Below are 143886 nucleotides of genomic sequence, written 5' to 3' on the forward strand. Positions count from 1 at the left end.
GCAGCATCTTCACTTAATTCCAAGCTAGAGGAGTAGCAATTTTGATTAATAAAAACCATCCAGTTAAAATGCAAATTATTATAATGGAGATAGTCAGTAGATATATAATGGTAAATTGCAAAGTTTATTCTGAATTTTGGACTTTTTTTGAATATATATGCACCAAGTTTAGATGATGAGAAATTTGTTCAAGAAACACTTTTGAAATTCGCAAATGCCCATGAAAATGTGTTAATAGGAGCAGACTTTAATTTTTGTCATGACCCATTTTTAGATAGATCTGGGAGAAATATTTTTAAAAGTAAAGCTGCTGAAGTTACACGGCCTTTAATGAAAGATATGAGATTAATAGAGGAAAATTCATTCAAAAGAAAGGGATTATTCTTTTTATTCAAAAAGACATGACTCTTACTCCAGAATTGATTTTTTCTTATGATCAGCACAATTGCAGGAAAGAATAAAAAGAGTAGAGTATAAAGCAAGAATTTTATCAGACCATTCACCTTTATTTTTTAGCAATATCAATAGAAGATAGAAATCAGTTTATAGATGGAGATTTAATTCTATGTTGTTAAAAAGGAAGATTTTTGTGAATTTATGGAAAAGCAAATAGGGATATTTTTTGAAATGAATTCTACTTCAGTAATGAATGTTTGTTTTATGGAATGCAATGAAATCATATTTAAGAGGTTGAACAATAAGTTATACTTCTAAGATTAAAAAAGATTATATGCAATAAGCAGAAAATCTTGAGAAAGAAATGAGTTAGAAAAAATTACATACACAATCAAATGAAGAAAAAAATCTTGTTAAGTAAGAAATTAAAGTATAATACTTTGCAAACATAAAATAGAAAGAAATATAATGAGAACTAAGCAAAGATATTATGAGTTAGGAGAGAGCACATAAGGTTCTTGCACGGCAATTAAAAACAAATTTCTCAGACAATTATAACAACTAAAAAATAATCAAATCAGATAACTTATAAATCACAAGAAATAAATGAAAATTTTAAAGAGTTTTATAAAAATTTATATCAGTTAGAATTCTTAAAAGATGACAAGTTAAATATAGAAAATCAAAAAGTATTGGCCACTCTATTTACTCAAAAAGAGGTTAAAGAAGCATTGGGTTTATTACAAAATAATAAATCTCTGGGAGAAAATGGCTTTCCCTTGAATTTTATAAAACATTTAAAGATTTATTAATTCCTCCATTTATGTAAGTATTAGAACAGGTGGGAGAGACCAATGATTTACTACAATCATTGAGTTAATGACAGCAATAATAACAGTGATTCTGTAAAAAGGAAAAGATCCTCGGAAGCCATCGTCGTATAGACCCATTTGATAAATGTGGGTTATATAATAATATCTAAAATGTTAGCAAATAGAATAGCAAAATATTTACCTCAATTAATAAATATAAAACTGAATTTGTTAATAAAGAAAATTAGCAGATTATGTAACAAAGTTTATGAATATAATACATTTTAAAGTAGACAGAAAAGAGCATAAGATTAGTTTATTTGAAGATGATGTTATAATGTATTTGACTGAACCAGAAAGATCATTAAGTAAATTGTATTTAAGATTAAAAGAATATGGTGTAGTATCTAGCTATAAAATAAATTGTGATAAAAGTGAAATAATTCCTGTAGTAAAGGTGGATTATGAGCAATGTAAAAAGGTAAGTCAGTTTAAATGGCAGGGAGATACAATTAAATATTTAGGTATTAAAATTGACAATAATTTAACCATACAACCATATAACCATTTACAGTACAGAAACAGGCCAGTTTGGCCCTATTAGTGCCACTGATCCACATTTGGCCCATAACCCTCCACACCTCTCTCATCCATATATCCATCCAACCTATCCATCCAATACAGATCTCGTTTCTATCACCACTGTTGGAAGTTCATTCCATACCCCCACCATCACCTGCATGAAGAAATTTCCCCTTATATTTCCCTTAAACCTTTCCCTTTTTACTCTCAATCCATACCCTCTTGTTTGAATCTCCCCCACTTTCAGTTAAAAAAGCCTATCCACATTGACTTTATCCGACCCTCTTATAATTTTGAATACCTCTTTCAAATCACCCTCAACCTTCTATGCTCTAGAGAATAAAGTCCCAGCCTGCTCAACTGTTCCCTGTAACTCAAATCCTGAAACCCCGGCAACATTCTCGTAAATCTTGTCTGCACTTTCTCTATACTGTTTATATCCTTTCTGTAATTCAATGACCAAAACTGCACACAATATTCCAAATTTGGCCTCAATATAACATCCCAACTCCTATGTTCTATACTCTGATTTATGAAAGCCAACATACTAAATGCCTTCTTCAGCACCCTATCCACATGTGATTCAACTTTCAGAGAATTATGTACCATGACTCCTAAATCCCTTTGTTCCACTGCACTCCTCAATTGTCTACCATTTAACGTGTATGTCCTATTTTGATTAGTCCTACCAAAATGTAGCACCTCACATTTATCAGTATTAAACTCCATCTGTCATCTTCAAGCCCACTCTTCTAACTGTCCTGTATCACCCTGTAAGCCTTGATAGCCTTCCTCATTGTCCACAATGCCGCCAACCTTTGATTCATCTACAAATTTACTAATACAATTTGCCACCCTATCATCTAGATTGTTAATATATATGACAAAGCAGTGGACCTAGTACTGATCCCTGAGGCACTCCATTCATCACTGGCCTCCAATTCAACAAACAATTTTCCACCACTACTCTCTGGCATTTCCCAACCAACCATTGCTGAATCTATTTCACTATTTCATCATTAATACCCAATGCTTCTACCTTCCTTTCTAATCTCTTATGGGGAATCTTATCAAAAGCCTTACTAAAGTCCAAATATACAACATCCACCACCTTCCCCTCATCAACCTCTTTAGTAACCTCCTTGAAAAAAGTCTATAAGATTTTTTAGACATGATCTACCATGTACAAAGCCATGCTGACTACTCCGAATCAATCCCTGTCTTTCCAAATAGTTGAATATATCATCTCTAAGAGCATTTTCCATTAATTTATCCACCACTGACGTCAGATTTGCAGGCCTATAATTACCAGATCTACTTTTGGATCCTTCTTTGAACAGTGGAACAACATGAGCCACATTTCAGTCCTCCAGCATGTCCTCTTGGCCAGTGACATTTTAAATATTTCTGTTAACACCCCCACTTTTTGTTCACTAACCTCCCTCAAGGTCCTAGGGAATATTTTGTCAGGACCTTGAGATTTATCCATCTTGATCTTTTTCAATATAGTCAACACTACCTCCTCATTAATTCTTATATTATCCATGAGCTCCCTACCATATTTCTTCACTTCAACTGGCTCAATATCTTTTCCTTAGTGCATACTGAAGAAAATAAAATCATTTAAAATTTCACCCATCTCCTCTGGCTTCTCACAGAGCCTACCTTCCTCATCTTCAAGGGGTCCAATTTTATCCCTCAGGAGGGACTGAATGGTCACAATTCATATTTAACATTTCACACAAGCACAACACAAGTCACAGCCCAGTGATAATTCAAAACATTGGAAGAACTTAGGGAAGGCTTGTGAAGTGTTAGTTGATAAAGTAGACGAAGACGATGGGGGTCAAACAATAATAATGGCTTTTATTAGCAGAAACTCATGGTACAATAATGAAAGACAATAGGTGCATACACAGTTATACCCAAGGGGAATGTCCTTAACAGTAGAGATAATGCACAGCCAATGTTAGTACAGCAAGGCTCGCCAGAGGGGAGACAGGCAGCTTGGCAGACATTCACCACAGTCTCCCTCCGGCTGAAGAAGGGTTAAAATCAAAAGGACAGCTGCTAGGAAAGACTGAAGCAAGCGATACATGGATACCATGTTTGGCATTGAGAATACTCTTAACAGCCAAAATACGCCAGTATCAAGCAAGCGATCGAAATATAATGAGATGTTTTATGAATATGTCAGACTATCAGGTTGTTTACGAAATCTGGTGCTTCTTCTCAAAACAGGTGGCTCCTTTGCAACCTTGGGAACTGGTACAGTTCCTGGGTCAGTAGTGTGGGAAGGTATTATTCTATTTAGTAGAATCCTAGCGAAGATTAACGCCTCAAACCGTGCATCTTGGCGCCTCACAGTTTGGCGGGCAGCAACCTCCTTTGAAGAAGACCGCAGAGCCCACCTCACTGACAAAAGGCAAAGGAGGAAAAACCCAACACCCAACCCCAACCAACCAATTTTCCCTTGCAACCGCTGCAATCGTGTCTGCCTGTCCCGCATCGGACTTGTCAGCCACAAACGAGCCTGCAGCTGACATGGACTTTTTACCCCCTCCATAAATCTTCGTCCGCGAAGCCAAGCCAAAGAGTGTGGGAAGGACTGACTTCTGGACCCAATCCAGAGTCACCAACGTGAGGCAGTGGAGCCTCAGCATGGCCATATGAAAGCTTACTAGGGGTCATAGGCTGTGGGGGGGGGGGGGGGGGTGATCCCAATCTCTCAGGCTCACTCTGAGTAGGGATGTGAGGAAGGGGAGAATCAGGCGAGGCCAGATCTCTTAGGGGTACAGTGTCAGAACTCCCATCTGGGAATTTAACATAGCTAAACCGGTTGGACTAGGGGGTCCGTTTTACATGCCCGAGCGTGGCTCTTCAGCAGCACGGTTCCGGGCTCAGATAAACAGGCTGGCCAGTCCATCACAGTTCCTGATTTCCTAGGAAAGGCAAACATACATTCATGAGGTGTTTTTGATTTGTTGCAGTACACAATAATGACCGAATAGAATGTAGTGCCTCAGGCAGCACCTCCTGCCACCGGGTAACAGGGTAACCATGTGTTTTTAAAGTAAGATTAAGAGTCTTCCAGACTGTAGCACTAGCCCTTTCGACCTGCCCATTGCCCTGTGGGTTGTAGCTCGTGGAACGGCTGGTGGCAATCCCCTTCGGTAGCAGGGCTCGCTGCAGTTCAACACTCATGAATGCTGAGCCCCTATCGGTATGAATGTAATTGGGAAAACCAAAAACGTTGAAAATTCTGTCAAGTGACTTAATGACAGATGCTGACGAGATGTCAGGGCAGGATATCACAAAGGGAAACTTGGAAAATTTGTCAATTACAGTAAGGAAATATACATTTTTGTTGTTGGAAGGTAATGGTTCTTTAAAATCTAAGCTAATCCTCTCAAAAGGTCGGGTTGCCTTGATGAGAGTGGCCTCCGGAGCTTTGAAGTATTGCGGTTTGCATTCTGCGCAAACGGGATAGTTTTAGTCAGTTTCCTGACTTCTTCCAGAGAGTAAGGAAGGTTGTTAGCCCTTATGTAGTGGAAGAACCTTGTGACTCCTGGATGGCACAGTCTGCTATGGATCTCTTTTAGCCTCTCCATCTGAGCACCAGCAGCAGATCGTGACAATGCGTCAGAGAGATCATTTAACCTGCCCGGTCTGTACTGGATCTCATAATTATAAGTTGAGAGTTCTATTCATACTATCTTATCGTTCTTGATTTTACTTTTGTGTTTAGTACTGAACATGTAGGCTACAGATTTCTGATCAGTGACAAGAGTAAATTTTCTGCTGGCTAGAAAGTGTCTCCAGTAGCGAACAGCTTCAATAATAGCCTGGGCTTCTTTTTCAATGGCAGGATGTTTAAGTTCAGGTCCGCGTAACGTGCGGGAGAAGAATGCCACAGGTCTGCCCTTTTGATTAAGGGTTCCTACCAAGGCACAATCTGAGGCATCAGTTTCCTCTTGGAATGGGACATCCTCGTTAATAGAGGAGAATGTAGCTTTGGCAATATCAACTTTAATTCTCTCGAAAGCCGTCAAGGCCATTGGAGAGAGATGAAAAGATTTAGTGTCAAACAGAGGGCGTGCCTTCGTGGCGTAGTCCCGAACCCATTTGCAGTAGGTGGAAAAGAATCCCATACACCTTTTAAGGGCTTTTGCTGAGTTTAGGGCTGGTAATTTCTTAAGGGGGGGCATTCTTTCCAGGTCGGGGCGGATTTCACCCTTGTGGACAACGTAGCCCAGAATGGGTAGCTCTGTCGCGTTGAACACACATTTGCCCTCGTTAAATGTAAGATTGAGTACTTTAGCTGTTGCTAAAAATTTCTTTTAAGTTATTGTCGTGCTCAGCCTGTGTTTTCCCACAAATAGTAACACATTATCCAGATTAAGAAACGTACCCTGTAACTCATACGTCCTAACAATCTTATCGATTTCCCTCTGAAACACGGACACACCATTAGTGACCCCAAAAGGTACCCTTTTAAAATGGTATAATCCCCCCCCCACAACAGCCTCAAAAGCCATATAGGGCCATTCCCTTTTCTTAATGGGGATTTGGTGATAAGCTGCTTTGAGGTGAATAGTGGAGTATACTTTGTATTGCGCTATCAATTTAATCTGACAATAGGTGCAAACACATGGGGAGTGTCCTTAACAATAGAGATAATGTGTGATAGTACAGATTCTATCACCAATGTGTATATGTACATATGTACAGATGGTAGTGTAGGATGACTGTGATTGGCTGAGAGTGTAGCCACACCTACTGGCACGTCTTAAAGGATTGCTCCTAGCCAGACCAGGTCATTCTGGACTGGTCGACCTACTTGTGATATGCTCCAGTCTTTTAGTTAATAAAAGCCTTGGTTTGGATCAACAAGTCTTTGGTTCTTTCGACGCGCACTACATAAAGCACAGCCAATGTTAGTACAGCGAGGCTCACCAGAGGGGAAGACAAGCAGCTGAGCAAACATTCATCACAGTCTGTTTCAGAATTCGCTACATTTGCAAATACACCGTGATTTTTCCAATGGAAGAACCATGCTAACTGCTGAAGAGAATGCAGCTTTTGAAAGCAGTTCTTGTGGTCAGCCATTCTTGTGGAATTCTGAGCTTTGTGAGTGACCGGGCCTTTTGGGAAGCAAAGGGCTTCATTTTGATTGTGACTAGCTGTGAAGGTCGCTTGGAGAGATGGCTTCATTTTTAGTGTGATTAACAGTGAGGTTACATGTCGAATGATTCAAAGACATGTTGACTCAAACCAAGGCTTTTGTTCGCAAAAGACTGGAGCATATTACATCGAGGTCGACCAGTCCAGACTGACCTGGGTCTGGTTTGGAGCAGCCCTTTATGATCTGCAAGTAGGTGTGGCTACAGCTCTCAGCCAATCACTACTACTATATGTAAATATATGCAGTGGTGATGGGATCCCACACTATCACACTTGGAGAGACCAGAGCCAGGATCTTAGAAGCTTTGTCAAGGTTGCCCAGTTCGAGTTTGGCTACAAAAGGACCAAGAGTGTTGTGACCATAGTTCACGTGGAAGAACATTTCTTTTAAGGCAACGCAAGAAGAATTCGTGCATCTGCATCAGCCACAACTCCAGTCTTCCCATCAGTTCAACACTAATTCTGGGCATCAAATTCCAAAGGCCGAAGCTTCAAGACTGGATTTTAAATTCTGAACTTTGAAGTAACTTTCTGGATTTTGGCCTATACTGCAATGGTTTGGGTATAACACACACACACACACACACACACACATGCATAGCTGGGGATAGATTTAGTGTTGAGGACAGTTTAAAAGTTAAGACTATAGTTTAAGAGTTAGAAATAAAATTAGTGTTTTATAATTAAACACTGTCTGGTTTATTGTCCTGTTGCTGCTCGTTACATGCAGTTCATAACAAAAGACCTTGTTGAAATAGTACATCATCTTTACATTAGATAAGATTAGATTCAACTTTATTGTCATCATGCCAAGTAATATACCAACCCAATGAAATAGGATTAGCATCCAGCCAGAAGTTGGATTTAACAGAATAGATGCAAAGCAGATGTTCCTTCCAAGGGAGCCTAAAACTAAGTCCACTAGTTTCAGAATTAGTGGTCAGCCTGTTTGAATTGGAGCTCAACAGTTGTGAAATTTGGAATCAACTAGTGCAGAAGACGGACCTTTAGCTAATCAATGTCTTCAAGGCTGAAATAATGAATTATTGGATATTAAATATAGGCATGAGTCAAGAACTAGTGTGCCGAGATTCATGCATGTCATTTCACTCTCCCTTTATTATTTCAGTGGAGCCTCCAGAAAAAAAATCTGAAACCACTATTGTACTAATTCTCCATGACCTCTGGATCAGTAATGGTGGGAGTTGATTTGAAGTGAGCGCAACTTCTACTGAATTATTCGCAGAAACAATTAATTTGATTCATTAATTTTCCTCCATCAATTGGAGGTTGCAATTAATCAAATTGTCATCTTTCTTTAAACTCTGAGGAAAAGCTCCACAAATATTCTCAATGGTCTCCAAAACTCCAGAAGATTTCCACTTCAGAACTTTTGCCGAGAGAAACACAGTATTCTGTGTCATGCATCTAAGAAAAATAGAGGGTTAAGGACTGCAAGGGTGGGAAGGGTTAGATTGATGCTGGAATAGGTTTATAAAGGTCGGCACAACATCGTGGGCCAAAGGGTCTATGCTGGGACACACGGATATGCTGTAGCAAGACAGCCCGTCTCGCAGTATCCATAGGAGGTAAAGAGATGTTATCGATGTTGCCAGCCTGAGCCCTTCTTTAAGGTATAAGCAAAGAACAAGAAGGCATCAGAATAAAGACTGAAGAATGGGAGGGAGAGGAGTCCAGACCCACAAAAGGTGATAATTGGATATGAAAAGAAGAAAAGTGAGAACAGATTTTGGCTCTGTGAAAGGAGACAGTGGGAAAAGGGAAGAGAGAGAGAGAGAGAGAGAAAAAAAGGAGCTGGGCGAAAGGCAATGGGGAAAGAAATGGATTGGGGGAGGGCTTAATGGAAACTGGAGAAGTCTACCTGGTTAGAGGGTGCCCAAATGGAAGATGAGATATTGTTCCTCCCATTTACGAGTGGCCCCATTCTGGCAGCACAGGAAGCCATGGACACATATGTCAGCATGGAATGGGACAGGGAATTAAAATGGGGGGCCATTAGGAGATCCATGCTATTATGGTGGACAGAGTCTATGTTCTTTGGTTCTATGTTCTACGTACATTCTACAAATATTTTAATTACCTCTGCCTATTCTTGCTCTCACAACCTCAGTTGTGTCACAAGATTCTCATGTACTACTTATTTCATGGTGGAGCACAATTGCTTTTGCTAAAGGTCAGCTCCGTACATTCTCTGCACACCATGGAAAGGAATGATCTCTTGCTTTCCCAGAGAAAACTAAAAGCAGAATTGTCTCGTGCAAGTTTTCCAGCAACGTGCTCACCAAAGTTCAGTCAGGGGGCTGTTAGAAGCTCTCTGTCCCACAGTCCATGATTGACATAATCCTGATTATGTTTGTGAACATTTCTCCTGAGAAAGGAGAGCAGTTAAAGGTCAAATTGCCCTATGCTGCTTCCAGGTTCGAAGAATAATGATATTTGAACATTTAATTTGAGAGAGATCAGGTAGGAATAGGGCATTTTTTAAAGTAAATCTGAGTAAAAAAGATCAATCGATTGCAGAATTTTACATCACCAATTTTTACATTAATTATGATAGTAAATATTTTTCTAACCCTTTATTTTTGTTTCACGTGGAAACTTAATCTATACATTATTTTTAGCACATTTTGTATGCCTGTGTAGTGGGATCAGGCAAGAATTTCAATGCATATGTGCATTGTACTTTTGCATATGATAATAAACTCTCTCATCTCGTCAACCTTTTATTTTTGTTTCACGTGGAAACTTAATCTATACATTATTTTTAGCATATTTTGTATGCCTGTGTAGTGGGATCAGGCAAGAATTTCAATGCATATGTGCATTGTACTTCTGCATTTGATAATAAACTCTCTCATCTCGTCAAACTTTTTTTCTCTCAGCTAAAGTTATTGAAAATACTAGAACCTGTAACTATAATCTATAAATATGATGAAATACAGTATAAGTTCTAAATCACATTCTCTGTTCAAATTTCTCGTGAACTTCTTGGCATGTGCTATTAATAGTACCAAACTTTCGAGCACTGTACAAATCCTTCGGCCCACGATATTGCACTGATCTATGAAAACCTATTCCAAAACCGTTTAATTTTTCCTATCTCACACCAAGACCCTCTATTTTCCTTACATCCATGTTCCCATTGTACCAGCCTCCACCACCACTCCCAGCAGTACATTCCAGGCACCCACCGTTCTCTGTGTAAAAAGATTATCTCTGACATCTCCCTTAAACTTCACTCATCTTAAACCCACGTCCTCTGGTATTTGCTATTGTTGCCCTGGAAAAATGGTGCTGGCTGTTCACCCTATCTAAGCCCTACATAATCTTATATACTTCAATTAAGCCACCCTCCTGCCCTTCCCCCACCCCTAATCCTAAAACAGTGAACTCTTGATAGATCAGATTTCGGATTACATACATGACATCACATACAACCCTGAGATTCGATTTCCTGTGGGTGCGGCAGATTTACCACTAATGGGTAGGGCAAAAAAAACTACACAGCATGTAAACAAACAAAGGACTGTGAACAGATATTGAATGAAAGCAAACTGACTGTGCAATACAGAGAAAATAAAAAAAATCAATAAAATGCACAAGAGTCCTTAAATGAGTCCCTGAATGAGTTTGTTGTTGAGGAATCTAATGGCGGAGGGGGAGCAGCTGTTCCTGAACCTGGTGGTGTGAGTCTTGAGGCACCTGTACCTCTTTCCTGATGACAGCTGCAAGAACAGAATGTCTGCTTGGTGATGTGGGTCTTTGATGATGGCTGCTGCTCTTCGACTGCAGTGTTTCTTGTAGATGTTCTGGATGGTGGGGAGAGTTTTGCCTGTGATGTCCTGGGCTTTGTCCACTACCTTTTGCAGGGCTTTACGCTCAGGGGTATTGATGTCCCCATAGCAGACCATGATGCAGCCAGGCAGCACACTTGCCGCCACACATATGTAGAAATTTGACAGGGTTTCTTGTGTCATACCAAACCTTCACAAACAACTGAGGAAGTAGAGGCGTTGATGTGCTTTCTTCACGATGCCATTAGTGTGTTGGGTCCAGGAAAGATCCTCTGAGAGAGTGACACCCAATAACTTAAATTTGCTCACTCTCTCCACCACTAATCCCCCCCCCCATAATCACTGGATTTTATACCTCTGGTTTTCCCTTCCTGAAGTCAACAATCAGCTCCTTAGTTTTGGTGACATTGTTGTTGGTGCACCATCCAGCCAAGTTTTCAATCTCCCTCCTGAGTGCTGACTCATTACCTTGTAATTGCAATATAATTGCATTGAGACTCATACAGATTTCCTCAAGCAGACACATAAGAAACTGCAGATGCCAGAATCTGGAGCAAAAAACAAACGGCTGGAGAAACTCAAAGCATCCTGGATTAGGACACAAGCAAGTGAATACTCAACACCTGGGCTTGATGAATGCTTGTGAGAGACACCTTAGCATCTTGTGTGTGGCACAGTGGTGCAAGAAAAATACAGCTGCAATAGGTCTTCAGGAACAGTCCTGGCCTCAGGTGCTGACTGTGTGGAGTTTGCTTGCACACCGGGAACCTTTATGCTCTTCAATCTCTCCACGATGGAACCATTAATGTATCGTGGAGCGGGGTCGACTTTTGTTCTCCTGAAGTCCACAGTCTCCTCATTTGTCTTGCCCACCTTGAGCCTCAGGTTGTCCTTGTACCATTTGATGAAGCTCCCAACCTTCTCTCTGTAGGCTGATTCATCATTGTTGCCCAATAAGGCCAACTACTGTGGTATCATCTGCAAACTCGATGAGTGTGTTAGAACTAAATCTGGCAGTGCAGTCATGAGTCAGCAATGTGAACAGTAGTGGGCTGAGCACCCAGGCGTGAGGTCCGCCAGCGTTCAACATGACAGGGCTTGAGAATTTGCTGCCAACCTGAATTGTATTAGTACTGCATTGGTAATGGTAACCATGATTCAACTAAATTGTTGTTAAAACTTGTTCAGCCGACCTATGTCCTTCATCCTAGCCTGTTGTTGACTTTCAAAAGCCTTCTTATGGATGAGCAATAAATGCTGGGATTGCTAGCAATGCCCCAAATCCTGTGCGCTAAGTTTAAAAAATGTCAATCAGAAACTTTAATCACACAAGCTATGGTTTCAGTTCTGCCCGTGGTTGTTTGACATTAACCAATAGAATTATGCCATTCTCCCATTGCATGGGAACCTTTGGAGACATATTGTGAAAAGCCATTTTAAACCTCCATTTAAAATATGCTGTGTAAAACCACTGTTTAAAACATGGCATTTTTCATCTGAAAACCACTGAATAGTTAAGAAAATTTCTGTCAGGGACGATCGGGCACTGAAAACTTCCTAATCGTATTGGAGGTTTGCACCTGGAGCTCAGGGTGCAAATGGTTTGAACAGGAGACTGTGTGTCTGCAAAGGCTGCCGAATCCACAGACACTTCAGTGATTCTGCTTTTGCTTCTCTTTCTCCTCTTGTTAGGGGCGCTGAGCAATGCTGATGGTGACCTTTGAGTTGCCTGACGGGAGACTAAAATTGAAGTATATCGTGACATCATTTCCCATTTCAAGGGGTTTTTGAAATATATTTGGAATGGGAGAGTGAAATGAATAGACTTAAGTAGAAAATAAATAAATAAATCTCCAGAATTAAAATATCAGTCGGTGATCTCAAGGACTCGAAGACCAAACTGAATTTTCATCCCTATTGGCGTTCACACATAATATTGCTGGCACAGTGTCTGGCAAAAGCAGCAAACATTCACTCCTTCTTTGATTTAATCCCATCCTGATCACTTATGTGTTCCTTCAGGTAGGGCGAACTGTGCACCAAAGGGTAGATACCTTTCTGGCTTTACCAACACTCTGAATTTACCATTTTCTGTACTGTGCTTGCAAGAGTTGCTGAACAAGAATGATTAGAATGAAGAGTATTCTTTACACAGATATATAGACGTATGGTGAGAGCAGAGAGGCTTAAAAGGGGACTGAGGCATGGTACTCAGAGGGTGGTCAGTATGTGAAATGAGCTGCCAGAGGAAGTGGTTGAAGTGAATGCAATTACAGTACAACTCCGCTGATCTGAAATGATCGGGTCTGGACCTATTTCAGGTAAATGATTTTTTCAGAGAGTTGGCCATTTTTTTAAAAAACAGCCCAGTAGCTTCAGCAAATCACTTGTAACCGTGTATAAACAACAACAAACAACAAGGGGAGGCTTTTAAGGCATGAAATAAGATTTAATTCTCACCAAAAAAAAAACAACATGAACAAAATGAAATAAATCCAACAGCAAAAACTTGAAATTCTACTCAGAGGTTTATCCAAAATTTATTTCTACCTGTGACGTCAGTTCGGCTTCAAAAAAGTTTTGGATAAACTGAGATTTTTGATTTTTTTTGTGGATATCCTTGTTTATCTGAAATTTTTTGGAGGTGAAATGATGTCATTTCTGGGGCCAAAAAATTTCAGATAACAGGATTTTGGATAATCCAATTTCAGATAATCGAAGTTGTACTGAAGAGATTTAGAAAGGTACATGAAATGTTTAGAAGGATATGGGATAAATACAGGAAAATGGGATTTGCTCGGTTGGACAACTTGGAGGGCACGGACAAGTTGGGCTAAAGGACAATTTTCCATGCTGTAGAACTCTATGACACAATGATCAGCAGGACGCCACATCAAATATGCCTTAATATTTTGGATGAGCACCTGCAAATGCTGTTACTTCCCATCTTGTGAATGAAACTGCGGATTGTTTCCAATGCTAAAACTGTTTGCAACTGTTTTAACATCTGAGTGATGTATCTTTCAGATAAAAACCATATGAGGTGGAGAAGGTCGATTCTTGCTTTCAGCCAGGCAAGCTGACAACAAGCAACCAGTTCTTTACCTATCTCAGGAGGGTCTGACCATCTTCCTCCTCCTCCCACTCGGCACCCAGTCCTACTTCCATACTCCTTTCAGATACACCGTTACAACTGGCACAGCAAAATTATTTTTACTCATACAGATAAGATGAAAAATCAAACCAATGAGTCACTGGGCCCAGAGAAGGAGATTGAACACACTGATCTGGACTGGTACCCAGTGAACTCGCTGCTTTCCAAACTTAGAACCACCTGCTGAGCTCACCAGGAAGGAGTTTCTAAAACTGTGAAGGCTGGAAAAGACCTGGCAGTCAGGCCTAAGTGAGGACCATAAAATGGAGGAGAAGAAGCAAATCATTCGGCCCATCAAACTTGCTCAGCCATTCCATCATGAGCTGATTTATTCTACCTCTCAGCCCTACGTGAACTCCTTTCTCTGCTTTACTGTTTTACTGGATGTAAAGGACTTGAAGTCACTTGTCGAAAATCAAACTCCTCTGCAAAGTTCTGGAATTCTCTACAACTGTAGCATGGCCCATTGTCACTGCAGACAACTTGAAAAATTCCACGTCTTGCAAAGATTGATTTCATATATTTGATCGGACAAGCAGCAGACATGTTAGAAAGCAGTACAATCTTCAGATAGTTCAATAGATAATCAATAACCAGCAAGTAATTCTTTCCATCCATGTGGAACAGATCAGTCCCAACTTTCTGCCATGGTTCTGTTGGTACATCAGTAATTATTAGGGGTTCCTTTGTCTTTTTTGCATGATTTTTCAAACAGGTCTCACAGCTTGAAACCATCCCTGGCCAATAAACTACTGTTCAGGCCCTCCTCTTGCATTTTTCCACTCCAAAGTGTCCCTAAAACTGCCTTTTCAGCATCTCAGGTTGCAGTGATTGAGGAATGACAATTCCGCTCTGTCTGATTAGAAGCCCATTGACAACACTCAGCTCAGCTCTGATATTGTAGTATGGCTGACATTCACCTCGAGACCATCCTTCATTCAGATTCTTGATGATATTCTGTAGAAACATGTCCTTTTCTGTTTCAGCTGTGATCTGCTTGGATTTCATGTCAGATTGGTGAAGAGATTCAGTGATCAGGTTCATGAAGAGATTCACACCTGTCTCTGTGGAACTCTCATTGTGTCCTTCACTCTGCATGAATGCCCTGGATAATGCATCAGCTAACACAATAGGTTTCCCTAGTGTGTGCATGCACTTGACAAGGCTTCAGTTTTCAAATGCTTTGTCACCCAGCAGTAATTCATGTCCATCTGGGACTAATGTGAACCTGAGGGGGTGCTCTTTATCTTTAACTTTCACCTTGAGTTTACATGTACCTTTCATGTTGATGCTCTGAGCTGCACAGGATTTGCATGGATTTGCATCACGCTCACAGATCCAATTAATCTTTGCCCATGTGTCCGGCTTGAAAGGAATATCTGTTCCATTTGTATGCAATGACATTGTCCACTTGTCCTGCTCAACTCTTTTAATGCTTGGGTGTTCAGTGACTGTTGGTTTAGAATCTTTCTGCTCTACTATGTCCAGGAAGAGTGTATCACTGAGGGCAGTTTCTTCTATAGTGTGCACTTCTGTTTTGTTTCCCTTTGAAAAAACATAGCTTTGTATTATGATTCTTCCCTTTGCACTTATTACAGACTTTTCCAAAGGCGGGGCATTGCTTTGGTGCATGTTGAGTGGTACGTCATTTACAAGTTAAATTCTCTCCATGTTGTTGTTTCCTATGTCTCATTTTAAAAAAAATTATTCAACAGTTGCTTTTTCAGCGGGATTTATTAAACTAAGCTTATGTTCACAGCCATGTAACATCGACACTTTGATCAGGCTCTTGGACTATTCATAAATGTGCTGCCCTTTGGAAACCCTTAACCAAACATTTTCAAAAGCAATGGTAAACATGGCATTTAGGCCAAACTCAACCCCTCTCGCCCCGAGGGAACACACAAAGAACCCTTCCACCACCTATTGGTGAGGGACCATTACAAATAAAGTCACAACGTAGTATGATTACAAAGCATTTATGGGACAATAACTGGCCATAATACGTCATCAGTTTGACAAATGTGTAGCTTAATCAGAGGTGGCTAACGTTTTAACCTTTAATCTAGACAAACAGCATGGCAACAGACCATCTTAGCCCACGAGTATGTACCAGGGGTGTAGGTTATTTGGGCAGCATGGGCTCATTTTTTTTTTGTTTATGTGTGTGCACACACACTATGGCTCTGGCTATGCCATCATTTTCACTGGCTTTTGCACTTTCACTAAACTTTTTCACATGCTGCAGAGCTAATTCACTGCTTGGCATATCTTCACAGCTCCAGCTAAGATAAGTTCTGTCTCTCGCAGCAACCTCCTCTCACTTTCTTATCAATAATCCCGAACACAATTGGATCACCGATCATTGAATCTTGCAGCAATCCAAAATTGCATTTTATTCCTCTTAATTTCAAGTCCGTTAAAAGTATCAAAGTTCTCTCCCTCCAGCTGCATGTGTGAGCGAAACATGGACCTCTCAAAAGTTTCATTTTTCTTTGGTGTACAGTGTTCATCAAACATCTCAATAACCTCATTGAACTTGCCCTGGTCACCTGCCTCGGCCAAAGGCGTTGAAAACCTTGAGTGCTTGAGGTCCCACCACTGCAAGTAGCAGTGTAATCTTCCATGCACCAGATTTACTATCGAGTCCAATGGCTTGCAGGTACAGCATGAATCTTTGTTTGAACAACCTCCACTCATGGTCGACATTTCCAGTCCAATTTACAGCAACACAAACCTTTACATTCTCAACATCTCTGCTGATAATAACTTGTACATACAATCCTGGTGTTTCTTCCACTTCAGTGCACCATGCACATTCCTGGTATCATGTGATGTTTCTTTTATTGAAATAAATAAACTTGGGTTCTTTTAAAACAACGATGTTTTATTAGCTAAAATCCACACATGACCATGTGTGGAGCCATCCTTCTTGAATTCCACAGCTGCAACAAATTAGTCACTCACTCCCTTTAGTGGTCAAGAGTATTACTAGCATTTTATTATGACAAGGGTGAGAACTTTATGTTCTTGGGAGTCACTATCTCGGAGGATCTTTCCTGGACCCAACACATTAATGACATTGTGAAGAAAACACATCAGTACCTCTACTTCTTCAGGAGTTTGTGGAGGTTTGGAATGACACCGGAAATCGTGGCAAATTTCTACAAATGTGTGCTGACCAGCTGCATCATGGTCTGGTATGGGGACACGAATAGCACTGGGTGTAAAGCCCTGCAAAAGGTAGTGGACACATCCCAGGACTTCACAAGCAAAGCCTCCCCACTATTGATAACATCTACAGGGACATTGCCATCAGGGAGCAGCAGCAATCATCCACACCACCCAGCACATGCCCTCTTTTCACTGCCACATCAAGAAAGAGGTATAGGTGGACAAGACTTGCACTACCTGGTTCAGTAACAGCTGTTACCCCTCCATCAGACTCCTCAATAACAAACTCAGTCAGGGTTTCATTTAAGGACTTTCATTTTTGTACTTTATTATTTTAAATTTCTCTCTGCATTGTACAGTCTGTTTGTTTACACTTCTTTATTTGTTTATATGGATACATTGAGTACAGGTTTTTTTTGCACGACCGGTAAGGATTAAGTCTCCCTTGCCCTCAGGGAAAAGAATGTCAGGTATGTATTTTAATGTTTAATTTTTTTAATTTAGGCAAAATTCCATAACCATATAACCATATAGCCACTTACAGCACAGAACAGACTAGTTCGGCCCTACTAGTCCATGCCGTAGCAAATCCCCACCCTCCTAGTCTCACTGACCAGCACCCGGTCTTTCCTTAAATGTAACCAATGATCCCGCCTCGACTACGTCTGCCGGAAGCTCATTCCACATCCCCACCACCCTCTGCGTAAAGAAATTTCCTCTCATGTTCCCCTTATAATTTTCCCCCTTCAATCTTAAACCATGTCTTCTAGTTTGAATCTCCCCCTTTCTTAATTGAAAAAGCCTATCCGCATTTACTCTGTCTGTCCCTTTTAAAATCTTAAACACCTCTATCAAGTCCCCTCTCAATCTTCTACGCTCCAGAGAAAAAAGCCCCAGTCTGCACAACCTTTCCCTGTAACTCAAACCTTGAAATCCTGTCAACATTCTCGTGAACCTTCTCTGCACTCTCTCTATTTTGTTTATATCTTTCCTATAATTTGGTGACCAAAACTGTACACAGTACTCCAAATTTGGCCTCACCAATGCCTTGTACAATTTCATCATAACCTCCCTACTCTTGAATTCAATACTCCGATTTATGAAGGCCAACATTCCAAATGCCTTCTTCACCACACCATCTACCTGAGTATCAGCCTTGAGGGTACTATTTACCATAACTCCTAAATCCCTTTGTTGCTCTGCACTCCTCAATTGTCTACCATTCAATGTATATGACCTATTTAAATTTGCCTTTCCAAAATGCAGCTCCTCACATTTATCTGTATTAAATTCCATCAGCCATTTCTCAGCCCACACCTCCAGCCTTCCTAAATCACCTTTTAATCTACGGTAATCTACCTCACTGTCCACAACACCACCAATCTTTGTGTCATCCGCAAACTTGCTTATCCAATTCTCCACCCCTACATCCAGATCGTTAATATATATAACAAACAATAGTGGACCCAGGACCGAACCCTGAGGAACTCCACTAGTCACCGGCCTCCAATTGGACAAACAATTTTCTACCACTACTCTCTGACACCTCCCATCCAACCACTTCTACCTCTTTACTTATACCTAATGCCTCCACCTTTTTTCCAAACCTCCTGTGGGGAACTTTGTCAAAAACTTTACTAAAGTCCAAATAGACAACATCCACAGCTTTCCCTTCATCAACCTTTTTTGTAACCCCCTCGAAGAACTCAATCAGGTTTGTCAAGCATGATCTACCCCTGACAAAACCATGCTGATTACTCCCTAGCAATCCCTGTACCTCCAAAAATTTGTAAATAGCATCCCTCAGAACACTTTCCATCAACAGCCCCTTTCGCCCCTCGAACTCATGTCACCCAATTGCACCCTATTGATCTACAACCCCCTGTCTGTCTTGAATGCAGCAGAAAACCAGAGACCCCCCCCAGGAAAACCCACTGGGAGAACACACAAACTCCTTACAGACGGCGAGGGATTCCAACCCTTTTCCCGACCACTGGCATTGTAACAGCGCTGCACCAACTGCTATGCTAACCATGCCGCCCGATGTAATGTCATGAATATTCTCTGATGATAAATTTGAAATCTGAGTCTCTGGCTAAAAAAAAGTCTCTGTTTTAAATGGTCACCCTTCAATCCTGAAGCTGTGCCCTGACTAATGTACTTTCATATGAAGTCAATGGCATGTCATTATAAAGGACTCCGTCTGTCCTGCAGCAATTTGCTAACACCTTTGATTTTATTTCAGGTATTTTGATTTTTATTCATATTTGGACTTCCTAGTACCATCACCATGAAAGATTCAAGCATGGAGAGACACTGAAATTGCAACATTTCACTGTATGTCAATTCATTATTGATGAATGAAGTAAATTCAGTGTCGAAACGGATATTATGCCATAACGATGAATTACTGTGCTGTTCAGTTCCTGGCCTTGTCATCTCTTGAGGAAATAAAGGGCCAGTAGTCTGGTTGCCTGGTTGAGAATTGCAAAACGTATGATGGTAGTTCAACTGTTAGATTGAACATGTTTTATTCAGAACCCAATTTTACAGCATTTTAGCATTGTGTGTTTGTTTTAGAGCTTATATGATTCCAGTGACAGATTTTTAAAAAATCTTACAAAAACCAGAAAGTTAAATTTTTGAAGAGCTGTTGGGAAATGACCTGCTAAAATTTATCCTGGTGGTTGGGGTATTATTTTCAACCTCTTTGCCTTGGAAATAGCTGTGAGGCCACCTGACGAGAAGCAGACAGCAGCCAGAAGAGGCCCAGGAAGTTACTTGTGATGTGGAGCCAGCATGGTTCCTCGAGATACTGCGAGGAATGTTAAAATCTCCCTCCTACAAAGGACCAACCTACCCACACAGTGTGATGATCTGGTCAACCGATACCACCACTGGAAGTGCTTTCGTCTCAAGCGGTGTTGTTCTCCTGCTGCTACCAGCGAGAGTAGATGAGAACTGAATCCTGAGAGGTGCAAAGGTGTGGTGCAGATTGGGGAGGGTCATGTGACTTCCCAGTCTGAAACCTGGTCGGATTGTGGATTGCGGAGGGTTATCTGACCTCTCCAGTGAGTGAGCCTGAGATCGGAAGTGACCTTACCTGCCAAGTCAAGGGTTAGATCTGTTGATTCTGCCCACAGGTAAGGCTGGCGGGCTATTGGTCCAAGAAGGTAATGCGAATGGGCCCTGCGCTGAAAAGGGGCGCATGGAGCCTGCTCGCGCTCTTTTTCTGCTGCCTCGAGACCATCACTGAAGTCCAGTCTGCAGGCCATGGGCAGGCGTTAGAGGGCGACTGCAATGGGCCCATCTTGGATCCTGAACTGTGGTTGATGCTGGAAATCAGGTTAATTTGATATCAAAATCAGGATTTATTGTCATGAACAAGTCATGAAATTCTGATAAGTGAATAACACTCTCACTTCTGAATCAGAGGGTTGTGGGTTCAAGTTACATTCACGACATTTGAGGAGAGAAGTCCACTCAGATACTTTACCCATTCATAAAAGAGCCTTCAACTTGAGATGATGACAGTTACGGCCTAGAACCTGCCTATACTCTCAGACAGCAAGAACAGGTTCCACCATTCTACTTGAGTGAGGAAATTATTCCTGCTGCCTACTCCTGAAGTAGAAATAAACTGATTACAGTAAAATTCTGGTATCCAGCACCTATGGGTATTGGTAGATGCCGGTTAAGTGTATTTTCCGGTGGCTTGAGACTTATTCTTACAATGCCTAATTATTACACCTGCATTACAAATAAACAGTTTAAAAGACAAAAATACTGTACTTACACTGAAAAAAAATCACTTGCATGAATATACAAATCTTAAAGCATTATACTATATTTTTCAATCAATTTTGAAAACATTTAACTGTCGCTACATCTGCAGGTTCCTCCCCCTCCAGAGAGCGCCCGAAAGTTAAACAATAACATTGCAGATAATTAACCCCCTCTCCCCCAAGTTTATTATTAATAATAAATTATCTGTAATGTTATTGTTCATCTTTCGGGCATCTCCATGGAGGGGAGGAATCTGCAGATGCAGCGATAGTTAAATGTTATCAAAGACCTTGACTGAAAATAAAGTAAAATGCTTTAAGGTTTATATATGTATGCAAGTCACTATAGTATTTTTGTCTTTCAAACTGTTTATTCGTAATGCATGTACATTAATTAGGCATTGTAAGAGCAAGACTTAAGCAACTGAAAAATACACTTATCCGGCATCTACCAATTCCACTATATGCCAGATACCAGGGGTTTTAATGAGTATTGATTTCAGCTTTTGCCTTGATTCTTGCTTCAAGACAAATGCTGACTTGGGGGTCAAAATTCACAGCTTTTTGACTTAAACACTACAGTTCCACATTGAGCTGAGGCTCTGGAGAAGTCTCTAATTAGGATGTTGAATACAATCGGAGCAAAGCACAAAAAAAAAATGGTGGCATTAAAAACAAAGTGGAAAGGCATGTGGCCCACAAATCTCTGGAAGATGCACCTTCCACGAACATTTCTTTCAGATTGATGGGTGGACCACAGCAGTTATATAACTGACCGCCCTACTGATATTGGCAAGTTTTTTTTGTCCTGGGGAAAAAAAAACTTCCTTCGCTCTAATAAAACACACACTTATAGCCAGGACAGCTGCAATGAAATTGCTTTGAATCTTTGGTGCGACTGTAAGTGACAGCATTTCACTGCCAGAAACAACAAGTTAAATAATAAGCTCAGCAGAACTTGGAGGGAGTTTCCCTGTCCAATATTCAAGACTAATAAACATTTGGAAACAGACTGTAAAGTCTGCAACCTCCTTCACGTAAATATCCCCAAATTACAAGAGGCTGGACTTCAAATTCATATCATTAGCTGGAAAGCACTTCGGGCCGCCCTCATATTGCGAAAACCATCAGATCAATGCAAATATTTCCATTTAAGCCTCTCTGCTTGCAAGATCATCTGTGTAACATTCCATGCTGCACCTTCAACAGACACATGAACAATTTATCAGCGAAATACAAAAATTGTAGAGGCTATAACTCAGAGCATAAACCATGGCTGTGGGTGTTATCAAGGCTGTTACTAACATAGAAGCTGATTTAAGAACCACCAAGGCTGCTGCTAAAGTATTAAAGAAGTGAATATCTCCCATTCAACACAATGATTCGGCAAACCCTGAGATGGACACCTCCAAGGGATTGCTGGAGGAAGACATCCTGCCCCTTCTCCTCTCAGCCCTCCTCTCTTATCACCTCTGGACCCCTCCCCCAGCTCATCCCCCCCCCCTTTTATAAATGTAACTTTATCTTTATCTTGAAAAAAAGGTTCCAATTCAAAATGTAGGCATTTCTACCCTTGGATGCTATTTGACTTGCTGAGTTCCTTCATCAATTCTTTGTTTAACAATTAATCAATGAGATGGCAACTGAATGATGAACAAACAGGCTAAATATTCAGATACTAATGAAACAAACTACTTGGAAGGGTTTTTGTGAATCTTTAGGTTGGAATTCTGCATTATTACATAGAAGAGATAGGAGCAGGAGTAGGTCATTCGACCCTTCGAGCCTGCTCCGCCATTCAACGAGATCATGGCTGATCTTAAAGTTCAGTACCCCGTCCCCGCTTCTCTCCGTAACCTTTAATACCCTTATACTGAAGAAATAGATCTAATTCCCTCTTAAATATATTTAATGAACCTGCCTCTACTGCCCTCTGTGGCAATGAATTCCACAGATTCACCACCCTCTGGGTAAAGAAATTTCTCCTCATCTCTGTCCTAAATGGTTTGCCTATTATCCTCAAACCATGGCCCCGGGTTCTGGATTTTCCTATCACTGGAAACATCCCATCTGCATCCATTCTGTCCAGTCCTGCCAGAATTTTATAGGTCTCTATGAGATCCCCTCTCAATCTTCTAAACTTCAGGGAGTATAATCCCAATTTGCGCAATCTTTCCTCATAAATCATTCCTGCCATTCTAGGTATCAGCCTGGTGAATTGCCTCTGCACTCCCTCCATTGCAAGAACACCCTTCCTTAGATCAGGTGACCAAAACTGCACACAATACTCCAGGTGTGGTCTCACCAAGGCCCTGTACAGCTGCAGTAAGGTGTCCTTGTTCCTATACTCTATCTATCTCCTGTAAGATCAAACACTTCCTTACAGAGTACACTAGTTTAGTCTGAATTTGAAAGTCTTGTCTTAAACAATCATTTAAAGTTTCCAGAATTTGCTTAACTTGAACCATTGTGATGGTAATTTTCACAGATTCACCATGCTCAGGCTATAGACATCTCTATTCTAAAGGGATGTCCTTTAATTCTGAGGCCGTGGCCTCTGCTCTTAGACTCTCCCAGCACTGGATACATCCTCTCTACATCCATTCTAACTGGCCCTTTCAATGTTTGGTAGGTTTCAGTGAGGTCCCCTTTCTAAACCCCAGCAAGATCAGGCCCAGGGCCAACAATCCCTCTTCGTACACCAATCCTCTCAACCCTGGGATCAATTTAATAGAAATAAAGAATCAAAATAGCTAAGGCAGGTGAGGGGGATGTTTGCTAAGTAAAGCTCCATGTCAATGTCAGGTGATCCATCTGGTTCTATTCATTCTGGTGCAGGTAATGTAGGATTCACCCACATAGGAGCATCTGCAGACAAATAGAGCCTGTAACAGGCAAGGATGGGGAATTTCCTTCCAATGAAGGACAGCAGTGATCAAACTGATCAGTATGTTCAGGTCCCTGGACTGAAGATACCCAAGCTAAGTCCACAAGGAATTTTGGATAACAGTGGGAAATGTTGGTGAGCATATTCAATGTAAATGAAAGAGCATTGGAGATGGGGAAGATCTAAGTCTATCTGTATCTCAACTTGCATCAATCTATTCACATAAATGTGCCTGTGATACAAGGTGTACAACGTAAAAGGTGATCATTTGGCCCAGTCAGTCTATGCTGTCTTTCAGAATAATCCCATCAGTCCCATTCCCCAACATATTTGCTGTAACCCATTCGCTCTTACAGGCCCATCAATCCCTGGTTCTCCTGACACCCACCCACACTAGGGGTAATTTAGAGTTGGTCCCAGTGATCCTCTGTGCCACTCTATGGTCTTGTGGATTGAACTCCCATCTAATGCCTTACAGCAACCGTACCACACTGTGATGCAGCCGGCCAGGGTGCTCTCAATAGAGTTCCTGTAGGAAGATGACAGGATGGAGTCCGGTAGCCTTGCCTGCTTCAGTCTTCTGAGGAAGTGCAGTCACCGTTAGGCCTTCCTGATAAGTGAGGAGATGTGTGTCCACGATAGGTCACTAATTAAGGGAACACCAAGAAACTCTGCTGCAGTGTTGTTAATTCATAGTGGAGTGTGGTCATTCTTGCTCCTCCTGAGGGCCACGATCTTCACGTTTATCTTGTCCATGTTGAGGCTCAGGTTGCTATGGCCAGAGCTCCCTCGGGAAACTCCAAGTGGTCATTTGAAGAACTTGCAAACTCTACACAGGTGGCATTTGAGTTCAAAATCAAATCCAGGTTGCCGGAGCTGTGTGATAGCAGCACCAACAACTGCGCCTTCTTTTCGATCAAAGATCCAGCATCATTGAGAGAGATCAACACGAGACAAATGTTCAGGTGGTTTCTGTGCAGCCAACATTAAGTTGTGTCTCAGAGTATAACTATTGACATAATATACACACAATGCTGGAGAAACTCATCAGATCAAACAGTGTACGTTACATAGCAAAAATACATAACCAATGTTACAGTCTTGAGCTAAGGGCAAAGGACTCAAACCTGAAACATTAGTTATGTTATCTTTATCTTTTCTACATAAAGTACACCATTTGACCTGCTGAGTTTCTCCGGCATTGTTTTTTTTAACTTCAAACACGGCCGTCTGCAGACATCTGTGTTTTACTACAATTGAACTAATCCGTCAAACTGCAAGCAGTCAGTGAACACAGCTGTTCCATTTGCAGGGGCAGAAAATTAACCGGCAGATTTTTCTTTTGCCTTTAAGCTCCAGATTCTGGTTTTGTTTCAGATCAAGACTTTTGATTCCCTTTGCTGCCTCTCAAGGACCAGCAGGGAAAATGACAAACCATTAAGTCAATCTGCAAGGACAAAGATAAATGGCAGAAAAGCACATTAATAAGAATGAATGGAAAAAAAAAATCATTCACAAAGAATCACATCAAGTTCACGAAGCCGGAAGGATTACATTTCATAAAGAACCAAAATGTTTCAACCAGCCTCATATAGATTAGGGCAGCCTCAAAAGAAGGAAAGGAATTCGATAATAAAATAGAAATGAACTTGCACAAGAGAGCTAGCAAAACGATCAATTGCCCTGAAATCAATTCATCCATCCAGGTTAAAGGAAATTGGAATCTGGGTTCGAATCCGATGTTGCCTATAAGGAGTTTGTCTGCTCTCCCTGTGTCTGTGTGGGTTACCTCTGGGTGCGCCAGTTTCCTCCTACCCTTCAAAAATGGATCAGGGCTGTTAGGTTAATTGGGTGTAATTGGGCAGCATGGACTTGTGGGTTGAGGGACTCGTGGGCAGCATGGACTCTGGGCTGAAAGGGCCTGTTACTGTGCTGTGTGTCTAAAGAAATAACTAAAATTGTTGAAATGCTTAACACACCAGGAAGCATCTATGGAGATAAAAGGTTAACAATCTGAAAGGTTCATTTGAATTCTCTCTCCACGGATATCAACTGGCCTGCTGAGCACTTGCAGAATATTATGCTTTCATATTTGATTTTGAACAACTGCATCCATTCTGATTTTGCATAAATTGAATAAGGAGAAGGCTCCAAAGAAAGCACTTGGTGTTCTTCATCACTTTGAAACCTTTCGAGAAGTGTTCGGCATTACCATTTGGAGACCAAAGTCAATTTTCTACATGAGAGAACCTTGCCAATGTCATCAGGTCAAAAGCCTGGCAGGACATGTTGACGAGACCTTTGTGGCCTGCTGCAGGTTGGTGCACAAGAACAAAATTAAAATAGTTAGACATCAATCAACATCTCAAGAGTATGACAAGAAGTGGAACACTTTATTTTGTCAGCTTCACAGAAACAAATCTACTATCCAAAGCCTGTGACGAAGGCACTGTAGAGGCTTCCAGATGATGAGCACACAGCTCTGGGGAAGATAGATCTGATAGCTGAAAGTGGCAGAGAGTTGCTTGAATGGAAAATTAACTGGACCAACAAAGCAAAGCAAGATTCAGCTTGCATTACCAGGACAACTATTAGTTTGGCAAGTAAAGGCAACCAGGGAGAATTACAATTTAATAACCGAGCAGAAAGATTAGACATAGACATACAGCAGGGTACAGGTGCTTTTGGCCCTCAAGCCCGTGCTGCACAATTACACCAAATTAACCTAACACCCCCCAGTGTGTTTTGAATGATGGGAGAAAACCGGAGCACCTGCAGGAAACCTATGCAGACAAAGGGAGAACATACAAACTCCTTAGAAGTCTAATACCCTGAATATTCCGAATATTGTCTGATCTCAGAAGCTAAGCAGGCTCAGGTCTGGTCAGTACTTGGAGGGGACACTGCCTCGGAACACCAGGTGCTGTAGATTTCTGTGAGGGGGCACTGGACAAAAGTGGTGACTTTCTGTCTGCCTCACGGTAGACAAAAGTTAAAGAATTTCATGTATGTTACATTCTAAATGTAGTGTTACGTGACAATAATGGAACCTTTACCTTTACCTTACAGACTCAAACCCCAGTTGCTGGCGCTGTAACACCATTTCACAAACCACTACACTAACCACGATGCCCGAGGGCAGCGGAATGGGAAAAAGTAATTTCATGGAGATAAGATGTAGCTACTTCCTGCTACAATAAAACCCCTGTTATTCAGTATTCAAGCAACCGGCAGCCTCAAGCAACGAGCAAAAAAAAAATCACGGAAAATAAATAGGTAAGAAACATGGTAGTTTCAAAATGGCGTGCTTCGCTGTTATTTCGCTAATCATGCAATCTCATGCAACCGGAAAATTCACTTATCCAGCATCTACCAATCCCCATTGGCACTGGATACCAGATATAAATAGATAATAATTAATATCAGCCATCTGCAGATGGTGGAATTAAAGTTCAGCTCATGGATGATGATTAGTAGTCTGGGAGAATATGAGTGAACATGCGAGTTATGAACGACCCTAATGTCGTGATAAAAGTCAAGGACAAATATTGCAATGGAGATGCAGCTGTGAAAATAATTTACTGGAGAAGAACCCAAAAAAGGACAGAATTTAATGACTGAGAAATATTTATTAAGGCTCATTGAAATGAAGTGCACAGGATTTTCTAGTTGAATACTCAGAGCACTAATACCCAAAATATGTTTTTAAAAGCCGACCATAATTAAAGGGGAATGAAAAGTGAAAGTATTACATTTTCTCGTGAAAGAATCTTTAAGAACATAGACTGGATGAGAAAGCAAAGCTATTACAGTATATTAACAGCAAGAAAGTGAACCAAATAAATATGCTAGCTGTTTGAGAAGCAAATGGAACATTTAATACAAGATAGATCCTTCATATAACATAGCACATTGTTATATCATGGAACATTTAATATAAGATAGATCCTTTATATAAAATAGCACATTGATATATCATGGAACATTTAATACAAGATAGATCCTTTATATAAAATAGCACATTATTATATCATGGAACATTTAATACAAGATAGATCCTTTATATAAAATAGCACATTGATATATCATGGAACATTTAATACAAGATAGATCCTTTATATAAAATAGCACATTGATATATCATGGAACATTTAATACAAGATAGATCCTTTATATAAAATAGCACATTGATATATCATGGAACATTTAATACAAGATAGATCCTTTATATAAAATAGCACATTATTATATCATGGAACATTTAATACAAGATAGATCCTTTATATAAAATAGCACATTTTTATATCCTGGAGATGCTCGTATTGTCAGACGATAGGAATTTTTCATATATATTATCATAAATGAAGACTGTGGGTAAAGTACAGAACCAGTCAATCTGGTTTGAGAATCTATGACTAATACAGAAGTCAGTAATCTGGAAAAGAGAAAGTCATTGCTGCAAAGGTTTTTATGCACCTGGATCAGACAGGATACACCCTGGAATCCTTGGGGAATGACTGAGTAAAGAAGGGAATGACTAGTAAAGATGGCAAAAATGACCACAACTCAACTGAGGTTTAGCATAGCTATGGACAAGGATAAGAGCAGACAAAATGATTAACTGAGGAAGGGCTAATTACGATGGGATTAGGCAGGAAATGGGGAGAGTCCATTGGGAACAGATGCTCTTGGGAGAAAATGCAGAAGTAATGTGGAGAATGATTAGGGTCGGTTCTGGATAGGTTTGTCCCACTGAGACAGGGAAAAGGTGGTAGGATAAAGGAACTGTGGTTGACTAAAGAGGTGAGAAAGCTAGTTAAAAGGAAGAAGGAAACATACAGAAGGTTTAATAAGCAAAAAATAGGAAGGGTTCATGAGAATTATATGGTAGCCAGGAAGGAACTTAACAAAGGACTTAGGAAAATAAAAGGAGTTATGAGAAGGATTGAGGAGTTTTAGGCATACATGAAGAGTGAAGGTAGAGCCGCTCAAAAATAAAGATAGGGGAGGTCTTAAATTAATACTTGGTTTCAGTGTTCACCAAAGAGGAATGGAGAAAGGCAAATGTCATCCCCTTGTTTAAAAAGGTTAATAGGGCGAATCCAATAATTATAGACCAGTTGTGTGCAAACTATTGCAGAGGATTCTTCAGGACAGGATCTATGAGTGTTTAGAGAAATAGGGTCTTCTTAGGGATAGACAGCATGCTTTGTGAGGGGTATGTCGTGCTCATGAGCCTAATTGAGTTTTTGAGGAAGTCATTGATGAAGGTAAGGCAGTTGATGAGGCATATATGGTATTGACAAGTTCCCTCATGGTAGATTCATTCAGAAAGTCATGAGGCATTGGATCCATGGAACCTTAACTGTATGAATATAGAATTAGCTTGCCTGAAGAAAACAGAGGGTAGTAGTGAATGTATTCTGCCTGGAGGTCAGTTACCAGTGGAGTTCCACAGGGATCTGTTATGGGACCCCTGCTCTTTGTGATTTTCATAAATGACCTGGACAAAGAAGTGGAAGGATGGGACAATAAGTTTGCAAATGACACCAAGGTTGGAAGTATTGTGGATAATGTAGAAGGTCATTGTAGGTTACAACAGGGATATAGACAGGATGTAGATGGAGTTCAATCCAGATGTGTGAAGTGATGCTGTTTTGAAGGTCAAACTTGAACGCAGAATACATTGTTGATGGCAGGATTCCATGGGACTAGGCAAAAAAAAGGTTCGGCGCAGACTAGAAGGGCCAAAGAGACCTGTTTCTGTTCTGTAGTGTTCGATGGTTCTCTGTGGGAAAACAGAAGGACCTTGTGGTCTAAATCCATAGCTCTCTCAACATTTCTGCTTAGGTTGATGGGACAGTTAAAAAGACTTATGGAATGCTGTCCTTCATTAGTTGGGGGATAGAGTTCAAGAGTCATGCAGCTGTATAAAACTCTGGTTAGATCACACTTGGGATATTGTGTTCAGTTCTGGTTGCCTCATTACAGGTTAGAAGCTATTGAGAGGGTGCAAAGGAGATTTACCAGGATGATGGAGAATGTGTTTTATGAAGCAAGGTGAACAGAACTAGGGCTTTTCTCTTTAGAGTGAAGAAGGATGAGAGGTGACTTAATAGAGGTTTACAAGATAAGGAGAGGCATAGATGGAGGGGGGGGGGGTGACAACAAACATCTTTCTTCTGATATGAGAGGAGACAACACCAGAGAACATCTATGCCAGGTGAGGGGAGGAAAGTTTTGGGGAGACATCAGCGGTAAGTTTGTTTATGGAGAGAGAAGTGAGCGCTTGGAATGCATTTCCACAGGTGGTGGTGGAGGCTGGTGCAAAAAGGGATTTAAAAGACTCTTAGACAGGCACAGAGATAGAAGAGAAATAGGGGTTATGGGTGTAAGGTAAGGAAGGTTTAGTTTGTTGAATAGGTTTCTATCAGTCAGCACAACATTGCGGGCCAAAGGGCCCGTACTCTGCTGTAATCTTCTATTTTCTACTGTCGCCCTGACTAGTGGCCTTGGATCCAATGAATTTGGAGTGAATACCCGGGCATGGATAGAGTCTGCATTTGAAAATTGAAGCAATCTGAACAGATATTTCTCAGGCCTCATGAATGAACCAACTGTGTGTTGACTGCAGATCACTTAGAATAGAATTTGTCAAATTACATAGACTGTTAGCATCAATTTATAAAGTGTGGTCTGAACCTCACACTGGCACTGCAAAGTAGAAAATGAATTATTAACACACCCGATTCACAAAATCATATGTTATCAATAATATTCTCCAATATTAGCCAAAGGAAACAGATGCAATGTGGAATATTCAGCAAGCTTTTACAATTTAATATATAATTACAAATTTATTTAATGTCACTTCATATTGAACACTATGACACAAGAAGGTCCAGAAAATTCCTATCAATTATTTCACACAGAGGCACGGTTAGCTTTGCGGTGAGTGCAACATTATTGCAGTGCTTGCGACTGGGGTTCAATCCCAGCACTGTCTGTAAGAAGTTTGTATGTTCTCGCTGTGTCTACACGGGTTTCCTCTGGGTGCTCTGGTTTCCTCCCATCCTCAAAAATGTATGGGGGGGTGGTAGGTTAATTGGGGTATTGGGGAGCACAGACTCATGGGCCAGAAGGGCCTGGTATCCTGCTGTATGTCTAAATTAAATTTTTTAAAGTATGCCATACGTTACAAATACCTCTGATTTCTCGGAAATGAAGCCTTTCGGAGGTACAGGTAACTTTCATTTCCACGTGTAAATTAACAGGGTGGTGCTGTTGCAGCGCCAGCGACCAGGGTTCGAATCTGACGCTGTGCATAAAGAGTTTGTACCTTCTCCCTGCATCTGTGTGGGTTTCTTCCGGATCCTCCATTCTCTTCCTACTGTTAAAACGTACCAGTGTTGTTGGTCATTTGGGTGTCACCAGTTCATGGGCCGAAAGGGCTTTTTATGGTGCTGTCTAAAATATGTCACTGCGCCTCCAATAAACCTGATGGTCAATTACAACCCAATACAGCAACTCATTATCCCACTACATTGCAAGGGCTAATGGAAGTCACATTAAGTTGGTTGTAATTAACATGGAGGTCTCACACCTGGTTTACCATTTTTCAACAGTTTAATTTATTTTATTGGAAGTACCTATCTCAATAGTGAATAATAATTCAAAAGATGAAAATGCCTGGAATCTGAAAGAGAAGCAGAAAATTCTGCAAAATTCTCAGCGGATCGTGTAGGTTCCATGGAAGGAGAAACACTTAACATTTCAGGACCAAGACCTTTCATCAAAACAACTGTTAAGTCTGGATGAAGGGCCAAGAGTCGATGCTATATTTTCCTCTACGGATGCCCCCCAACCTGCCGATTTCCTCCAACACCTTGCTTTCCACCTCAGATTTCAGCATCTGAAGTTCTGCGATCACGTTTGGTGACAGCGCAATGATAGTTGGCCTCGTCGGCTTACGGAGAAGAGGTGGGAAAGCTCATCAAATGGCGCGAGAACAACAACCCGAGTCTCAGCGGTAAACAGACAAAGGAGATGATTGTGAACTTCAGGAGAACGGAGGTCGACCATTCATGTTTAAAAATTCCTAAATTCCCCACTAGTCGTCGTTGAGAGAACCAAGTTCCTTGGCATGCATATAAAGGATGACCCATCCTGGACTCACAACATCTCCTCGTTTGTCAGGAAGCTGCGGAGCATCTCCATTTCTTAAGGAAAGCAAAGCTACTGGCCCCATCCTCACAATATTTTACAACAGCACAACTGAGAGTTTCTTGTATGGGTGGTGTGGTAATGGCAGCTGCAAAGCATTGGACCAGAAGTCAATACAGAAGATCATCAAAATGACTGAGAAGGTCACTGGGGTCTCTCTCTTTCCTCTAATGACGACATTCACCAGCAGCGTTGCTTAAATAGGACTCAAAGAATTACTGATGACCCTTTCCATACATCAGACAGTATTTTTGACCCACTACCATCAGGATCATCAAAATCAGAACTGCCAGGCAGGGAAATAGCTTTTATCTCTCGCTGTGAAAGTGATGACCAAGTAAATTATTCCAAAATAATTATATATATTTATAGTAAAACCCCATGATCCGGAATTCAAGCAACTGGCCAAAACAATCAAGGAAAATAAACTGGTAAAAATATGGAAGTTTAAAATTGGCATGTCTTTCTGTTAATTTGCCAGTCCATACAACATGCATTCTCAAGCAACCAGAAAATTCACTAATCCGGCATCTAACAAATCCCATAGGTGTCAGGGTTTTATTGTAATCTATATTACATATTTATGTATATATGTGCTGTGTATTATGTGTGGGCATCGTGGAGAAATGCTGGTTGTCTATATACCGTCAGATAATGATTGCTTCTTGTAGAGCTTGTCGAAAGAACCAAAGACTTGTTGATTAAAACCAAGGCTTTTATTAGCAAAAGACAGGAGCTCTTCACAGGTGGCCGACCAGTCTGAAATGATCCGACCTGGCTAGGGACACAACCCTTTAAGGCCCTGACAATAGGCGTGGCTTAGCTCTCAGCCAATCGCTGTAAGCACAGTCTAGATACACTATATACACTATGTACATTGGTGATAGATATGTACTATCACACTTCTCTCCCTTCAGATGCTGTCTGCCCTGCTGAGTGTACCCAGCATTTTTTATTTTTAGTTCACATTTCAGTGTTGAGCTGAGGCTGACACATCTGAGCTCAGATCTGGCAGCTGCATTCGTACTCTCTAGCAACGTTAGGCACAACTGACAGGAATTTGATCTCTTCCTTCATTCACAGAGAAATGCGCCACCCAGGGACCCTACCGCATGTTTCCTCCATAAAAGGACACAGTGGCCAACAGCACTCACCCACCCACCCACCCACCCCCCCCCCCCCACCCGCCTCCTCCCCGGCCACCCACATTTCTAAAGAGCTCTGTCTTTTGTGAGGGAAGGAACAAATTTAGAAGTTATGTGTAATTAGTTATTTTCAACCCTCACTGCTGTTATGTGATAAATGGAAGTAAGCTGGATTTTTGCGATTCACTGTATTATTTGGAATGACTGAAAGAAAACATGTGTCAGATTACCCAGATAGTGCGAGATGGACTACATTTGTTAGTATTTCCATGGATACAAATATGCTTGCTGAAGTAGTTTTAAAAGAAGAAACCTTAGAGTCATACAGCACCTTTTACATCCTTTTTTCAGGATATCAATCGATAGGCAGCAAAACAATTTGAATATTTTAGTGGTTTCCTTTCGTCTTAGTCGTGAACTCAGAGGATTGAGATGGATGAGGAAATTCTCAACATCCATAATGCTTTTACCATTGGTAAAGTACCTGGGAACTTCCTGCAGTGCAGAATTAGTGATTCACTTGTCACAGAGTTGGGGGGTGGTTGGGGGTGGGGAGTGCAGGTGGCTTTGTTGAGGATCTCTGCTCTGTTTGCAACAGCGGCAAGGATCTCCCAGAGGCTACCAAATTCAATTCGACATCTCATTCCCCCACTGACATGTCTGTCCATGGCCAGGTTGAGGACACATAATTTGGAGGTACAACATCTTATACTCTGCCTGAACATTCTCCAACCAGAGGGCATCAATGTCGACTTCAACAATCTCCAGTAGTCCTTCCCCTTCTCTCTCCACCTCCCCCCCGCACATTTTCCCTCATCCTTCAGTCCTTTCCTTCTCTTTGCCCAGCCCATCACTCACACCTTGGTTCCTCCAGCTTTCCATTGTAGTGATAGTGTTAGAGATCCTCATGACCACTAGAGGGAGTTGGAGATTAGTTGGTTGCATCTTGGGTTAGATTCAAAATGGATGCCTCCACAAGATATTTTCTGTGTGTGTTCTAGGTGATAAATGAACCCAAGTTTCTTTACTACAATAAAAACAATATCACACCCATCACCTTCTCTTCCTTCTTGCTATCAGATTTCAGATTTATTGTCAGAGTACATTCATGACATCACATACAACCCTGAGATTCTTTTTTATGTGGGCCAGGCAGAATTATCACTTATTGGTAGTGCAAAAAGACTGTACTCAGCGTATACATGAAAACAAATAAAGAAATCCAAACAAACTGACTGGAATATAGAGAAAATTTTAAAAAATCAATAAAGTGCACAAGAGTCCTTAAATGAGTCCCTGATTGAGTTTGTTGTTGAAGAGTCTGGAGTATCAGCGACCATCTTTCTCAGCCCTCAGACACCTCTCCCATCGGCATTTACCTATCATCTGCCAGCCTGTGCACCTCCCCCTTTTCCCTTCCCATCCCCCCAACCTTTGCCCAATCTTTGGGATTACTGATGAAGGGCTAAAGCCCGAAACGTCGACAGCTATTGAGCTGCGTTACCTGCTGAATTCCTCCAGCACTTTTGTGCGTTGCTCTAGTTCTCAAGCATTCACAGACTTTTTGTTTAAACTGAGCTATGAAATGAGCTTTTGTCTCCAGTGTGCTACTTGGAGATCTATTGTACAGTATTACATAAGAAACATAAGTATAGGCCATCTAGCCCATCGAGTCTGCTACGCCATTCAATAGATCATGGTTGATTTAGTCATGGACTTTGCCTTTTCCCCATAACCCTTAATTCCACTATTACGCAAAAAAAAAAATTAACTATCTTAAATATATTTAATGAGCAAGACTCATTTTCTTGGGAAGAATATTCCACAGATTCACTGCTCTCTGGGAAAAGCAGTTCCTCCTCATTCCTTTCCTAAATTTACTCCCCTGAATCTTGAGGCTATGCCCCCCTAGTTCTGCCCTCTTTTAATCTTACTGGGAAGGCCAAAGGTGGACAATCCAGTGATTATTGGGGGATCAGAGGTGGAGACAGTGAGCAAATGTGATTTAACTGCTTTTTAAATGCTGCAAGAGTCTTTCCCTCCACCAGCCACTCAAGCAGTGCCTTCCGGGTTCCAAACAGCTTCCATGTGAAAAATCCTCAAAAACATTCTTTACATTAAACTTGCATCCTCTGGTTATCGATACCTCTGATATGGGGCAAAACCTTCGACCTCTGTCTTATGTCCTTGTAACTGTGCACTTATCTCAGGTCTCCCTCCACATCCATGTGGAACCTAAGGTATCTTTACCTGATATTGCTTTGGGGCAAAGGATTGAGAGTCTGTGGATGGCAAAGCAGTCTAGGGGGATCAGTTGGCCAACTCCTGATCCTGCTTTCTGGTGTTCTCCCCCTCTACAGATTCTTGGGGAAGTTCTGTAGGTACTAGTATGGAAGCAGGGAGTGACAAGTAATTTTCTGGCCTCAGGTGTGAAGGCTGAGTTAGCTCAGGAGGAGTACAGTGTGGATTATCATAAGATGAACGCATTTTGAGAAAGTAGATCAAAAATTCTAAATTTAAATTTTTAATTGATATTCAACATGTTGAAACTGATCCAGTAGGTATTTTCAGAATTATGGACTCTTTTAAATGTATATGCTCCTAATATTGATGATGAGAAGTTCATTCAGGAAACATTTTTCAATTTAGCAAATGCACATTAAAATGTATTAATAGGAGACTTTTAACTTTTGTTTAGACCCCTTTTTAGATAAGTCTACAAGGAACAATAGAAGTAAAGCAACTAAGACAACTCTGACATTAACAAAAGATTTGAACTTAATAGATATATGAAGGAGGGTGCACCCCACAGAAAAAAAGATTACTCGTTTTATTCAAATAGGCATGATTCGTATTCTAGAATTGATTTATTCTTATTTTCAGCACAAGTGAGAATCTTGTTGGATCATTCACCACTATTAATGCAGATTGAAATGCCTGATAAAGAGTGATCAGTATACAGATGGAGGTGAAACGCTTCACTGCTCAAGAGATCAGATTTCTGTGACTTTGTAAGAAGACAAATTCAATTATACTGTGATGCTAATTTACATTAGGTAAATGATAAGTTTGTAATATGGGATGCATTGAAAGCTTATTTAAGAGGACAAATAATACATTTTACTTCCAAATTTAAAAAAAAAGGAATTTATGAGGAAAATAGATCGATTAGAAAAAGAAATAATGGTTATGGAAAAAATTTACATACATGAAGTTTGGAAGATAAACATAGACCATTCATTACTAAGAAGCTCCAATATAATATTTTATGGCAGTTGGCAATAGAAATTATACCATTTACAAAAGGGGATTACACACAATGTTAAAGAAATACCCAATTTAAATGGCTAAAAATGGGATCCGGACGGATAATAACTTAAAGAATTTATATAACTTGAATTACTTCACAAAGTTGAAGAAAATTTTTAAAAATGGATGATTTTAACTCTAGTATGAAGAGTTAACTGTATAAAGATGAATATTTTACCAAGAATTCAACATCTATTTCAAACATTATCTGTTTTAATACCTCAACAATTCTTCCTGGAACTTAATAAACGTGAGAAAATTTATTTGCAAAGGTAAAATGTCATGAGTATCTATGCAGAAAGTAATGAGGAAATATGAAATGGGGGGGGAATAACAACTCACAAATCTTAATAATTATTATTGAGCAGCTCAAATGAAATTTATTGCATCTTTCTTTGAAGGAGAGAATATACCAGCATGGATTAAAATAGAACTAGACAAAATTGGAGAGAAAAGAGCTGAAGCATTTATTTATAAAAGGAATTCAAAATTAATGACGCAGCAAAAGAAATGTCTCTGTTAAAACAACTAATAGATATTTGGGGCAAGATAGATGGGGAAATTGATGGTATATTACCCAAAACCCTTCTGACTCAAAATAGATTGATACCCTTCTCAAGGGTATCAATTTCTGAAGTTGTGGTTTGATAAAGGAATTAAAAATATTGAAGATTGTTATGAATAAGGTCAATTAAATTCTTTTCCACAATTAAAGAATAAATATGGAATAACTAGAAATGTGTTGTTTTTTTTGCTACTTCCAAATAAAAGGATACAAGAGATAAATTAGGATCTGAAAATTATTACCCCCATGTAGTGAAGTGGAAACTCTTATTAGACAAGGAAATGTATGAAAATTTACTTCTGCAATGTACCTTTTGTTACATAGAACACCCCTAAACCTGGGCTTTACATATCGAAGCAAAAATGGGAACAAGATTTCAATATTACAATTTATGATCAAATATGGACAGATTTATGTAGAGACTGTATGATTAATACGATCAACATACGACATAGATTGGTACAATATTATTTTATGCATCAATTATACATTTACACTGCAAAAGTTACTTAAAATAAAATCAGATTTATCAAAAAAATGTTTTAGATGTGGTGAAGAGGAAATTACTTTTCCACACTCTACATGGTCATGCCCAAAGGTGACATCTTTTTGGATAGAAGGAGGGAAATTTTAAGAGAAAATTACTGGTATTATAGATCTACAAAATCCTTTTTTTTTTATTAGGAAATAGAAAAGGAATGAGACCTCAACTGAAGTTGTCATTAAGTGAAAAGGAATTTGTCAAAATTGTGTTGGCAGTGGCAATAAAAATTATTGCAGTTACTTTTCTATTTTTCAATGGTATTATAGAATCTGAGAATATGTAATAAATGTTTCTTATTGTTTTAGGGGGTTGGGGTTAGGGTGGGATTGTTAAGGGGAGGGATATGTAATCAACATCTTATAATTAGAATCAATAAGAATGTGCAAAGATTAATATTACTGCCTGTATGAACATTTCAAAAATAAAGATATATAACTGATGTTTCAGGCCTGAGCCCTTCTTCCTTGAATGAGGGGAGTGGTGAAGTCAAGACAGTTGATATCTTGGTGGCAGTTGAAGATATAAAGGTCCAGAGCAGGCAGAAGGCCAGGATGAGGTGTCCAGGTGGAGGAAGAAAGTTTAAGGTGGGAAAAGGGGTCTGTAGTTGGGGTGGCAGATAATCCAGGTTGTAGAAGTAGTCACAGAGACGGAACCAACAGAAAAAGAGTTTGGCATCATGGTGTGTGCGGAAGTCATTGAGGAGGCATGAAGGGGAACTATGGAGAGGCCTCTACTGAGGATGGGGCATTCCGTCTCCAAGAGAAGAAGGTTGTAAGGGATGGTAAAGACCAGGCAGGAGCTGGAGTAGGGGGTCAATAGGGTTGAGGGTATCAGGTGAGGAGGATGGGGATGCATCAGGATGTGGAGGGTAGGAGGGATCTAAAGAAGGGCTCAGGCCCAAAACATCAGTTATGCATCTTTACCTCCTCTGGACGCTGCAAGTCCTGCTGTTCCTCCAGCAGTTCTGTGTGATAACAGTGAGAGATGAGCTCTAGTCTTTTCAGTTATCACAAAACCAGAAAATCAGACGTTCATCCATTGTTGAGCACAGGATCTACAATTAGCCTTCAAATCTACTTTTTAATGGCAACAATATAGGAACAATTCAGTAACAAAAGGCAGCATTACAAAAATTATTTTAAAAATGCCTGAGTGGTTCATTTTTAGCTGATATGAATATAGAATACAAACTATAAAGAAAATGACATTGCTGGCAGAGTTGATATACTGCCAGCACTGCTACTAGTGTGGACCCAGGAGAACGGAGAGCAGAGGCACAGCGCTGCTCTAAAGGGTTGAACTGCCTGGTCCTAAGGCCGACAGCTCCATACAGGCATTAAGTGAACATTCCCCAACCCCTAACCCCCTGCCCTTTTGAGAAGAAGAAGCAGAGGAGACAAACTTGCAGGTTGGTGACCACAGCAGCGATCCAGCAAGGGGCGCGGAAGCTGAGGGACCCACATGGCCAGGGGACCAAAACGGGCTGCAAGCTGCTGAAAATTGGCTCATGGGAACCAGGAATTGGAGCCTGGATTCAAGAGGGTGCTGACGGCAAGAAGGGCTCCCAAAGGGCCTCGGGTGCTGAAGGCTCCCTGGTTGTGTTGGAGGTTTTGTTCAGGAGCACAGGTTGCTGATGGATCAAACAAGTCTCTGTGCAGCTGCAGAGGTTGTGTGAGCACTGGAGGTGAATTCTTGGCCAGTCAGTGACTCTGAAGGGACTCTCTTTGGATTCTCTTTCCCTCTTACTGTAAGGGGCGCCGGGTGACACTTATAGTGACTTTTTGTCTGCCTGACAGCAGGTAGAAGACAATTTTTGTAATAGTACATGATAATAAAGGAATCTTAAATTTTGAACTGAGGAATGAATGCATTAAATGCTCATCACATTGTTGTTTTGCATCTCAGTCCTATGACAGATTATGTTATATTTTATATTGTATTATATATTATAGATATGTTTTAAAGGAGATAAATTGTGTTAAGATCTTTTAGTGTAGGTCATAAACACTTCAGAACAGATCTCATTTAAAATTCCAGAGCTCTGCTCAAGCCAGACAGTCCTGGCTCTGAGTGCCTTTTCAAAAACTTTGAAGAATGTCTATACGGACTTCACAAGTAGGAGTTAATTGGACATGCTGTGGAGTAATGGATTATTGTTTTGGAAAGCGACAGATGAACGAACTCAGAGGGGTTAGGTCTGCTTCCACAGTCTGTCTGAGTGCAGTTGGCTGTTCTGAGAGGGTCATGTGGTTTTCTCTGAGAGAGAGAGGAGAGAGAGAGAGAGAGAGAGAGAGAGAGAGAGAGAGAGAGAGAGAGAGAGAGAGAGAGAGAGAGAGAGAGAGAAAGAGAGAGAAAGAGAGAGAAAGAGAGAGAAAGAGAGAGAATTCAGTTCTACAGCAGCAGCTGGGACTGGAACATAACAAGCTGGCAAGCTTGTGGAAAAACCCCATTTTGAAGATGGGTTGTGGATTCTTAGTTCAGCCTGTTCAAACCCCTTGTGGTCCATAAAAGAGGAGATGGCTGGCTGTATAATGTTTCACTTGAAATAAGGGAAACAGAAAAGGAACTCTGTGGTGACCTGAAAGAAAGAAGTTATCATCTGGAAAACCTTGATGGGGCAAGTTACTTTGGCAAGACACTGAAGTGGCTGATCAGAAGGAATCGGTTGTGGGCACACAGTATAAGAATTGCCTGATACCGGTGAACTTGGAGGAGTGAGAAGTGAGATTAGAATGTGAATTAAATAACTTTTCTGAACTTATACATACATTACATACATATGCGCTTAGAATTAGAAGGGGTTTAAGTTAAGTTAAGTTAAATAGTAATAAGTTAAAGTTTGATCCTGTTTTCCTGTTTAAAGATAATTAAAAACAACTTTTGTTTAAGTAACCATTTGTCTTGGTGAATTTCTATTGCTGCTGGGTTTTGGAGCCCTCTGGGCCCATAACAGTACTGTCTGCCCAGCTGAGATTATCTTGTAATTTTCTAGATGTTGCAGAATAAAAAGGTTGCCCGTGCCAGTTTAGAAAGTTGCAATCTAGCTTTGAATAAGTTAACTTGGAAATATGCATTAGGAGGATTACGTTTACCACATTTTCAAAATTATTATGAGGCAGCTCAATTTAAATTTATTAGTTCTTTCATGGATTTGGAATGGCCCCCTAGTTGGGTTAAAATTGAGATGGCGAATATTTTTGAATTTGAAATACATCAATTTTTGTTTCAGTGGAATTTAAATTTATTACAACAATATAATGTGCCTATACTAAAGCAGTTAATGAAGTTATGGATGAGAAAAAATAGAATGATAGGTTCTAAGGGTAAATTATTGACTTTAACACCATTATATAATAATCAACTTATTCCTTTTTCAATGCATAATCAATGTTTATTACATTGGAAATCTAAAGGTATAAAAAATCTGGGGCATTGTTTTAAAGAAGGTAAATTTTTATCCTTTAATCAAATGAGGGAAGATTTTGGTATTAATGAGAATTTTTTATTTGTTTATTATCAACTTCGATCTTTAGTAAAACAAATATTTGGTTACCTAAATTAGACTTTACCTAAATTGACTAAATTTGAATCTTTTCTTGTGATTGCACCAAAGAAGGGATATATTTCATTGATGTACCAAATATTACAGGAAAGTATGGAAAAAAAGGGATGGGATAGATCTAAGATTAAATGGGAAAAGGATATTAACCTTACTTTTTCTGAGGATGACTGGTTAGATATTTGTCATGATAGTGTTACTAGATTGATGTTTGTTATGCAATGGTTAATTACAATTTTTTACATCAATTGTATTTAACATCTGAAAAGTTCTAAAAAAATGGTTTTAGTGAATTAGACTTTTGTTTTAGATGTGGTAATTCGGTTGGAACTTTTTTTCATGCTGTTTGGTTATGTTTTTGGAAAGCAATTCAATTGTTTTTGGAACATTTGTATAAGATTAAAATACTTGTAGACCCGACAATATTTTTGTTGGGTAAGTTGAAGCCTTTGAAAGATTTCAGATTAGATAAATTTCAGATTGCTTTTGTATATTTAGCTTTATCTGTAGCAAAACAATGTATAGCAAGTACATGGAAAAATGCTAATGTGATTGATATTAATAGATGGCATAATGAGATGAAAACTTGTTTGGTAATGGAAAAAATTACGTATGTTTTACATGATCATTATTATTCTTTTCTTAATAAATGGTCTTTATATTCAGAATATTTACATTTAAATTTACTTTGATTAGATTTTAGTAAATATTTTTTAGTTTTCTTTCTTTTTGGCTCTCCTAAAGAGAGCAGGCTGAGAGGGGAAGTTTTTTTTTTCTTCTCTTTTTTCTTTTTTTATATAAAAAATTTTTATTGTTCACAATATGTATTTTTTTTTACTGTATGTAATAATCTTGTTGAATGAATGAGTAAAGTTGTGAAAAAAAAAGTTGCAGCCTAATTCAGTTTTCTCAGCATTCCTAGAAGGCAGATTCTAGATTTTTTGCCCTTCATCAAGATTGAGAGTGCAGAGAGAGATATCCCTCTACCTCTATCAATGGAGATAGTAAAATAGATATTAACCCTCTGCCCTCTTGATAAAGGGCTGAGTTCCTCCAGCAGACCAATTTAACTGATTCTATACTGATTCTGTCAACTGTTTATTTTTCTGTACACAGTACTGACCTTTACCAACTTACTTTCACTCTGTGGGGCACCAGGATTCCTTTCTCGCATTCTTGATGCAAGAGAGAGGAGCCGTGACACCCAAGTGTCCCTCTTATTAGATTGTGTATTATTCAATCTTGTACTCAGAGGAATTCTGTTAAATGTATGGGGGTGGGATGTGAAGACAACTAAATCCAGAACTGGATGTGGAAGTGCAACAAGGCTTTTGATTCAGGCTATTAAAAGGTTAAAATTAAAATTGATATTAGATGATTCTTCAAGTAGTAAAGCCATTTGATAAGGTGCCTCATTGAAGGCTTATCCATGAGACAAGGATACACTGATCTGGGAATAAAGCTTTAGCATTGATAGAGAATTGGTTAACCAATAAATAATTCAAATAAATGGGAGTTTCTCTGGTTGGCAATCAGTGGTGAGCAGAATGCCACTCAGGTTGGTGCTTAGACCTGCAAACTATTCATGACATATGTGAAAGATTTGGAAGAGAGCACAGAGTGTAGAATATCTAAGTTTGCTGATGAACACTTGTTTTTTAGTGGGTGTTACTTTGGGGGTTGCAAAACACTCACAGAGTTCATGAGAATTTCCAGACAGCCTGGCACCATCCAGTCCAAACCTTAATCAAAATTAATGCTTTGGAAGAACAAAAAGACATTGATTGATTATTCAAGAAAAACCAGATAGAACGTTTTCAGGTCATGTGATTATTACTCATGTCTGAGACACTTGAGCATCATTGATCAAGCAAGTCATGTGATTGAGACACATGAAGAAGCAAGATTGATTAATAAGTTACTAGAGATCTGCAAGAGACAGAAATGAAGTGACTTTGTGTGAAATGGGCAATTCTGCTGTTTCTCCTTGTCAGGGTCATTTTTGATTGACCTATATCTGGATAAAAGAAGCAGAAAAATTGTTTCATCGGATCGTGACCATTCTGATGGTCATTTTGTCTGACCCTTGCCTAGGTTATTGGAAGCATCGTGGAAGTCGCGTTTCGCTTCCCCTAATGTTCGTATGACAGAACATTTCTCTGCAAGCAACTCAATGAAGATTTGTGACTTTTGAACAGTCTGATCACTCATTACTTACATAGCTACTTCTGAAGATCAGTTTTAAAGTTCTGAGCTTCAGCACATGATTTCTAAACCTGAACTTTGTGAATTGACATTCCAGAATTGTGCCAAAGATGTAATGATCATTTGAGTGGGCAAGGGTTTGGCAAATGGAGCACAATATTGATAAGAGGATGGTGTTCGGATTTTAAGAGTTGAGTTACAGGGAAAGGTTAAACAGTTTAGGACTTTATTCCTTGGAACACAAAAGAATGAGGGTAAATTTGATAGAGGTATACAAAATTATGACAGGCTTAGAGTAAATGTTTTTTTCCTCCCTGAGGATATGTGAGGTAAAAACTAAAGGACATGGGTCAAGGGTGAAAGCAGAAAAAATTAAATGAAACATTAGGGGAAATTACTTCACAGAGAGAGCAGCAAAGGTGTGGAAAAAGCTGCGAACTGAATTGGTAAATGCAGGCTCAATTTTCATATAGAAGAACATTTTTGATAGGAACTTTGTTGGTAGAGCTATGGTCCAGGTGCAGTGAGTGAGACTAGGCAGAATAATAGTTTGGCACAGACTAGAAGGGCCAAAGGGCCTATTTCTGTGCTGTGGTGTTCTATGGTTCTAAATGGGAAGATACAAAGTCCCCTGTCTACCCAATGACCATTTTTCTCCATGGCTACTGTCTGACATCAAGTATTACAAGTCCTTTGGCGTCCTGTTAATACTCACCAAGTACCCTACCCCAATCTAATTCCAATTGCATGCATTCATCTAACCACATACCTATCTAAATTTCTCATCAATGATATAATTGTACTGGCCTCTACCACTCCCTCTGGCAGCTCATTCCATATGCCAATCACCCTCTGTATGAAAAGATGCCTCTCAAGTCCCTTTCTTAATGTTGAACAGATGTTGTTATGTCCTAGTTAACCCAAATTACATTTTCAAGACAGGTGATCCCACCTCCTTTGTTGCCTCCCATTGGCCTGCCTCTGTTCACTTGCTGCTGAAGCCCTCACACACGTCACAACTTCCCTCATCCTACCATCCATAACCCCTTCAGAACCCACTGACACATCGCACCTGGGTCTGCCGATCTCCGTCCGCACTGTCATTGCTTTGCCTCTCCCACCCCTCCTCAGCCCTACAACCTGGGGGAGAACCCACATCCCCACATGGTTTCAGTTAACCATGCACAGCTGCGTCTTCGGCCACCAGGGCCTGAAATTGCACCTCCGATCCTTTCCATCAGCCTCCCTCTCTTTCCCCCTTTGAGATCCTCACCTCTTGTCCAAGCTTCTGGTCATTTCCCTCAACACCTTCCATGCTTTATGTTCAAAGTTTAGTTGATAATGCTCCCGAGAAGGGTCTTTCAAAGTTTTACTCAAAGTGCAACAAAATGCATGCAGCCTTTCATCTATTATGGAATCTACACAGCCTTTCATCTATTATGGAATCTATACAGCCTTTCATCTATTATGGAATCTACACAGGAATCCAGCATCCCATCCCCCCCCCCCCCCACCCCTCTTGGATTCCCAGCTGTCTTACCAGTTTTTTTTAGGGGGGGAGGGGGAAGAATATTAGGATTTGTTGCACAACATCCTGCAATAAAGGAACTGTGTATATGAAGAGAGAGAGAGAATTAGTGTCCTGTGGATAGAGATGTGGAAATGTGCCAATAGACGTAGACGTTCCTTGTCACTGAAAACCACTGCGGTAGACTGATTTGCTGGGTGAAATTCCAGCGCATTAGGAAAACTTTGCCCATGCCCTTAGTATTTCATAGATTTAGATTTCTCGACGCATTCTTGACAAGTGGAGCAGAGAGGAATTGCTTGCTGCCTGACTCACTATTGGGGGAAATTATGATGGCATTGTACATTGTACAAAGCACACCGAATAAACATGGTGAGTTACGCCCCCCCCCCCCCCCCCCCCCCCCACCAAACAATAACTGTTCAGACCCTTATATTTTCCATGCGGCAGTTACGAATATCCCAATATTTCACATGTTAGTTTCTGGCCAGAATCCCCATCGTTTCAGCCCCGTTTGGGGCTTGAATGCGTTGACTTATGTCACCTGCAGCCGCAATTCTACCTGGCTCTTGTCCATTTTAGTGACCAGGGAACCAGGTATTCGTCACTCCAGACCACAAAGTCTTTCCCCCCCTTCCGTCATTATTTGAAATATTTCAGGGAAGACACCCACTCCTGCATCAGGTTGATCAATAAAAACGCAATAGAGTGAATTCCATGCCACTTTCTGCGCGTGTGAATGGGGACGTCTTCTGACCAAAGTTCTCGGCGAGTTCGCCCCAGAGCCACCAAAGGCAGTAACTACAAGCGATGCAAAGGACACATTTCTGATGGGCTGCCCATTATCTCCTTAATATCTATTAGATAGGCATTGAGAGAGAGAGAGAGAGAAGCTCACTTCGTGTAAACAAAAGCATGTGGATCTCTGAACTTGGATCTAGACTTCCTTGCAATCGGTCCGCAGAACTGCATAGGCTGGAACCTGGAGCAACAAGCAACCTGCTGGGGCAACACAGTAGAGGGGGACCGAGTAAACGTCGACGTTTTGAACCCTTCATCCGAGCCTTGAAGAAGGGATCCGGCCAAAACGTCGACTCTGAGGCTGGGTTATTGCAGCAGACCAGGGGTCGACAAGCGAGGGCGATTTCTCTCTTCACTCCAGGGCAGGAGTTAGACAAGTGGAACACGTTTTAGTGACGGCAAACCTCTCGGATGTGTTCTTTTTAAATAGCTTAACATTTTACTGCCTTTCTAATATTGTTCCTGCTAAGATCATTGGTCTCCTACATTTTCCTTTGTGGCTGCAGACGGCCAGATGTGCAGTGTGTTGAAACGGAGCTGTAGCGATACGTTCTCTCCTTGTACTTTATTCTCTACCTATGAGCTGTGGATGGATGGATGAGGCTGGCCCGCCCATTCATGATTCATCTCTATGTCTCCTCCCTTAGGACCATAAAGGTCGACCTCCCTCCCTTCCTTCATTCCTGTACTAGGATCCGAGCCAACCAAAGTCTTTGTGTTTATTAAAGCCCATCATTTCCCTGCTCTCGTACTTCGTGGTTATTGATAGAGCCTCTCAGGAGCCCCATCTCCCACCCTAATTCGTTCTGCTTTCAATCCCCAGAAATGGTTGTGTCCTCCTGGTCAGACGACAACTTCCAGGTTGTTAGTGGTGAAAACACAACCTGTTGGTTAACTGGAGACGCAAGAACTCCGCAAATGCGGGTATCTGGAGCAACTCAGCAAATAGAACAGCATCAGTGGAGAGAAAAAATTTTCGACATTTTGGGTTGAACGCCTTCCCCAAATCTGATTTGCCTGGATTGTTTCTGGCAGATTTCCACATCAGTGGCACCTCAAACAACCCAGAGAGATCAAGGGAGCCAAATTAACACATCTTTAAAGACAGAATGAAACTAGACCTTTGATTTCACGTCATTTTAGATAAACAGGCATTGCAAACAGCAAATCAATGTTGGTCAATACCTGACTTGGAGCAGGGGTAGAATATTGGGTGCAGTTTTGGACTCAGTAGTTAGGGATGGAGGTGGGAAAGATAGGCCAGGTGGAGGAGAAGGAGGGGTCTGCTGAGCATAGAACACTAGAGCAAAATTCAGGCCTTCAGCCCTCCATGTTGTGCTGACCCATATAATCCCTTTAAAAAGTACTAAATCCACCCTACCCCATAACCCTCTATTTTTCTTTCATCCATGTGCCTGTCTAAGACTCTCTTAAATGTCTGTAATGGTTCAGCCTCCACCACCATCCCTGCAAGGCATTCCAGACATCCACAACTCCCTGTGTAAAAAAATTAACCCCTGATATCTCCCTTAAACTTGCTCCCCTAACTTTGTACAAATGTACTCTGATGTTTGCCATTTCTGCCCTGGGAAACAGGTGCTGGCTGTCCACCCTATCTATGCATCTCATATTCCTGTAGACCTCTATTAAGTCTCCTCATTTTTCTATGCTCCAAAGAGAAAAGTCCCAGCTCTGTTAACCTTGCCTCATACAACTTGTTTTCCCAATCCAGGCAATATCCTGGTAAATCTCCTCTGCACCCTCTCCATGGTTTTCACATCCTTCCAATAATGAGGTGACCAGAACTGAGCACAAGTGTAGTCTTGCCAGAGATTTGTGGAGTTGCAACAACATGTCCTCTCTACTCCTGAACTCAATCTCCCTATTGATGAAGCTCCACATCCCAGAGGCATTTTTAACTATCCTATCAACCTGTGCTTTGATGAACCCCAAAGCTCCCCTGTTCATCATTCTTTTATGTTTTTAACCATTAACCCTGTACTCAGCCTTTTGGTTTGTCCTTCCAAAATGCATCACCTCACACTTATCCAGATTGAACTCCATCTGCCACTTTACTGTCCATCCTGTCTATATCCTCTTGTAACCGTCGACAACCTTCAGCTCCATCCACAACTCCTCCAACCATTGTGCCATCCACAAACTTACTGACCCATCCTTCTACCTCTTCATCTGGATCATTTAAAAAAATCACAAAGGGCAGCGATCCTAGAACAGAACTCTGCAGCACTCCACCAGTCACTGACCACCTCCCCCCACCCCAACTCCAGGCAGAATACATTCCTCCACTACTACCCTCTGCTTTCTTCCTTACAAGTTATTTTATTTTATCCGCACTGCCAAGGTGCCACTTTCTGGATGAGTTTCTGGTCGGGGACCTTGACAAATGTCTTGCTAAAATCCACGTTAGACCACATCTACCGCTGGAACCTCATCAATTTCTTTGTTACCTCCTCAAAAAAAACTCAAATGGGCCTCTGAGGTACGACCTTCCCTTCACAAAGCCACGTTGAGCTTTGGTAGGAAGAGAGAGAGAGAGAGAGTCACCCATTCATCGCTTTGTCCGAGATGTTAAAATCCACCATGGTTCTTGTAAGAAGGGAGGAACAGAATCGTTTTCACTGGATGATGAATTAAATCTTTTTTTTAAAAAGTACACGACTATTTTGCATACAGGTTGATTGGAATGTGCAACTCTGATCAAGTGGCTGCCACAAAGTCCGTCATTCTTGAACGCAAACCATTGTGAAAGATAGTAGAACAGAGAAATGAGCCTTCGTGGTTTCAGAACCAACGGAGAAGACTCTTCCTTCCGCATTGTTGGTCGGTAAAGTTACACGATGCCTGGTCAAGACGTTTTAAGTTTTCCAAACATTCCACTCTCACCGTTCGCTTTCTTTCTCCACCCCCGCCACCAGAACACGAGGAAGTGAGCCACAGTGGGCACACTTGGCTTGTTGACTTACCTGGATCGCTCAGGTGGACGGGGCGGCGCTCCGCCGGAGGATTCCAGCGCTCCCGAGCGGAGGAGTTTGTCCTGGCCGCACAGAGACAGCTCGCCTCGGCGGGGAGAAGGAGGGGCAGGGATTGGCGGATCTCCTCTTCCATTGGTCACCCCGGAGAGAGGGCTGCCCCACTGCCCTGGCTTTTTAACTCGGGGGCTCGCTCGCAATGGAAAAAAGTATTGGGAGACTCAGACAACCGACGAGGAAGGACTAAAGAGCAGGCTGATTATCATTTCATCTCGATCGAGCCATCTGGTACGAACCGAAAGTTACCTGACACTACAGAAAGATTTGCCGCTACCGACCCACCGCCCCGCCAGCGCCACTTCTCTGAGCATGGGCTCCGCTGCCATAACTTTGGGTCTTGCCTTTATCTGTCTTCACTGTGGACGAGCTTCAGGTAATTTGATCACAGAGCGGAGAATTCGTCTCGACGCTCTCTTTTTGAATGAACGTAACAAAGAGAAATAAAATGTAACGAGTTTATGGGTTTTTTTTTCTTTTGGTCTCATGGCTATCAAATCAAAAGCGAATGGAAGAAGTGATTTGAGACGCCAAGGGGACCAGATAGAATTCACCAACTCTTTAATAAAACTGCCCTGGCTGCAGAAGTGGTTGCGGGCGGCGGGATTGAGTGTGGGGGGTGGAGAGAGAGACCGTGATCCAAGTGAAATCACAATCCTGGAGAAACGCAAAAGGCAATGTGTTTTCACTTTGCAGAAGCCCCCTCCTCCTCTCCTCTCCTCCCCTCCTCACATTCACCTCCAATTCGGCCACATCTTGCTCGGGATTAACAACGCGCCATATTTTAGCATGGGTTGGATCTAATTCCCCGTAGGCATAATTAGCCGGCCACTGTCGTCGAGAAGTTGTCGGTGCATCGCCTTCTCTGGTGAGGAGGGAGAGCCCGGACGAAGGCGGAGCGACCATGGGGGAGGGGGGGAAGAGAGGGAGAGACGGGGGGGGAGAGAGAGAAGGGGAGAGAGAGAGGGGGGGAGAGAGAGAGGGGAGAGAGAGAGGGGGGGGAGAGAGAGAGAGGGGGGGAGAGAGAGAGAGGGGGGGAGAGAGAGAGAGGGGGGAGAGAGAGAGAGGGGGGGGGAGAGAGAGAGGGGGGGAGAGAGAGAGAGGGGGGAGAGAGAGAGAGGGGGGAGAGAGAGAGAGGGGGGGAGAGAGAGAGGGGGGAGAGAGAGAGGGGGGGAGAGAGAGAGAGGGGGGAGAGAGAGAGAGAGGGGGGGAGAGAGAGAGAGGGGGGAGGAGAGAGAGGAGAGAGAGAGGGGGGGAGAGAGAGAGAGGGGGGAGAGAGAGAGAGGGGGGGAGAGAGAGAGAGGGGGGGAGAGAGAGAGGGGGGGAGAGAGAGAGGGGGGAGAGAGAGAGAGGGGGAGAGAGAGAGAGGGGGAGAGAGAGAGAGGGGGAGAGAGAGAGGGGGGGAGAGAGAGGGGGGAGAGAGGGAGGGGAGAGAGGAGGGGAGAGAGAGGAGAGAGAGAGAGGAGAGAGAGAGAGAGGAGAGAGAGAGGGAGGGGAGAGAGAGAGGGAGGGGAGAGAGAGAGGGAGGGGAGAGAGAGAGGGAGGGGAGAGGGAGGGGGAGAGAGAGAGGGAGGGGAGAGAGAGAGGGAGGGGAGAGAGAGAGAGAGGGAGGGAGGGGAGAGAGAGAGAGAGAGAGGGAGAGGGGGGTAGGACGAAAGGTTGCAGCATTTGCCTGGGTCACTGGATTATGATTCGGTTAATCGGGAATGGCAGCACGCCCGTCGGAAGGGAACATCACACTGAGCCCCAGCCACGCTTATTCGTTCGATAGTATCCAGAAAGTAGCACGCGCTTCCGGCCCAATCGCTCCCTGCCGCCGCAAATTAATTGGCGGGGATTTGTAGCAGAATGGATCACAGGGAAGTGTGTGGAGGCTTGAAAGGGGTACGGAAATGAATCCCCAAGACGGTATGCACTGCAAGGTGTGGCGAATGGCAGGCTCAATTTTAACATGGACAGACAGATGAAAGGGGATGGAGGGCTATGGGTGCACTCAGTGGGACATAGGCGAGAAGGACCTGATCCTTGTGCTGTGATGTTGGATAGTTCTATAGTTGGACAAACTTGGGTTGTTTTCTCTGGAGTGTCAGAGGTGAAGGGGAGAGCTGATAAAATTATGAGAAGCATCATTTCCACCCCCCCCCCCCCCCCAGGGAATGCCAAATACTAGATGACCAGCATTTAAGGTGAGGTGACAAAGTTTAAAGATGTCCACACCAAGTTTTTATTTGGTTGGAATAAAAACACACTGAAATGCTGGAGGAGCTCAACCGGTCTTTTCAGCAGGCCTTTTCCTGCAGTGAAAAAGCCCGACTGTAAAGGCGGGAGACTTGACTCGATGAATGGATGATCCAAGACCCCAACTGGAATCCCTCTTGGGGAAGGATAATCGGTGAAGCGCTGCATTCCACCGCCTCGCATGAATGTACAGCCACTGCAAGCGGCTGGTTAGAGGGTGAGCTGATGACGTCGCAATGACACCGTCAGCCAGCGACCCACCTTCCTGTTCTCTCTCTCCCACTCACCCCTCTTCCGTCCATGACCTCGTCAGGGTAGGGCTGGTCGGCGGGACCCATCAGGTCAGGGATGGCCGGCGGGGGCCATCTATAGCAGACAGATATATTGGCGACGTTTCAGGGCTGAGCCCTTCTTCAAGGAATAAGAAGAACAAGCCAGAAGCAGGAAATCTCAGAAAGTCTCAGAATTCAAACAATGGGGGAACAAAAGGTGTACATTGGATCTGATTAGGGATGCAAAAGGAGACAGTGGCGAGACAAGTGGTAGGTGCCTGGGTGGGCTACCAAGGTTAGTGGTGAAGCAGATACTATAGTAATATTTAAGAAGCTCGTCGATGTTTACACAAATCCACAGGGATTGTGGCTCGTGTGTAATCAGAGAGTTGTAGTTTAATTTGGCATCATGTTCAGCCAAGTCATTGTGAGCCAAAGAGGCTGTATGTATCCTACACTGCTCTCTGCTCTAAATGACACAAGCTGAGCTAGTGCTACTGGAAAGGGTTGAAACAAGGGTGACTGGAGTGGGGGGGGAGGGGGTTGGAAAACTCAGCAGCAGGACCGCAAGTGGAGGAGGCAGATGCTGGGACAAGTAAGCCCAAAAGGAAGGGACAGGTGAATGGTCACAGTGAGACTGAGGGGCTGAAATGTGTTTTATGCAAGGAGCATTGTGGGTAAGGCAGTCTGAATCAGTACAAGGATTTATGACGTTGTGGCTGGTATGGAGACGTGGCTGCCAGAGGCTCAACATTCCTGGGGGTTGTTTTAGATGGGACAGAGAAGGAGATAAAAGGGGAGGCATAGTCTTGCTAATCAGGGAGAGTTCACAGCTGCACTTGGAGAAGACCTAATGGTGGTCTCAACTACTGAGGCAGTGTGGATGGAGATGAGAAATATGGAAGGTGCAATCACCTTGATAGGGCTGTACTATGGACCTCCCAATAGTCACCAGAAGGTGGAAAAATTATGAACTGTGTCAGAGGCTTAGATGGGGCAGAATTTATTAAGAGCACTCAGGAAAGTTTCTTGAAACTGCATGTCAATGGCCTATCCAGGAAGGAGGGCTATTCTAGACCATTTCCTGGCAAATGACCCCAGGCAGATGATTGAAGGTTCAGCAGGGACATTTTGGGAATAATGATCACACTGCTTTAACTTTCAGAATAGTGTGGACATGGATAAGCACGGGCCTCATAAGAAAATAAAGTTCTAAATTTGGCGAGGACAAATTAGACAGGAGCTAATCTGGGACCATTTGTTATTGGGCAAGCCCACAACTGACATGTGGGAGTTGCTTAAGGACCAACTAATTAGAATCCAGAATTGGGATGTTCCAGGGCAAAGGAAGCATCATGATAGTAAGATAAGTGAACCTCAGATGATGAGAAAAGTCATGAACTAAGTCTAGAAGAAAAAGGAGGCTTCAAGAAGTTACAATCAGATAGGACCTGGAGGAATATAAAGATTGTAGGAAAGAGTTCAAACAGGGCATTAGGAATGCTAAAAGGGGATTTGGCAAGCAGGATTAATGAAAATCTCATGATGTCCTATACATATAAGAAATAATGACTAGGGAGAGGAATAGGACCACTCAAGGACAAAGGGGTGAATTTATGCTTGGAGTTGGAGCAAGTGGGTGAGGTACTAAATGAGGACTACATCAGTATTTACAAAAGAGAAAGATGCGGAAAGTGATAGGGAGAATACTGTGGAGAACGTTCATGTTTTAGTGAATTTTGAGATCAAGAAATAAGTTTTGTTGGGACTTTTGAGGAGTGTTAAAGTGGATAAGTTCCTGAGCCTGATGGGATGTATCACCAGTTTTTGAAAGAGGCAAGTGAAGGGATTGCTGGGACCTTGCCAAAAATCAGTGCACCCTCACTAGAGACAGGAGAGGTTTCTAGTGAATCTTATACCTTTGTTCAAGAAGGGAGAAAGGGAAGCGATAGGCCAATATGCCTCACATCAGTGATAGGGAAACTATTGGAAAGGACATGAGGGATAGAATTCATGCACATTTGGAAAAGCATGGTTAGATTAGGGACAGTCAACATTGGTTTGTGAGGGGTCAGTTTGATGGAGTTTTTTGAGGAAGTGACAAAGATGGTTGATGAGGGTAGGCATTGGATATTGTGTACATGAACGTTTGAAAACATAGAAAATAGGTGTAGGAGTAGGTCATTTGGCCCTCCAAGCCTACACCGCCATTCATTTTGATCATGGCTGATCATCCACTCAGCACCCTGTTCCAGCTCTCTCTCCATACCCCCTGATTCCCCCTAGTCACAAGTACTAAATCTAACTCTCTCTTAAATCTAGCTATGGAACCGGCCTCAATCACTTCCTGTGGCAGAGAATTCCATAAATTCACCACCCTCTGAGTGAAAAAATTCTTCCTCATCTCAGTCCTAAAGGACTTCCCCTTTATCCTTAAACTGTGACCCCTGGTTCTAGACTTGCTCAGCATTGGGAACAATCTTCCTGCATCAAGCCTGTCAAATCCCTTAAGAATTTTGAATGTTTCTATTAAATCTCCTCTTAATCATCTAAACTCCAGCGAGTACAAGCCCAGTCATTCTAACCTTTCTTCATATGCAAGTTCCGCCATCCCTGGTATCAATCTGGTCAACCTTTCCTGCACTCTCTCCATGGCAATGATGTCCTTCCTCAGATAAGCAGACCAAAACTGAACACAATACTCCAGGTGAGGTCTCACCAAGGCCCTATACAACTGCATCAATACCTCTCTGCTCCTGTACTCGAATCCTCTTGATATGAACGCCAACATACCATTCGCCTTTTTTTACTGCTTGCTGCACCTGCCTGCCCACTTTTAATGACTGATGCACAGCGACACCCAGGTCTCTTTGCATCTCCCCTTTTCCTAATTGGATACCATTAAGATAGTACTCAGCCCTCCCATTCTTTCCTCCAAAGTGGACAACCACACACTTATCCACATTATATTGCATCTGCCATGCATTTCCCCACTCACCCAACCTGTCCAAGTCACCCTGCACACTCTTAACAGCTTCTACGCAGCTTACAATCCCACCCAGCTTCGTGTCGTCTGCAAATTTGGAAATGCTGTTCTCTATTTCCTCATCTAAATCATTAATATATATCATAAATAACTGGGGTCCTAGCACTAAGCCTTGTGGTACCCCACTAGTAACTGGCTGCCATTCCGAAAAGTACTCATTTATTCCTACTCTTTGCTTCCTATCTGTCAACCAATTCTCTATCCATCTCAATACCATATCCCCTATACCATGTGCCTTAAGTTTGTATCGTAATCTCCTGTGTGGGATCTTATCAAAAGCCTTCTGAAAATCCAGGTAAACCACATCCACTGGTTCTCCCCTATTCACTCTACTAGTTACATCCTCAAAAAATTCAATAAGATTAGTCAGACATGATTTTCCCTTCATAAAACCATGCTGGCTGTGACCATTGAATTCACCACTTTCCAGATGTGCCACAATCACATCTTTAATAACTGACTCTAACATTTTCCCCACTACCGATGTCCAGCTAACCGGTCTATAATTCTCTGATTTCTCTTTCCCTCCCTTTTTTAAAAAGTGGAATTACATTAACCACCCTCCACTCCTCAGGAACTACTCCAGAATCTAAAGAGTTTTAAAAAATTATCAACAAGCTATCCACTATTTCATGGGCTACTTCCTTTAGCACTCTGGGATGCAGACCACCTGGCCCTGGGGACTTGTCTGCCTTTAATCCCTTCCATTTATCCAACACAACCTCATAACTTACACTTATTTTCCCCAGTCCTTCTGTCACATTAGCCCCATGGTCCCCTATTATTTCCTGAAGATTATTCATATTTTCCTTAGTGAAGACCGATCTAAAGTAGTTATTTAATTGGTCTGCCATGTCCTTGTTCCCCATGACCTGTTTCTGAATGCAAGGGACCCACATTTGTCTTTACTAGTCTCTTTCTCTTTACATATCTATAAAAACTTTTGCAGTCATTTTTTATGTTCCCTGCCAACTTTCTCTCATAATCTCTTTTGCCTTTCCTGATTAATCCCTTTGTCTTCCTCTGTAGAACTCTGAATTTCTCCCAATCCTCTGGTATTCTGTCTTTCCTGGCTAGTCTATATGCTTCTTCTTTACACTTGATACTCTCTCTCCCTGATTTCCCTTGTTATCCAAGGATGTACTACCCTCCTTGAGTTATTCTTTTTCCAAATCGGGATGAACAAATGCTGTATTTCATCCAGGTGATCCTTAAATGCTTGCCATTGCCTTTCTACAGTTAATCCTTTAAGTAACATTTGCCAATCTAACTTGATCAATTTGCTTAAAAAGTCCCTTATGGTAGGCTAATTCAGAAGATCTAAATGCATGGGATCCATGGTGAGTTGATAGTCTGGATATGAAATTGGCTGGTTCATAGCAAACAGAGGGTTGTGGTGGAAGAGCGTTTTTTTCCTGGCTGGAAGCCTGTGATTAATGGTGTTCCACAGGGATTGATGTTGTTTGTAATAGGTATATGTAAATATGTGGATGAAAAAGTAGCTGGGTGGGTTATTAAATTACAGAAGAGCAGAAAGATTTAGGAGTAACGGTACATCGTTCCCTGAAGGTAGAAACTCACGTGAATAGGGTGGTGAAGAAGGCTTTTAGTATGCTGGCCTTTATCAATCATTGCTTGGAATATAGGAGTTGGGAGGTGATGTTGAGATTGTATAAGACGTTGGTGCGGCCTAATTTGGAGTTCTGTGTGCAGTTCTGGTCGCCTAATTATAGGAAGGATATAAACAGTGGAGAGAGTGCAGAGAAGATTTACCAGAATGTTACCTGGGTTTAAGCATCTAGAGTACAGGGAGAGATTGGGCAGATTAGGTCTTTATTCTTTGGAGCGTAGAAGGTTGAGAGGGGATTTGATAGAAGTATTTAAGATTATGAAAGGGATAGACAGAGTGGATGTGGATAGACTATTTCCGTTAAGAGGAGGAAAGATTAAAACAAGAGGACATGAGTTAAGAGTTAAGGGGCAGAGGTTTAGAGGTAACATGAGGGGGAACTTCTTTACTCAGAGAGTGGTAGCCATGTGGAATGAGCTTCCGGGAGAAATAGTGGCGGCGGAGTCAATTGTATTATTTAAGAAAAGGTTGGACAGGTATATGGATGAGAAGAAGATGGAGGGTTATGGGCATTGTGCAGGGAGGTGGGACTAGAGAGGGGTGTTTGGTTCGGTGCGGACTAGAAGGGCCTAATGGCCTGTTTCCGTGCTGTAATTGTTATATGTTAAATTTTCTAATGACACAAATATTGGTGAGCTGTGGACGGTGTAGAGGGGGTTAACAAAGAATACAACAGGATATGAATCAGTTCTGGGCATGGGCAGAGAAATGACAGACAGCATTTAATGCTGACAAGTGTGAGGTGTATTTTTGCAAGGTCAGATGTGATAGTAAATGCATGCAGTTAATGGCTGGGCTCCTGAAAGTATTGATGTGTGGAGGGATGTGGGGATACAGAGCCATAGCTCATTGAAAGGGGATAGCATGGTAAAGATGGGTTATGCTTGGACTCATTGGGCAGAGCATTGAGTATAAAAGTAAGGAGGCCACACTGCAGCTATATAAATTTTAGTTAAGATACATTTGTGAGCATTTCCAGTTGGAGGCTGCAAAAGGTACAGAAGTGGATCAAGATTTTGCCTAGTTTACACGACCAATTTGGGTTGTTTTCTCTGGAGCATAGGAAGCTGAGTTGTGACCTGATAGAGGTGTACAGAATCGTGAGAGACATTGATAGGGTGGATTGTTAGAATCTTTTCCCCAGGACAAAAGCACCGTACACCAGAGGACAGGCATTTAAAGAGAGGGGCTGAAAGTTTAAGGGAGATGCATGGGGCAAATATTTTACACAGAGAGTGGCAGGAAATGGCTGCCAGGAGTCGTAGTGGAAGCAGAAATAAAATAGTAGCATATAAAAGGCTTCTCTATAGCAGGAGATGGAGGGATATCTATCAGGTAAAAGCTGCAGAGCTTAGTTTGATTTGGACATCATAAACAGACACATTTACTCTATGGTTGATGCCAATGTTAACTGGTCAAAAGGTCAACTACCATCTAAAAAGTCATCAACTTTCTTCACAGATACTGCCCAATTTAATGAGTGTTCCATCATTTTCTGTTTTGTTTCAGATTTACAGCATCAAAGAATTTTTAAAACTTTTTTTCAATGTGATATTAAAACCATATTCATGAGACATAATTATGATTAATGTTCAGATTATATTCTTTGCTATAAATCTGGAAGACAGACAAAGAGATTGATAGGTTCTTGATTAGCCAGGGCATTGAATGTTTTGGGGAGAAGGCCGGGCAGCAGGAGTGGGAAAATGGATCAGCTGATGATTGAATGGTGGGGCAGACTCAATGGGCTGAATAGCCTATTTCTGCTCCCATGTCTTATGGTCCCTCATGGGTTGACGTAAGATATAATTTACTTGAATATTCTTCCTCAAGTCTGGCTGATGCTAAACATTAGCTCTTTGAGCTCTTACGCTAATTCACTGTTAAACCTGTGAGGAGGAGGAAAATGACCAGTCTTTTTTTTAATTCTTGGAGAATGGCTAAATTAAATCTTTTTAAATCCTCAGGCACTTTGTTGAAACCTGTTACTAATGTAACATGGAAATCGTTCAATTTTCTCACAACATTGCAATGGGAAAAGATTTCGGGAGACGTGGTATACACTGTGAGAGTGGCTGGGTAAGTAAATTATCCCTGCATGGAGCTAACCCAGTTCTTTGAGCAGCAGAGAGTGTCTAGTTTGAAGACGGTTAAATGTGTCGAGTGATTTGAAAACTATTACTGCCAAGTTACAAACTTATAAGTTCAAGAGCCGTGAGGTAATGTCACAGCTATATAAAACCTTAGATCCTACTTGGAATATTGTGTTCGGTTCTGGTCACCTCTCTACAGGAAAGATGGGGGTTACTATAAAGAGGGTGCAGGAGGGATTTACAAGGATGCTGCCTGGATTGGGGAGCATGCATTATGAAGATAGGTTGAGTGATCTGGGTCTTTCCTCTTGGAGAGACTTAGGATGAATGGTGAGCTGAATGAGCTGTATAAGATGATGAGAGGCATTGACTCTGGCTAACATGACTGGGCCATTAAAGTGCTTGGGAGTAAGTATGGTGGGGGGGTAAGAGGTACTTTTTTCACAGAGAGGGTGGTGGGTTCGTGGAATATGTTGCTGGAAACGTTGGTGGTCTATTAAATCTGTACATGGAACTGAGAAGAATAGAGGTTTATTCAGTAGGGAAATTCTTGGTCGTTGTAAGAGTAGGTTATTAGGTTGACACAACATTGTGGGCTGAAGGGCCTGTACTGTGCTGTAGATTTTCTGTGTATGTTCTATTATGTTTATGTAAACCTGTTGATATTGTGAGCCCACAAGTGAAGTGCTGTGAAAGGGTTCTAAGAAAATAGCTCCGGCATATTCCTCTGTTTTATTCGATTATTTTAATGCTCTGTGTACTTGCAGCATCTGGTGTGAGGATCCAGTGTATACTTTCTGAGATTTAAGCTCAGAACTAATAGTTTGAAGGAAGCTTACTCCTCCAATGGGCTTCAGGAAGGATCGCAAACAAAGCCCAGGATGCTACAACAAATAAAATACTTGTTTAAAAATATCATAGGGTCCTTTAAGATGGACTTTTGGAATAATTATCTTCCAACATTTTTGTCCTTAAAAATCTTGATGGGGATTGGTTATTTAACTTTACAAAATGTTTGGAGGTGGAGGGAGACAAGATCTCCAAGAATACATCTGACCAGAATTGGTCATTAAATTCAAGGCCAGTGCAAGTCCTGAGAAACTGCCTTGAAAAATTCAACATGGATTCGGTTTGATTGAACTTTATCTTTCTTTTTGGCGGGATATTATATGACCCATTATTTTATGCCACAGGCAATATCTATCTCTTATAACTTACTGTATTCATGATGAAAGACAATCAGGATGTTATGACATTGTCCACAAATAGGATTCACACCTTCGAATTTAGAATGGATGGGCACACACTGCACACATGCACAGGTAAACACAGAACTCAAGAATTTGGTGTTTGATTATGGTCTGTTCCTCTGGAGGTTGTTCAATACTGAAATCATGTGGAGTCCCAGTATTAAAAGTATTGATTCTAGGAAGTGGCGATACTGATGTAATAGACACTCACTTCTCATGTCAAGAAAGAACGGCTTGTTTATTTCAGTTTGTGAATTTTAAATGGAGGGATGTCTTAATTGCTTCAAAATTATCTTCTTGCCACATAAAATAAAACATTACACTAAGGGAGATTTTTCTTCTGGGCCATAATTCTTGTTGGAGATTTGGAAAAAAAATGCATGTAACGTTAGTACCTTTCTCACTAAATCCTGATTAACATTCCAGCACTGAATCTAATAATCCGAGGAACTGCCTGGTTTGGATTTGAAACTGTTCATTAAAATTTTTCCCATTAGTTAAAGTGATGCTGTTTTAATCATTCAGAATATTGCAGATCGCGGATACTCCGTAATGCGTGCTGCACTTTTCCTCATACTTTTACTGAGAGCAAATTCCTATGCAAAAACCCCATGCATAAGCATTATACATGAATATAATGTTAACAGGTTTGTTATCATATATATTATACAATACTTCCATCTGCAGTTGAACAGGTCCAGTTATCTGGAATTCAAGCAAATGGCAACCAATTGTGGAAATATAATAAAAAAAAATTTAGACATACAGCATGGTAACGGGGCATTTGGTCCATGTCGTCCAATTACACCCCCCATACATTTCGAATGGTGGGAGGAAACCAGAGGCCCCGGGGAAAACTCACACAGATGTGGGGCGAACATGCAAATTCCTTACAGACAGTGTGTGATTCGAACCCTAGTCCCGATTGCTGGCGCTGTAAAGGTGTTGTTAACTAGTACGCCAACCGGGCTGCCCTAAAATAAATAGATTAAAAAAAAAAGAGAAGTATAAAATTGGTGCATCTCACCGTTAGTTCGCCATTCACACAACACACAATCTCAAGCCATCAGAAAATTCACTTATCCGGCATTGACCAATCTCCATAGGTATAGGATAGCAGGGGTTTTACAGTACTTTCTAAAAAAAAACTACAATAGCATATAAAATAAGTGAATTATTTTGTATTTATTGTGAATAGATCAATAATAAATATTCACAGATATCCTTGTGCAAAATCAACATTGCTGATTGAGATCTGATAATACATATTTCAATGCATTAATACATAATGGCAGTGGTAGGTTCAGCTACCAGTTTGCAGATGGCATCAAGCTGGAGGTGCAATGGAGGTGTAATAGAATGGCGAAGGCTTCAACAGGATATAGGCAGGATGTACAAGCTTTGGAGAGACAAAAATAGGGCAGATAACCACCACCTTTTTCCTAGGGCGGCAATGGCCAAAGTCAAAGGACATCTGTTCAATGTGAATGGAGGAAAATTTAAAGGAGATGCCAAGTGGGTTTTTTACAAAGAGAGTGGTGGTTATCTGAAATGAACTGCCAGAGGTAGTGGTTGAAACTAATAGAGTCATTAGGGTTGGTGTCACCTAATGGGTTAAATCACGATGTCACCCCACCCCCCAACCCCATGGACCTCGTCCCATACCAGACCAAACCCGAGTAATGTTTTTTGTACTATTATTACTTGCAAATCGTAATTCCCGTATATCACTGAATGTAATGGCAACAGTAGTGAGATAAACAGCTATTAAAATTACACCTTTAAATTACAGTATCATATACACAGCCTAAATGTATTTACATTTACATCCTTTTATAGACAATAGACAATAGGTGCTGGAGTAGGCCAATTGGCCCTTCGAGCCAGCACCGACCGCCATTTATCAGATCATGGCTGATCTTTCCCTTTCAATAACCAATCCCAGCCTTATCCCCATAACCCTTAACTACCCTGCCCACAAGAGCCTTATCCAACTCTCTCTTAAATCTGTCTAATGAATCCGCCCCCACCACCCTCTGTGGCAATGTATTCCACAGACCCACAACTCTCTGGGTAAAAAATATTCTCCTCATTTCTGTGTAAAATGACCTTCCCTGTATTCTTAAACTATGCCCTCTAGTCCTAGTCTCCCCCATCATTGGGAACATGTGCTCTGATTTCACCCTGTCAAGCCCTTTGATAATCCTAAATATCTCAATCATGTCTCCCCTCATCCTTCTAAACTCCAACGCATACAAGCCCAGTCTTTCTGACCTATCCGCACATGACAATCCTGCCATCCAGGAATTAACCTTGTAAACCAGTGCTGTGCTCCCTCTATAGCAAGTATGTCCTTTCTTAAATATGGGGATCAGAACTGGAAGCAATACTCCAGGTGAGGTCTCACCAGGGCCCTGCACAACTGCAGGAGGGCTTCTCTACTCCTATACTCCAATCCCCTCTTTATGAAAGCCAACATCCCATTCACCTTCTTCACTGCTTGCTGAACCTGCATGCTAGTTTTCAATAACTGGTGAACAAGTAGGCCCAGATCCCTTTGCATTACACCACTCCCCAGCTTAACTCCATTTAAATAATATTCTGCTCTCTTGTTTCTGCCTCCAAAACGGATAACCTCGCATTTACTCACATTAAACATCATCTGTCATCTCTCTGCCCACTCCCCTAAATTATCCAAGTCCCCTTGCAATTTCCTGACATCCTCCTTGCACTTCACACTACCACCCAGTTTAGTGTCATCTGCGAATTTGCATATGTAGTTATTTATCCCCCTCATCCAAATCATTTACATAAGTGATAAACAACTGAGGGGCAAACACCGATCCCTGCGGGACCCCACTCGTCACATCCTGCCATTCAGAAATTGACCCATTTATCCCAATCCTTTGTTTCCTATTTCTCAATCAACTATCTATCCATGACAGCACCCTACCCCCGATACCATGCTCCTTGATTTTGCAAACTAGCCTCGTGTGTGGGACTTTATCAAAGGCTTTCTGGAAGTCCAAGTATACCACATCCATTTGCTCTCCTGAGTCCACCCTCCTTGTTATGTCCTCGAAAAATTCCAGGAGATTAGCCAAGCAAGATTTTCCTTTAAGGAACCCATGCTGACCAGCACCGAGACTATTATTCCTTCCTAAGTGTTCTGCTATTTCTCCTTAATGATGGATTCCAATATCTTCCCCACCACTGACGTCAGGCTGACCCGTCTATAATTTCCCATATTCTCTCTCCCTCCCTTCTTAAAAAGTGGTACAACATCAGCCACTCTCCAGTCTGCAGGTGCTTCCCCGGAATCAAAAAACTTTGGAAAATATCAACTAGTGCTTCCACAATTTCCAGAGCAACCTCTCTAAGCACCCTGGGATGCAGCCCATCAGGCCCAGGGGACTTATCAGGCCTTAGTTCTAACAATTTGCTCACAACCACCTGCTTCTGGATCTGAATATCCATCAAATTCTCTGTTTCCTTCAGTAATTTCACTAAGTCCCTAGATACTGCTTGACCCCGACCCCTACTCTGATCATAACCTATATCCTCCTTGGTGAAAACAGATGCAAAGTAATTGTTAAATTCCTCAGCCATCTCCATGTCCCCATTGATAATTTCACCGTTCTCTGTTTTCAAGGGCCCAATTTCTTCCTTTTAACATATCTGAAGAAGCTTTTGCTATTCCATTTTATATTACTTGCCAATTTGCCCTTGTACTTCATTTTCCCCTCCTGAATGACTTTCTTAGTTTCTCTCTGTTGGTTTTTAAAGGCCTCCCAATCCTCTAACCTCCCACTCTGCTTTGCCATCTTATACTTATTTCTTTTAGACCCGATAATGCACTTGATCTCCTTTGTCAGCCACGGCTGCCATTTGCTCTTCGAAGAGCCTTTCCTCCTCTTTGGGATGAATCTATTCTAAATCCTGTGAAAAATGTCTAGAAATACCTGCCATTTTTGCCCAGTTGTCCTCCCAACTAGAATGTCCATCCATTTTATTTTGGCTAGCTCCTCACTCATAAGTGGTTTAAGTGAAAATTTGTGAAGAAAATATTATTAGTTGCAACATTATTACTAACTGAGAAGTCTTTTTTTTAAATTTTTCTTCGTATTTTCCTTTAATTACTACTTCATTCTCGAAAAAGTTATTGATGTCGGTTCACAAATAATAATGACTGCAACATTGTAGCTAAAGCACCAGAAAATATGAAAAAAGCAGCAACAATAAAAACACCAGCAACAATAAAAACATCAGTGTGGGCTCGTAGCGCGTGCAGATGAAGCGACGTGATGAGGGGGACATGATTGAGGTATATAAAATCATCAGGGGGATAGACAAGGTGAAGTCTGATTACTTGTTCCCAATGATGGGGGAGACGAGGACTAGAGGGCATAGTTTAAGAATACAGGGTAGGCCCTTTAGGACGGAGATGAGAAAGCATTTTTTTACCCAGAGAAGTGTGAATCTGTGGAATGCTCTGCCACAGAGGATGGTAGAGGCGGATTCGCTGACTATGTTCAAAAGAGAGTTAGATAAGACTCTTGTGGGTAACGGAGTTAAGGGTTATGGGGATAAGGCTGGAAAGGGGTACTGATGGTAATGATCAGCCATGATCTAAAATGGCGGTGCTGGCCCGACGGGCCAAATGGCCTACTCCAGCTCCTATTGTCTATTGTCTATTGAAGCGTCATTGTAGTTGGGTAATGATGCCAGCTCAGACTGGAGCGTATTAGAAGGTTCAAAAAGTAAATTCGCTTAGTTTTAGCCTTGTAGGTATATTGATACATGTAAACTGGGCTTACGAAAGATATTTCGGTTGTTATAACTAACTACAGGGATATTTTTATTTTAAAAAATACATTTCTGCTGAAACACTGTGCAAAAATTTTGTAGACTGTCATTTTGGTGTCCACAGCCCCCTAGCGACGCCAGTGGTTGAAGGTGATACAATAGGTATATTTAAATAAAAACTGAGACAGTCACGTGAATGTAAGAAAAATAGGGGAGTATGTGAGGGCAAGGGTGGGGTGGGGGGGGTGGTAGTTAGATTGATCATGGAGTAGGTTTATATGGGCCTGAACTGTTCTATGTTTCAACATTACATAAAATTAAAAAAAACTTACAACACACCAAATATATTTAGAATGTCCTTTTGGTAACTGTATTTGGCACACCCAGGAAGATTCATTACCAGCAACTCGTGATGTCTTTAGGCTCTGTAGTTTCTTTCAAAATTCGCAGTACTTTTCAGAAATGGCCAGAGATTCCAGGTCAAGTCCAAAGGTTGCTGCACAGGTTGATAGGATAGTTAAGAAGGCCAATGGGATGCTGGGCTTCATTAATCAGGGGATTGAGTTCAGGAGTAGAGAGGTCATGTTGCAGCTCTATAAATTTCTGGTGAGACCACACTTAGGATATTGTGTTCAGTCATGGTCACATCATTGCAGGAAGGATGTGGAAGCCATAGAGAAGGTGCAGAGGAGATTTACCAGCATGTTGCCTGGATTGGAAAATACGTCTTATGAGACAAGATTAGCAGAGCTGGGACTTGTTTCTTTGGAGCAAAGAAGGATGAGAGGTGACTTAATTGAGGTCTATAAGATTATGGTTGTCAGCCAGCATCTTTTTTCCCAGGTCAAGTGTAGCAAATACCACAGGTCATCTGTACAAAGTGAAGAGATGAAAGCTTTGGGGAGACATCAGGGATGTTTTTTTTATACAGATGGTTGTGGGTGACTGGAATGTATTGCCATGGGTGGTAGTGGAGGGTTAAGGTAGTGAGGGATTTAAGAGACTTTTAGACAGGCATATGGATGAATGAAAAATAGAGGGTTATGAGGTAGGGAGGGTTTCATTTTGGAGGGTTGGCACAAAATCATGGGCCAAATGGCCTGTACTGTGCTGTAAAGTTCTATGTCCTCAGGATACTGTCATGATAATGAATATGTATGAGATGTACCGGAAATCAAGTGGTATGAGAGAGAGATAAGAACACAAGCAGGAGAACAAAGGAAACGGGAAAATAAAAAGACACTGAGAAGTTTACCTGATAAAACTTGTGTTTGATGTTTCCTTAACTTCACATTTCGGGCCACAAATGTGACATTGGCGATGAGGATGAAAGAAGCTTGAAGAAAATTGAAGACTAAACAAGATTACAGAGGTTTACAGACAACTTCAAGGTGATAAGAATTTTCTCTTTCACTCAGTACTTTTGGGGCTGGAATATTTCCTCATGGCTGGTGCAAACGGTGACTTTCTAACACATAGTGGAATTGCTCATTTTGACCCAACGGGTGATGCAAGCACTGTAAGTGTGAAGTGGAAGGCATGGCTGGAAGAATTTGAATCCTACGCCGACAGTCGTGGCCTATTTCTAGATACCGGTACAGTTGAACAAAAAGCGCAGAGGAGGGCGTTACTTCTTTTCACGGCTTGACCCTCAGTTCGGGAAACATTTAAGACACTTTTGAATACTGGAAGAAAGGATGAGTACCGGAAAGCGGTAGATGCATTAAATGCACACTATGTAGTGACACCGAATGCTACATTTCAACGCCATTTGTTTCGGAGAACGAGACAAGAAGATGGCCAGACAATTGCTCAGTACGTGACGAGACTATGCCAGCTAGCTGTTGGATGCAATTACATGCCAGCTGATTTGGACAACCAATTATTGGATCAAGTCGTACAGCACTGCAGATCAGATAAACTCAAAAGACGTCTACTGGAAAGAGGGAGTGAGTTGGAACTCACCGATGCTTTAACCATTGCTGCTGCATTAGAGGCTGTTGAAGGGCAATTTCATACCATGACCCTGAAAGACAACTCAAGCCAGCAAATTAAGAGGCTCTCACATCGCCATAATCAGCCAAGATATACGTCGACACAGGACGTGGAGTGTTATCGATGTGGAAACCGAGGTCACTTTGGAAAAGACCCATATTGCCTGGCCAAAGGCAAAGTTTGCAGAAAGTGTGGAGGTAAGGACCACTTTGCAAAGAAGTGCAAAAGCAAGTCCAATGCAGACCAGAAGAGGAAGAGTACAAGTTCCAAAGGCAAAGCCTGGGGGAAAGGAAAGTATCCTGGAAAGAAAGATACCATTCGCCAGATAGACGGTGACGATGATGATACCCAGGAGGAACAGAGTTGTTACCAATTTACGTTGAATGAAGTACATCATGAGAAGGTCCCAGTGATCATTGGTGGAGTGACAGTTCAGGTCATTGTAGACTCAGGCAGTGACAGTAATGTGATTGATCGACATTTATGGGAGAAGTTGAAAAGGAAAAAAATCATCTGTACCTCAAAGAAGTGTTCCAAGAAACTGTATCCATACACAGCAACCAAGCCATTGCAGACCATTGGATGTTTTACTGCAACTGTTGAAGCTGGAGATAAGTACACCGAAGCAGAGTTTATGGTCATAGAAGAGAGGGGAGAACCATTGCTGAGTAGAAGCACAGCGCAAGACCTGGCAATACTTCATATTGGAGCTTGTGTCAATTAAATTCAGTCATACGAGGATATGAAGCAAGAATTCCCCGCAGTCTTCCAAGGAGTAGGAAAGCTGAAAGGTCGACAATTGAAGCTAGCGGTAGATGAAACAGTCAAACCCAAGGCACAACCAATGCGCCGAACTCCGTTTGGACTTCGTGGGAAAGTCGAAGCCAAAATTAAAGAATTGATCGAACAAGACATTATTGAACCGGTGGAACATTCGACACAATGGGTCAGTCCCGAAGTGATTGTGCCCAAACCAAAGGGTGACATAAGACTGTGTTCACATGAGAATGGCCAATGAAGCTATAATTAGAGAACGACACCCTATACCAACAGTGGAGGAAATACTTCAAGAACTAACTACCAGTAAGGTATTCTCAAAAATTGATCTGAAATGGGGCTATCATCAATTAGAGCTGGATCCAGGTTCCCGAGATGTAACAACATTTGTGACTCACTGTGGATTGTATCGTTACAAGAGACTATCATTTGGAATTAATGCAGCTTCGGAGATCTACCAGTATGAAATCCATCGAGTGATTCAAGGCATTCCTGGAGTTGCCAACATTTCTGACGACATCATAGTCCATGCACCAACGAAGGAAGAGCATGACAAACGGTTGAGGCGTGTACTATCTAGACTACAGGAGGCAGGCCTTACCGTGAATGGAAACAAGTGCCAGTTCGGTGTGTCAGAAATGGACTTCATGGGACACAGACTTACACGGGAAGGACTAAACCCTGCAGAGGCCAAGGTGAAAGCTATTGCAGAGGCATGTGCACCTCAGAACGCAACAGAGGTGAGGAGTTTCCTGGGATTGGTCATTTTTTGTGCAAAGTTCATTCCCAATTTCGCTACAGTGGCAGAACCACTAAGGAAACTAACCAGGAAAGGTGTACCATTTCATTTTGGATCTGAGCAGAAGAGAGCGTTCACAGCGCTGAAGCAAAGCCTGACAGATGCAAAAACTCTTGGATATTACGATCCGGCGGCATCAACCAGTCATAGCGGATGCCAGCCCAGTTGGTTTAGGAGCCGTGTTGGTCCAGATGCATGATGGAGGACCAAGAATCATTGCTTATGCCAGCAGATCGTTATCAGATGTGGAAAGAAGATACTCTCAGACAGAGAAAGAAGCACTCGGACTTGTATGGGCCTGTGAGAGGTTCCATGCATATTTATACGGCATTGAATTTGAACTTATCACAGATCATAAGCCATTAGAGGTGATCTATGCACCTAGATCCAAACCATGTGCCAGAATAGAGAGATGGGTACTCAGACTACAACCCTACAAATATAAAGTAATCCACATAGCAGGGAAAGCAAACATTGCAGATCCGCTGTCCAGATTGGTGAAGGATGGTGGTCCACAATCCAAGTCAGAATTGGGAACTTAAACAGAGAGCTTTGTACGCTTCGTAGCTATTCAGGCGACACCGAAAGCTGTGACTATGAAGGAAGTCGAGAGAGAATCCGAACGTGATCCAGAACTCATGGAAGTAAGAGAATGCATACAGAGTGGACAATGGGACAAGTGTACTCACAAGGCTTACATTCCCATTAGAGACGAACTTTGTTGCATCGGACAGTGTGTATTAAGAGGTTGCAAATTGGTGATTCCGCAAAGATTGAGACCGAAGATCGTATCCTTAGCGCATGAAGGACACCTAGGTTTTGTTGGTACCAAGCAAAACCTCAGACCAAGGTTTGGTGGCCAGGTTGTGATAAAGACGCAGAGAGATTTGTTAAAACTTGTCACGGATGTCAAATCACAACTAGGAGTAATCCGCCAGAACCGATCCGGAGTACGCAACTCCCGACAGGACCATGGATCGACGTAGCTGTTGATTTTCTTGGACCTTTACCGACGGGTGAATCAATTATGGTAGTGATAGATTACTACAGTAGATACTATGAGTACGTGGTGTTGAAGTCCACAACCACTGAAAAAACAATACAAGCATTAACAGAGATATTCGCAAGATATGGATTACCTGTTACATTATACTCTGACAATGGTCCACAATTCATTTCAGAGACATTTGCGGAATAAATGAGGACCACAGGTATCCACCATCATAAAGTAACTCCGAAATGGCCACAAGCCAACGGAGAAGTAGAGAGACAAAGTCAGTCCATTGAAAAACCATTGAGGATTGCAGACGCAGAAGGACAAAATTGGCGAGAAGCATTGCTATCTTATGTGGCTGTCTATCGAGCAACGCCTCATGCAACCACTTGAAAAAGTCCTGCAGTAGCATTTTTTGGGAGAAAAATCTGCACAAAAATGCCAGAAATAAAGGAAATCCGAGACGACCAGGAGATGAGGGACCACGATGCTGAAAAGAAAGTTGCAGCAAAGCTGTACACAGATTCGAAACGTGGAGCCAAGTACTCAGACATCATGCCAGGAGATAATGTTCTAGTGAGGCATGAAACTGGTGGTAAGCTAGACACACCTTATTACCATCAACCCTATACTGTCGTATCCAGAAGTGGCAGTATGGTGACAGTCAAGTCTCTGACTGGAGTCCTGTATAAGAGAAATGTATCAGGTGTAAAAAGGTACCTGTCCAGAGATACATCGAGCGAAGAGGTTGAAAGGCCAATACGAGATGCTGAAACTGAGAGACCTGATGATGTTCCAGAGGCAGTTACCAGCATTCCTGATGAAGTGACTAGAGCGCCAGAAACACCCGAAGCCGTGGCGAGCTGTATGTTCGACGCTGAGAGTGAACAACAGAGAAGCGACGACAATATCGCAGGCAGGCCGAAACGAAACTGGAAAGTGCCCAAACGATACGAAGACTTTGTGCCATAGTTTTAATAAGAACTTTGGGACAGTATTTAATCTTATATCATAAAGTGCATGTATGAATGCTGTAGGAAGTAAATTTTATGTAGTTGAGTTATAGTATTACCATTAGTTACGATGTTTGTATGTTTCCGAGGGATATTGGTAAGTGAAGGTAAAGTTTATTTCTGATTAAAGGAGGGATGTCATGATAATGAATATGTATGAGATGTACTGGAAGTCACGTGGTATGAGAGAGATAAGAGCACAAGCAGGAGAACAAAGGAAACGGGAAAATAAAAAGACACTGAGAAGTTTACCTGATAAAACTTGTGTTTGATGTTTTATTAACTTCACATTTCGGGCCACAAATGTGACAGATACTGTTGCTAGTTAAGTAATCTGAGTCTTCTTCTGCCAACATCCAAAGAGAGGCACATGTTGGGGGCAGTGTGGTGGGGGGGAGAAACTCATAGCACCATTAAATCAAGTAGCTCACAGATGTTGTGCATTAACTCCACTAATTTACCCCACACACTGCTTCCTTTATGACTGCATGCCAACCCAGGCACAAATCATGGCGTTCCATTTAGTGCTGGTGCACTGTATTACCTGCATCTCCAGTGAGTAGTCAGTAAAATTCAGGAGTGGATTCAGGATTCAACATGAGGTTGCAGTCTTAAAAGATCTATAACATATCTAAACTGATGCCTGAAGAAACTTTACACCGATGATGCATCCATTTAGTGCCTTGGTTCAGAACATTTCCACCTTTCTCTGCCTCCACCAGTTGATGCTAAAATCTGGACATCAAATGTGTTTTGTGTGGGAAAGGGATTTATTTTAAAGGTTCACATTGTAAATGTAATGTACGTGATATACAGCTATACTCCGTTTGACAAAAACTCACTTTATGAAAATTCACTTTTATGAAGACACCTGTGATTGGCATCCAAAAGAAATTTGAATGGGATTTTTGCTTTTACGAAAATAGCCTTGAATAGTAGTGAAAGGTCTTTACACCATTTTGGCTTACAGAAGGTTTCATAGGAACTCTCTAGTCTTGTAAAGCAGGGTATACCTGTACTTCAAATTTGGTTTGCTGTAAGGCAAGCAAAGAGTCACCATGAGCATTGCCAGTTGCCCTTAACAATAGGAGAAAAAGAAGCAAAAGGGAGACCCTTCAGAGGGCATCAAGTCTCCGTGGATTCGCCTCCAGGGCTCCCATGGCCTTTACAGCCACACAGACTTCAGTTCAAACCATAGGCAACAAGCTCCAAAATAATCAAGAAGCCTTCAGCGACCAAGGTGCTTCAGGAGCCCTTCTTGCCCTCAGCACCCTCTCGAATCTCGGTTTTGATACCTGGTTCTCCAGCTGCCCATAGCTTGTGTGGGTCCTTCAACCACAAGATGCTAGCAAATTTATCCACTGGTAGTTTATCCCTTTGCATAACTTGCTTAAAAAAAACTGACTTCTCTAAATAAGATCACTCAGATCTAAATAAGAGATCCATAACTCAGGCCCAGAATACTGATGGTTTCCCTCTCCATTGTGCTTCAGTTATTGAACTGTTTCTTGGCCAGTAAAACTGGAAGCAACCCTTGAATTATAATCAAAGAGGAACATTTTGCAACTTGATCTCAGCTTCCCCTTGACTTGAGTTCTACCAGTAAGGCCACAAATTCCAAGGTTAATTTGTAGAGCAGTCATGGAAGATGGTGCTGCGCTTGAGACAGCAATAGGACTGCTCCCCATGAACAATGATTCATCGGAACAGGGAATGGAGCCAGTGGAAAAGCAACTGTCGTGTTTACTGTATTTAAAAGGGGCAATAAAACCAGTCCAGAGATTTTAAAACAATGTTGGTAAGAAATGGAAAAAGGAATATTTATCTAAAGAAGTGATTGAAAAACATCTGGCAGTCAGAAATAAAATAGATCAGGCAGTTGGCATTTAAATAAGGAATGTCACATTTGACCAATTTTATTGGATTCTTTACAGAAGTAAAGAAAGACAAAGAATACACAAGGATAATGTGGTAGACGTAACTATTGTGGATTTTTAGAAGGACAGTAAATTTGTGTGCAAGGAACACAAATTTAATGATTATAAATGAACTAAACGGCTGAAAGCTGAAAGCAAGGATTCAAAGAAGACACAAACACACACTGCAAAGGGTGGGAAGTGGCGTTTCACTATCAGAGAGGCCTGAAGCATATGTCAGGCCTTTTGGCCCAACTCAATCCTGTAGACCATGCATTCTCCCATCCGCCTGCATTTGTCCATCTTCTAACCTCTTAAAGGAAAGAGTGAAACACGGAAGTTTGCAGTTTGTAGTTTAAAATGCTGGAGGAACTCAAGATCGGCAAGGAATAGCACTGCTCTGTGGGCAGGCGTAGACCTGGTGTGAAATTGCCTCCTTCTACGCTGTAGGAATAAATGGAAAATTTAAGGAAACAAATAGACAAATTACTGCAAGCGGTGTTACAGGTTAGTTTGAATTTGTGAACCAAAGTGGCAGCTGATGCTTTTTAAAGCAAATGAATTGAAAAGCATGCAACTCTTCTTCGAGCCTTGCTTATTCTGAACAGAGAACCATGTAGTTTACTGTCTCAATATTACAGAAAGGATGTGGAGGCAAGGAAGAAGATGCAATTGATACATATCTGCTGCTTAATTGGAAAGTCTGAACAGTGTTGGGTTATTTTCTTCAGAGAAAAAAATGCTGATCGAAACCTTTAAGGTAATGACGTTGTTTAATTGGGTCGATAACATTATTCGTAGGGCATACCAAAATGTAACAAAAATTAGTAATAAACCCAATACTGACTTCAAGAGAAGCTTTGCAATGCAGAGTGGTCTTTTAATTATTTTGAACAGTAAAACCTCTGCATCTAGCACCTATGGGGATTGGGAGATTCTGAATAAGTGTTTTTTTCTGGTTGTTTGAGATTTACTCTTACAATGCCTAACTAATACACCTGCATTAAAAATAAACAGTTTAAAAGACAAAAATACTATACTGTACATACACTAAACAAACTTCATTTAGATGAACAGATAAACCTGAAAGCATATTTCTTTATTTTCAGTCACATTCTTTGAAAACATTTAACTGTTGCTGCATCTGCAGGTTCCTCCCCCTCCATGGAGCTGCCTGAAAGGTGAACAATAACATTATAGGTAATCAACCCCCTATAGATAAAGCGTCTGACCAGGGTAATTCTTACTAAGCAAGAATAAGGAGACACTTTAAGAGAGTCACCCCAATGGTGAGTGGCATCAACCAGTTCTTCATCCTGGGTGATGCCGTGGCTGTTACACACAACTATTCAAACAGCTGCTATATGAGCAAAGCATGACCAAGGCTCGCCACTGGCTGAATATTTGCTCCCATCCTCACCAAAGAGAACATTTACAATTTTAAACTTGTGTATTTTTTACCCATTTCATTTCTGTTTATTTTAATGTTTTAAATTTATTTTCCTCATTTTTTTTTGCTGGTTGTTTGAGGCTGCCAGTTTCCTGAATTCCAGAAACCAGAGATTTTACTGTATTTAAGGAGATCCAGGAGCTCTTTGCCAGTGACTCTGGGTTGCTACTCTGTGTTTTTGGGTTATGAAATAGCTGATGAGGCCACTGTGGGAACCACAGATGCTTCTGTGGAAAGAACACAAAGTGCAGGCAAGTGGACGGTTTGTGAGTTGGGACACACTTCTGCTATTTACCTCTTGTATGCCAGCAATGCATCAACTTGGCATTCTGAATACTGCCCCAATGTTGGTCTCATGTTGAATAGTCATGGACCAAGGATTCCCAGGAATCAGTGGGCATGTTCCATTTCATCAAGGATGCTTTAACCATATACGTTTTTAAAAAAAAATATTTAATATTAAACCACTTAACAAACATATCACAATATTTCAAACTTAATCTAAATACATGTGGTATTTTGTATTTAAAAAAAAAAGAAAGAAAAACCTCCTCTAAATCCCCCCCCCCATCCCCACAACCTCGTACAAACTAAAAGAAAATAAAAAGAAAAAAGTAAAGGGACAAGTAAACTAAACAGGAGCACTTCACTTTCCAATGCTTTTAAACTTGTGTGTGTGTGTGTGTGTGTGTGTGTGTGTGTGTGTGTGTGTGTGTGTGTGTGTGTGTGTGTGTGTGTGTGTGTGTGTGTGTGTGTGTGTGTGTGTGTGTGTGTGTGTGTGTGTGTGTGTGTGTGTGTGTGTGTGTGTGTGTGTGTTTGTTTTTCTCTTAAGTAATTTTCTCAAGTGGAATACAACTCCAAACTTCTACATGCCATGTATCCATTCCCAGATCAGTATCCAACTTCCAAGTTATAGCAGTACATTTTCTAGCTATTGCCAAGGCAATTTGAACAAATTTTACTTGATACATATTCAATTCTAATTTCGGTTTAATTTCCTCTCATGTCTGCCAGTAAAAATAATATTGGATCCTGTGGTAATCTTACTCCAGTTATTCGTTCTAATAAATTACCCAAATCAAGCCAAAAACGTTTAATTGTGGAAGAAAGCACATCCTTGAAACTTTTCCTCTCTCTGCCTAGTAATGTCTCCCTGCTATATTGCTAGGTTTAAAGTGTCGATTATGGGAGTTGGGCGTATGAATGATGTGGTTTGTCTGTTGTAACTGCTCTCATCTGTATGGTAACTCCAAGGGAATGCAGGGAACAGCACCACCACTATGTGTTCAGTGCTCGGGCAGCGGTGCAGGCAGGTCCGGTCTCAGCTGGCTGTCTCTCCCTGTGATGCGGCCGTTACCTCAGGCAGGACCTCAGGCGGCAGTGGGTCCTCAGGCCTCCGGCAGCGGCAGCACCTTTACTACCTGAAGAAACACACAAAGATCAGCGTGTACAGAGCCGTTGTCATACTCATGCTCCTGTTCAGCTCCGAATCATGGGTCCTCTACCGGCATCACCTAGGGCTCCTAGAATGCTTCCATCAGCGCTGTCTCCGCTCCATCCTCAACATTCATTGGAATGACTTCATCACCAACATCGAAGTACTCAAGCTGGCAGAGTCCGCAAGCATCGAATCCATGCTGCTGAAGACCCAACTGCGCTGGGTGGGTCACGTCTCCAGAATGGAGGACCATCACCTTCCCAAGATCGTGTTCTATGGCGAGCTCTCCACTGGCCACCGAGACAGAGGTGCACCAACGAAGAGGTATAAGGACTGCTTAAAGAAATCTCTTGGTGCCTGCCACATTGACCACCGCCAGTGGGCTGATATCGCCTCCAACCGTGCATCTTGGCGCTTCACAGTTCGGCGGGCAGCAACCTTCTTTGAAGAAGACCACAGAGCCCACCTCACTGACAAAAGACAAAGGAGGAAAACTCCAACACCCAACCCCAACCCACCAATTTTCCCTTGCAACCGTGCCTGCCTGTCCCGCATCAGACTTGTCAGTCACCAACGAGCCTGCAGCAGATGTGGACATACCCCTCCATAAATCTTCGTCCGCAAAGCCAAGCCAAAGAAGAGAAAGCCTTTGACTTCATAATTTAGGACTGTGGAACACTCTCCTCAAATCTGGCCTCGCACAAGTCATTTTGCTTTACTTCTACTTCCTGATAACAGGCAAGCCATGAACCTACGCTACAAGGTGATTTGTTGTTCTCACAACCCTACCTCAACGTGGACCGTGTTAACTCTCCTGTTACACTGTAACACTTTACTCCGGGATGCGAGAGAGCGCCAAGGACGGGAGGGGCTCCCGAGGGGCCTCAGTCGCTGAAAGCTTCCTGATCGTGTCGGAGGTTTGGATCTGGAGCTTGAGTTGTGGATGGTTTGGACTGGATTCTGTGCGGCTGGAGGCCAATCCACCGACACACAGCGAGTCTGAGGGAACTCTGTTTTGCTTTTCTTTCTCCAGGCAATTTCTGCGGAGGGCGAATGCAAATTCACGTAATATTACATCTGTTTTATAAGAATCTTAAATCATTTGTTTTATTTAACACCACATTTTGTCCCAAAGTAGTGTCCAAATCAAATTAAAACTCTGCTGGTTGCACTTGGTCTATATCCCTCCATATTCCTGTGTCTATCCCGAAACCTTTTAAATGCTACTGTTGTATCTGCTTCCACCACTAACCCCCGTAGCCCCTTCTGGGTACCCACCACTCTCTGTGTAAAAATAAATTGCCCTACTTATCTCCCTTGAACCCCCCCCCCCCACCCCCGCCACCCACTCCACCTGTCTAAATTTAAATTTTAAAATGTTAAATACTTTGTATCGGTCCAAGCTCCACCTTCCCTCCCCATCGACCGCTTCGCCCTCTTTCTCTATCCTCTCAACCTGCTTCATTTTAATTTTTTTAAAGTCTAAACCTGAAGCAAAGAGCCAAAATCCCAGGATGTTATGTGGCAATACTGTTGAACAACAGGGCAAAGTTTAAAGAAGGAGTGGTTTCAAAGTATTTTTTTATAGATTGGCTGTTGCAGAAGTAAACGCATCAGATCTTGTCAGAACTCTTACTTTTAAAGTGTTATCTTAACAGCATCTACGAGGGCAGTTCTGCTCAATGCGCTTTTGTTGTGTTAGCTATAGATTACTTGCATGCAGCTGTTGAAGTTCTTTTGTGGATTAATGCCTGTGCAGCAATATAATCTGGAGTCTTAATTGTCTGTACATGAACTTTGCCTGACAGATGTTTTATTGCAACAAGTAAATGCAGCCATGACTCAAAGTGTTCTGTGTTCGAACTGCAACTTAATGATGATAGTTTGAGTTTGTGACCATTGATATTTTTGTTGCAAGAAATTATGGAAATATGAGGATAAACTTTACTGTCATAAAGTACCAAATAGAACTGACATCAGAGGTGCGGTGCTGCAGGAGCACTCCGGAGCGGCACTCCGGCACCTCATGGGGCCGCTCCAGGCATCTCCTTGTCACCGTTTTTGGTGAGCTCCGGCACCTAAAAACATTAGTACTGTGCCCCTGACTGACGTCGTGTGATTTTGTGTCGAGATGTGTGCCAAACTCTCTGACATAAGAGAAAAGGAAAAGTCTACTCAATCCCTCAAACTTGCTCCACCATTCGACATCCACTGTACTTCCCTGCTGTGCCAATTCCCCATAGATCTGTCTGTTCAAAACCTGTCTGCTTCCCTTAGCATAAAGATGTGAGTTTGTAAATGAGTTCAATGTATATGTTCATTGTATTTATGTGTATGATAATAAACTCGTTATTACCATTAAGCAAGGATGGGTCACGTCTCCAGGATGGAGGACCATCGCCTTCCCAAGATCGTGTTATATGGCGAGCTCTCCACTGGCCACCGTGACAGAGGTGCACCAAAGAAAAGGTACAAGGACTGCCTAAAGAAATCTCTTGGTGCCTGCCACATTGACCACCGCCAGTGGGCTGATAACGCCTCAAACCGTGCATCTTGGCGCCTCACAGTTTGGCGGGCAGCAACCTCCTTTGAAGAAGACCGCAGAGCCCATCTCACTGACAAAAGGCAAAGGAGGAAAAACCCAACACCCAACCCCAACCAACCAATTTTCCCCTGCAACCGCTGCAATTGTGTCTGCCTGTCCCGCATTGGACTTGTCAGCCACAAACGAGCCTGCAGCTGACGTGGACTTTTTACCCCCTCCATAAATCTTCGTCCGCGAAGCCAAGCCAAAGAAAAGAAAGTTCATAAATAAAGTTTGTTAATCTTGCCTCTACCTTTATAAATCAAGCAGGAGTAGAATTTCATTTCATTAGGATGGGACTAATTAAAACAAATCTTCTGGAATTAAACAATTTGAGAAGCTGCTTCTCTTTGTCACCCAATGTCACTATTCAGTGGAGTAATGATTTCAGTGGAGACCAAATGTCTAAATAGACCTTACTGGCTCCAAACACAGCCTTTGATCACTCCCTGATTGGATGGATGGCCAGTGGTGTACCATGAGAACCTTTATTATTTATTACGTGATTTGGATGTGATTATCAGAGATGTGATTAGCAATAATGCAGGGACAGCAGAACAGCATTTAGTGAGTTAGTAAGACAGGCAGGCCGGTGGTACGGGGGAGAGATGAAGAAAGGTAAAGGTTCCACTATTGGAATTAATTAGAATGTTACAGATATGAAATTCTTTACCTTTGTCTACTGGAAGGAAGACAGAGAGCTGCTACTTTGTCCAGCGCTCCTCACAGAAATGAGGCCCCAGCGAGGATCAAACTAGCAACCCCTGGTTTACAAGACCATTGGTCAAACCACTGAGCTATTGGAGCCTCTGGTTTTCAGTTTTTGGTGGCAGAGAATGAAGAAACTGACGACTTGTTTTCTCATTTTTCCATTTCTGATGAGCGGTCTCACCACTACCTTGTCCAGTTGCAGCATAACTACCCTGCTCTTAAATTCAATGTCTCTAGCAACGAAGGCCAACATTCCATTTGCCTTCTTGCACCAACCTTTTGCGATTCATGCACAAGCGCTCCCAAGTCCTCCTTCTCATCAGCATGCTGCAATTGCTTGAAATTTCAATAATAATCTGATCTTCCATTCTTTCTTCCAAGTTGAAACCTCACATTTGCCAACATCTGCCAGACCCTTGCCCACTCACTTAACCTATCTATATCTCTCTGCAGACTCTCTGTTTCCTCTTGCTTTTCCACTCAATTTAGTGTCATCAGCAAAATTAGATACATTACACTCTGTCCCCTCTTCCAGATCATTTATGTATGTTGTGAACAGTTGCAGGCGCTGCACCGACCCCTGTGCCACCCTGCTCACCATTGATTGTCAACCAGAAAAACACACCTGCACCCCAACTCTCTGCTTTCTATTGTTTGACCAATCCTCTATCCATACATCATCCCCAATTCCATGCATCCTTATCTTTGTATAAGTCTTTCATGCAGCTCCTTATCGAACACCTTCTGGAAATCCAGATAAACAATGACCATTTGCTCCCCTCTATCTACCACACTCATTATATCCTCAAAGAACTCCAGTAAATTTGTCCAACAGGATCTGCCTTTTATGCAACATTGGATAGGACATCGTTACAGTACTGGTCACCATACAACAAGAAAGTTGATTGTACAAGAATGGATGGAGCAGAGATTCACCAGGACAACCATTTCAGAGATGAGGAAGGTCTAGGTTTTGATTTTATTGGAATGGAAAAAGCTGAGGGATTCTTGATGGAGGGGAATAAACATATGAGGAGCATAGACAGGGGCAGGGATTTTTCTTTCCATGGCACAAAGGTGGATAACCAGAGGGCATTTAGACTGAGGGATGTTACGTGAGATATTTGGGGGTGATCTGAGGAAAACCTTTTTTCCTTAAGGGGTGTTGGCAATCTGGAGCAGACTTTGTGAGGAGGGTGTAAAGGCAGGTGCTTTTAAGAAGTATGTAGATCAGCACTTGAAATGCTCGGGTGTGCAGGGTGATAGGGTATGAACTGGAAGATAAGAAGAAATTGCAGAGGATGAAGGAATATTTGATGCCCGAAAGAAATTCATAGTTGAATCCTATTTGGTGTCCTCAGATTCTGTTATAAACAGCACAAGTAAAAGATTTGAGCATTTTAAAAATGTGGCTTCAAAACTTAGTGGTTTAGATCCAAAGCATTTTGACAATGCAGATAATGTGAACAAATTAGAATTTTCACCAGACATGCACTCAGATGTCATCGACAGGATAGTACAGGAGTTTCTTTCATTCAAATTGTACAGGAGTTTCTATAATTCAAATTGTACAGGAGTTTCTATAATTCAAATTGTACAGGAATTTCTTTCATTCAAATTGTACAAGAGTTTCTTTCAAATTGTACAGGAGTTTCATTCAAATTGTACAGGAGTTTCTTTCATTCAAATTGTACAGGAGTTTCTTTCATTCAAATTGTACAGGAGTTTCTTTCATTCAAATTGTACAGGAGTTTCTTTCATTCAAATTGTACAGGAGTTTCTTACATTCAAATTGTACAGGAGTTTCTTTCATTCAAATTGTACAGGAGTTTCTTTCATTCAAATTGTACAGGAGTTTCTTTCATTCAAATTGTACAGGGGTTTCTTTCATTCAAATTGTACAGGAGTTTCTTTCATTCAAATTGTACAGGGGTTTCTTTCATTCAAATTGTACAGGAGTTTCTTTCATTCAAATTGTACAGGAATTTCTTTCATTCAAATTGTACAGGAATTTCATTCATTCAAATTGTACAAGAGTTTCTTTCATTCAAATTGTACAGGAGTTTCTTTCATTCAAATTGTACAGGAGTTTCTTACATTCAAATTGTACAGGAGTTTCTTTCATTCAAATTGTCCAGGAGTTTCTTTCATTCAAATTGTCCAGGAGTTTCTTTCATTCAAATTGTACAGGGGTTTCTTTCATTCAAATTGTACAGGAGTTTCTTTCATTCAAATTGTACAAGAGTTTCTTTCATTCAAATTGTACAGGAATTTCTTTCATTCAAATTGTACAGGAATTTCATTCATTCAAATTGTACAAGAGTTTCTTTCATTCAAATTGTACAGGAGTTTCTTTCAATCAAATTGTACAGGAGTTTCTTTCATTCAAATTGTACAGGAGTTTATATAATTCAAATTGAACAGGAGTTTCTTTCATTCAAATTGTACAGGAGTTTCTTTCATTCAAATTGTACAGGAGTTTCTTTCATTCAAATTGTACAGGAGTTTCTTTCATTCAAATTGTACAGGAGTTTCTTTCATTCAAATTGTACAGGAGTTTCTTTCATTCAAATTGTACAGGAGTTTCTATCATTCAAATTGTACAGGAGTTTCTTTCATTTAAATTGTACAGGAGTTTCTTTCATTTAAATTGTACAGGAGTTTCTTTCATTTAAATTGTACAGGAGTTTCTTTCATTTATATTGTACAGGAGTTTCTTTCATTTAAATTGTACAGGAGTTTCTTTCATTTAAATTGTACAGGAGTTTCTTTCATTTAAATTGTACAGGAGTTTCTTTCATTCAAATTGTACAGGAGTTTCTTTCATTCAAATTGTACAGGAGTTTCTTTCATTCAAATTGTACAGGAATTTCTTTCATTCAAATTGTACAGGAATTTCATTCATTCAAATTGTACAAGAGTTTCTTTCATTCAAATTGTACAGGAGTTTCTTTCATTCAAATTGTACAGGAGTTTCTTACATTCAAATTGTACAGGAGTTTCTTTCATTCAAATTGTCCAGGAGTTTCTTTCATTCAAATTGTCCAGGAGTTTCTTTCATTCAAATTGTACAGGGGTTTCTTTCATTCAAATTGTACAGGAGTTTCTTTCATTCAAATTGTACAGGAGTTTCTTTCATTCAAATTGTACAGGAATTTCTTTCATTCAAATTGTACAGGAATTTCATTCATTCAAATTGTACAAGAGTTTCTTTCATTCAAATTGTACAGGAGTTTCTTTCAATCAAATTGTACAGGAGTTTCTTTCATTCAAATTGTACAGGGGTTTCTATAATTCAAATTGAACAGGAGTTTCTTTCATTCAAATTGTACAGGAGTTTCTTTCATTCAAATTGTACAGGAGTTTCTTTCATTCAAATTGTACAGGAGTTTCTTTCATTCAAATTGTACAGGAGTTTCTATCATTCAAATTGTACAGGAGTTTCTTTCATTTAAATTGTACAGGAGTTTCTTTCATTTAAATTGTACAGGAGTTTCTTTCATTTAAATTGTACAGGAGTTTCTTTCATTTAAATTGTACAGGAGTTTCTTTCATTTAAATTGTACAGGAGTTTCTTTCATTTAAATTGTACAGGAGTTTCTTTCATTTAAATTGTACAGGAGTTTCTTTCATTCAAATTGTACAGGAGTTTCTTTCATTCAAATTGTACAGGAGTGTCTTTCATTTAAATTGTACAGGAGTTTCTTTCATTCAAATTGTACAGGAGTTTCTTTCATTCAAATTGTACAGGAGTTTCTGTCATTTAAATTGTACAGGAGTTTCTTTCATTTAAATTGTACAGGAGTTTCTTTCATTCAAATTGTACAGGAGTTTCATTCAAATTGTACAGGAGTTTCTTTCATTCAAATTGTACAGGAGTTTCTTTCATTCAAATTGTACAGGAGTTTCTTTCATTTAAATTGTACAGGAGTTCCTTTCATTCTAATTGCACAGGAATTTCTATAATTCAAATTGTACAGGAGTTTCTTTCATTCAAATTGTACGGGAGTTTCATTCAAACTGTACGGGAGTTTCTTTCATTCAAATTGTACGGGAGTTTCTTTCATTCAAATTGTACAGGAGTTTCTTTCATTCAAATTGTGCAGGAGTTTCTTTCATTCAAATTGTCCAGGAGTTTCTTTCATTCAAGTTGTACAGGAGTTTCTTTCATTTAAATTGTACAGGAGTTTCTTTCATTTAAATTGTACAGGAGTTCCTTTCATTCAAATTGTACAGGAATTTCTATAATTCAAATTGTACAGGAGTTTCTTTCATTCAAATTGTACGGGAGTTTCTTTCATTCAAATTGTACGGGAGTTTCATTCAAATTTTACGGGAGTTTCTTTCATTCAAATTTTACGGGAGTTTCTTTCATTCAAATTGTACAGGGGTTTCTTTCATTCAAATTGTACAGGAGTTTCTTTCATTCAAATTGTACAGGAGTTTCTTTCATTCAAATTGTACAGGAGTTTCTTTCATTCAAATTGTACAGGAATTTCTTTCATTCAAATTGTACAGGAATTTCTTTCATTCAAATTGTACAGGAATTTCATTCATTCAAATTGTACAAGAGTTTCTTTCATTCAAATTGTACAGGAGTTTCTTTCAATCAAATTGTACAGGAGTTTCTTTCATTCAAATTGTACAGGAGTTTCTATAATTCAAATTGAACAGGAGTTTCTTTCATTCAAATTGTACAGGAGTTTCTTTCATTCAAATTGTACAGGAGTTTCTTTCATTCAAATTGTACAGGAGTTTCTTTCATTCAAATTGTACAGGAGTTTCTATCATTCAAATTGTACAGGAGTTTCTTTCATTTAAATTGTACAGGAGTTTCTTTCATTTAAATTGTACAGGAGTTTCTTTCATTTAAATTGTACAGGAGTTTCTTTCATTTAAATTGTACAGGAGTTTCTTTCATTCAAATTGTACAGGAGTTTCTTTCATTCAAATTGTACAGGAGTGTCTTTCATTTAAATTGTACAGGAGTTTCTTTCATTCAAATTGTACAGGAGTTTCATTCAAATTGTACAGGAGTTTCTTTCATTCAAATTGTACAGGAGTTTCTTTCATTCAAATTGTACAGGAGTTTCTTTCATTTAAATTGTACAGGAATTTCTATAATTCAAATTGTACAGGAGTTTCTTTCATTGAAATTGTACAGGAGTTTCTATCATTCAAATTGTACAGGAGTTTCTTTCATTCAAATTGTACAGGAGTTTCTTTCATTCAAATTGTACAGGAGTTTCTTTCATTTAAATTGTACAGGAGTTCCTTTCATTCAAATTGCACAGGAATTTCTATAATTCAAATTGTACAGGAGTTTCTTTCATTCAAATTGTACAGGAGTTTCATTCAAACTGTACGGGAGTTTCTTTCATTCAAATTGTATGGGAGTTTCTTTCATTCAAATTGTACAGGAGTTTCTTTCATTCAAATTGTACAGGAGTTTCTTCATTCAAATTGTACAGGAGTTTCTTTCATTCAAATTGTACAGGAGTTTCTTTCATTCAAATTGTACAGGAGTTTCTTTCATTCAAGTTTTACAGGAGTTTCTTTCATTTAAATTGTACAGGAGTTTCTTTCATTTAAATTGTACAGGAGTTCCTTTCATTCAAATTGTACAGGAATTTCTATAATTCAAATTGTACAGGAGTTTCTTTCATTCAAATTGTACGGGAGTTTCATTCAAATTTTACGGGAGTTTCTTTCATTCAAATTGTACGGGAGTTTCTTTCATTCAAATTGTACAGGGGTTTCTTTCATTCAAATTGTACAGGAGTTTCTTTCATTCAAATTGTACAGGAGTTTCTTTCATTCAAATTGTACAGGAGTTTCTTTCATTCAAATTGTACAGGAATTTCTTTCATTCAAATTGTACAGGAATTTCTTTCATTCAAATTGTACAGGAGTTTCTTTCATTCAAATTGTACAGGAGTTTCTTTCATTCAAATTGTACAGGAGTTTCTTTCATTCAAATTGTACAGGAATTTCTTTCATTCAAATTGTACAGGAATTTCTTTCATTCAAATTGTACAGGAGTTTCTTTCATTCAAATTGTACAGGAGTTTCTATCATTCAAATTGTACTGGAGTTTCTATCATTCAAATTGTACAGGAGTTTCTTTCATTCAAATTGTACAGGAATTTCTATAATTCAAATTGTACAGGAGTTTCTTTCATTGAAATTGTACAGGAGTTTCTATCATTCAAATTGTACTGGAGTTTCTATCATTCAAATTGTACAGGAGTTTCTTTCATTCAAAGACGTTGACAAAGATAATGGGCACTAGCAGGAAGGCAAATTCAAGTGTTGAGAAACCGACTGTCAACAATGTACTAAGATTCATGATCGCCCATGACGTGTTCCATTTATCCTAACCTGTCCTCATTGTACCACATTTTTCTGACCTTACCAATAACTAGTGCAGTTGCGGAACAATCCTTTAGCTGGCTGAAACACATAAAGTCTTACCTTTGTTCTACAATGGGTGAGGATAGATTGTCTTGGTTGGCTTTAGTCTCCATTCAAAGACATTTGGCTACTGAGGTAGATTATAATAATGTAATAGATAACTTTGCTGAATGAAGCCCAGATAATATTTTAATTCAGCAGTAATGTAATTAATGCAGGATTAGTGTAGATTGTTACACAGGAAAGAGTGCAGAAAAGGACTGGATCGAAATGTTGACCATTCTTTTTTTCCCCACTGATTGTGTTTAGAGTAAATGGTTGTTTGATGGTCCATACAGAATTAGTGGGCTGAGGGGCCTGTTTCTATAGGGTCTATGACTCTTTGTGCTAAGGTATCGGAACAAGAGAAAGAGATATAATTTGCATATCTTCTGTCATTTGCAATCAGAAGAGTTTGAAGGAAGAGAGATGGGATGTGCAAAGGATATATTGTCAATTTCTGCTGTTTCAACCCTGCAATCTGGGTGGGGGAAGGTGTTCGGCATGGACTAGAAGGGCCGAACTGGCCTGTTTCTGTGCTGTAATTGTTATATGGTTATAATCTCAGTACCTTTCACTTCAATAACTTTGGACTGCAATTCTTTTCAAATGGTTTGCTTCCTGTAAAAAATTGGAGATTATGATATAACTTCAAGCTGAACACGAAGATCATTTCGGATTTGCTGTATCATGTAGGAAGTTGGAGAAACATTAAATTAACTTTTATTGAATTTAGCCTGTTTAATCACATAATGATGCTGACACATTGCATTAGTTCAACTGATCTAAAAATGTTTTGCCACTGATTTTTGTTTGTACTCAGCATCTGATGCCTGGTGTCAGTGTCCAACAATAGTCGGCCAGCACTGATGGATTCTAGTTGCCCTGATACCACTTTTCCATGGTCGCAATGTCCTGGTGAAACCTTTCATTGGGTTTATCACTGACTCCACCCAGATCAGCTGGAAAGTTCAAGTGCGAATACAGAAAATGTATTTTCAATCGCATGTTGCACTTTGTGGTTTTTATGCTTGAAGCAGGTTAAAAATAGGACAGGAAATTTCAAAAATATGTTGTATCTTTTTTAAAAAAAAAAGTATATGAAAGACCCAAAGGTGTTCATGAAGCAAAATGTTTGTTGTCCAGTGTAATAGAAAGTCTCAGGTCCTGTGGACTAGTTTCTGTCAGTTCTTTTGCCATTATTTTCTTAAATGAGGGAAACTATTGATGTTAAATTTTATTTGAGATGGGAACTTGATGCTGATTCTTATTTTAATATTAATTTAATAATTTTTCATAGCATTAAATCTAACTGGAAGAAGAAGCCAGAGTGTACCAGGATGGCATCCACAAGTTGTGACCTGACCAGCTTGATGCAGAATGTAACGGACACCTATACAGCAGAGGTGCTCACGTTCAGCAGCAGTATTACAGACGAAACTGATGAACCTCCTTACACTAAATCTCCTCCAATTCAACTTTTAAAAGAAAGTAAGATTTACTAAGATGTTGCCTGGATTGCAGTATCTAGAATACGGAGAAAGATTAAGTAGACTGGGTCTTTATTCATTGGAGCGTAGAAGATTGAGGGGGGATTTGATAGAGGTATATAAAATTATGAGGGGAATAGATAGAGTAGATGTGAATAGGCTCTTCCCCTTGACGGTAGGTGAGATTGGAACGAGGGGTCATAAGTTAAGGGTTAGGGGGAAAAAGTTTAGAAGTAACATGAGAGGAAGCTTCTTCACTCAGAGAGTGGTGGCTGAGTGGAATGACCTTCCAGAAGAGGGGGTTGCAGCAGGGTCAATTTTGTCATTTAAGAGAAGTGCATGGATCTGAGGGAATTGGAGGGTTATGGACAGGGAGCAGGTGGGTGGGACTAGTGGAGTTCACTTAAATCAGTGCAGACTAGAGGGGCTAAAATGGCCTGTTTCTGTACTATAATTGTTATATGGTTCTATATGGTTATTGCTTCTGAAAGGAAGAGGAGTCTCATGTTATGAATACTATCACCTGTATTCGCGTAGCGTAGTGAAAGCAGCACAGTGGGGGGGAAAAAATGTTTGACCAGATTGTATTAGGGAATATTAGGATAGGTGACCAACTTGGACCAAAGGTGGCCACTTTGAAGCAGAGGTTCAGTCTTGTTAATGAATGGGGATACCAGGCCTGAAGGATTGAATGATCTACCTCTCTCATTCTATTATCTAAAATTCTGCAGAATGGAATGATATAAAATTAATAGTTTGCAATTTTTCACAGTCTGTAAAAGCAAGGAAGAATTGCATCCAATACAATAGCAACATAAGGACAATATTGTCCATGAATTATAATCTCGAGGTTTTTATTCAAATTTTTGGGGTGGTACTTGAAGCCACAAGTTGGAAATGGAAGTGCATGCAATTGAGTCACATAAGACAGAGGCACCAGACCTTGACAAACAGGTCAGGCCCAAATAGGGGGATTGAGTTCAAGAGTCAGTAGGTCATGTTTCAATTCTCTGGTGAGACCACACTTATTGTGTTCAGTTCTGGTCACCTCATTATAGGAAGAATGTGAAAGCTATGGAGAGGGTGCAGAGGAGATTTACGTGGATGTTGCCTAGATTGGAAATTAAGTCTTAGGAGGCAATGTTAGCAGAGCTCAGATTTTTCTTGTTGGAGTAAAGAAGGACAAGAGGAGATTTAATAAAGGTCCACAAGATTCTGAGAGGCATAGAAAAGGTGGACATCCAGCACCTTTTTCCAGGGTGGAAAGAGCAAACACCAGAGGACTTCTGTACAAAGTGAAGGGAGGAAGGTTTAGTGGAGACATCAGGGTAAGTTTTTTTACACAGAGAGATGTGTGTGCCTGGAATGCCTTGGTGGTAGTGAAGGCTGAAACATTTGGGGCATTTAAGACAGGTACATGGATGAAAGAAAAATAGAGGGTTACGAAGTAGGAAGGGTTTCGTATTTTTGGTAGGAATATATAGGTCAGCACAACATTGAGGGCCGAAGGGCCCATACTGTGCTGTAACATTAAATGTTATTTGAAATGCTAGTTACTCTTTACTTCCTGTGGATACTGCACGGCCTGCTGAGTTTCTCCAGCATATTTGTATATTGCAAGACCCTGAGTCTGTAGAAGAAAGGAATGTTTCTTTCTGTAGTAAAACAGTGAATGACACTAATGTCACTTTTATATTAAATGTATAATTGTCCAAATATGCTATAGTATTTTATATCACAATATAAAACCAATAAAATGATATTCTTATTAGAAATATTTTATTTCTGGTTAATGTTGGCATTTTTTTGTACATCAGCTAAGATTGGACGAGCTACCTTCAAAGTCAACAAAACAACTAATGCTCAAATTCAGTTGACAATAGAAGATCCACTTACTCACATCCGCTTTTCAAATAAAACTCTAAAAACACTACGGGATATTTATGGACCTGAACTTGTGTACAAGGTGCTATATTGGAAGGATCGCTCAAGTGGCAAGGTACTGTGTGTGCAAAGTTTATTTTTTAATTAAAAGAACTAAAAAAAAAAGCAACCTGAATAATGAAATGACAAGAAAACTGCAGAAGGAAAACAGAGTAGGCATTTCAAGTCGATGACCTTTCATTCCAACTGGGAAAAGTTAGAAAACGAGGGGTAAGATTGGGAAAGTAGAGAGAGCGCAGGCTGTGGAAGTGATGTTGTTCATCCTCCTTGTTTGCAGACTTCTCATGCTGCCTGGATTAGAGGGTAAGAGCGATAAAGAGGTTGGACAAACTTGGGTTGTTTTCTCTGAAGTGTCAGAGGCTGATTTTGGCTGGTTGCATCCTTGCCTGGTACAGAGGTGCCAACTCTCAGGACAAGAATAAACTCCAGAGGGTTGTTCACTCGGCCTGCGACATCACAGGCACCAGACTTCACTCCATCGAGGACATCTATATAGAATCATAGATCTTTACAGCACAGAAACATGCCTCTTCGGCCCTTCTAGTCTGTGCCAAATCATTTTTTTCTGCCTAGTCCCACTGACATGCACCCAGTCCTTATCCCTTCACGCCCCTCCCATCCATGTACATTTCCAAATTCTTCTTAAATGTTAAAATTGAGGCAGAGTTTAAAAAATCAGCCTCTACCACCACCCAGACCTTGCCCTCTTCACTCTGCTACTATAGGGAAAGAGGTACAGGAGCTTAGAGACGAGCCCTCAGCGGCATAAGGACGGCTTCTTCCCCTCTGCCATCAGATTCCTGAATAATCAGTGAACCATAGACGCTGCCTTACTTTTCGTGCACTATTTTTTAAATTTATTTTTAATTTATAGTAATTTTGTTGGACGGTTATAATATGAATGTTTGCACTATCGATGCTGCTACAAACACTAACTTTAATGACAATAAATTCTGAGAGGTGATCTGACCAATGTTTATAAAATTCTGAGCAGCATTGATAGGGTAGACAGTCAGAATCTTTTCACCTGAATCACATTACTAGAGGACACATTTAAAGAGTGGGAGCGGAGTTGTAAAAGAGATACGTGAAGCAAACACCAGAGGACATCGCTAAGGATAAAGTCCCTGGAACAGGCTTTAGTTTAATTTGGCCTCATGTTTGGCACAGACATTGTTGGCTAAAGGGCCTGTTCCTGTGCCGTACTGTTCTTTGGCACAGATTGAGTAGAAAAGGGTGGTGTGGGGTAGTGAAGTCCTTGGATGTGTAAATAGAAGTGGAACTGAGGAGAGAGAGAGAAAACAATGCTGGAACTGTGAAACAGAAAACAAAACTGTTGCTAGATCTTAGAAAGAAAAGGGAATGTTGGAACAGAATAGTATATGGAAGGAGAAAAGCTGAGATAAAATTTATAAGGAGGGAAGAGATGAAGTATGAAAGTAGGCGAGCAAATAATATCAAAGAGGATGCAAAAAGCTTCATCAAATATTTAAAGAGTAAAAGAAAAGTGAGAGTAGATATTGGACCACTAGAAAATGATGGAGGAGATGGCAGAGGAACTCCATGAGTATTTTGCATCAGCCTTCACTGTGGAAGACATTAGCAGTGTGTCAGATGTCGAAGAGAATCAGGGAAGGGAAGTGAGTGCAGTTACCATTTCAAGGGAGAAGGTGCTCAGAAAGTTGAAAGGTCTAAGGATGTATCTTGATCCAGATGGATTGCACCCTTGAGTCCTGAAGGAAATAGCGGTAGAGATTATGGAGACATTATTAATGATCTTTCAGGAATCAATAAATTCTGGCACGGTCCCAAAGGACTGGAAAGTCGCAAGTGTCACCCCACTATTCAAGAAAGGAGTGAGGCAGCAGAAAGAAAATGACGTCAGTGGTTGGGAATATTTTGGAGTCAATTGTCAAGGATGTGGTTACAGAGTACTTGGGAGGCACATGACAGGACAGGCCACAGCCAGCAGAGTTTCCTTAAGGAAAAATTTTGCTTAACAAACTTATCGGAATTCTTTGAGGAAATGACAAGCAGGCTGGATAAGGGAGATACAGTGGATGTTTTGTATTTGGATTTTCAGAATGCATTTGACAAGGTGTCGCACATGAGGCTACTTAACAAGATAAGAGCCCATGGTATAGCAGGAAACATAATCGTGTGGGTTGAGCATTGGCTGATTGGCAGGAAGCAGAGCATTGGAAATACAAGGATCATATTCTGATTGGCTGCCAGCTACTAGTGGTATTACACAGGGGTCAGTGTTGGGGCCACTTCTTCTTATGTTGTATATTAATCATTTGGATTATGGAATGAATGGCTTTGTGGCCAAGTCTGCAGATGATACAAAGGTAGGTGGAGGAGCAGGTAGTGTAGAGCAAATACAGAGGCTGCAGAAGGATTTAGACAGATTAGGAGAATGAGAAGAGAAGTGGCAAATGAAATGCAATGTCAGAAAGTGCACTTATATAAATTGGCAGACTATTTTTTAAATGGGGGGGGAATTGAAAACTCCCAGATGCAAATGGGACCTGGGAGTTCTCGTGCAGGATAGCCTGACGATAAATTTGCATGTTGAGTTGGTGGTGAAGAAGGCAAATGCAATGCTGGCATTCATTTCAAGAGGAATAGAATATAAGAATAGGGTGTGATATTGAGGCCCTTATGAGACCTCACTTGGATTACTGTGAGCAGTTTTGGTGTCCTTGTTTATGAAAGAATGTGCTGATGTTGGAGAAGGTTCAAAGGAGGTTCACTAGGATGATTCCAGGAATGAAAGGGTTATCATATGAGGAGTGTTTGACAGCTTTTGGCTTGTCTTCATTGGAATTTAGGAGAATGGGTGGGGAGGGGATATAATAGAAAGATTTTGAATGTTGAAAGAGTAGATGTAGAAAGGTTGTTTCCCATCGTAGGAGAGTCTAGGTCAAGAGGGCTTAGAACAGGTACTTCTTTAGTCAGAGGGTAGTAAATCTGTGGGATTTGTTTCTACAGATGGTTGTGGAATCCAGTTTATTGGGTGTATTGAAGACAGAGATTGATAAGTTCTTGATTAGCCAGGGCATCAAAGCCGGACATTGGGACTGAGTGGGGTATGGATCAGTTAATGATTAAATGTTGGGGCAGACTTGATGGGCTGAAGAGCCTATTTCTGCTCCTGTCTTATGGATTTAAAATATTATAGGTTAATGACTGTACAGCAATGGCTGGCATTTCTGTGAGAAATAAGGAGGGTGCAGGACAGGTATATTCCAAAAAGGAATGGAAATGGAAAAATAACACAATTCTAGGTGACAAGAGAAGTCAAAGCCAAAGTAAAATCAAAAGAAAGGGGACACGAGGAAGCAAAAATGAGGGTGAACATTAGAAGACTGGGGAGTTTTTATACAGAAGGTCGTTAGGATAGAAAATGAAATGAAACTAGCAAATAATATCAAAAAGGATACTAAAACCTTTTTTAAGTATATTAAAAGTGGAAAGAGAGATAAGAGTAGTTAAAGATTGATAGAAAATGATACTGGAGAAATTGTCATAGGAGTCAAGGAGATGGCAGAGGAACTGAATGAGTATTTTGCATCTGTCTTCACTGAGGAAGACATTAGCAGTAAACCAGACTTTTAAAGCTGTCAAGGAAGAGAGGTGAGTGCAGAGAGAAGGTGCTTGGGACACTGAATGGGTTCAGAAAGAAGTAGCTACAGAGATTGTGGAGGCATTAGTAATGATCTTCCAAGAAACATGGTTCCAGGGGACTGGAAAATTGCAAAAGTCACTCTGCTATTTAAAAAGGAAGGAAGGACGCCGAAAAGAGATTATAGACCTGTTGGACAAACCTCAGTGGTTGGAAAGTTGATTGTCAAGGATGAGGTTACAGAGTACCTGGAGGTGCATGACAAGATTAGCAAATTAAGCATGGTTTCCTTAAGGGAAAATCTTGCCTGACAAAACGACTGCAATTTTCTGAGAAAGCCCCAAGCAGACTTGACAAAAGGCCTTTGACAAGGTGCCGCACAAGCCTGTGGAGTTACAGGAAAGATATTAGCATGGGTAGAGCATAGGCAGGAAATGAAGAGTGGGATCAAAGGGTCCTAGTGTGGTTGGCTACTGGTGGTGTTTTGCAGAGGTTAATGTTGAGGCCATTTTTTGCATTGTATGTTAATGCTGTGGATTGTGGAATTAATGGCTTTCTGGTTAAGTTTGCAGATGATACAAAGACAGGTGAAGGGGTAGGTATTGAGGAGGAAATGGATAGGTTTCAGAGAGACTTAAATAAATTAGAATAGGCAAAAAAGTGGCAAATGAAATACAATGTTGCAACGTGTATGGCCATGGACTTTGGTAGAAGGAATAAAAGGATTATTTGGATGGGAAGAAATTTCAAAATCTAGAGGTGCAAAGGGTCTTGGGAGTCCTCTTGCAGGATACCCTAAAAGTTGACCTCCAGGGTGAGTCATTGGTGAAGAAGGTGAATGCATTCTTGGCATTCATATCCATCAGAATGGGGAATAAGAGCAGATAGGTGATGTTGAGGCTTTTATAAGGCACTGGTGAGGCCTCACATGGAGTATTGGATAGAGTTTTGGGCTTATATAAGGAAGGATGTGCTGGCATTGGAGAAGGATCAGAAAAGATTCACAAGAATTATTCCTGGAATTAAGAGATTAGTATATGAGGACCATTTGACAACTCTTGGATTGTTTTCCTTAGAGTACAGAAGATTGAGGGAGAGCCCCATAGAAGCATTTTGAATGTTGAAAGACATGGACAGAGTAGATGCAGCAAAGTTGTTTCCCATGGTAAGGGAGTATAGAACAAGGGGCACAATTTCAGGATTGAAGGTCAGCCATTTAAAACTGAGATACAGAGGAATTTCTTTTGCCAGAGCTACCATGGGCAGCTTGGAGGCCAAGTTGTTGGGTTCATTTAAGGCTGAGATTGATAGGTCTTGGAATGGTTAGGGTATCAAAGGTTATGGGAGAAGACAGGGGAGTGGAGCCGAGTGGATAATGGATTAGCTCATGATGGAATGGCGAAGCAAACTCGATGGGCCTAATATCTCCGATATCATAAGATCTCATGATCTTATTAGAGCTGGTTTGTCCACAAGGACTGCCACATACCTAGATGGAAGATGAGCTGCTCTTCCTTGACCTTACATTGGGTTTTGCTAAGATAATACAAAAGGTCAAAGACTTAAGAAGCAGATTGGGAATGAGACTGTGCTACCAATGGGAAGTGGATGCTGGTAGACTTATTATGGAAGTGTGGAGGAGACCATCTGTTTGCAACGTTGGAAGGGAAGGGCAAGGCAGTTTGTGTTCCGAGGTGGGTTCTTCCCGTGACCTGTGTGGGTTTTCTCTGGGTGTTCCAGTTTCCTCCCTCTCACCCTCCAAAAATGTATGGGTTTGGTAGTTAATTGGGCGGCACAGGTTTCGATGGCTGGAATTGGCTCCTACCATGTGGCAAATCAATTTAATTTTTAAAATGTATCTTTTTCAAGATGGTGGGAATGACGAAGGGTAGTCTGTTGAATGTTGTGGAACGGAAGATGAGAGAAAGGAGAACCATGTCTTTACTTTGGATTGGTGCAGATTGGGTGAGAACAGAAAGTGGGGATTGATGCCGTTTAAACCCCAGGTAACTAGAAGTTCTGCTTGAGGGGAAAGGAAAGCACTAACAACGGAAAATGGAGAGCAAAGCAAATTTCTGCAGATGCTGAAAGTCTAAAGTAAAAGCAGGAACATTTGGAAAAAATCAGCAACTCAGGTCACATCTGGTGAGAAGAGAAACCGAGCTAATGTTTCAGACCTTTCCTCAAAACTAAGAAGGGAAGAACAGAACTAAAGCTCACTTGGGACAGTGAGCTGCCAGAGGAACTCAATGCCCTGGAACCCTTTATCGTGTCTCATTCAAGGTCCTGACCTGAAACATCGACAGATCATTTCTGCCCATGTTGCCCGACTCGCTGAGTTCCTTCACCAGCTCCTAGTTGGGTGAAGAAAGAAGAGAAACTTTGTGAGCTGCATTGGTGGTGGGGGAAGCAGATGTCTCCGATAGGGTAAAACTGGGGCAAGCGTGGCAATTGGCTATAAACAAGGTTATCTGGTCAGTGAGAGAGTAGAGATAAAGACAAAGGAAGGGCCTGAAAAATGAAGAGCAGGAAGACGTGGCCTCCCAAGTCAGACCTATGCACCTTCTGATATAGGATGTGCTGTCAGCGGACAGGTATCACAGATCTGTGAGAAGGGAATAGAGTCCTTACAAGAAACAGGATAGGAATAGGTGGAGAGAAGATAGCTTTTGGGGATGGTAGGCCTGTGTTGAGTGTTGGTCACTAACCCTTGTGTGGAGATAGAGAAAAGGGGAGGGAGGAATCAGAGATGGAGAAAACAAGGAAAATTGCAGCAAAGGTGATAAAACTTTCAAGTTTACAAAGTATGGAAAGAGATAGGGAAACACTACTGAGGACTTACTAATAATTGCTTTTCTTTCTCAACAGAAAACTGTAATTGCAAAAGATCAAGTGCTAATCTTGGATGTTGACCCAGGAGTCAGTTACTGCTTCACCATTCAACCCCATATCAAATCACCATACAAGTATGGGCAAAAAAGTTCATTCCAATGCACATCCTCTAAAGGCGATTTTCTTTCAGGTATGTCATTGCAACTATCCATTCTGCATCCGAAAATAAATATTTCATTTGCAAAGAAAATTTCAGGATCCATTATTTGGGGTGTTGTTAACCATTGACTTCATAGCCAATGAGGTTTGAACAGACAAAGAATTGCTGGGTCAAGCAGAATCCATGGATTGAAAGAGCCATAGATTCATGCAGCATAGAATTGGCCCTTTGTCCTGTAGACGACTCTTTCTTTATTCTAATATTTCCTCTTTTCAAAGTGTCATCTTCCAAAGCATGAGCAGCAATATCCAAAATTGAGATCTCTTTAATCCAACAAATCAAACTACGTGGCTGTTACTTTATGTAGTTTTAATTCATTGATAAAATGGATAAATATTTCGTATAACTTTGCATTAAGATTTTCATAACGATGAATAATAAAACATTTACTGTATGATAGAAATACAAAAGATATATGGAGATCTAAAAAGCTTTGAAAGAGATACACAATTCAAAGAAAAATTTCTCATGCTCACGCTTCCTTCACATCTTGTAGAATGAACAAACGGTTAGCCTGGGTGGATATTATGACATATTACATCTTAGACGCTATGGTAACACTACAAACAATAGTTCTCTTAAAGAGATAGGCACAAAATTACCTAAGAATCAAAAACACAAGGTTTTAATCGTTACATGGACCAACTCCTCGATGCTGACCAAATTGGCATTCTGGGCCAGTCCCTTTTGCCTGCAGTTTATCCATATCCTAACCCTCCTTTATCTGAGATCTTCACACTCACCTTTTAAGGTGCAAGATGAAAGTTCAAAAAATATTTTTAAATTTATTTTAAGTAAAAATAAATATTGGTTCGAAGGGGTCCAGGGCTCTCTGACACATCCTTGCCATTCAATGGCCTTTGAATAGTTTTGAATACCATACATCAAGGATGATATGCAAAGGGGATCTAGGGGGATAACTGGAAGGGTGCCAATAAAGAGTAATTTAAATGCTTGGCCCTTGCTTTGTCCAATATACATGAATGATTTAGATTTAAATATCGGGTGCATGATAATGAAATATGCAAATGCTACACAAATTGGCAACAAATTGAATTTAATGCAATGGTAATGGACAAGATGCAGTGGAGATGTTCGAAATCATCCCACCTGAGTAAACAAGAGGAAACTTCAGCCAAGGGCCTAAGTGACAGTGATTGAAGGCTATTGTCAATGAAGCGGGAGGTGCCAAACAAAGGAAAACTACATAAGGTATCCTGAAAGATGATGGAAACAGATTTGACTGTAACATTCAAGGGGGGGATTGGTGAAGTTCTTGAAAGCACGAGGTATACAGGACTGATTACTTGAGCAGCCCTCTCTCGAGGACCCAGTGCAGAGAGGATGGCTGTCTTCTGCACACTCCAGGATTCTATGGACCCGATCTCCCTTACCAGCCTTACAGACCTGAAGGGGTACAGGCTGAAAACACCCCAGAATCTTTTCAAAGCTGATTTAAGACATTCCTTATCACATTCAACTGTTGACCATTGGCAAATAGTCAGCATGAACATAATTAAATAGTTAAACAAATATAATTCTCTTCTGCACGACATGCAGTTTAAATGAGCCCTATTTCAATACCATGTTACTTTCTTGGTTACCAAATTAGAAAATGTTTTAGTCATTAGGAGCATCGGACAGAGATGAATACTGATTGTTTAAAGATAAATATTACACGATTCATTTAGGCCCCAGCCAAATTATTGTTTGAAAGACTACCCTTCCCGTTTCCAGCAGATGCTGACTTTAAAGGACCACTCCATTATATAATAGTAGCTTTCGCACTTTTTCAAAGTTGGCACCACTGGTAAGACCAACACTTTTGTCCAATCCTAAATTACCCTTGAGAGGTTGTTGGGCAGGTCACGTCTTTGAACTGCAGCAGTTCTTAAGGTGTCAAAAACAGTGCTGGAGAAACTCAGCTGGTAAAATAGTGTACTTTATATAGCAAAGATAAAGATACAAAACTAACATTTCAGGCTTGAACCCTTCATCAAGGTATGGCAGGGTGAGGAGCACAGGCCCATGAGGAAGAGGTAATAGGTGGATAAGGGAAGGGAGCACAACAGCAAACGGGGAAGGGTATAACTCTGTGAATGGAGATGGAAGGAGTAGAGAGCTGGAGGAAAGAAGACAGAGGGATGGGGAAGAGAGGTAAAACAGAGAGTAGGTTGGTCAAAACTAGAGGTCAATGTTAATGCCATCCAGTTGGTGAGCACTCATTCTTGAGGTGGGGTTACTCTCACAACGGTAAAGAGCTCCAGGATTAAAACACACTGACAGTGAATAAACAGAACAGGGGGGGATGTAAGAGGAAAGTTTTTCGCACAGTGAGTGGTGGGTGCATCAAATGTGCCGCCGGCATCAGTGGTGGTACAATGGGATTTCTAAAGAGACTATTAGACGGGTACATGGAACTAAGGAAAATGGAGGGTTATGCAGCAGGGAAATTCTAGACAGTTGATAGAATTGGTTGTTAGGTCAGCATCACAGTGTGGGCTGAAGGGCCCGTACTGTGCAGAAGGTGTTCTATATATCTCCTAATGATGATACTGCACAACTTAGGTTAATTTGTTAGTGGCAGCATTTCCCTGTTTCCATCGCCTTTTTGATTTAGATCAGTGGTTCTCAACCTTTTTCTTTCCACTCACATACCACTTTATTCCCTTTGCCACCGGAGCTCTGTGATCAGTCAGGAATTGCTTAAAGTGGAATGTGGGTGGAAAGAAAAAGTTTGGAAAACCTCTGTTTTTATCGTACCTAATTGACTCGTTATGTGCACGGTTTCATTTCTTCTTTCTTTTCTTTGGCTTGGCTTCGCGGACGAAGATTTATGGAGGGGGTAAAAAGTCCACGTCAGCTGCAGGCTCGTTTGTGGCTGACCAGTCCGATGCGGGACAGGCAGACACGATTGCAGCGGTTGCAAAGGAAAATTGGTTGGTTGGGGTTGGGTGTTGGGTTTTTCCTCCTTTGCCTTTTGTCAGTGAGGTGGGCTCTGCGGTCTTCTTATTATATGGCGAGCTCTCCACTGGCCACCGTGACAGAGGTGCACCAAAGAAAAGGTACAAGGACTGCCTAAAGAAATCTCTTGGTGCCTGCCACATTGACCACCGCCAGTGGGCTGATAACGCCTCAAACCGTGCATCTTGGCGCCTCACAGTTTGGCGGGCAGCAGCCTCCTTTGAAGAAGAAGAAGAAGACCACGGTTTCATAACGCCAAAGGAAATGGGCCTATGACAATTTTTCTCAAGCAAAATATTGCAGTAACAATTGGGTCTAGAGCAGTGGTTCTCAGCCTTCCCTTCCCACTCACATCCCACCTTAAGCAATCCCTTACTAATCGCAGAGCACCGACGGCATAGGGATTGCTTAAAGTGGGATGTGAGTGGAAAGAAAAAGGTTGAGAACCATTGATTTAGATGATCCCCAGGGAACCTTGGCAAGGATCACAGTGCTTTATCGTTAAGAGCAACTGGAGTGGGCTTGCTGCAGTATGAATAACCCAGCTACCTGGACTAATGATCCAAGGACGTATGTGCCAAAGGGAGCCCTGTGCAGCAATTTTAATCAGCATTGCCATTAAAGGGGTATTGTCAGTTCTATAATGAAAGACAGATTGCTGGACATGAATTGTTGTATTGTCATGAGCACTGAAATACAGTGAAAAGCTTTGATTTGTGTGCTATCTAGGCATGTCAACTCATACTCTGAGTAGGCAGTCCTACAATAGTAATTCTGCTAGTGTTAGAATAAAAGGAGAGAATTGTAATATGAAACAGCGCTGATTTACTACGGCTTACAAACAAACAAAGAATACGCTTACTCGTTTCTTCCAGCACACCATGAAGTCAACTTTCTTTTTATTATTCACGAGACAGAACATTGTGTTCTTCAACTCCTCAAACACTACCCAACTAAACTCCTCTGACCTTTCTCATTGGCTCACTGCCATGCGGGTGATCCTGATGCTCTCACTCTCCTCCTGAGATCCATCACCCGTAGACTGACACTTAACACACTCGCGCATGCGTGCTATTACTCACGTGTGTCACATGGCTTACATCATCAGCGGCGGCTGACGCCGCTCCCGGCAAAGGTAAGTGCATGACCCCGTCAAATGCTTGAGGGTCTGCCGGGAGCAGCTCGCAAAATGTTGCTGAGCTCCCCTGCCCTCCTATCAATGAGGGGAGGGCCAGGATCCATCAAAGTTAATATTTGGATGTAACGTAAGATGACATTTCAACTGCTCATTCATTATGCATTTCTAACATTTGTTAGGTCTGCTTTGTTCATGAATGAGTGAGACAAACACCAGACTGAGTCGAAATCAGGGTTCTTTGTTCTTTATTACCGGATTGTAACACTTGCGACTAACAATGTTAGTCGGAGAATGCATTCTGCCGTTATCAGCAAAATGGTGATTTTTTATACCCTTGGATACGTGCTTAGAACATCATCATATCATTACTTGTCCAATGACTAAAACTGTTGCTATCCTTTCCCTGCTAGCTTCCTGCCTCTCAATCCATCAATGTCTCTCTTATCTTGTAAGTACAAGGATGCATTCACATCTTGTTACAGCCCCGCACAGGGTAACTCCTTACACATTCCCATCTCATGATGTTTTACCTTACACATACATTATTGCAATTTGATTGCCAGAATTTGTGGTCCATTTCCTTTGCCCACAACTATTACATGCATTTTGTTTCCTCTCTCCTTTGTCTAGATTACAGCATCGGTGTCTACGCTCTAATAGGATTTGGAGCATTGCTGCTTCTGAGCATTATTATTGGGATATCGGTGTACTTGTGCCGACGCAAGACTGCTCAGAACGTTCCCGAAGCCAATCCCTTGAAGCCAGTGTAGGCGTGACATGGAAGAAGTAGGTTCTCAACAGACAGCTGGGAGCAAAATGATTCTTCTGCATTTGTATCTTTCAATCGCCATTCACAGGTGGATGGAGGAAAGAAAGATTTGTTTCTGTGAAACTATAGGACTAGTCCAGGTACTAAACAAGTGCAGAACAGTTTCTGTTATTTTTCTGACACACTAATTAAGAAGCTCTCTCAATGATTGATAAAGCACTTTCACATGTGGTGGGTTTTTTTCTGCTGGTGTCTGGGTAGTTCTCTAATGCTGTGAACAGATGTAAATTTATTTAATAACCAAGTCTTAATTATTTTTCTTTATAATGATGGGTACTTTGGATTCTTATGTATATTGGGGTTTATTTATCTTGAATATCTTTCAAAGGGAAATATATCTTTTGTATGAGTAATTTTAAACTTTTTTAAAAATAAAATGAGACTGACAGTACTTAATAAACAATAATTTTTGGGAACAATGAGAATGTAATTGCTCTTACTTCAAAATGTGTTCCTCTTTACTGGAAGGGTTTCCGACAATGAGTGTCTGCTGAGGTATGTTATGAAATGGGTTCTGCTGTAACAGTAACAATACCAAATAGCTTCTATTTGCTGTAATTTCCTACCTCCCTCTTTCTTACTCCCTACTTTATCTTCTTTTCACTTTCTGCTTCACATTACATTAATATGATCTTTTACAAACATCGAAGGAAATATAAAATAGGAATTGTTTACTTTCTTTCACTCTCCTTGCAAGTGGAAAGATTCCACAAGAAGGCTAATACAATGACTTCTGGATGAAATAACCTCCAGCATAGCCCCATGATCCCTCGTTCATTTACTTCACTGCTGTTTAGATTTAAAGATGACTTTCAGTGGTCTGAATTGCATGCATATTAATAAATTATTTATCTTTAACAGATTTAGGAGCCTGTAAATGGATGTCTATAGATTAGCAATGGGGAGTTCATCCTAACCCCGAGGAGAGTGAACCTGTGGAAATGGTGCCAGGGGACTGACTGTGGGTGGGTTCAAATGAGAGTTGAGTCAGTTCTTACAGGGGCAGGGATAACTTCGGGCCAACGTTAAGTACCTGTATGGATAACGTTCTGTCCTCATGAATTCCTAATAGGTTTCAAAGGCCAAAGGAATTTTCCAGGCTAGTTTATCCTCAGTTTTCTTTCTCTCTTGCAAGATATTAGATAATCATATGATTGCGATGGGAAGTGCCCCAACACAGCAGTGGAGCCACAGTGAGCTGTTGCAGGGGGCATGGTTTCAAGCTTGACATGGCTGCTTAGCTGTATTCAAATGAGTAATAGAAGGGATTTGTACCTTTTGCAGGCAGTGGTCATTAGCTGTATGTTAACATTGTACTTTATCATAGGATTGTAGGCAGGAAAATAGGCCAGTTTCCACATCAAAATCCATGCTGACTCTCAACCCATTTGCAGATCCTACATTAATCACGTTTTACTCGCCCCACATTCTACCAACACCCCCCCCCCCACCCCGATTCTACTACCTACCTATAATAGAGGTAATTAATCTGCCAACCTGCACGTTTTTGGGATGTGGGAAGAAATGGAAGCACCTGGAGGACACAGGGAAAACATCGCACTGACAGCAACCCAAGTTTTGGGTTGAGACGGTGGCTCCACTCGCTGGGTTTTGCGTCACCTTCATCTAACTTCCAAGGTTACATTTTGGTGCCAATTTGCTTGCGTGTAGATTTACTCAATGGCATATCTCCCATTAACATCTTGTCACAGTGAGGGAAGTGTTCCACTGGCAAAAGTACAGAAATCTCTTGGCTTAAACACGTTGGGCAAATAATCAAGCAAAACACAAACCAATTCCATTGATGAACAGATAACATGAGACAAAACAATAAGCTTGTTACTTGTTGAATATTGGCTTTTCATGAAACAAAGGATGCACCACATTTTTTTTCAGTTAAGTTTGATCTTGTATGCACCATGCCCATGCGTCATAGACATTGTCATACCTTGAATCAGCAATTTTCACCTGAGTTTGAGATGGGTGTTTACAAAATATACGTGGTAGGAAGGTTCTTTGTTTGGCCAATATTTTTTTTGCTATATTTCATGGACAATGGGAGAATACAGTGTAAAAGAAGCGACACATCAAAGCATAGGCTCTGTAAGTCCCCCTCAACACCACATTCAACTTGGCAAGTTCAGCAAATTATTTGTCTCTCATTTGTGCCAGAGGAAAGAAAATTCATCCTCTTTGCAACACCTCCCCGAGCAGTAGCTTGGAATGACCCTCTTCTGCCTCTTGGCCTTCCCTCTGGTATATTTGAAGAAATTAAAACCATCAGTTGGCTTTTATTTAAAATAATATATTCTGACTATGGCACATTTTATTTTCATGAAAAATCTGTTTGGCCTGCTGCAAGTAAAAATGTTGGTGCATATGTACATTCTATGACAGGTATGACATGAAACATTACGACTGCATCATTGGTAAAGTTTCAAGGCCAAACTTCCCACAACTTCTCACAAACTGAATACATAAATAGCACAAAAAGGATGACATATGATCTTGCCATTGAATGTTTGAGGACATCCAGCATCAATAGTCAGCTTAACAATCCAACAGCTTGCTTGTAAAAATAGACCAAAGTGGAGTTAGCACCCAGTGATTCCCAACTGAGTAATCAGTTGTGACACATATTCTAATCACCATAACGAGGTAGATTTTGCTGCACCCAGCAGCTTTCTACATCCTGTTCTAGTTTTCAACTGTTTTCTCTTGAACAAAATGACTCCAGAAAGGCCAGCCTGTGATGTTATATTCCTTTCCCCGTGTACTGACGCCAGGAATGAGAAAATGATGTTTGTCTGCTCCCTTTGCCAACAGCATGTATTCCAGTGGTTAAAATGTATCCTCAGCAATGGGACTTGGGCTTGGCCTCACAAAGAGCCCCATAACCATTGAGACTTTTCCCTTTTTATGTATCAACAGGACAGTAGGTTATCAGTGCTTTAAAGATTATAACCCCCTCCATAAATCTTCGTCCTCGAAGCCAAGCCAAAGAAGAAGAAAGATTATAACTGTTCCATGTGGGAATGTGGTGTTGTAACTGATTCTGGGAATTTTTTTTGCTTAGATGTGAATATAGATAGATTTGCTGCAATCTTTACAATGGTATTTTGGTAACATATTGCCTGTGCTAAGTTTGTGTATGAGAATTGCACTAATGTTCATTTCTAGTCCCACTGAAATGATTCGTGTCTGGGTTCTTAATGTATTAGCTCACAAGTGACTAGGCTGAACACTCACATCAGAAATTTCTGATCACCAATTTGATTCACTTCACTGCATTCTTGTCAGTGTATTCCTGACATATATCATGTATAATGAGCTCTGAGAGGGGAGCCAAGTCTTCTGTAGATGGCCATCACATTGCCCAAAGAACAAGGCTTTTTAAGAAGCTGTGACGTCAGAAGCATATCTGAAACAAAGATGCTTCAGCCATTGGTCTCTATCCTATCAGCAACAATTCCGCCTTCTCCTGGTCAGACAACTGTTGACAGCTGCAGCTGTAGGCAATCAAGTGGGTTCTCGTCTTCACTGAATCGCTTGCTCTGATCACCTTTGCGGCAAACCACTCTTGCATGTAATTGTCCGGTCAGGCACACCGGTATTGGTCGATTGTATCTGTGGCCCCTCCCAACAGGCTCCTGTATAAAGGTCACTGTTCCACAGCCCCCTCCTCAGTGCAGGACAGTCGAATAGTATGGATGTGTTTGTGTTCTTTGAATAAAAGGCTATTGGTTTCTTAACAGTCTTTCGAGTAATTGATGGTGCATCAACCTTGTAGGGGAGACATTCCAAGGAAAGAAAGAAAAATCCACCCAGTCTCAAAAATTCTGGCCTAAGAATTAGTTAAATACCAGAATATAAATACTAAATTCTGCCTCCACGAGGTGAAGTGAAGCCATTTTATTATGTGGTTTGTGTTTACCTTCAAATGTGTACACACACACACACACACACACACACACACACACACATGCACACAGTCAAACACACACGTGCACACATACATCACAGACAGTCATGCACACATACACACACATCACAGACAGTCATACAAACATGTACATGTGCACACACGTACACACGTGAGCTTACATACATACTTTCAGAAAAAAGCCTATTTTCTTTCAGAGAACAGTCATAACTCCTTCTCATTTCAGTGAAAGTCTAATAGCTACAAGTTGCATGGCCAAGGATCTTGAAATTGTTGATAATCTGATACCATATTGAAACAATGCATTCAATTCTAATGAGTCAACAATTTTATCATTTACTCTGAGCTCATCCCTTCACAGAATCTCGACCTGGGGGTTCAATTAAAAGATCCTGAATACAGCTCCACCCAGCCCTGGCACTGGCAGGACTGTGCTGAACCACAGGGCCCCTTCTGAAGGCTCAAATTTCAGAGTGGTTCCAACCTTTCCATTCACTTTGCTGGTTCTATGGGGCTGGCAGAGAGGGTGATTTCAAACTACAGTTGTTTATTCAGGAATGTTTCAGTTCGCAGCTTGCATTGATGTAGCACTTTTGTCCCACAGCATCAAGTCACAGTCACTCAACTTGGTACCTTTGACCTAACTCATCCATAGAAAATAGAACAACCCGTGTCTGCGTGGGTTTCCCCTGAGGGCTCCTGTTTCATTCCATCCTTCAAAAATACACCGGGGTGTAGGTTAATGAAGTGTAAATTGGGCGGCACAGACTCATGGTCCGAAATGGCCTGTTACTGTAATGTATGTTTAAATTTAAATTTAACCTTTAACATTGGTCAGACCACACTTGGAGTATTGAGCACAGTTCTGATTGCTAGACCACAGGAAGGATGTGGCAGCAAGAAAGAGAGAGAGAGTGCTGAAAAGATTCACCTGGATATTACCTAGTGTGGTAACTTCTATTTTGAAAAAGAACCACTTGACAACTTCAAGCTCAAAAGAACAACTTTATATGGAGCAGCAAAACCATATATACACACAGAGATTGGTTTTGTGGAAGTGTTGAACTGGAGCTGTGTGTTTGGATGGCTACGTTCAGAATTATTGGTGAATTTGTAGAAGGAAATGAGGATTGGCCCAAGAATAAAGAAAAGTTGGGACACTTTTCTCTGTGATAATGGAATTACTGAGGAGGCTAAGAAGCACTCTATTCGGCTGAGTGTGTGTGGGGCAAAAACTTACAATTTAATAAGGAACTTAGCCACACCGTGGAAACCAGGGGGAAATTCCATTTGATGAACTGGTCAAGCTCATGGGGAACCACCACAATCCAAAACCTGTGATAGTCCTTTTCAGGAAGCCAGCACAGTCTGTGGTCAATTTTGTGGCGGAGCTTTGTGATCTTGGCTGGTATTGGATGATATGCTCCGTGATAGATTGGTATGCGGCATTAATAATGACACCATACAATGCTGCTTGTTGGTAGAAACCCCACTTCTGACTTTCAAGAAAGCCCTAGAGATTGTCCAAGGCATGGAGATGGCTGCTAACAATGCGAAGTATATCCAGAAAGGACATGGGTTTGGGGGGGCGGGGTGGTGCACAGTCATTGATAGTGTACCAAGTCAGGAGGGAGACTGGTATACAGGTAAAGCGGGTGGAATATTTTCGGTGTGGAGGGTCGCACTATGCAAAGAGTACAAATTCAAAGACACTGTCTTCTATGGTTGTGGCAGAAAGGGACATTTAGCTAAGAAGTGCAGGAGTTCAACCTGAGCAGAGAAAAGCTCAACAGTCTCCAGCAGCCACACGCTACCTAGAAGAAGAAGATGAAGAGACAGGATATGCTTACAATATGTTTGGAGATGAACAATATTCTGCCACAGTCACTGTCACAGGAAAGGATATTATGTTTGAGATTGATTCAGGGGCCACAGCTTCGATCATCAGTGAGGAGGCCTATAGGAGGACACGGGGGCCCAACCTGCCTTCCTTCAGGCTATCAAAGCTCAATCTCAGGACCTGTACCTCATTTAAGGATATTTCAGCTGATGGTCAGAAGGTGGAAGCCATGCTGGTGGTTGCTTAAGGTAGCAGGCCCAGTCTATTGGGCTGAAATTGGCTTCGTAAAATCCGGCTCAACTGGCATGAAATTAAATCTGCACACACAGCGGAGGACATTCTGCAGTGGAACAGTGACATTTTTAGGGATGAGTTGGGCATATTGAAGGGCATGACTGTGAAACTCAATGTTGACCCTGAGGCCATACAAAGTCTTTTTTAAGCCCAGGGCAGTGCCCTACGCCATGAATGACAAGGTCAAGAAGGAGGTGAAACGTTTACAGCTGTTGGGAATCTTTGAGTCCATCCAGTTTTCAAGGTGGGCAGCTCCCATTGTTCCAGTTTTAAAGGCAGACGAAATGGTGAGGGTAATTGGGGACTATAAGCTCATGGTGAATAAGATGACCTGTGTGTGACCCTGTCAGGGGATAAGCTATTCACAAGCTGGACATGAGCCATGCTTACCAACAGCTACTGCTTGACGAGGATTCAAAGAAATATGTCATAATTAATATGCATGAGGGATTATTTAAATACAATCGCCTGGTCTTTGGAATGGTGTCCAGCCCCATCATTTTCCAAAGAACAATGAATACCTTGCTGCAGGGGATTCTGCACATAGCGCTGTATACTTTGATCACGGGGGCTACAGAGGTGGAGCATCTGGCTAACTTGGAACAGGTGTAGAAGAGGATCTCAGATGCAGGGCTGCGATTGAAGCATGGCAAATGTATGTTCTGGGCACCGAGTGTGACCTTCCTGGGACACAAGATCACAGCTGAGCGGCTCTGCCTGATGGAGGACAAAATGAGAGCTATCAAGGATGCCCCAAGCCCAAAGGGCATCACGGAACAGATCATTTTTGGGCATGGTGAATTATTACGGCGTTTCTTCCTGACCTCTCAAGGGTTTTGGCCCCACTGTACAAGCTGTTGCACAAAAGCACCAAGTAGTAGTGGAGTGAAGAGCAGGGGGAAGCTTTCAAGGATGTGAAGAACTCCTCAACTCAGTGAAGCTGTTGATTCACTATGACCCAAATAAAGAGATCACTCTTTCATGTGATGCCTCGCCCCATGGAATTGGGACAGTTCCTTCACATGTAATGGAGCACTGTTCAGAGAAGCCTAAAAGTTTTGCTGAGAAGGGATATTCATAGCTAGACAAAGAAGGTCTGGCTATTGTTTTTGCAGTCAAAAGTTTTCATCAGTACCTTTATGGACGTGCATTCATAATTTATATGGATCATAAACCACTGATGAGCCTGTTCAGTGAAACTAGATGCATTCCACTGCTAGCCTCAGCGAGGATACAGCTTTGGGCTCTCAATTGTCAGCCTACCAGAATACTATTATGAACAGAGTAGGTGGGGATCATAAAAATGCCGATGTGTTGAGTCATCTACCTTTACCTGAGACACCGGACACTACATATGTGCCTCGAGAGACAGGGTTTTCATTTGAAGGCTGTCAGAGGCATCTGTAAAGGCAACTTAGATAAAGAGAGAGACCCAGTCCTGTCTCAAGTCAAGACTTTTCTTTTACAAGGATGGCCCAGTAGCGTGGAAGGAGAGGAAATGAGGCCTTATGTCAAATGTAAGACAGAATGGAGTCTGCAGGATGACTGCATTTTCTGGGGGACGAGAGTCATTGTCCCTCCCCCTGGCTGTTCAAAGATTGTGGAAGAAATTCATGAGACTCATCTAGGAGTGTCTCAAATGGAAAGCCTTGCAAGATCCTACATCTGGTGGCCAAGAATGGATCAGGATTTGGAGAACAAGGCAAAATCATATAGGCAATTTCAGATTAATCAGAAAATGCCACCAGCAGTTCCTTTGCACCCATGGAAGTGGTCAGACTGCCCCTGGTTGAGGCTACATTTGGACTTTCCTGTCCCTTTTATGGGGCAGATGTTTCTAGTAATGATGGATGCTCATTCCAAATGGATAGAAACTCACATCATGGACAACATTACTGCCCACTCAGCCATAGACAAAATCAGGAAAGTGTTTGCAGTCCAGGGGTTGCCTGACACTCTGGCCACTGATACTAGCCTGACATTTACCCGTGAGCTGTTCAGTGAGTTCATGCAGCAGAATGACATTCGTCAATTTCAGACGCCCCCTTTCCACCCAGCCTCACATGGTTTGGCTGAGCAGGCTGTTCAGCCAGTGAAGGAAGACCTGAAGAGGATGTCTTTTCTTGTTTAAATGCTGCCTTACGCCGCAGACTACAACTACACGCATTCCAGCTGAGATGTTGATGGGGCGTAGGCCCAAGTCAAGATTGGATCCGCTGCGCGCGGACACGAAGGCAAGAGTGAAGAGAAAGCAGGAAAAGCCAAAAAAGGGACATGATCAACATGTGCGAGAAGACAGTGAAAACCAGTTGACCTGTCTATGTGACAAACAATCAGCAATGGCTAACCAGGGTTATTCTTAAGCAGAGTGGGCCCATCTCCTATGTCGTTAAGCTGAATGACAGTCATGTTTTCCGCAGACATCAGGACTTGTGCTTGCTTCATGATACATGCTCAGGGGCGGACAGTTCCATGGAGTTTTCAATGGTGAGACAGACTACTGTGGAAGTGTGTTCCCCAGTGACTTTGCAGAGAGAGAGAGAGATGCTGGAAGAGGGCCCCGGGCCCCCTGAAGAAGATGGACATTCCAACAACACCAGATCCGCCCAAAGCAAAGTAGTGCCTGTTGAGACATCATTGGTGGCAGTGGCCTTCATAATAGAATGATCACAGTGTAAAGGAGTTAAGGGTTATGGGGATAAGGCTGGAAAGGGGTACTGATGGTAGTGATCAGCCATGATCTGTAAAATGGCGGAGCTGGCTCGACGGGCCGAAGGGCCTACTCCAGCTCCTATTGTCTATTGTCTATTGTCACAGACCAAATGTATGATTGGACAGTTTTTTTTAGTAGCCTGAATGGGAATACACCATTTTTTTGATGTTTTTATAAAGTGTTGCTAAGATGTTATTATGTTTTCGGAGTACGCAAGCTAATGACACCATTGTGCTTTATATTTGGGGCGTGTTTGATTCTAAGGAAACATTCATTTTTCTGGTGCTATACGCAGATATATTGGAACTATTGACTGCTGTGAATCGGAGGTTAGGGGCAGGATAATATGTATCGAAACCGGTTGGTGGAAAGACACTAACCTCTGATCCTGTGTCTACACCAAATATTTACGTTGGGCTAGCTGATCCCAAAAACATAGAAGGCTCTTCGATTTTCGGCCAACCGCCACAGCCATTAACGACGATTGGCCAGGGTATTTCTCTGAGAATGCACAGGGGGCAGGCACCTACATGCATTGATTAACCAATTCCAGAGGTAAAAACACCTGGTGGAATTGTCGACAGGCTGTCTGCCTGATTTGAGACATTGCCTTGTTATAGGAGCTGGTGTGTTGAGAGCGTTGGGTTGGGAAATAGTGTCAACAATGGAGGTGCTGGGCGTGGACAACTGTGATGCAATGACATTGTTTGAAGACCTTTTGGTGTGTTGTTTTGCCAGCCAAATGGTGTTTGCCTCTGCAGCTACTGCCCTGGGGTCTTTGAAAGAACTCTGCGATTATAAGAATCTAATGTCTTCTGGCATCTTCTCCAGGAAGAGCTGTTCAAATAACATATCTGGCATTGGCCAGATGCCAGGCACAGCATGAGTTTGGATGGGGCGCGGTCATATAACCATATAACCAGTTACGGAGCGGAAACAGGCCAGGTTGGCCTTTCGAGTCCGCACCGATTCACTGATTTTGTGTGCCCTCTTCAGGCATTGGTCCCAGTAGATCTTCATTCAATAACGATGGACAAATTCAATGCAGGTGGAATCAGTAACTATCTGGAACTTCCAACAATCCAAGAATAGTGAAGTCATCAAGCAGGCGAGCAGCATTTTAAAAAGTAATAAACACTAATCGTAATTCTTTCTATTAATCATATCACAGAAAGTAAACATTTGGACAGGCGCATAAGATTAAGGGAGAAGTAGAAATATTAAACTTTGCTGAAAATAAGATTTGAAATTATAAGGAGTATATTAACAGAGTATGGAGTGAATGATACACCAAAATGCACCTAACTCCTCCATGTGTAACAGTCTGGTGGCTCTCTCTCTCTCTCTATGGGACATGCTGTAAATTCACAGCAGGAGTGCCCTTATAGTGTCATACTTGTGCTCTTCAGGCTCTGGTGGATCGTGCAGGACGTCACTGACTCACTTGGCAATGGCTTAGTCCAAGGCACTGAAGAAGTGATAATAATGAGTCGCATCCACCTCGATCGTCCTGAGGTGAAATTGTGCCTCAACCTGTTGAAACCACAGCTCTGGTTCCGCCGTCCAGAATGGCAGTAGCTTAATAGAAACAGCTGCAGTATTCATTTGGTCCAAAAGCTTGCTTTGGGGGTCACCAACTATAGCCACTGAAAATGTAGTGGTGGCTGATGAACGTGAAATAACGACACACACAGATACAGGTAAATCAGAACTCATTTACTCGAGACACACAAGTATTCTTTTAAAACAATGAACCATGCACGCCACGACATGATGTCATGACGTTATGACATCCCGTGCCGGTTCACTAGACTTCTGGGAGTTGTGGACTATCTATACCGCCACTACAGTTTACTTCCTGTCTGTCTTCTTTACTTCCTGTGTGCCTGGTGTAGAGCTTGAAGGCCATGCTGTGTGCAGAGGAGAAACAACAGAGGAAGAAGACAAATGTCTGTGTGAATATATGGTTTTGCTGCTCCAGATAAAGTTGTTCTTTTCGAGCATGATCTTGTGTGAGCACTGCTGCGCGAATAATTCTGACGCAAATTCCACGGACTGTACAACAGGCTTAATTAGCTTAAACTTGTACACACCAGAGCTCAGTACACTCCTGGCTCCACATGTCTGTGCTCCCAAAGGGGCTGGCTTGAATCTTTCTACGGGCCGGTGATTGACAGCCAGAAGGTGGAGCCAGCTTCCCAGGTGGCCTACCTGCAGGTACAGTGGTTGCCCCCTGCAGTGCGCCAGTAGGAGTGAGGCCAGCATAATGGTTGAATCACCACAAGATGTCAAGAGGTTCTGTCTCAAAATAGAAGTTGCCACACCTAGAATGGAAGATTATGGACATTAGGAGAGATTTATTCCCACTAGAAGAGATAATGGAGATTTCTAAAATTATGAAGGGTGTACATTCCATAGATAGGGTCTTTTTCCAAGGGTGGTGGAGTCTTAGGTACAAAATGTACGCCCTACAACTCTAGGCCATAGAAAAAAGAAATTTAAAGGAGATCTGAGGAACGATACAGTGTTTAAAAATGATATTTGGTTAAGTAGTTGGATAGAGGCATGAATACCTAATGCAGGCAAATTTAGATTTAGTTTCATTTATTATTGTCATATGTACTGGGATACCGTGAAAAGCTTTCTTTTGCCTATTGTTCAAAGGCTGGCAAATATTCGCCACACTCTGGCACTATTTAGATAAAAATGGGAAAGAAAAAGAAAGTCCCTTCAGAGCCAGCTAGAGATCGAAGATCGTGCAACTTCCTCTGAGGCAGCTATTGCCCAATATCCATCGCACCTCCTTCACCCTTGCTCCTGACTCCTGGAAGCTGCTGGTAATGCATTAAGCCCAGCATATGATCACCACCTCCTCCCCATTTCGTCGCACTGACTCATCCTCCACCATAGTTAACACACCTCCTGACTGCTTCTCGGTGATGCCACATCCAACAGGAGCAGCTGCTTCCCAATGGGACTGTATCCACTAGCCTCATTTGCAAAACTGTCTTAGCTGTAGCCCTAACTGCTACCCAATGGAAATGCTTCCACTGTCACGACGACTGCTTCCCAATGGGACTGTGTCCACTGTGGCCTCATTTCCCAAACTGTCTTAGCTGTAGCCCTAACTGCTACCCAATGGAAATGTTTCCGCTGTCATGACAACTGCTTCCCAATGGAACTGTGTCCACTGTAGCCTCATTTCCCAAATTGTCTTAGCTGTAGCCCTAACTGCTACCCAATGGAAATGTTTCCGCTGTCACGACAATTGCTTCCCAATGGGACTGTCTCCACTGTAGCCTCATTTCCCAAATTGTCTTAGCTGTAGCCCTAACTGCTACCCAATGGAAATGTTTCCGCTGTCACGACAATTGCTTCCCAATGGGACTGTGTCCACTGTAGCCTCATTTCCCAAACTGCCTTAGCTGTAGCCCTAACTGCCACCCAATGGAAATGTTTCCACTGTCATGACAACTGCTTCCCAATGGAACTGTGTCCACTGTAGCCTCATTTCCCAAACTGTCTTAGCTGTAGCCCTATCTGCTACCCAATGGAAATGTTTCCGCTGTCACGACAACTGCTTCCCAATGGGACTGTGTCCACTGTAGCCTAATTTCCCAAACTGTCTGAGCTGTAGTCCTAACTGCTACCCAATGGAAATGTTTCCGCTGTCACGACAAATGCTTCCCAATGGGACTGTCTCCACTGTAGCCTCATTTCCCAAACTGTCTTAGCTGTAGCCCTATCTGCTACCCAATGGAAATGTTTCCGCTGTCACGACAACAGCTTCCCAATGGGACTGTCTCCACTAGCCTCATTTGCCAAACTGTCTTAGCTGTAGCCCAAACTGCTACCCAATGGAAATGCTTCCACTGTCAGGACAATTGCTTCCCAATGGGACTGTCTCCACTGTAGCCTCATTTGCCAAACTGTCTTAGCTGTAGCCCTAACTGCTACCCAATGGAAATGTTTCCGCTGTCACGACAATTGCTTCCCAATGGGACTGTCTCCACTGTAGCCTCATTTCCCAAACTGTCTTAGCTGTAGCCCTAACTGCTACCCAATGGAAATGTTTACGCTGTCACGACAACTGCTTCCCAATGGGACTGTGTCCACTCTAGCCTCATTTCCCAAACTGCCTTAGCTGTAGCCCTAACTGCTACCCAATGGAAATGTTTCCGCTGTCATGACAACTGCTTCCCAATGGAACTGTGTCCACTGTAGCCTCATTTCCCAAACTGTCTTAGCTGTAGCCCTATATGCTACCCAATGCAAATGTTTCCGCTGTCACGACAACTGCTTCCCAATGGGACTGTGTCCACTGTAGCCTCATTTCCCAAACTGTCTGAGCTGTAGCCCTAACTGCTACCCAATGGAAATGTTTCCGCTGTCACGACAAATGCTTCCCAATGGGACTGTCTCCACTGTAGCCTCATTTCCCACACTGTCTTAGCTGTAGCCATAATTGCTACCCAATGGAAATGTTTCCGCTGACACGACAACGGCTTCCCAATGGGACTGTCTCCACTGTAGCCTCATTTCCCAAACTGTCTTAGCTGTAGCCCTAACTGCTACCCAATGGAAATGTTTCCGCTGTCACGACAATTGCTTCCCAATGGGACTGTCTCCACTGTAGCCTCATTTCCCAAACTGTCTTAGCTGTAGCCCTAACTGCTACCCAATGGAAATGTTTCCGCTGTCACGACAACTGCTTCCCAATGGGACTGTCTCCACTGTAGCCTCATTTCCCAAACTGTCTTAGCTGTAGCCCTAACTGCTACCCAATGGAAATATTTCCGCTGTCACGACAACTGCTTCCCAATGGGACTGTGTCCACTGTCGCCTCATTTCCCAAATTGTCTTAGCTGTAGCCCTAACTGCTACCCAATGGAAATATTTCCGCTGTCACGACAACTGCTTCCCAATGGAACTGTGTCCACTGTAGCCTCATTTCCCAAACTGTCTGAGCTGTAGCCCTAACTGCTACCCAATGGAAATGTTTCCGCTGTCACGACAATTGCTTCCCAATGGGACTGTCTCCACTGTAGCCTCATTTCCCAAACTGTCTTAGCTGTAGCCCTAACTGCTACCCAATGGAAATGTTTCCGCTGTCACGACAACTGCTTCCCAATGGGACTGTCTCCACTGTAGCCTCATTTCCCAAACTGTCTTAGCTGTAGCCCTAACTGCTACCCAATGGAAATATTTCCGCTGTCACGACAACTGCTTCCCAATGGGACTGTGTCCACTGTCGCCTCATTTCCCAAATTGTCTTAGCTGTAGCCCTAACTGCTACCCAATGGAAATATTTCCGCTGTCACGACAACTGCTTCCCAATGGAACTGTGTCCACTGTAGCCTCATTTCCCAAACTGTCTGAGCTGTAGCCCTAACTGCTACCCAATGGAAATGTTTCCGCTGTCACGACAACTGCTTCCCAATGGGACTGTCTCTACTGTCATCCCAACGACTTCTCCACTGTCATCCCAACTACATCCCATAAAACCATCTCCACTGTAGGCCCAACTGCTTACCAACGGAATTGTCTCTGCTATTGTTGCTCCAGCTGTTTCTTGGTATGTCCCCATCCCCATCCCCCAGGATAGACTTGGCAGGACTGCTGAGCTCACATAATCCTGATGCCAATCCAAAAGCCACAGGACCTGGAGCTGAGCCCACACCATGCTCCCTGAACCCATTGCAACAATCTAACAGATGATGATGAAAAGCAAGGATGAATTGTGCCAAGGTGCCCCTCCCTTGCCAAAATGCTCTCCAACTCGATGGCGATATGTAATAGAGAACTTTCAGGGAGTTGAATGGATGTCGGAGGCCCAGAGATGAGGATGTGACTGTAAGAGCATCATTGGATGGAGAATTGGGGAGGGGCCTGGTGACAATGAATATTGGCAGACTGTGTAGTGTTCCAGGAAGTAAAAAAACACTGATTTAGCTCCAAGCCCAACAATAAATGAATGTTAATTCTTCACTTTTCTCTTTACTTGCTGCTGAACATAAATTACTCATCTATCGACCCTAGTCAGAGATCCCAAACAATGCACATCTTTAAAGAGACCGAATGGCATTACTCCAGGAATGCTAACATGTTCTGAGCTGGGGCCTCATATCGATGGATCTGTGCTGAGAGGCACAGACGTAAGTTCAAGCTTGAACTCTGTCAGATACCAGTCACTTGTTTCAAAGCCCTGTGGAGAGAATGCAAACAGCCCATTTCAGTGCATGCCAGAGTTTATACAGAGTGGAACCTTGGCTGTCAGAGAGTAGGCAGCTGAGGGAAAACACGAAGTGTTGCAGATATCGAGATAGTCCCTGGCCTCCAACAACATTGTAAAAGATATCCAGTGGTTGCATTTCAGTGGGATAAATAATAAACCAGGAAGTCATCCACAAAGAACACCAAGGACCCCAGAAGTCATGAAGTTTTACTGCTCAGAAAGAGGCCCTTCGGCTCAACTTCTCCATGCTGCCTAACTGAGCTTAATCCCATTTGCCTGCTGCATTCAGCTTGAATCCACACAAACCCTCCCTATTTATGCATCTTATCTAAATACCTTTCAGAAGTTGTAGTTATAACCACTTTTTAAATTTAAATTTAAATTTAGACACACAGGCCATTTCACCCCATGAGTCTGCACCACCCAATTTACACCCAATCGACCTACACCCCAGGTACATTTCGAACAGTGGGAGGAAACCGGAGCCCCCGGGGAAAACCCACGCATACATGGGAGAACGTACAAACTCCTTACAGACAGCGCGGGATTCGAATCCCAGTCCCAAACGCTGGCGCCAACCGTGTCACGTCTAAAGCTTCTAAAACTTCTTTTTGCAGCTTGATTCATGTTCACACCACCCTCTGTGTGAAAGGGTTGCCTCTCAGATCCCTTTTAAATCCTTCCCTTCTCACAATATCCCTTAATTTTGAATCTCCTCCCACCAGAAAAAGACCGTCGTTTTTTCACCTTATTTATGCCCCTTGTAGCAACAGGTGGGGGTGGGCGGCAGGGCTTCACATTCAAATCGTCTCTGTAATGCCGACTGACTACGAGTCTCAGGGGCCTGTGCTGAGATGGCACTGGACCCGCTCCACCTCGGGGACAAAGCCAAGCCCGCAGGCTGAAAAACGAATCGGGAGTGTTATGATGTCACTTCCCATTTCAGAACCGGAAGTGATTTTAAAATGGTCTAAAAAGAGATTAAAACAGTTCTTTGCTGGTTAAAGCAAGAGTCAGGGTTTTCTTTTGCAGCTCTGCCTTAAAAGGCGCCACATTGGTGATCCCGACGGTTCAGATGTCTCTGAAACCAACACAATGGCCGACGAACCAGCACTGAGCGCAGTTGCCATTAAGCTGCCGGTGTTCTGGCCACACAGACCACGTGTATGGTTCATTCAGGTGGAGGCACAATTCAACCTCTGCAATATCACCAGCGAGGCTACAAAATTATGGCACGTCGTCTCATCACGAGACAAATAGTTGGCCACTAAAGTTGAACTTTTCCTAAGCAATCCTCTGACAGAAAGTCAGTACAAGGCTTTCAAGTCCCACCTCCTACAAACTTTCACCATGACTGGAGAGATACACACATTTCCTACATCTAGATGAACCTGCGGACAAGTCTCCCTCTGAGCTAATGACCGAAATGCTCATGCTAGCCGACAGACACTCCAAGGGCCTAATGTTCAATGCCGCATTTTTACAAGGCTTCCTCCACAATATCGCCTTGTTCCTGTCCAACCCAGACTTTTTTGACCCTCAGGCTGTGGCAAATGAAGCAGATAGACAGTTCCCAAAAAATCTGTTGCAACAGTCCAACAGGCAGCCACGTCCAACAGTATGACTATAGAAACATAGAAACATAGAAGATAGGAGCAGGAGTAGGTCATTCGACCCTTTGAGCCTGCTCCGCCATTCAACGAGATCATGGCTGATCTTAAAGTTCAGTACCCCGTCCCCGCCTTCTCTCCGTAACCTTTCACACCCTTATACTGAAGAAATATATCTAATTCCCTCTTAAATAGATTTAATGAACCTGCCTCTACTGCCCTCTGTGGCAATGAATTCCACAGATTCACCACCCTCTGGGTAAAGAAATTCCTCCTCATCTCGGTCCTAAATGGTTTGCCTATTATCCTCAAACCATGGCCCCGGGTTCTGGATTTTCCCATCACTGGAAACATCCCATCTGCATCCACTCTGTCCAGTCCTGCCAGAATTTTATATGTCTCTATGAGATCCCCTCTCAATCTTCTAGACTCCAGCGAGTACAATCCCAAATTGCGCAATCTTTCCTCATAAGTCATTCCTGCCATTCTAGGTATCAGCCTGGTGAATCGCCTCTGCACTCCCTCCATTGGAAGAACATCCTTCCTTCGATAAGGTGACAAAAACTGCACACAATGCTCCAGGTGGGGTCTCACCAAGGCCCTGTACAGCTGCAGTAAGGTATCCTTGTTCCTATACTCAAACCCTCTTGATATGAAGGCCAACATACCATTTGCCTTTTTAACCGCCTTCTGTACCTGCATGCTCGCCTTCAGAGACTGATGTACAAGTACCCCTAGGTCTCTCTGCACTTCCCCATTTCTTAATCTATTGCCATTCAAATAGTAATCTGCCCTCCGTTTTGTATTACCAAAGTGGATAACCTCACATTTATCCACATTGTAGTGCATTTGCCATCTATCTGCCCAGTTCCTCAATTTATCCAAATCACACTGGAGCTTCCTGACCTCCTCTTCCATGCACACAACCCCTCCTAGCTTAGTGTCATCTGCAAATTTGGAGATATTACATCCAATCCCCTCATGCAGATCATTAATGTAAATTGTGAACAGCTGGGGTCCCAGTACAGATCCCTGTGGCACCCTACTGGTCACCGCCTGCCACTCAGAAAACGAGCCATTCATCCCAACTCTCTGTCTTCTACCTGCCAGCCAGTTCTCAATCCACATCAATACTTTGCCCCCAATCCCATGAGCCTTGATTTTGGAAGCCAGTCGTGTATGCGGGACCTTATCGAAAGAAAGCCTTTTGGAAGTCCAGGTACACCACATCCACTGGCTCTCCCCCATCTATTTTACCTGTCACCATCTCAAAGAATTCCAATAGATTTGTCAAGCATGATTTTCCTTTTGTAAATCCATGTTGACTCCGTCCGATCTCTTCTCTGCTAGTCATATGCTCCGCTATTACATCCTTAATAATGGATTCCATCATTTTGCCCACTACTGATGTAAGGCTCACCGGCCTATAATTCCCCGCTTTTTCTCTACCCCCCTTTTTAAATAATGGGGTAACATTAGTTACCCTCCAATCCATGGGTACTGATCCTGAGTCTATCGAGTTCTGGAAAATAATTCTTAAAGCATCTGCTATCTGAATGGCCACTTCCTTGAGTACCCTAGGATTTAGATTATCAGGCCCTTGGATTTATCTGCCTTCAATCCCATCAATTTCCCCAAGACCATGTCCTTAGAGATACTGATTTCTTTCAGTTCCTCCCTTGCATTAGTCTCTATGTTTCCCAACATCCTAGGGAGGTTATTTGTATCCTCTCTTGTAAAAACAGAACTAAAGTAAGAATTTAATTGGTCTGCCATTTCCTTATTCCCCATTATATATTCCCCTGATTCCGACTGCAAAGGACCTACTCTGGATTTCACCAATCTTTTCCTCTTGACATATTTATAAAAGCTTTTGCAGTCGGTTTTTATATTTGCCGCAAGCTTACTTTCCTCATTTATTTTTGCTCTCTTGATTAATCCCTTTGTCCTCCTTTGGTGCATCTTGAATGGCTCCCAGTCTTCGGTTTTGGTACTTTTTTTGGCCAATTGATATGCTCTCTCTTTGGACCTAATGCTGTCTCTAATTTCCCTTGTTATCCACGGTTGAGTCACCTTTTTTGTTTTTTTTATGCCAAACCGGTATAAACGATTTTTGCAATTTCTCCATTAGATCTGTGAATGCTTTGCATTGTCTATCCACAGTCAACTCCCCCATAAACACCACCCAATCAATCTTACTCAACTCCCGTCTCATACCATCATAATTCCCTTTATTTAAATTCAGGACCTGAGTCTCGGTTTTAATTTCATCACTCTCCATGTCAAGTGAGAATTCGATCATATTGTGATCGCTCCTACCCAAAGGGCCTCGTACAACAAGATTGTTGATTAGCCCCTTATCATTGCATAATACCCAATCTAAAATGGCCTGCTCCAGAGTTGGTTCCTCGACATATTGGTCTAGATAACCGTCCCGTAAACATTTAAGGAATTCCTCCTCCCCAGTATTTTTACTAATATCTTGTCCATTTTGATAGCCGCCACAACCCCGAGACAGGCAGGAGGGTCCAAAGGCAAGAAGCGAGACAGGTGGTGTTTCTACCACAGGAGGTGGGGCCGGAATGCCCACTGATGCATCCCACCGTGCACTTACTCAGCCGACAACCAGTGAAACGGCATCGCAGCCACCAGTAATGGCCGCGGCAGTTGGCAAACACATGGGCCTCTTCTGCGCTGTCGACCGAATCTCTGGCCAAAGGTTTTTAGTCAACACGGAGCCAAACGCAGCATCCGGACTAAGCTGTCCAACCTACTCATGGCAAACCGGAAGCCTATATCCAACTATGGCACCAGATCAGTCCGTTTGCTTCTAGGAGACTCGGCCTATAGGTGGGATTTCATTATCACTGCCGTATGCCAAATGATCCTGGGGTGGATTTCCTGAGGGCCAATAACCTGCTGGTCGATGTGAAGGGGTGACGGTTAGTCCATGCCTTCACTTTCTAGACACTCGCCTAGTACACGGCCAGCCCTGCGCATACAGACCCTGTCTACGAACAATTTTGCAAAGGTCCTGACGGAGTTCCCCGAAATCCTCACACCGGATTTTCATTTAAACACCCCACTGCATAAGGTCCAACATTATGTAATGACCGAAGGACAGCATATTCACACTAAGGCAAGGAGACTTCCCCCCCGACTGTTTACAATAAGCCAAAGAGGAATTTAAAATGATGGAAGAGCTGGCCATCGTCAGGCGTTCCAACAGCCCCTGGTCATCTCCCCTACGTATGGTCCCTAAAGCAAGCGGGTGCTGGTGACCATGCGGGGACTACCCAAGACTGAACAGTGCAATGGTACCAGATCGTTATCCAATACGACACATTCAAGATTTCACCGCGAATCTGCATGGGAAACAGTTCTTTTCCAAAGTGGACTGTGTGAAAGGTTATCACCAAATCCCCGTACACCTAGATGATGTGCCCAAGATAGCCATTATAACCCCATTCGGGCTTTCTGAATCTCTGAGAATGCTGTTTGGGTTGAAAAATGCAGCACAAACCTTTCAATGTCTAATGGACATGGTTTCCAGAGATCTCCCTTTCATTTTCATCTATCTGGATGATATTCTGGTAGCCAGCACTACGGAGGATGAGCATAACTGCACCTATTCCAAAAATTCTGTGATTTCGGACTTCCGTCAACCCGGGCAAGTGTGACTTTGGTAAGGATACCATTGACTTTTTAGAGTCACATCCACCAGAGCTGCCCCGTTGCAAACTAAAGTGGCAGCCGTCCAGAACTTCTCACGGCCTTCCAATGTCAAGGGTTTGCAAGAGTTTTTAGGCATCGTGAACTTTTACCACAGTTTTATCCCTGCGTATGCCAAGAAACTATGCCCACTTTTCCACCTGTGGAACAGCAAACAAAAACTGCTAACATGGATGTCTGAGGCAAAGACAGCGTTCCAGGAAGCCAAAGAGGCACTAGCCAAAGCAACCATGCTAGCACACCCATGCTAGCACACCCACGCATGAACGCTCCTTTGGCACTGACATTGGACGCCTCCAACACAGCAGTAGGAGCAATCCTAGAGAGCAAGTCAATGGCCACTGGCAGCCACTCACATTTTTCAGCTGCCATCTACGTACCCTCAAACTAAAATACAGCACCTTCGATCAGGAAATGTTGGCGCTTTACCTGGCCATGAAGCACTTCTGCAATTTCCTAGAGGGAAATTGCACTCACTGACCACAAACCCCTCACCTTCGCTCTGTCGAAAATATCGGACCCATGGACAGTAAGACAACAACGGCATCTGTCTTTCATCTCAAAGTTCACCTCGGACATATGGTGTGTGTCAGGGAAAGAGAATGTCATTGCAGACTATGTCATTGCTGAGATTAGCTCTGTCATGGGGGGAGCCAAGGCCCAGCAAGAGGATGTGGAGGTGCAAGCTTCCCTGACTGCAGTCACAGGACTTCAGCTGTAAGAAACAGAAATGGGCCCAGATAGGATACACTACTCTGTGATGTTTCCACAGGAAGAGCCTGGCCTATTGTACCCACATCATGGTGCAAAAGACTTTTTGACCATATACACCAGATTAACCCTTCGATGCGCTCTACTGTCAAACTTATAGCATCCAAATATGTCTGGCATGGGTTGAAAAAAACAGGTCTCTCAGTGGGCGAACACTTGTCTGGTTTGTCAAATGGCCAAAATCCATAAGCACATGCAGGGCCCGGTGCAGCATTTCCCTTCCACCACCCAGAGGTTCCAAGACATCCACATCCACATCGCTGGACCTCTGCCCATGTCGCGTGGCCACAATACATTCTCACCATGGTTGATTGATTCACCCACTGGCCGGAAGCTGCACTGATGGTTGACATAACAACTGAGATGTGCTAGGACATTTTTATTTACCTGGATGGTACATTTTGGGGTACCTTTGCATATCACCTCTGATGGAGGCACACAGTTTTCTTCCATACTTTGGGCTGCACTGTCACGCCTCTGTGGCACATGACTCCATTTCATCATGTCCTACCACCCACAAGCCAATGGGCAAGTGGAGCAGTTTCACAGGCACCTAACGCAGGCTTTGTGACCGTGTCTCACAGGCCCGCAGTGGTTGAACGCACTGGGTGATGCTGAGAATGTGGACGACTCCAAAAGGGGACTTGCAGGCTCCGTCAGCTGAGTTAGTTTATGGCACACCCCTATTAGTGCCATCCGGTATTCCACCCTCACCCAACGGTGCCAATTCCACTGCATCGGAAGAACTCCAACACTTGCTCCACTCTCTGGGGGCATTGGCCCCAGTCCTAGCCACAAGACATGGCTCACCACCCACGCACGTCGCGGCGGATCTTGACTCAGTGCTTTTTTGTCCGCCGCTCGACACAGGGGACACAGCTACAACATCTCTACATCGGACCTTATAAAGTGCTAAAGAGCAATGGGTCCACCCTGCTTTTGGACATTTGGAGCAAACACGAGCTGTATACAAGGGACTGGCTCAAACCCGCCCATGTGGACACTGCTGAGCCAGTGCCATTTCCACCACCGGTCGCCATGGTCGCCCTCCCAAAAAAAACCTATCATACTGGGGTACGATTCTTGGGGGGGGGGGCTTCATGTTCGAATCATCCCTGTACTGTCAGCCGACCACGAACACCGGGGCCTGCGCTGAGATGGGTCCACCTTAGGGACGAAGCCCGCAGGCTGAGAGACGTGTCAGGAGTATTATGACGTCACTTCCGGTTTGGAATAGCTGAACCGGAATTGACTTAAAAAGTGGTCTAAAGAGAGATTAAAACAGTTCTTTGCTGGTTACAACATGAGTCAGTGTTTTCCTTTGCAGCTCTGCCTTAAAAGGCACCAAACCCCTCATGATTTAATATGCCTTTGTAATGTCACCTCCTCAGCCTCAAGATTGTCACATGCACCAGTTCTCTAGGGAAAAATATCCCTGCTTATCCAGTCTTTCAAACCATCTTCCTTTCCCAATAATATCCTGGTGTATCTTTTTTGCACCCTTTCCAATTTAACGACATCCTTCACATGGCAGGGTGACCAGAACCTCACACTATACTACTGCAAATGTGACTCTCTTCTCCACTGTCCTCTATACCACGACTTTTGTGCTATCCACTCACTTACTAAACATGCTACATACATTCTTATTCAAACTATTAATATTCATTAATATAGACGATGAATCACCCATCAAGGGACCCAGCACGGACTCCTGCAGCACAAGATATACAGGTATATACTTATATATCTTTTTGCTGGTTGGTCTAGTTCTGGATAACAAGGGTTTTATCATATTTAGTGTGTGTGTGTGTGTGTGTGTGTGTGTGTGTGTGTGTGTGTGTGTGTGTGTGTGTGTGTGTGTGTGTGTGTGTGTGTGTGTGTGTGTGTGTGTGTGTGTGTGTGTGTGTGTGTGTGTGTGTATACGCACACATATATAGGTATGCATATACCTATTTATGCATGTATGTGTATATACTGTATATATGTATATATCTTTTTTTTTCTTCTTTGGCTTGGCTTTGCGGACGAAGATTTATGGAGAGGTAATGCCCACGTCAGCTGCAGGCTCGTTTGTGGCTGACAAGTCCGATGCGGGACAGGCAGGCACGGTTGCAGCGGTTGCAAGGGAAAATTGGTTGGTTGGGGTTGGTTGTTGGGTTTTTCCTCCTCTGTCTTTTGTCAGTGAGGTGAGCTCTGCGGTCTTCTTCAAAGGAGGTTGCTGCCCCCCCGAACTGCGAGGCGCCAAGATGCACGGTTTGAGGCGATATCAGCCCACTGGCTGATGTATATATACACACATAGAAATTACTAGCAATTTTTATTGGCAATTTTTTTTAACCTGCTGTGCGCAAATGGGACTCTGATGCACTATTAGTGCCATTCTGAATCCAATGGAGCTCTCGTGTACTTAAGTTAAGAATTAAACTTTATTTTGTGCTTGCAAAACCTTCCCTTGTTCTTTGCTGTTGTTTTAACCACTGATACTGTACAAGTATTTCGCTAATGCTACTGGGCTGGGATCAGAGCGGGGACCTCGGGCTCCTGGGAAGCTCCGGCCTGATGGCGGCTGGGGCTCAGGTGAGTGTCAGCGGCATCAATGTCGGGATCTCCTGCAGGTAAGCTCGCTGGTTCAATGCTGGAATCGATGGTCAAAACATCAGGAGCTCCAGTGAGTAGGTGATTGGTGTCTGGGTTAGTTTACGGCCAAGGTGGGTCAGTGGACAGGGCCAGGGGTTGGGTCAGTGGCCGTGGCATTGGGAGCTCCGGTGATTAGGTGGTTGGGGTGCGGGTTAGAGTTTGCAGCTGGGGCGTCGTAGCTCCATCGGGTGGATGGCCGGGGCCGGTATTCGGGTCAGGAGCCATGTTGTCTGGAGCTCCATTGGGTCAGTGGCCGGGGCCAGAGCTAGAGTTTCCTGGGCAGATTCCACGACAACAGTGAGGAAGTGTCAGAGATCTGAAGGAGGAACTCGGTCTCCTGGGCAGGTTCCACAATGGCGGTGGGGTGGTGTCAGGGATCCAAATAGGGAACTCGGGCACCTGAGCAGGTTCTGTGAGGGTGGTGGGGAGGTGTCGGAGATCTGAGCGGGGACCTTGGGCTCCTGGGCAGGTTCCACGATGGAGATGTGGGTGTGTCAGGGATCACAATGGGGGGCCTTAGGCTCCCTGGCCGGTTCCACGACAGCAGTGGGGAAGAGTCGGGGATCCGAGCAGGGAACTCGGGGGTCCTGAGCAGGTTCTGCAATGGTGGTGGGGAGGTGTCAGGATCGGCGATGGCCGATACAAATATTTTGCTGTTTAAACTGGGCTACAGATCAGATATCTGAAAAATCCAGTTAATAGATACACGTCCGGTCCCAAGCATTTTAGAAAATCAGAAGTGTACTGTGTGTGTAATATATAATGTGTATGTAGCACCTATCTACATTTTGCTCATACCTTGATGAAGAGCTCAGGCCCAAAACATTAGTTATGTATCTTTATCTTTGCTATATAAAGTATGATCTGCTGATTTTTTCCAGCGTTGTGTCTTTACTTCCTTCAACACAATCCTGGTCACTGGCCTCTAATCGGAAAAACACTGCCACTCACTGACACTTACCACCAAGCCAATTTTGTATCCAGTGGGCTAGCTCAAAGGGCTTGCTAATGTAGGGAGAATCCCTGAAGATGAAACACCCGGCAGATGAGGTGGTGAAGAAGCGATGCAGAATACATGGCTTCATTCACCAGGGCATTGAAGGTAAGAGCAGGGAGGTTCTGTTCCAACTTTAGAAAATGTGTATTATGTCACACTCAGAGAATTGTGCACATTTCTGGTCACCTCACTGCAGGAAGAGTGTGATTGCATTGGAAAGGGGGTAGAGAAGATCAGTGGTGTCACTAGGGTTGGTGTCATCCATTGCAGTAACATATGGTGTCACCACCCCCCCCCAACTCATGGTGTCACCATTCCCCCACCCCACCTCCCCTCCCCCCACCACGGGCCTCCTCCGTAATTGAGTAACTGAGCAGGAGCCCCTTTTTGATTTTTCTCCTTCTTTTCCTTTAATTACTACTTCATTCTCAAAAAAATTATGGATATAGGTTCACAAATAATAATTACCACAATATTGTAACTAAAACACCAAAAGCAGCGACAATAAAAATAATAGCAGCAACAAAAACAACAGCGCGTGCAGACAAAACCACGAAGCCTCATTGTAATTGGATAATAATGACCGGAGCACATTAGAAGGTTCAAAAAGTAAATTAGCAGAGCGTTTTAGCCCTGTAGATAAAGTGATACATGCAGGCTGGGCTTGCGAAAAAATATTTTTGTTGTTTTAACTAACTACAGAGATATTTTTTATATATATAAAAAATTTTTATATATATAAAAAAAATTCTGCTGAAACATTGCATAAAAATTTTATAGACAGTCATTTTGGTGTCACCCTCTCTGATGGACAGGTGACATTCCCTGCAGAGTGCTCAGGTGATGTGTGGGTCAGCTAGCAGATGTTCTCACTGACATCTTAAACATCTCCTTGAGTAGCCCCATGGTCCCAATGTGCTTCAAAGCTACCTCCATTGTCCCCGTGCCAAAAAAGTTGTCTGTGTCCTGCCTCAATGATTACCGCCCTGTTGCACTCATGTTGCTAGGTCTGCTTTGTTCGAGAATGAGTGAGTCAGATACCAGACTGAGTCGAAATCAAGGTTCTTTATTACCGGATTGTAACACTTGCAACTAACAGTGTTAGTTGGAGAAGGCGCATTCTCCCGATATCAGCAAGTGGTGTTTTTTTTATACCTCAGGACACGCACTTAGTAAATTATCATACCATGACATTGCCCAATGAATAAGCTGTTGCTACCCTTCTCTGTTGGTCTGCTGCACATCATCTTGTTATTGCCACACTTATCTTGAGCGTACAAGGTCACACCTGCATCCTGTTACTCCTTAGTACTGGGTGACTCCTTCTCCGGTCCCAACTCATGATGTTTTTACCTTACAATCCCTCCTTTGTCCTCTTTAGAGGACAATCTTGCCCTGACTATGCTACCACCGCGTTACATTAGTTCGCCTATTATTGCCAAGCTCTATACGGGTTCTGTTCATGGGGTTTTTCGGCTGGTGGGTGAGGGCTCCCCCCAACCCTCTTTAGCGTATACCCCCCATCCGTTTCCCCGATCCCATTGCCCGTTTACAAGTTTCCTCCCTGTTTTCCCCCAAGCAAATAACTGGCTATCCCTTCTAAGCATTTGTAATTAGTTAAGATAAAAGTTAACATTTGTGCTACAATCTATTTTATAATCCCTCCTCCCTGTCGCATTCTCCATCAGGCTCCGGATCGATCTCAGCATTTCTTGACGCCTCCTGGGACGTGAGATAGTCCCGCTCCGTAGCTTGTAGAGCTTGATATTTTGGAGGCAGCTCATCGCGGTTGGCAAAGGCTCTCTCAATGGTCCTCGTGACCGGCGTTCGAATGCATGGAATACAACAACAGCCACAAGTGATAAAAATGGATACAGAAATGAACAATCCTTGGAAAAGTTGTCCCAACATTGTGCCCCATTTCCCAAACACTCCATGTAACCAGGACAAAACAGGGTTAGAGACTCCAGATTGGGCTTTTAATTCCTTCGCCAATGCCTTAAGTTTTGTCAGCCCCTTAGTGAGTGACCCATCTGGCCCTGTGTTATTAGAGATAGAAGTGCAGCATAGATCTCCAAACATGGCTCACACTCCGCCTTTTTCCGCCAGGACCATATCAATCGCTATCCTATTCTGAAGCGTCATAAGGGAAGTTTCTGACAATTGTTGGTGTACTGCCTCAACAACGTCCCTGGTCAAATTTGTAAGGCGCTGGACATTATAGTGAATTAGGTTGATCCTATTTACGTTTTTATTTGCTGTGATGGGAAAGATTGCACTAAATATAGGAAAGTTTTCAAACCCAGCTGCAATCTCATCAGCTAGTTTAAATTCGTCCGGTATATTCCAGGCTTGGCCAATTGCATCAATCCACACCCCGTCAGGGTTCCTTCCTTCTGGCCCCAGAAGTCCAACACTCCTTCTTCTCCACATCCAACCCCCTGTGTGGTGTAGATCTAGGGCATCCTCGTCCCCCTCCTGCCTTTCCACAATCAGGACTGGTGCATTAAGCGTTACTAAAGCACACCGACCATTCCAGTTAGAGGGGAGCCAGTTATACAGCACTCTACCTCCGCAAAACCACCAAATATCTGCCCTAGCCTGGGTCAATCGGGTAGCATTTCTGCTGCCCGTGAGATCAACATGAGTCCTGCACGAGTCACTGGGTAGCCAACCCATGTGAAAAGCGTGTGCCACTGTGTTGTTATTGGCAAAGCAAGTAACATTACTTAATACCGTGGATCTAAAGATAGGGGGGGTCACATTGGCCGGAGCTATGGGAAACGCCTGTTCCCATGTCAGACACCTATTCAGTGGGTTAGACTCTGACATTAGGTTCAAGGCGCAGTCCATAGCATCTGTCTCCTCAAAAATCGATCTGCTCATCCGTAACGTTGGCCTTCCCCGGGCACAGATCCAGCAGTTTCCATACCTTGCCTGATCCGCATATTTACCCATCTGTTCTATCCAGGAGTTTGTCTCATCTATACCTGTCTCAATTGCTATCTTCTCTCCCCTGGACAGCTTCTTACTATCAAATTTTTGCACTACCTCCTCTGTAGAAGTGGGTTTGGGTATGTCCTTTGTGTAGGTTTGTAAGTCAAACCTCACCACTCCCCAAGGGTCTTTTCCACTTACAGACACTCCAATCATTAGGTAGAGGAGATCTCCGACTCCAGGTTCTCTCCCTGTGACCCCTCACATGTCTTAGAGCTCCATACCTTCATATTCCACGGGTTGTTCAGCCCCGCTTTTACTGCCAAAATCAGGGGACTTTTGCCTTTCATAGTATGGGTAACGGCACCACGTATCAGGGAGACCTTAGTGAAAAAATTATAAAGGGGTCTGCTGGACCCTTTGATAAGGGGCTTTCTTATCCATCTAGTGTCGGGTCCTGTCCACCACCAAACCTCACCCCAGGACGGACATACATGTAGGCCCCACTCCGGATATCCTCTCTGAAAGTTACACATGTAAACATCATATCCTCTCCAGGACGCCTCATTCCTACCACACGCTATTACAATGCATAGATTGAACTGGAAGGTGCTATCCTTGTCTTTATCTATCTTCAGAATAAATTTGGCCCCGCATGGATCCGAACTACTCTGGCTTGTTTGGCAACCCATCAGCAGGAATGCCCAATGGGCCCTCGGCATTGTCCACATGAGTCTCATCATATTTTCCAATACTCGCTACTTGTTGTTTTGCCTTGGAGCAAAAGGCAAAATGATGCCAATTATTATCCCCTGGTTTGTCAATTCTTACCGACCTATCTGTCACGGCGGTAACAGTGTATGGTCCAGTCCATCTAATTTCAGTCCAATGTACCTTCCCTGGTTTACGGATATACACCAGGTCTCCCTCCTTCACTGGAACTCCTTCAGTGTCCGGGTTCTCCTTATTTGCATTTGCCACCTGTTGTGAAACTAAAGCAACCATATTACCCAGCATCTGCATATAATGGTCCAGTTTCACTTCCCTTTCTTCCCAATTCTTTACCCAGGCTGGATCAGTCTTTGGACCAGGCATGGGTCGACCCGTTAGAATCTCATGTGGTGACAGGAAGGTATCTTTGGCCTTCTCTTGTCGTATAGACATCAGTACTAATGGCAATGCTTCGACCCAATTCAACCTGGTCCCACCCAAAACCTTTCCTAATTTGGATTTTATCGTCCTGTTTGCCCTTTCTACTAGCCCCTGGCTCTCAGGCCTATAGACACTACCCAAATGGTTTTTGATCCCTAAGTATTCTTCAACCTGTCAGATCAGCTCATTCTTAAAGTGGGACCCATTATCAGAGCATATTCTGCTGGGTCCCCGTAGCGGGGTATCAACTCTCGCGTCAGCCAGCCTATTACACTATCCGCATCCTCCCTCTTCATTGGGATAGCCTCCACCCACCGTGAGAACCTATCTACCGCCACTAAGAGATATCGGTATCCTTCCTTTGTCCTAAGGTCAGTACCCATATCTGTATAGTCAATATAGATCTCTTTCCATGGGGCTGTCGGTACTGGAAATTGTAAAAGCGGGTGGGGTAAGGTGATCCTTCTGTTATGCCCATTGCAGATAGTACATTCAGCTCTAAAGTTGTCAATGTGCTCGCGTAAGTGGGGATTCCACCAATGTTGTTTAAGCGTATTATAAGTTTTGGTGGCGCTAATGTGAGTCAGCCCATGTGCTTCTTCAAATAATAGCGGAAGTAATTGGTGGGGGGCAACTATCGGGAAGCGCCAGACATGTACTGTCCGATTGTCATAGATGATCTCCTCTCGTGTAGCACCGCGTTTCATCCATTCCTCTTTCTCACTTGGGCTAGCTTTTTCCTGTATTTCTATCAGGTGTTCAATATTTGGTGGGGGTCCCTCTCCCTCCTTCTCTTTTTGGTCACTCATCTGTACTACACTTTTCGTCCTTTGCTCCTATTACTATTCCTCCTGTTTGGAGTTCTGCTGACATTGTTGTAGTTATCTTTTCCATTTCTCTCAATACATCTACCATTAATTCTTTTTTGTTCCTTACTTATCTGCCCTAGCACAATCACATCTTTGTTTAAGTTTTCAACATTATCCTGAACCTTTTTCATGTTCCTTTTCTGTGTCTCTAAGTCTTCTTCTATTTTCTTGGATCCTGTGTGGGTCTCGATGTCTATTAATCCCCCTTTTATTTTAAGTAAAGGGGCCTGTATCTTGACTGACGTGGACCCATTCCCGAGGTTCCCGTCATGTCCCAGTGTTTCAATATCTGGATATAAGGGACGAGACTCCTGGATCCCATCTGGGGTGTCAGGGGTACCTTGTGACTCAACGTATGCATAGGGCGGGGGTCTACAAGCTATTTCTACAGGGGCCATAATAGGTGGGTTATCAGGGAGACTAAATTCCTCGAATAGAGCTAGGACATCGCGGTAACGCATCTCCTTGTCTCTCATCTTTTTTTGTGCAGTCTCTCAATTAAAGATTTTCCTTTCTATGTCTCGTTTTGTTTCTTCCAGCTTATCTAAGGCCCTACGCTTTAGAATTTTGTTTCCCTCACCTGTCAGAACATCTCGGCGCTCCCGGGTAACCACCCCATCTTCCTCCAGCGATCTACACATTTTCAGAGAATTCTTTGTTTCTCCAATGCCTCTTTACTGGCATTTTGCTTCTCTAATTCCTGATTAATTTCCCTAATAACTTGGTCAAAGGTCTTAGCAGGCAACTGTGCAGCCATTGCTGCGGGGTCGCTTCCTAATGCCTCTCTTAATTTAGGTTCTTGTCCGTTTAGAGGATCTATGTTAACAAAAATCACCTTTAAAAATGTCTCCTTGCAGGCCAGATGACAAAAGTTTTTTAGTGAAACAGTCTCCAAGTCTGGTCCTCCGTGGACCTCAGACTGTCCTGTATACTCTGATTGCTCGTCTTCCACTCTCTGTTTTCCCAAAGAGGTCTGAAAGATAGGTTACAACTAGGAAACCAAGTTTTTGGGCTATATTTTTGTCCAGTTTCCCTGTACCAATCTAGGAATTTACGTAACTTTATCTCCTTGGTGATGCTGGGAATACCTTCATTTAACTTGTCAAAAATATTTCGAATAAACCGTGTGTCTCTTAAGATTCTGTCAACTTTTTCATTGATATCTCCTACCTGATCCGGACACAGCTTTTGCAGTCTTTGGTCATCGCCCTTGTTCACCAGGCAGGCATCTCTGAGTACTCCTTTTGTCGTCTCAAGGTCTCTAATGTCCGCTGTGGTATTCCACCACGGCGAATTTGGGAAATAAATTCTTAAGTTTTCAAGTGTACAGACATTATCATACCTACTGGACATTTATAAGCGAGTCTTATACAATGGAGACCAATAAGCCTGAACCTTCGTTTTCTTTCAAAGCCCAACCTTCACGTGGGAGATTTCTCCTCTTAATAACCGGTTTAGGGCAGAAAACTCAGGTTCCCAATTGTTCTTAGACCACCTTCTCACTCTATTGGACTTTGCAACGTCACAATAAAGACTTTTTAAACTCTAGTAGTTTGTCGGCGAAGCACTTATCAAATGTCACTAAAACACCTTAAGGACTTTTATAGTTTTGACTGTATACACTTACTTGTTACAATCCTGGCAGGTGACGACCTTCAATTATGATCGTCTAATTTGTCCGATCTCCAGTTCTTACTGACAATCATAAAGATTTTAAGAGAGAGAGAGAATTTTGTTAAAACAGGCTTCTCTGGACCTTTTTGTCAGCCGGCTGAGATGATTGTCAAGAAAAACAGAAACCGTCGTCTAGTGTCCACTCACCCATCACGTCGGGGTCACCAAATTGTTAGGTCTGCTTTGTTCGAGAATGAGTGAGTCAGATACCAGACTGAGTCGAAATCAAGGTTCTTTATTACCGGATTGTAACACTTGCAACTAACAGTGTTAGTTGGAGAAGGCGCATTCTCCCGATATCAGCAAGTGGTGTTTTTTTTATACCTCAGGACACGCACTTAGTAAATTATCATACCATTACATTGCCCAATGAATAAGCTGTTGCTACCCTTCTCTGTTAGTCTGCTGCACATCATCTTGTTATTGCCACACTTATCTTGAGCGTACAAGTTCACACCTGCATCCTGTTACTCCTTAGTACTGGGTGACTCCTTCTCCGGTCCCAACTCATGATGTTTTTACCTTACAATGTCTACCATCATGAAGTACTTTGAGAGGTTCGTCATGGGGCACATCAAGCACCCGCTGCCCCTATCACTGGACCCCCTGCAGTACGCATACAGATCCAACCAATGATACCATTGCCACTGCCCTCTATCTAGCCCACACCCACCTAGAAAACATATGTTCGAATGCTGTTTATTGACTTCAGTTTGGCATTCAACACAATCATATCTCAGTACCTGAAAGGGAAGTTGAGCCTTCTGGGTCTAAACACCTCCCTCTGCAATGGATACTTGACTTCCTGTCAGTGAGACTTCAAGCAGTCTGGATCAGTAAAAGCTCTTCCAACACCATTACACTGAGCATGGGGGCCCCCCAGGGCTGCAAACTTAGCCCACTGCAGTTCACTCTGCGGACTCATGACTGCAACAAAACACAGCTCGAACCACATCATCAAGTTCACTGATGACATGACTATGGTGGGCCTTATTAGTAAGAATGGGGAGTCGACATACAGAGATGAGGTGCAGTTAGTCGCTAATAGACTGGTGCAGAACCAACTACCTGGATCTGAGCATTAATAAAACAAAAGAGATGGTTGTCGACTTCAGGAGGGCCTGGGGAGATCACACTCCTCTGACCACTGACAGCTCTACCATTGAGGTCATCAAGAGTATCGAGTTCCTTGGAGTGCACTTGGCAGAGAATTTCACCTGGTCCCTTAACACCAGCTCCATAGCTAAGAGAGCCCAGCAGTACCTCTACTTTCTGCGAAGGCTGAGGAAAGTTCATCTCCCATCCTCACTACCTTCCACAGAGGATGTATTGAGAGCATTCTGAGGAACTGCATGAAGCTGTACCAGCTCAAACTGTAAGACCCTGCAGGAGGTAGTGAATTCAGCGGAAAATATCATGGGGAGGTGGGGGGGGGGAGTCTCTTCCTACCATGAAGGTTATCTACGACACACAATGCAGGCGAAAGGCAATAAACATTGTGAAGGACTCCACACACCCCTCATGTAAACTGTTCTCCCTTCTGCCATCTGGTAGCACTTGGGCTCTTACGTCCAGATTGGGCAACAGTTTTTTTTCCCTCCAAGCCATCAGGCTCCTGAATTCCCAGAACATATATGGATAGGGTACTGTGGACTTTTACTGTATGTATCTTAATATTTTAACTTCAATTTATATAAATCTGCTCCATGGTTCTGGAGAAACTCTATCTCATCTTTACCATACTTTGCATGGTACGAACGACAAATAAAGGTGACTTGACTTGGTGTCACCTGATGCAGTCCGCACCCCCCTAGTGATGCCATTGGAGAAGATTCACCAGGATGTTGTCTGGGTCAAAGCAATTCCTTTCTGAGCAGGCACTTGATAGATCTGGCTCATAGAAGTAGACAACATTTTGAGGGTAGATTGTGTTACCTCATAGACCAGCAACATTAGAAATTCATGAAGACAATGTTATTTTTAAAACAATATTTTTATTAATAATTACTAATAATATAACATCTTACTTAAATCTAAACTTAACCCCATCCATGTGCAAATATACGTGTGTGTGTGTGTGTGTGTGTGTGTGTGTGTGTGTGTGTGTGTGTGTGTGTGTGCACGCGCACATTACCCAAACCATTACAGCTCAGGCACAATTTTGGACATTCAAATCAAAGTTCAGTCTTAGAAACCTGTGTTGAAACTCAGAACCTTTAAACTAATGTTCAGAAGTAATTATGAAGTAGTTTGAGTCACAGAGTGATCAAACTGGTCAAAACTCACAAATCCTTGTTGAGTTGCTTCCAGATAAATGTTCTTTAATATGAATGATTGTCACAATTTCCCTCTTCCTTGCATAGGGGAGAAAAAAAAACATGTGACTTTCAAGATGCTTGCAATGACCCAGGCAAGGAACAGATGAAATTACCATCAGAATAGTCATGATCCAATGAAACAATTTTCCTGCTTCTTTTATCCAGATATGGGTCAATCAAAAATAGACAGTGGTTTGCTGTGTCCCCTGACAAAGATAAACAGCAGAAGGGTCCATTTCACACAAAGTCACTTCATTTCTGTCTCTTGCAGATCTTTGGTTACTTATTAATCATTCTTGATTCTTCAAGAGTCTCAATCACATGACTTGCTTGATCAATACTCAAATTTTTTCTGCTTCAATTTCGCAAAAATATGACTCATAATCATATGACTTGTAAATGTCCAATCTGGACTTATTTTCTTGAAATAACAACCATTGTTCTTTTGTTCTTTCAAACCATTAACTTTGTTAATAGTTCCTACTTGACGGTGCCTTCTGTCTGACCACAAGCTGTGGATGGTTTTGCTCTGAAAAGGTTTTGTCATGAAATGTTTTCAGCCTGTGTTAACCCTTAAAGTGTAGTTACTAAATAAAATGTGAGCTTATAACAATTTCAGGAAAGCAAAGATCTAAAATTTAGATCTAGGATAAAGTTTACAAATTCAGATGGAATCTGAGGAAGAACATCTTCACACAGAGTGTCTACAACTTACTGCCTGAGTGGGTGGTGGTGGCAGGTACTCTGACAGCATTTAAGAAGTATCTTGCTGAGCAGTTGGAATTACCAATAAATAAAAGGTTACATACCAAGCAATGTTCAATGGGATTGGTGCGTTAAGATGGCCAACATGGTGACATCAGGCAGAAGGGCCCATTTCTCTTCAGTATGACTCCATGGCTCTATTAGCCTGGGAGGACTAACTGAACTTTGTGTGCTGTTTGAGTCCAAAGCTCTTTATTCAATAATCCATGAGCTTGCCATCTGAGGAATCTGATCAACTTCACTGTTTTTCTTCTTTGCTTGGCTTCGCGGACGATGATTTATGGAGGGGGTAAAAAGTCCACGTCAGCTGCAGGCTCGTTTGTGGCTGACAAGTCCGATGCGGGACAGGCAGACACGGTTGCAGCGGCTGCAGGGGAAAATTGGTTGGTTGGGGTTGGGTGTTGGGTTTTCCTCCTTTGCCTTTTGTCAGTGAGGTGGGCTCTGCGGTCTTCTTCAAAGGAGGTTGCTGCCCGCCAAACTGTGAGGCGCCAAGATGCGCGGTTTGAGGCGATATCAGCCCACTGGCGGTGGTCAATGTGGCAGGCACCAAGAGATTTCTTTAGGCAGTCCTTGTACCTTTTCTTTGGTGCACCTCTGTCACGGTGGCCAGTGGAGAGCTCGCCATATAACACGATCTTGGGAAGGCGATGGTCCTCCATTCTGGAGACGTGACCCACCCAGCGCAGCTGGATCTTCAGCAGCGTGGACTCGATGCTGTCGACCTCTGCCATCTCGAGTACTTCGACGTTAGGGATGAAAGTGCTCCAATGGATGTTGAGGATGGAGCAGAGACAACGCTGGTGGAAGCGTTCTAGGAGCCGTAGGTGATGCCGGTAGAGGACCCATGATTCGGAGCCGAACAGGAGTGTGGGTATGACAACGGCTCTGTATACTCTTATCTTTGTGAGGTTTTTCAGTTGGCTGTTTTTCCAGACTCTTTTGTGTAGTCTTCCAAAGGCGCTATTTGCCTTGGCGAGTCTGTTGTCTATCTCATTGTCGATCCTTGCATCTGATGAAATGGTGCACTGTATGTTCAAACTAAAGAACATCTAAGTTTTTCCTTCCCACTGCATAACAGATTCCGCTGCTCAGAGTGGCACTGTAGATTCAGAATTATTTGATTTTTATTTAGACATACAGCATGGTAACTGGTCATTTTGGCCCATGAGTCCAAGCTGTCCAATTTACACCCCATTAACCTACATGCCTGGTACATTTTTGAATGGTGGATGAAATCGGAGTCCCCAGAGTGTGACAGGGTATATAGAAATGTTTTTGGGAGATAAAGTGGGAAAGGTTTGTTAGGGTAGGTCACATACAAACACTTTTAAAACAGATCTTATTTGAAATACTGGAGACATAATGGCTTCTCACACCTTTTTGTAAGAGTTTTGAAGAGTGCTCCAGAGACGACACTAATGGATTATTGTTTATCAAGGCAACAGATGAAGGAGCAGGCTGCAGGAGAGTTTTTCTGTTGTAAGATGGTCATGTGGTTTTGAAAGCAGAGAGAGTCAAACAGGCTTTCTCTCAGTCTCACTGTGTGTGTGAGAGAGAGAGAAAAAAAGTAGAGATCACTTGACAGTGTCAGCCAGCAGAAGTAGCTGGGACTGAAACAGGACAAGCTTTTGGAAGGCAGCTTGGTTGAAACCCTTGTGGTTCATGCAAGAGGAGAGGACTGGCTGTCTAATGATTCACTTGGAATAAGAAAAACAAAAAGGAACTCTGTGGTGGCCTGAAAGAAAGAGGTTATCATCTGGACAACCTTGAAAGGGGCAAGCTTCATTTGCAAGACACTGAGGTGACCAATGGAAATATATCAGTTATGGATGTCCTGGAACAACACACCTCTCTCTGAAAACCAACAAGAACCTTCCTGAGTGGTAACCATTTAACCTTTTGAGCACCAAAGCCTGGTGAACTTCATACATGTTAAATTCTGTGCACAGTATAAGAATTGCTTGCAACCAGTGAACTTGGAGGAATGAGAAGTGAGATTGGACGGTGAACCAAATAACTTTTCTGAACTTACACACATGAGTGCTTAGAATTAGAAGGGGGTTAAGTTAGTTAAAGTAAGTTAATAGTGATCAGTTAAAGTGTGATTCTGTTTTAATGTTTAAAGATAATTAAAAGCAACTTTTGTTTAAGTAACTATTTGTCTTGTTGAATATCTATTGCTGCTGGGTTTTGGGGTCCTCTGGGCTCGTAACAAGGGAAAATCCACTCAGATATGAGGAAAACGTACAAACCTCTGACAGACAGCGAAGGATTCAAACCCCGCCGCTGTAAAGGCATTGCACTAACCCCTATACCATGCATACTGTCTTACATATCTGGGCAAGAAGGCTCAGGAGAAGAAGTGTGAGGTGACATAACAAAAGAGACAAGGAGGCACAAGGTAACTGCTCAGATTGGAGATCTGCAATGAGTTTTCTGTGCAAGCGCTGCAGGCAGAAACCCTTGCCACACTTAAGAAGATCCTGGACATGGAGCCTGAACTCATAAGGCCACTGAAGTAGGATTAGCCTAATAATGTCTGCTTTAGGCCAGCATGAACAAGATGGGCCAATTGGCCAGCTCGTGCAATTCTATAGTTCTTGGTGGTGAGTCTGCACACTCCTGAGAATCTGCCTATCGTGGGGCAAGGAGACGAGGGGTGGCAGAAGCTTCTGTCTGGAACACAGAAGACAATAAGGTAAGGTAAGGTGGATTACTGCAAGTGGAATCAACGTTTTGTGGCCTCTGACTTTTTACACCACCAGTGGGAGATCATTCTATGTGGGCAAAGAATACTCAGGCATCCAAATGACTTATTATGGAAGTCACCACTCCTCTCCTTCAGCACAGAAGAGAGTCTGAAATGCAGCTATTTATAGCAGTGCCGTATTATATTGGATCAAAACAGCAAAATAAACCCAAAATAGCAAAACTATGTGGCCTTTACTCCATGCCAGCCGATCTCACTCTGCAACTCTACACCTTTGTCCTATCTTACTTGTGGTGCAATGTATAGGATATCTACTGGACTGCCCACAAAACCACCTCCATCACTGCATTTTCAAGACGTGGCAATAAATCTGACCTTGAGCATTCAGATGAGAACTTACTGGGAAAGGTAGAACTTTCAGGCTGTCATTTGCTGTTTGCATTTCAATGAACTCCATGCAGACCCTGAAAGTATTTGAAAGTTCTCATTTTCAATACAGACATTTTGCAACATCAGATGTGCAAATCCTGCCAGTTATCATCCCGGAGCCAAGCCAAAGAGAGCAGAAGAGATAATATAGCAGTCACAACACTGCCATGAACTGAATGAGCCGAGTTATCAGATCAACGCTCCATAAGTCAATTCAGTGAGGGTGTTGGGATCAGTTTAATTTGCATGCTACATCAATTTACTTAAGAAAGGATTATTGCCTACAATTTTTGAAAAGTTCAAATAGGCATCCTCTGCAATTGGATCCTTGACTTCCGGTTGAACAGACAGCGATCAATCAAGGTTCAATGTTCCTTTTATTACATTAAAATACATTATAATACATTAAAATTGTAAAATATAATTTTTGCCTGCTGAAATACAGACAAACTGTTGTCATTAGTATTGCCCGACAAGAGAGAAAGAGAAGCAAAAGAGATATAAGGTAATAACTTCCTCATGATCACTGTCTACACTGGCGCTCCTCACTCCCCAACTACACTCCCTCTGCACCCACAACTGTACAGCTAAATATCATTCCAATTCCATCTTCAACTTCACTAACACCACCAGAGCAGCAGGCTGGGTATCAAATAACAAGATAAAAACATGTACCAATTTCTAATAAAAAGTTTTTTTTAATCAATCGACAACAATAATCAAAACAGGACATGTGTAGTAAATGGGAGGGCATTGAGGAATGCAGTGGAACAGAAAGATCTAGGAATAATGGTGCATCGTTCCCTGAAGGTAGAATCTCATGTGGATAGGGTGGTGAAGAAGGCTTTTGGTATGCTGGCCTTTATAAATCAATGCATAGAATAGAGGAGTTGGGAAGTGATGTTGAGACTGTTCAAGGCATTGGTGAGAATTATAGGAAGGATATCAATAAGGTAGGGAGAGTACAACCGTAGATTTATGAAAATGGTACCTGGGTTTCAGAATCTAGATTACAAAGAAAGATTGAGCAAATTAGGCCTTTATTCTTTGGAGCATAGAAGGTTGAGAAGGGATTTGATAGAGGTATTTAAGATTGAGGGGGATAGATAGAGTTGATGTGGATAGACTTTTTCCATTGAGAGTAGGAGAGATTGAAACAAGAGGTCATGTGTTAAGGGTTAAGGGGCAAAAGTTTAGAAGTAACATGAGGGGGAACTTCTTTACTCAGAGAGTGGAGGCTGCCATGCTGTAATTGTTATATGGTTATGGTTAAATCACACAAAATGCAACTTAAATATTGTTTTCTGCTTTTCTTAGCAGCAAAAATATCAACTATTCGGTCAACATTTTTGCCAACAGACACGTTGCATGCTGGCTGACCCCCACCGCAGGTGAAATCTTCGTGGTCATCCCCCTCCCCCTGACTTCCCCCCTGATGTTCTGACCACCCCCCTGTTCTGGCCTCTCCCTGGCCTGGCCTCCCCTCTCCTCTGTTCTGACCTACCTGTCACATAGAACTCCACTCGACGTCGACTGAAGGACTGCAGATGCTGGCGTTCGCAGCACAACTATGTGCCTGCACATAGATGCGCTGAACATTCTCCCATCTGCGAGCCCACCACGCATGCTTGGTGATAATACAGATTCTATCACCAATGTGTATATGTACATATGCACAGATGGTAGTGTAGGATGACTGTGATTGGCTGAGAGTGTAGCCTCACCTACTGGCAGGTCTTAAAGGATTGTTCCTAGCCAGACCAGGTCATTCTGGACTGGTCAACCTACTTGTGATATGCTCCAGTCTTTTAGTTAATAAAAGCCTTGGTTTGGATCAACAAGTCTTTGGTTCTTTCGACGTGCATTACATGCATCTTCCAGCCCTAGTACTCAAATCCATGGCACATGCACTCATCCATGCAAAAAACAATAAAGATGGCCGCGGCAAGTCAACCAATGGACCATGAGACATCGACTAATAAAGTAAGTTTAGTGCAACTCCGATTATCAGGCCTATTTCAGAAAAACGGTATTTTTGAAGAACTAATCATTTTTAAATAAAACAGCCCAGTGGCAACAGCAAATAACGAACAACAAAGAAAGGTTTTTTAAAGCATTAAAATAATGTTTCCACTGACGGTGCTGGGAGCCCAATGTCCCTGGACAGTTCGGCTCCAAATTGATTTTGTATAAATGAGGATTTCTGATGTGTTTCGGATAACTAAGGAAGTATGTATCAAGCATGTCCAGGACGAGGCAGGATGGAGGATGACTATATTGCAGGCATGAGTAATCAATGTCATGTTGATTAATACAATGCACAGTTACAACAAAACTCTTCCTTACTGCAGACACACAGGGACGTAAGATACACCAACAGTCTTAAATATTGTATTATCACAATACCCTTAGTGACAGAAACAGATAATTAATATAAAAGGATAGATAAATTAATACACCTATTTGCATTTAACATGTTTCAAAATCACAGGCAGAAATTTGTGTTGTACTAGTGTGGTAAACCACTGTTGAATGTATTTCATCTGGTCGGGCACACCCATTAGCCAGCTATACCTGTGGCCCCTCCCATTAGGCTCCTGTATAAAGATGACAGTTCCACAGCCCCCTCCTCAGTGCAGGACAGTTGAGCAGTATGGATATGCCTTTGTTCTTTAGTGAATAAAAACCTATTGGTTCCTCAATCTAGTCTTTGAGTAATTAATGGCGCATCAATTTTATTCACTGAAGTTTTTGCATTGGAGCAGGTCCTGAAGTCAGAGAAGCTGGAAATTGACCCTCAATCACCTGAGGCATCGACCAACTTTGAATCCTGGCTATGGTGTTTTGAAGCATTCCTGCAGGGAGCTTCAGCCATTGTGCTGTCGGAGACCGATAAATTGTAGGTACTGCACTCCCGAGTCGACACCCTGGTGTACTCCATGATCAGGGATGCCACGTCATACCAGGAGGCCACGGACATTCTTAAAGGCCAGTATCTGTGGAAGATTAACGTTGTCTACACCAGGCACTTTCTAGTGACCCAAATAGCAACCCACTGAGTCAAAAGCTGAGTACCTTTGGGCCCTGAGAACCTCGGAAGGGCCTGTGACTGCTACTGAGTCATTGAGGACCTAATTGGGGATGCCTACATTGCTGGGATCATGTCAAATTGCATCCGCCAGAGACTTTTAGGACAAGGGGATCTCAGTCTCCGGAGAGCAGTTGAGCTGGCAGGTAGGCTGGAGGGGGCCCTCCAGAATATGGAGGCCTACCCAACAGATAAATTGTCCACCTTGTGGTTATCCTGGGTGTTGCCATCTTGGGATGCATTGCCACCCCTTTGCTCTGTTAATGAGACGACCAAGGCAGCAGTGCTCCGCGAACGCCTCCCACCACTTTTGCCCGGTTCTGCTGTGGTACTTTGGGAGCACCAGAAGTGTTGCATCTGTGGTCTGGGCAAGCATCAAAGGAAACACTGCCCAGCGAAGGATTTGACCTGCTCCAGCTGCAGGAAGAAGGGACACTAAACCCCTTCCTAGCTGCATCGCGTGCGGATCGTGGGGGCTGCCATCCTGGATGCCGTCATTGCTGGGAGCCAGCAGCGACTTGTGCAAACCGTGAGGCCACTATCTTGGGCGCCATCTTCAGGATCCAGCAGCGCTAGGTGCGGACCCAGGGGGTGCAATCTTAGACATTGCTGCCCTCCGTAACAGCGATAAGCAGTGACCCGACACTGGCCTCCATCACATTCGACCAGGAGATCCTCCATCAGTTTACCAGGTCAATGATGGATATAATGTAAACATTTACGTGACGAGTTGTCTATTCGACAATGGGAGCATAGAGAGCTTCATACACCCCAACATGATGTGATGCTTCTCCCTCGCAGTAATGCCGGTGAACCAGAAGGACTCCTTGGCCTTCAAGCTGCATACGGTGGATGTCCGGGGCTACTGCGTAGTGACTCTAACCGTGCAGGGTACAGACGATAAGGACCTTAAACTTTTGGTGATGCTGCAACTCTGCGCTGCTGTGCTACTGGGACTTGATTTTCAATGTCACTTTAAAAACATGATGATGGAGTTCGATGGGCCCCATCTATCCCCCATTGTCTGTAACCATCAATTTTCAAACCGACCGCTGCACTCCACTTACCCCTCTGCCTCCCAATCCTCATCGTTCACGGCCAACAACCCAGTTCCCCACTTAAAATCACCCCTCCACCATTGTTCACCAACCTCACTCCTGATTGTAAACCCATCGCCACTAAAAATGGACATCACTGTGCTAGGGATAGGGCCTTCATTTGGGCAGAGGTACAGCATTTACTTAAGGAGGAGATCATCGAAGCCAGCACCAGCCCTTGGAGAGCACAGGTAGTGGTAGTGATGAATGGCAAGAAGAACAGGATGGTCATTGACTACAGTCAGACCATCAACAAGTACACACAATTAGATGCGTTCCCCCTCCACCGCATAGCCCACACAGTGAATCAAATTGCACAGTATTGGGTCTTTTCTACCATCGACCTGAAGTTAGCATATCACCAGCTCCCTATCTGTCTGGAGGACCACCAGTACACTGGGTTCAAGGTGGATGGCCCCTTTTACCATTTCCTGCTGGTCCCCTTTGGCGTTTCGAATGGTGTCTCGATCTTCCAACAGGAGGTGGACCACATGGTGGATCAATCAAGCTGTGGGCCACTTTTCCATACCTTGACAATGTCACCATCTGTGACTACAACCTGCAGGACTACGACGCCAACCTCCAGAAATTCCTCCAAACTGCCAAGCTCCTCCACTCCATGTCTAATAAGGCCGTGCGTATTTTGCACAACCCACCTTGCCATCCTCGGCTGTGTCATTGAGAACGGAGTCATTAGCCCAGACCCTGACCACATGCAGCTGCTCCTGGAGTTTCCACTCTCCCACAGCCTTAAGGCCCTGAAAAAGTCTCTTGAGTTCTTCTCTTATTATGCCCTATGGATCCATAATTATGCAGACAAGGCCCGCCCCCTCATCAAATCCATATCCTTCCATCTGATGGCGGAGGCCTGTGCAGACTTCAACCACATCAAGGCAGACATTGCACGCTGTGGATGAATCCATTCCATTCCAGGTGAAAAACGATGCACCAGACTTCACCCTGGCTGCTACCCAGGCAGGCAGACCAGTTGCTTTCTTTTCCCATACCATACAGCGCCCCAAAATTTGACACTCCTTGTTAGTGAAGGAGGCAGAGCAGCACTGGTGTCATTACCTGGCTGGTAAACGATTTACAGTGATAACTGACCCACTTGCAGTTGCGTTCATGTTTAACAACCAGCAGCAGGTAAAAAGATTAAAAACGATAAGATACTGAGGTGGAGAATTAAACTGTCCACATACAATTACGATATCTTGTACCAGCCTGGGAAACATAATGAACCATTGTTCGCCCTGCCCACGGGACCTGTGCCAGAGTGCAGAATAACCACTTACAAACCCTCCATAATGATTTCTGCCACCCAGGAGTTACCATGTTCTTCCACTTCATCAAAGCACGTAACTTGCCATACTCCATCGAAGAGATCAGATCCATGACCAAGAACTGCCAGGTCTGTGCTGAATGCAAACCACACCAGTCAGACAAAGGGGTAGGTGGCTTTTATCAACTGCCCCTTAAATTCCTCAGTGTTGACCTTAAAGGACCCCTGCCCTCCACGGACCGCAATGTGTACTTCCTCAATGTTATTGATGAGTACTCCCATTTCCTGTTTGCCATCCCCTGCTCTGACATGGCCGCTGCCACAGTTATCAAGGCTCTGTGCACTCTCCACTCTATTCGGCTTCCCCAGCTATATTCACAGTGTCCGGGGGTCCTCTTTTATGAGTGTTGAGCTACGCCAGTACCTGTTGGCCAGGGGCATTGCCACAGGCAGGACCACTAGCTACAACCCCCGAAGGAATGGGCAAGTGGAAAGGGAGAACGCCATGGTCTGGAAGGCCGTCCTCCTGGGCTTGCAATCTAGGGGACTTCCAGCCTCCTGCTGGCAAGAGGTCCTCCTAAAGATGCTCCACTCCATCCGGTCCCTGCTATGTACTGTCATGAACACTACACCACATGAACGTATGTTTTCCTTTCCCAGGAAATCTGCGACAGGGACCATACTGCCGATGTGGCTGACATCCCCGGGGCTGGTCCTACTCCAGAAGCATGTGAGAAGCCATAAATCCGACCCTCTGGTCGAAAGGGTCCATCTTCTCCATGCCAATACAAGGACTCTGTCTCTGTTAGGGATCTAGTTCCTTCAGGGGCCCTGGAGACCCCACTGATCACCCCATATCCCCCTCTCCCCTGACCACGCACATGGTACCCTGCTTCTTCCCCAACAGAGGATACACCAGACTCGTCATTGCTTACCCACCTGCACAGCATCGATGAGCACATACTGGCGCCTGGGTCCGTCCTCGACCTCGTCACTGGACCACAGTCACACCCAGTACTACAACAGTCCCAACGAACTACCAGACCACCTGAGAGACTTAATTTGTGACTTTGTAAGCACCACTTCACCCTGCTGGACCATTTTAGAAATGAGGGGTGAATGTATTTGTCTGGTCGGGGCACACCTATTGGCCAGCTGTACCTGTGGGTCCTCCAACAGGCTCCTGTATAAAGGTGAGTGTTCCACAGGCTCTCCTCAGTGCAAGACAGTTGAGCAGCATGGATGTGCCTTTGTTCTCGAGTGAATAAAAGCCTATTGGTTTCTTACCCTCAGTCTTTGAGTAATTGATGGTGCATCAACTAGTTTACAGTTAGGGTAGCCCTGGGAAATTCAAGAGCCTGATAGGTGTAGGAAATAAGCCAAGTAGCTCAAAAACACTTTATAACCTAACTCACCAGACACCATTACATATGTTAAGTAAAAACACAATGCTGGAGAAACTCAGTTTTGGCTACCTTCAGTGGTGCACTTTATACAGCAAAGATAATATAAATGGATACATAACCAACATAACCAAAGTAAGTGTTTTGTTAACCAGAAAAAAC

At 42.4% G+C, this 143886-nt stretch overlaps 1 protein-coding gene across 1 annotated transcript; it reads left to right on the top strand.

The window, feature by feature from the left end:
• The first annotated feature begins 48524 nt into the window (after nucleotides 1-48524).
• f3a (coagulation factor IIIa) lies at nucleotides 48525-99644 on the top strand. The gene is made up of 6 exons (XM_069939085.1): nucleotides 48525-49091; nucleotides 57869-57980; nucleotides 85481-85671; nucleotides 87488-87669; nucleotides 94111-94264; nucleotides 99027-99644. Exons 1-6 carry the CDS (start codon nucleotides 49028-49030, stop codon nucleotides 99164-99166), a joined length of 843 nt encoding a protein of 280 aa, XP_069795186.1. The 5' UTR covers nucleotides 48525-49027; the 3' UTR covers nucleotides 99167-99644.
• Nucleotides 99645-143886: the final 44242 nt, after the last annotated feature.

The sequence above is a fragment of the Narcine bancroftii genome, chromosome 5 (assembly GCF_036971445.1).
Source record: "Narcine bancroftii isolate sNarBan1 chromosome 5, sNarBan1.hap1, whole genome shotgun sequence".
In the NCBI taxonomy this organism is placed as follows: Eukaryota; Metazoa; Chordata; class Chondrichthyes; order Torpediniformes; family Narcinidae; genus Narcine; species Narcine bancroftii.

Bases quoted from the DNA above. Each gene is read 5' to 3' on its own strand.
- f3a (XM_069939085.1), top strand. From the start codon at position 49,028: ATGGGCTCCGCTGCCATAACTTTGGGTCTTGCCTTTATCTGTCTTCAC. The intron at 85,672-87,487 runs GTAAGATTTACT...TTTGTACATCAG, and splicing joins AATTCAACTTTTAAAAGAAA to CTAAGATTGGACGAGCTACC. The intron at 87,670-94,110 runs GTACTGTGTGTG...CTTTCTCAACAG, and splicing joins AGGATCGCTCAAGTGGCAAG to AAAACTGTAATTGCAAAAGA.